The sequence below is a fragment of the Nicotiana tabacum genome, chromosome 23 (assembly GCF_000715075.1).
Source record: "Nicotiana tabacum cultivar K326 chromosome 23, ASM71507v2, whole genome shotgun sequence".
NCBI lineage: Eukaryota > Viridiplantae > Streptophyta > Magnoliopsida > Solanales > Solanaceae > Nicotiana > Nicotiana tabacum.
Window position 1 is genome coordinate 79267891 of NC_134102.1, and position 144179 is coordinate 79412069.

Sequence of the window (144179 nt, forward strand, 5' to 3'; positions counted from 1 at the left end):
GCACAGAATGAATTGGTCCTATGTCTGGAACAAAAAATATTGGAGATACAAGGGGAACTTGAGCAGGTCCGGAACTTGGCAAACCTTTCCCTCACCCTAAACGTCCCTGATATCAACCAACAAAACACAAACGCCCAAAACCCGACACCTCCCCAAAACACACAGAATCAAAACCCACCACCAAATCCTCTCGCACCACATCAATACGCCACATCTCCTCAGAACCACAACCCTTCACCGATACCTACTTCTCAACAACACCATCACCATCCAACTCAATACCCACAAACAACCACATACCACACCTCTCAGAACGCACCACATCCTACTCCTGATGCAAAAAACTCAACCAATGACCATCATTATGCCCAGATTCCCAGACTCCACCAAAGCAATCCCATATATGTGGAAACGTTACCCTACACCCCACAACAAGCCCTATATATACCGAAATCCACCGAGAAGGACCTACTCATCAAGAATATGGCGGAAGAACTCAAGAAGCTCACTGGAAGAGTTCAGAGTGTCGAAGGTGGCAAAGGCAGTGAGGGTTTGAATTATGAGGACCTATGCATACAACCGGATGTAGAACTGCTGGAGGGTTACAAACCTCCCAAGTTCAAAATGTTCGATGGAACTGGTGATCCGAAAGTGCATCTAAGAATATACTGTGACAAGTGTGTAGGAGTTGGCAAAGATGAACGGATCCGTATGAAATTGTTCATGAGGAGCCTCACTGGAAATGCTTTGTCTTGGTACATCAGTCAGAACCCAAAGAAGTGGGTTAATTGGGTGAGCATGGCGTCAGGTTTCATGGATCGATTCAGGTTCAACACAGAAAATGCACCGGACGTTTTCGACATTCAAAATCTCAAGAAGAAACCAATGAAAACCTTCCGCGATTATGCTACTCGATGGAGGTCTGAAGATGCAAAGATAAGACCGACACTTGAAGAAGAACAGATAAATAAGTTCTTCGTCAAAGCTCAAGACCCGCAATACTATGAAAGGTTGATGGTTATTGAAAACCATAAGTTCTCTGACATCATCAAGTTGGGAGAGAGAATAGAAGAAAGGATCAAAAGCGGAATGGTGACAAATTTTGAAGCACTCCAGGCCACAAATAAAGCTTTGCAGTTGGGAGGTATCTCTAAGAAGAAAGAAGTGGGTGCAGTAATGGTAGCCCAAGGTCCGAAGTCTTCTCTCACATACCAAATACCTTCACCCGCATACCAGCTTTTCCCTAGATACCAGCAACCTGCTGCCACCTACCACACTCATAACACCCAAGGCCGCTAGCATTATAAAAAACCAAGCCCAAATTTCGACCGCAGACCACCCAGACAATACACTCCGATTGCTGAGCTCATAGACCAACTCTACGAGAGATTGAAGGCTGTCGGTTATGTTACTCCCATTCCCACTGTTGCTATGGAAAACTCTTCTTAGTGGACTAACCCAAACAAGACATGTGTCTATCACTCAGGCATGAAGGGTCACACCATTGAGGAATGTCACACTCTGAAGGACAAGATCCATACATAAATTGACACTAAAGTCATACAGGCAAATGAGACTGCACCTAATGTTCGTAACAATCCTCTCCCAGATCATACAGGTAAGGGAGTAAATGTGATAGAGACCGATGAAGAATAGGATCCAGAAGGGTCAATTGGACTCATACGGGAGGGGCATAATCCTAAAACATCTCCAGTCACCCTCACACCCATTGTAGTGCAAACCCATGCACTAATTGAAGTTGAAGTAGCCGCACCAATGCCATTTGAAGTTGAGGTAACCATACCCTTCACTATGATGGTAGCACCTATTCCATCTTACCAGTCTAAAGCTATACCATGGGATTATGTTGCAGAGGCAAGAAGGAAAAGAAAAGTGAAAATGGAAGAAACAGGTGCAACACAAGGCATGACTAGAACCGGTAGGGTTTATACACCCGAGCATTTGGGAGGAACAAGCAAAGAAGCTGCGTCTAAGCCACCTGTGATCGAGACCGGCCCAGACGACCTTTGGAGGAAGGTGCAAGCAAGAGAATACTCTGTGGTTGACCATTTGAACAAAACTCCTCCTCAAATATACATTTTATCATTGCTGCAAAACTCCGAGACACAGGAATACCCTGATGAAGGTGCTGAGTGAAGCCTACGTACCCACCAACATCACCAGTGGGGAAATGGCCAATATGGTTGGGCAAGTGTTGGAAAGCCACAAAATCACTTTTTATGAAGATGAGCTGCCACCGGAAGGACTTTGTCACAACAGGGCACTACATATTACAGTGCAATTTGTGGACAAATTCATTGCGAGGGTCCTGATAGATGGGGGTTCAAGTCTCAACATATGTCCGCTGACTACTTTGAAGAGGTTGGGTAAAGGTCTGCATGAGATACGAGCAGGAAGTATGAATGTGAAATCATTTGACGGATCTCAAAGGGCCACAATTGGAGAAATCAACCTCAGCCTACAGATGGGCCCAACCTTGATTGATGATGAGTTTCAAGTGCTGGATATATCTGCTACATACAATCTACTGTTGGTATGACCCTGGATACATATCGTTGGGGCCGTAGCTTCCACTCTGCATCAGGTTGTGAAGTTTGAATGGAATCATCAGGAAGTGATCATCCATGGAGATGGGATTAATCCCATATATACCAATCAGACTGTTCCAGTCATCGAGAACAGGAGGAAGCTGGGTGGAGAAACATACCATGGAATTGAGTGCGCCAACACAATTAAAAAGGACAAATGGTTGAGCAACAAGATAGAAAGTATGTTGCTATGGACGGGGTACGAGCCTGGCAAGGGTCTCGGCAAGAATCTCCAAGGGATCACTAAACCGGTACAGTTGAAGCGTCATGGTACAACCTTTGAGTTTGGATATGAATGCACTTGGCAAGTGTATCAGGATTGGTCGTCGCCATGGCGTGGTCCTTATTATCCACTGGAAGAACCGGTACCACATTTACACCAGACATTTCATCAAGCCGACATGATGTGGGGGTCTGAAGAAGATGAAGCTCTAGCTGGCATAAGGAAGCTATTTCTGGAAGATGAAGATATGGACTGCAGTGTGATAGTTGAGGAGGAGGAGGAGGAGGACCTTACCATTCAGACCATGGAGAAAGGAGTTGTCTCAAGAACTGGGCTGCTGCACCATGCCGGGCCCGTCGAGTTCCTGTGTAGCCTGGCAATTAGCATCAATTATTTTTAAAAAAAGAAATTTTATGAACATCTAAGACATTTTCAATATTTTGTTCTGAACATATTTTGTTTGAAATAATTGCTCGAGTCATCGAGCCGAACTTGTTTGACGTTTTCAAGATTTATTTAATGCATTGTTATTTTTAGTATTTATTATTATTCTTTACATTTGTTTCTCTACAACATTATTATTACCTATCCCGATGAACCTATGACTGTGATATGTAATGAGACAACGCAACGTAAGGATAGTGATTCAGAGGATCTGGACGAGGATGTAATACTTGAGGAAATTGTCAGAGAAGTGGAAAATTTGGAAAACAAGCCTAAGTCTAATTTGGACGAGACCGAGACGGTTAACTTAGGTGATTCCGAAACAGCCGAGGAAACCCGTATAAGCATTCACCTATCACCATCAGAGAAGGAAGGGTATATCCAGTTCTTGAAGGAGTATGAAGACATCTTTGCATGGTCTTATGATAATATGACTGATCTGAGCATATCCATAGTGGCTCACAAGTTACGCACCGATCCCATGTGTCCACCGGTGAAACAAAATATCGGAAAATTCAAGCCAGATATGAGTTTGAAGATAAAAGAGGAAGCCACTAAGTAAATCAAAGCCAAAGTTCTTTGAATGGTTGAATATCCGACTTGGTTAGCCAACATTGCGCCGGTTCCGAAGAAGGACGGGAAGGTCAGAGTATGTGTCGATTATCGGTATCTAAACAGAGCAAGACCCAAAGATGATTTCTCGTTGCCCGATATACACATACTAATCGACAATTGTGCCAAGCATGAACTCCAGTCTTTTGTGGATTGCTTCACGGGGTATCATCAGATCTGGATGGATGAAGAGGATGCCGAAAAGATAGCCTTTATCATACCATGGGGGATATACTACTTAAAATGATGCCGTTTGGCCTAAAGAATGCTGGAGCCACTTACATGAGAGCTATGACAACCATTTCCCACGACATGATACACAGGGAAATAGAGGTGTACGTCGATGATGTCATCATCAAATCCAGGAGAAGCACAAATCATATAGCAGACTTGAGAAAATTCTTTACTATGCTTCGAAGGTACAATCTGAAACTGAATCCTGCAAAGTGTGCCTTCGGAGTTCCTGCCAGAAAATTGCTAGGTTTCATCGTCAGCCACCGAGGGATTGAATTGGACTGAAGAACGCCAGAAAGCCTTCGACAAAATCAAGGAGTATTTATCTAAACCACCTATTCTGGTCCCACCAGAACCAAGGAGACCTTTGCTTCTTTATTTGTCCGTACTAGATGGGTCTTTTGGTTGTGTTCTAGGACAACACGATGAGACGGGAAGAAAGAGCAGGCTGTATGTTATCTGAGTAAAATATTCACACCCTATGAAGCACGACACTCTTTGCTGGAGCGCACCTGCTGTTCTTTGACATAGATAGCTCAAACGTTGAGGCACTACTTCTGTGCTTATACCACATATCTCATATCAAGAATGGACCCGTTGAAATACATATTCCAGAAACCCATGCCTACCAAAAAGTTGGCAAAATGGCAAATATTGCTGAGTGAGTTCGACATCATCTATGTAATTCAGAAGGCAGTCAAAGGGCAAGAATTGGCAGATCATTTGGCAGAAAATCCTGTAGACGGAGAATACGAACTATTGAAAATGTATTTTCCCGATGAGGAAGTAGCATTTATGGGAGAAGCCATCACTGAAGCATACGATGGTTGGAGGATGTTCTTCGACGGAGCCGCAAACTTCAAAGGAGTAGGTATTGGAGCTGTCTTAGTATCAGAAACCGGCCGACACTGTCCAGTATCCGCAAAAATCAGGTTTCCATGTACCAATAATATATCAGAATATGAGGCTTGCATCTTAGGACTCAGGTTGGCCATTGACATGAACGTTCAGGAGTTGCTGGTGATTGGAGATTCCGATCTCTTGGTACATCAAGTTTCAGGACAGTGGGCCACAAAGAACACTAAGATATTACCATATCTGTACTGTGTGCAAGAGCTATTCAAGAGGTTCACGAAGATAGGATTCAAATATGTTCTGAGGATTTAGAATGAGTTCGCAGATGCATTGGCCACTCTATCTTCCATGATACAACACCCAGAAAAGAATTTCATCGACCCTATCCCAATAGAAATTCATAAGCAACCAAGTTATTGTGCTCATGTTGAAGAAGAAAGTGATGGAAATCCATGGTTCCATGACATCAGAGAATACTTGGCAAAAGGAGAATATCCGGAGCACGCAACTCATACTCAGAAATGCACACCTTAAAGGTTATCCAACCACTTCTTTCAAAGCGGAGGGATTCCTTATAGAAGGACTCCTGACCTGGGGTTATTATGGTGTGTCGATGCCAAGGAAGCATCCAGATTGCTCGAGGAAATACATGCCGGAACTTGCGGGCCGCACATGAATGGTTTTGTCTTAGCCAAGAAAATAGTAAGAGCAGGGTATTTCTGGATGACCATGGAGACAGACTGTATCAGGTATGTCCAGAAGTGTCATTAATGCCAGAGACATGCTGACATGATACGACTGCCACCCAATGAACTCAATGCAACAAGTGCACCATGGCCTTTCTCCGCTAGGGGTATGGATGTCATCGGTCCAATCGAATCCGCTGCTTCAAATGGGCATAGATTTATTCTAGTGGCTATAGACTATTTCACAAAATGGGTTGAAGCTGCATCTTACAAAGCTGTAACTAAGAAGGTCATCACAAACTTTGTTCGGGATCGAGCATTCAAGATCAAGCATAAGAATTCCACAACATATAGGCCACAAATGAATTGAGCTGTAGAAGCCGCCAATAATAACATCAAGAAGATACTGAGGAAAATGGTAGATAATTACAAACAATGGCACGAGAAGCTACCATTTGCTCTGCTTGGATATCGTACCACAATTCGCACATCGACTTGCGCAACTCCTTATTTATTGGTTTATGGTATTGAAGCGGTTATCCCTATCGAAGTAGAAATCCCTTCTCTAAGAATCATACAAGAAGCCGAGCTCAGCGATGTAGAATGGGTACAAAGCCGCTATGAACAACTGGCCCTCATTGATGGAAAGAGAATGAATGCAGTATGTCACGGTCAACTCTATCAGAACAGAATGACAAGAGCTTTCAACAAAAAGGTCAAACCAAGGTAATTCACACCGGGGTAGTTGGTGTTAAAACGAACTTTCCCGCATCAAGATGAAGTTAAAGGGAAGTTTTCACCCAATTAGCAAGGTCCCTACATGGTTCATTGAGTGCTAACCATAGGAGCACTTATACTTGCAGAAATGGACGGAGAAATTTGGCCAAAACCTATCAATTCAGACGCAGTCAAGAGATACTATGTTTAGGATTACTTACGTTTCTTCATTTAATGTAACTGAACTACGCTTGACCTGATTCCCCTTTATGATGGGATACATAGGCAGCCTTGTGGGTTCGGTCACATCTTAATAAAATCTTCATTTTGCCATGATCAGAAAATTGGGGCAGAATTTTGAGGAGGACCCTCAAAATTCTAAAACAAGTTCAGCCGACATCGTCATACACGGAACAACCAAAGTATTGCATTTAAACTGGGACAGAATTTTGAGGGGAACCCTCAAAATTCTAAAGCAAGGAGGTCGCAATGTCTCTAAAATATGTCACAGTCACCGATTCATCTAAATTATTTGAAATCGCATACTACTACATTTTAAACAACTATATTTATCAAATGCATGCATATTTTTTGAAAACTTTATTTCTATAGTAGCCAGATGTTACGCAGGGTAACTCAAACAGGATCTCAAGACAGGAGCACAGGCAAAACAAAAGACAAAAGCGCGAACCAACCTTCCCCCACAGAACTCATAATTTTTCTTTGAATGCAGGCACAATAAGACAACGATATTCACAGACACATCAAGACACTGCCTTCAAGACAACAAATTATCTAGTGCAAACATCCTCAGCTAAGAAATACTTTACTCTCCCATTGTCTCTTATTCTTTGCATGAGGCTAAGCATTGTCTCCTTGATTGCATGAGGCTAAGCATTGCCTCCCTAATTGCATAAGGCTAAGCACTGCCTTTCCCTGCATGAGACTAAGCATTGTCTCCTCTTCCTGCATGAGGCAAAGCACTGCCTCCCTCTTTGCATGAGGCTAAGAATTTCCTCCCTAATTGCATAAGGCTAAGCGTCGCCTTTTCCTGCATGAGACTAAGCATTGTCTCCCTAATTGCATGAGGCTAAGCATTGCCTCCCTAATTGCATAAGGCTAAGCACTGTCTTTTCCTGCATGAGACTAAGCATTGTCTCCTCTTCCTACATGAGGCTAAGCACTGCCTCCCTCTTTGCATAAGGCTAAGCACTGCCTTTCCCTGCATGGGACTAAGCATTGTCTCCTGATTGCATGAGGCTAAGTATTGCCTCCCTAATTGCATAAGGCTAAACACTGCCTTTCCCTGCATGAGACTAAGAAATGTCTCCTCTTTGCATGAGGCTAAGCATTGCCTCCCTAATTGCATAAAGCTAAGCACTGCCTCCCTTATTTGCATGAGGCTAAGCGTTGCCTCCTCTTCTTGCATAAGGCTAAGCACTACCTCCCTGATTCCATAAGGCTAAGCACTGCCTTTCCCTGCACAAGACTAAGCACGTCTTCCCATTTGGCATAAGGCTAAGCATTGCCTTTTCCCTGCATAAGATTAAATACTATCTCCACTACGCCATCTAAGACCTAGCAATATCCTCTGTTCACATAGGGTTAAGCACCGCCCTCATCTTACACAAGAATAAGCCTTGTCTTGTCTCATCTTCGCATGTGACCAAGCATCACATTTTTGCACTTTATGGGCTGAAATATCGCCATTTTGTCCGAAGGCGTCATAGTCTGAAGGCATCATCCTCATAGCCGGGAGACACTATTCCATGACCTGAGGATCTCTCGAAATTGTACATCATTATTCAAAAGCGTCATAGTCCAAAGGCACCATCCTCATGGCCCGAGGACATCATTTCATGGCCTGCGAATCCCTTGTCACACGATTCATGGCCCAAGACATCATAGTCTAAGGATATCATCCTCACCGTCCAAAGACAACTTTCATGGTCCAAAGGGAATTTGCATCATGTTTAAATCCCCGCAAATCCATATATACTTGCATGAATCGTGTTTTAAGTTTTGTAGGTAATCCAGGAAGTAACTGTTCTTCAAACGGGAGCAACCTTCACTCCGGTATCCGTTCATAACGTTCACATCCTGCAATTGTTTCAACGTAACTAACCACCATCAATTACCTGCCTTTTACTCTATGACCGTTCAGATACTCGCTCCATGATACATCCGCAATGTTCCAGACTCTTATTCATGATTTCGCATAAATTCATATGATACTGTCCTACCCAAAAGAACCCTTTCCGAAACATATGACCATTCCTATAAAAATTCCATCGCTTTCGCTCACCGTTGGATCCAGAACTACATACGACCTGATTCCCGTAATACCAGGGGTATGTAGGCAACTCAAGAATCAGGGTTCGACCCCCATTTTTTCAAACTCCATCACCCCTCATTTAATTCGGCCAAAATTGGTCATCATTTTCTTTATCAGACAACTCTTTCATCATTTCCGGGTAAAGAGGGGTAGTTGTTGATACCCAAGTTTGCCCTCATATTTTTTAAATAAGTATAAATACTTTTAAAACATCATTTTTCATCATTATCTAATTTTAAAACTTCAAAATCAATTTATTTTGCATTTAAATTTTTTAAATATTTATTAATTATCCTTTAAATTATTTTGTGATGACTCAATCATCCAATTTATTATTTTGAACCCATATATATATTTCATAATATTTTTACTTCATTTCATATAATTATGTTTGTATTTTTAAGCTATTTACATAATTCTGCAATAATAGTCTATATTTTATGCATAATTACTTTTTATTGTATTATTTGTGCTAAATAGCATTTTTTTATATTTTTATAATGTCAAGCTAGCATTCTAAATCATTTTTACTGCATAAGTGATGTTTTGATTATTTATTAATATCTTTTATGAATTATGTTTAAAATAATTTCGCATATTTAATTTATAGCCCAATACAAGAATATTTCCGGACCAAAATCAGGCCCAAACCTTTGGCCCATTCCACTTCACTCTTTAAGAGCGCAACCAAACGACCCCTTTAAAAATCCGGTCACGACCCGTTGCATTTAACCCGCCATATTTCTTAGTCAATCCTGGCCGTTGATCTTCAATGATCAACGACCCATAATAAATCACCATCTCTCCTTATATCCCCAAGCCCAAACCCTAAAGACCCATTCCCAATTTCTGCCACCCCTAAGTCCTCTCTACTCTCGCCTGTTCACTAAACCCTAGCTGCCTCCCTTTAATCCCTCTCCACTATTCTCTTGCCATATTTGAAACCTTTTGGTACTGGTTGTCCATTTGTGGTGTTACCTAGGTGCTTGCCTAAACATAGCAAGCAATACCTTCTGAAATCGAACCAAAGTGGTTCGAATCTTTAATTTTGAGCATTATTACATCTACATACGTTCAATACCATATTATGTGAGTCCGATTTTATTTAGATCTCTGTTGATTTACACTTTTCCTAAAAAAACTAGGGTTTACCCGATTTCTCTCCTAAATTGATTTTGAACTGATTTTACGTGCTTTCTTTCCTTATTTATTGTTCGATTTACTCCGTTTCCTTGTGTGGTCGTTCAATTTTACTGCTATATAAACCCCTCCCCATTCACCTTCGAGAGAGGGGAATCGACATATTCTTCACTAACAAATTGGGGCTTTTGCTATTTTCTTGTTCTATATTCTGTTTTGGCCGGCTGAAAGCCAAGGCCACTAAGACATTGTTACTCAACCTCTTTTTGGTGGGAGCATTGCCCGGAGTTCTCTCGAAGCTCTTGGAAACTTTGACGCATTGAGATTCTGGGTTCTTGTGGAATTTTGATTCTTTACTGTTATTCATTTAAGTGGTGAGTTACTGTACTTTTGCAATTTCAATTCTTATATATCTGAAATTCGCATATGTTTTCACTTTTGAGCTTTATAGCTTAATGTGTTTTCTGGGTTATTCTTGTGCGCAATTCTGTTTGCTTTACTTCAATTATGTCTCTTTAACCTCTAACTTCATAATGTTGCTAGTCGAAACGTGCCTAAGCCTGATTCAAGTAATTTAGATTCTCCTAAGTCAATATGTTCTGAACCACTACTGTGTGTGACCTTTGCCTTAGTTAGCATCTCTTCAGTATTTAGTTCTGCTCAAAATGCCAATTTTGTTATTTGAACATGCTTCATCTGCATAATTTGTACTCTCTTTAGTTTAACTAGTCGATTGTGTTCAAAACCTGAATGTTTGCCTTTACTAAATAGCACGAGTTTATCTCCCTATTCTATTCTGAATGTCTATAATGGTATCTTGCCTATGTAGAATATTTTAATCCTGTGTCAAGATACTTTTAGTCAACCATGACTAATTCTCTGTCGATATGCCCTTTAACATGTTTTTGGCTCTCTTGATTCACCAGTAATTTTCATAATCTGCTTCTCTATCATGTCTAAATTATGTTCTGCTACCAAATTAACATGACTATTTTGTAACACTAGGACCTATACTTAGCATAATTTGGACCTTTTAGGTTTTCACTTATTTGGTATTATGAATCTGTGTACGATAACTTTTGCCAATCTTGCAAACTTGTTCTTTCTTTAACTCTGCTAATGTGTGACTGCCTATATACTAAGTGTTGAACCTGTTTCTAAATCTTTACTAAGTTTATTCTTAAATCCTGTGAACTGTTCGATTATCTGCTCTATATGCTTAACTTGACTATGTCTGTATCCTTCAATTCTTGCCTCTCAACCATTGTCCACTCCCTTTCAATTGTCTCCTATGCTCTCTTAAAGTTCCCATTCTTAGCCGGCTGAAAGAAAAGGCTACCTAGGCTTTACTACTGACCTCCCTAGTGTGAGCACTGCTCGGGGTCCTTTGGAGGCCCTTGTGAAATCGGACACACTAGGATTTGGGTCCTTAATCATTACTCCTAATACTGGAACCTGAATTGTCCCAATTCCTTCTTCTTATTATCCCATGAACTTGTAAGCTGTTTCGTTTAAGCGATTCAATGCTTGGAAACATGGTTGTATGATTTGGCTTTTGAGCTATTCTATGGATTCTGGTTTGTGTTGAAAGTCTGGGTATGTTGCTGAAGGCCCAGACAATGTTGGGTATTTCTTTGGGCCTGCTATGGGCTTACTGTCATTATTTGTACCACGTTAGTAACTACTTTATTATTGGGCCTGTTATAATTTTGTAACGAATAATGGGGTGTTAGTAAAAATGGGGAAAGGGTAGATTTTAATATTTGCATACAAAATTGGTAGATAATATGCCTATAGGACTTAGTAATTTATTTGCTATATGTGCTATTCAATCACTATGTGCACTATAAAAATTATGCCATTAGGGGAAACATGCACACACGCATTGCCTGCTAGCAAACATGAATAAATAAATGTTGCAATTATGTTTACTGCTATACGCTATTAGAAAATCTGCCTATAGGAACCAGTTGTCACTAATTGTTCTTTCAATTTGCGTCATTCACTACAAATTGTTCCGTTTGGCGTTGTTCACCTAGAAAATATGCATGTACGATTAAGATATGATAATAAAATAGGCTCTAAGTACTACACGTTAGAGATCCTGCCTATCGGGAATAATTGCTCGCCATAATTGGTTAATGCTAGACCACTCGAATATTGTTTTATGTATGCTACTGTTAGAGAGCGTGAATAATTCTGGGGCTTTTCCCCAACAACTTTTGCTATCTTTTGACTGCGTAGATCACCCATGCATAGCACTTAAAGGTTTAATAATTTGAAACTTGCGATTTCAATAATCAGCTTATAACAACTGTATAATCCCTTCTACAAGCGATATCTTGCATCTGAAATGGCCTGCATGCTTTAATTTAAAGTCACCTAGCAATCATGTCTATAGGGTTTAAGGTTCTTAATTCTGAAACCTCTTAACTTGAATATTTGTTTGCGTGCATTTGCTGTTTAAGTGTGGAGGTTAATGTTAGCCTCCAAATCCGATATCAACAAAGTCAACTCCCAGTCAAACCTCTCAACCCTCAAACCTTCAATTTTCCAACTTTCGCCAAAAATTATCAAATCACCATACGAAACTATTAAAATTATCAAAATTCCATTCTGAAATCGTCTACACAAAAATTAAACTCCGGTCAACTCTTACTACTTAGGCTTCTAAAACAAGGATCATGCTTCCAAATCGATCACGAATCCCCCCGAAAACTGAAACCGACCATATATGCAATTCATAATACATAATATGAAGCTTCTCAAGAATTAAGGGCTAATACTCAAAATGACCTATCGGGTCATCACACTGTAGCTACACCATCTAGTGCAGTGGCCTTAGCCTTACTAGGGAAAGCATATCAATGGGCTGGGCCTCCCCCTCTAGGACGCCCTCTAGCTGTTTGTCCTCCACCTCTAGCTGGCTGTGCTGGTGGAGTAGCAACTTGAGTAGAGCCCATAGCCTGAGTTTTCTGATGAAGCCCACCCCTCCGGATTCTGGGACAATTTCTGATGATGTGCCTAGTATTGCCACACTCATAACAACCCCTTTATGGGTGTGGCTGCTGGTGCTGAGTCTGTGCCAAATAACTGGAATAAACGTTGTGAGAACTCTGTGCAGAAGGTGCACTAAAAGATGACTGCCCCATATGAGTACCATGAGGTACCTGACTAGCTGGAGTACCATGGGTAGTCTGAAGTGCGGACTGGAATGGCTGGCTGATGGAGCGTTGTGATGGGTCAGAGCCGAAGAGTAGAACCCACTAAATCCTCCAGGACCTCAAGGCCTCTTGGCCTCTCTATCCTCCTCTCATGAACCCGAACACTCTCTAACCTCTTGGTATTCTCCAAAACCTACTGAAATGGAGTATCAATCTCCAGCTCCCGAGCCATGTTGAATCTAAGACCATAACTGAGCCCCTCGATAAACCTGCGAACTTGCTCCCTAACAGTAGAAACCAAAATAGGTGCATGATGGGATAACCCACTAAACCTGATGGCATACTCCAACACCGTTATAGTGCCCGACGCAGCATCTCAAACTCTGTGCGTCATGCATCCCGGAGGGTCTAGGGTACAAACATCCTAAAGAACATCTCTGAACATTGAGCCCAAGTGAGTGGGTCTGCATCAGCTGGCCTACCCTCTTCATAAGCCTGCCACAACCTATACGCTACTCCTGACCATTGAAATGTTGCAAAAGCAACTCTGCTCACCTCTACAATACACATGGTGTGGAGAATACGATGGCACTTATCCAGAAAACCCTGCGCATCCTTAGTAACTATGATACTGAAAGTAGGAAGATCATACTTCTTGAACCTCTCAAGCCTCTTCTGCCCCTCTTATGATGCCTCTGGCCTAACTTCATGCTGAACTACGATAACAGGATATATTGGCACAATATCCGGTGTATGACTGACATGAACCTGCTACTCTGGAGTACGTGCGGTAGGAGTTTGAGCTCCTTCCCTAGTCTGTGAAGTAGCTGGTACAACTTGGATCAATCCCACATGAGCCAATGTACCAAACATGCTCAGGAACTGCGCTAACGTCTTCTAAAGTCCAGGGGTAGAAACATATGCCTATCCCCCAAACGGAACTATTGGCACCTCCTCTGCGGCTGCTCTGGCAGGTGCTCTAGTAGTATCACGTGCCCCTCCTCAGCCTCTACCCCGGCCTCTCATGGCTCTAGCAGGGGGCGTGGGTGTCTGCTCAACTGACCCGGTAGTGAGGTTCCTCACTATCTGTGAGAGAATATAAATACAAAGGATGAAACTCTGAAATCAATAAATCCACACGATAGGGATGAATGAAGTGGAATTTTCCTAATAGTTCTATAGCTTCTTGAAGATAAGTACAGACATCTTCAAAAAAAAAAATACAGACGTCTCCGTACCGATCCGCAAGACTATACTAAAGTTGCTCGTGACTCATAGAACATATGAACCTAGAGCTCTGATACCAACTTGTCATGACCTAAAATCTTGCCTTAGGCATCGTGATGGCACCTAGTCTCTAAGACTAGGTAAGCCGGTTACTTACAATAGTTAAACCAACTAAGCATGATATTTTTAAAGAAGAGTTTAATATAAATACCGAAGTAAAAGTGATACAAGTCTACGCGAAAATAATCGCAACAATCCTCCCAAGACTAAATAGTACAGAATCACAAACTCTAGTTGAATGTATAAAAATATCTCAAAAAAATACAATATTGTTCGGATAGGAAATTAACAGTACAATTCAAAGGAAAAAGGACTCCAAAAGACTGCGGGGATCAAGCAACTTTACCTTGGATCCTTGCGATCAAAAAAGCAAACTCTGCATGAGTCCGTTATCTCCAATACCTAGATCTACACAAAAATGTGCGAAAGTATAGTATGAGTACACCACGGTCGGTACCCAGTAAGTATCAAGATTAACCTCGGTGGAGTAGTGACGAGGTACAAGTTAAGATACGTACTAGAAATAATAACCTATGCAGTATATAAGTATAAATCTAATAATGGAAGCACGAATCAGTAAATGGCAACAAGGAATAAACATGTATTAAAAATAGTAAAGTAATCAAAACACTGTTAAAGTACCAGTGAAACCAAATAAGGTAAACAAATGACTACCAAACAATTACGCCATTCTAAAACAAGGTTTACAACAAAATCACCTCGAGGTACCACTTCTCAAAACCACAAGCCACGAGTCTCAAATCATAAATCATATACACATGGCACCTCGTGCCTAATTTATCAATCATAATCGCACAGACAACTCACGTGCTCCACGAACAACTCACATGCTAATACCTCAATCCGCCCGGCATGGACACATGCTCACTATCACAATCCACTGGCGTAGTCACAGGCTCAATATCATAATCCGCCCGGCATGATCACATGCTCAATATCACAATCCACCCGGCGTGGTCACATGCTCAATATCACAATGAAAGCAGATATATAAGAATACATGTGCATGATCAATGAATGTCAAGTTTCATACTCTTGAGCTAATATAATTGGCATGCTACGGTGTATACATGTGCGAGTATACTATTACAGTCCAAGTCAACAAGTAATATCAAGACATTGAGTAGCTGAGTGAAAATAATGCAACAAGTCACGTAAGGTGCATGACACACTCAAGGAAAATAATGCCATCACATGAATATCTTCAATATTATGCCCCCATGCCGTCACAAATCATCCTTGTCATAGCCAATTTTATCTCTCTGTATTGACAATATCATAATAGCTACTCGTATCGCTCTCCCCCAGATAATAACACAATAGCCTCCTGTATCACTCCACCCAGACAATAACACAATAGCCACCCGTATCACTCCTCCCAGACAATATATCAATAGCAACCCCTATCACTCCGCATAATCAACAACAGTGAGATGTCACCCTTATGCTCCGCATAACAATAATTATCCACACAACAAATCTACATGTCCCAATAACACGACATATCAACCAGTGCCACAAGTGCCCATAGGCCACAAACTTTCCAAAATAACAATACCAATATCACCACAATACATAGCTCACGGCTCAACCACAATGTGTACAAGAATCTCAATAGCAATTAAATAAAATGAAAAAATAACTCAACAATAAAAGATACTCCATTGAACAACAACTTGAACTAAAATAGGTTAATGTCTCTCAATAACTTCAACTTTTAATTTTAGTATATAACATAAGCTAACAATGAAAGATATGACATGAAATCGCAACTACGTCTAAATGCAGGAGAATAACTCGACAACGAAGAGATATCGTGTAATAGCAACTTTAAATAAGAATCATTCAATAATAAAAGAGGTAACACGTGCTAACAAATTCAAATAATGCATGTACAAGTAAAATTTACAGTAAACTTGACAAATAAAAGATAGAGCACGTGCTAACAAATTCAAATAGTGCATGTACGAGTAAAATTTACATGGAGGATGTAACATGATATGACAACTTCAATTAAAGCATGAAAGAAGCCTAGGAGTCTAACCTGTCAAATACCATATTTAAGCCTGATTACGCTCTTATCACCTCACGTATACGTCTTTCACATAATTCAAATAATACAATCAACCAAATTCCTAAGGGGTAGTTCCCCCACACAAATTTAGGCAAGATTATTACCTCAAAAAAGCTAAATCAATACTCTAAAATGACCTTCCCGTGTGAAACAATCTCTGGACGGCTCGAATCTAGCCAAAATAACTATATATCATAAATAAAATTATAGGAAACAATTTCGGATAATAAAGTTTTGATCTTCAATGAAAACCAAAAAATCAACCCTGTGCCCGCACCTCGAAACTTGACAAAATTAACAAAATTCTAACATCCATTCCGATACGAGTCCAACCATACCAAAATCATCCAATTTCGACCTCAAATCGGCCTTCAAATTATCATTTTATGTTTTAGAAAGTATTTACAAAAATTCTCAATTTCTCCAATTCAAATCACTAATTTAATGATTAAAACAAAGATGAAAATATGACATATAACCAAATCCGAGTCAAGAATACATAACCCAATCAAAAACGTGAAAATTTCCTCCAAAATCACCTATATCTGAGCTCTCTAACTCAAAACGATATAAATAACAAAAGCCCGAGTACTTATAAAATCTGCTCAGGTATTTATTCAGCACGATCGCGGAATTAACTTCGAGATCGCGAAGACAAAACTCTACAACTGCCAAAACGTGCTACTTGAACGCGGAAGGACAAGCGGGAACATGATGTCTAGCCAAACTGCGCGTACGCGAACGCAGCCAAGCTCCTGCGAACGCGAACGCAAAGGCTAAAAGGCCTGATGGCCAGTCGGTCTCCTATACTACGCGAATGCGTAACCAACCCCGCAACTGCGAAGGGATGATGTCCCATGTTCCACGAACGAGGCCACTTTTTTGAGAACAAGAAAAACAAATTATGCGTGCCTCCAAATTACCTTACACGAATGCGAAGAATGAGCCGCGATCATAATGAACAACATCAGACACCAGCAAAACAGTAGTCCAGGACAAGAAGAAATGGTCCGAAATCCATCCGAAATACCCTCGGCCCTCGGGGCCCTGTCCAAATACACCAAACAATCCAAAAATATAATGCGGACCTACTCGAGGCCTCAAATCACATCAGACAACATCAAAACTATGAATCACACCTCAATTCAACCCTAATGAACTAATGAACTTTCAACTTCTACAACTCGCGCCAAATTATATCATATCAACTCGGAATGACCTCAAATTTTGCATGTAAGTCCCAAATGACACAACAGAGCTATACCGAATTCGGAATCACAATCCAAATCCGATATCAACAAAGTCAACTCCCGGTCAAACCTTTCAACCCTCAAACCTTTCATTTTTCAACTTTCGCCAAAAAGTATCAAATCAACCTACGGACGCCTAAATCCAAATCCGGACATATGACTAAGTCCAAAATCACCATACAGAACTATTGAAATTATCAAAATACCATTCTGAAATCGTCTACCCAAAAATCAAACTCCAGTCAACTCTTACTACTTAGGCTTCTAAAACAAGGATCATGCTTCCAAATCGATCCCGAATCCCCCCGAAAACTGAAACCGACCATACATGCAAGTCATAATACATAATATGAAACTTCTCAAGAATTTAAAGCACGGAACGGAATACTAAAGTTTTAAATGACCGGTCGGATCATTACAGATATAAAGCCTCCAGGCTATAGCCTGGAGGCTTGATAGTAGCTGTTATAGATCTTCCTTGATTTCGGGTAGAATATCCATAATTTGAATCTTCCTAGAACAAAGATGTGAAATCCAATGGACTCGACCATTGAAAAAGATTTATATGATATCTTTTCCAAGAATAAGGTTAGAGCATCGAATGCTTGTATCTTTCTTCCTTGTAAATTGACAGTTAAAGATCTTTCTATATGACTCTTCAATCTTTGCACTAATGGATATATCCTTCTCGTTAATAGACAATCTTCATATGAATTTTCCATCTCATCATCGCTGATTTCTTGATTTCCTTTTCCGAGATTTATTTCTCTGCCTTGTGTGGTCCAAATCACAGTTGTGATTTGATCTTCTCCTGATTGATTTGTTTTTCTTTTCTAGGATTGACTTCCTTGACTTATGTGTTTCCAATCACCTTTGTGATTTTCTTTTCTACCGAAGTATGGTTGGATATTCCTTTTTGGCGTGCTATTCATCCTACAGATCAAATTGCATAGAATTGGCATGTCATACTAAAACTAATATCTAACATGTCATGGTAGGTTATCACGATCAAATTTTACCAAGTTCATGATGATGCCTAACTTAATCCGTTAGATGAATCAACTAACACACTATAAAGTATAACATGACGCATGAAATATAACAAAAAAATCAATAAAAGTGCAAAAATACAATAAACAACACCTGAAACTGATAGTACAATATTATGATCAACTACAACCGAATAACAAAGCAACTGTCTAAGGCATCATACAATTACTATTTAAATGAGAGCAACAATAATGATTAGATAAGAGAGAAAGTGACTCCAAAGCTGCAAATCTAATAAGGTAGCACACCACAAAGTCTTATAACGTCAACCCAACAACACCTCTTCCTGCTAGTACCAGGAATAGATCTACACAAAATATACAAAAGTGTAGTAACGTGTACTCAATAAGTATTAAGTTTAAGCCCAACGAGGTAGTGGCGAGATTTTGACAAAAGATACCCACTTCTCAAAATTTTGACAAAAGATACTCACTTCTCAAAACTTGTATAGTTCTGTTACACCCCATGTTTTCGTACGTGAGAGTACGTTGTGAGTCAACTGATGTAAGCTCAGAAATTAGATAATCTTTAAAAGCACATAAAGTAAGTTAATCATGTTACCATGGAGGTTACAAATATTTAACATCATGAATATCAAGTACTAAGAGGGTTGGAAGGCTTAGAAACTAAATGAATTGAAGAAAAAGAGTTTCGTTGAAAGTCGACAAGTTGGGAATGTTATAACATGTACTTTTGGGGTGAGAATATGGTGCTTACAATTATAAGGATATTATGTTATGAGTTATTTTAGTCGTATGATAGACGTGTGTTATGTTTTGAAGTCAAGTGAGTTGTGGAACAAAAGTAAGAAAAGGTCATCACAAGTTACATTCATAAATATGTTGAAACTTAGGTCAAATATAGCTGAGTTTTTCTCCCAATATACTTAGAATTAGGGGATTATATACTTAAAAAATTGAGAATCTACGAATCTAATTTCCAACGCATTAAACCACTGTCGATACGACATAGGAATAGAGAGATATTTGCAGTTTCGCGAGACGGCGCAGACTGCATAGGTGACAAGTAGGTGTGTCACTAAAGCTTTTTGAGCAATGCATTTCGTGTATTATATGAGGTCTTTTTGGAAAATATTATATACAAGATTTAAGGTCTTGGAATGTAGTTTCTAACTCTCTTAACTGTTCATTCATACGACATCCGGATAAAAAGATATAAGCGTCGGAAGAAGGGCCAATGCTAGGGTGCCAAGCTAGCACCTCTTTGACTTTTCAAAAGTTGTTATATATAGGGATTTAAATCGTCTTTCTCTTAATTTTCATAGAACATGGCCAGAGAACCCCCAAAAACCTATCCTTAAGCTCTCTACAAGGATTCCAAAGAAGATTAACATCACGGGTACGAAATCAAGAAGCGATAATATTTGAACGATCCCTACGATGTAAGTATCATTATATCGCCTCTCTTTTTATTAGTAATTTGAGTTCTGGAAGGCACTTCATAGTTAATAAAATGCCTACTTTCTGTATTGAAGATTTTAAATGTCAAGGAAAGTTGATAAATTTATTTCCTAATAGTTAGAACTCACGAGACGGTGATCGGAAGCCGTGAGTTCGATTTATTTCACTTTTGGTCGACTGTTTTGTAGTTCACTCGTGTTGGCCTCTTGTACCGATATTTTATGGAGTTTAGGAGGAGAACATGTGTGGGAAAACACTACATAATGACGGAATGGTGGGCTGGTCATTCGTCGTTACAATTTTAGGTTGTTTAGCACTACTTTGGTTGTTGTTTTATGTATGAAGTGGTTAGGGTGTGTGGGCTGTTTTGTGGTATATGGTGATGGAGATAAGGTTGGAAAATGATGCATACCTATTTTTATTGTTGTGTTCTTGTTGTTGTTGGTTTATGGTATTAGAGGAGGGCCTTGTTACAGGGGAGATGCTGCCCAAATTTACGTAAACGAGCTATTGGTTTAAGTTGCGGACTTAGCCTTTACTCAACACTGATTTTGAATCTCCTTATGATGTGGTAGATTGGGTTGAGTTGCTTGAAGAATTGCTTGAAAGTTATTAAGGACTCAACGGAGTTAAGGTATGTTAAGGCTAACCCCTTCCTTTATTTTGGCATGATCTCGTAACTACATGTGTTTGATAAAAAGGCATAAAGAGAAGTTCATACTCCCGAATTTATATACATTATCCTAGTCTCCTAAGTTACAGTATTCTCCCTTATCGGGACTTTATATTTAATTGAGTATTGTCTTCTTCCATTCAAGAGAGCAGAGGGTCTATATATATACAGTATTAAAGTTTTTCACCACCATCGAGCTATAATCGATGGGCAAGCCCCTATTGGGCAACTTCTGATCAAATGGTAAGTTATATACCGAGCCTACTGTGGCCGAGCGCCTATGAGCGAGCCTAGAATGGCCGAGACACAGAGCCTAGTATGGCCGAGCGTCTATGTGCGAGTCTACTACGGTAGAGCAGTTACACATACCGAGCCTTATAGGACCGGACAATTATTTTACTTACTATATTTTGAGAGATGAGTCAGTATCAATAGGTAAGCATATTTTCAAATTATATTTGACTTCCAGGTACTTTCAGTTATTATATTATCAGTTCAGTTTTGCTTTTAGTTATTCTATTGCTTTACATACTCAGTACATTATTTTGTACTGATGTCCTTTTTGCTGGGACGCTGTATTTCATGCCTGCAGGTCCTGATAGACAATTGGATAGACCTTCCCAGTAGACAAAGTCAAACATCAGCTTGGTCAGTAAGCTCCACTTCCTCGGAGTTACCAAGTCTATACCTTGGAGACCATTTTATATATACAGGTTTGATGGGTAGGTCGAGGCCCTGTCCCGATCATGATATAACTCAGTTATTCCTAAAGGCTTATAGACGAGTCATGTACATTTTTTATATCAGTATTGTGGATTTACCAGCACTATGTAGATGTTTAGTTTGGTATTGCTAGTTGTAGACGTTATTTTTAGATGATTCAGAATATGATCTCATCAGCCTATGTTGAGGGTTACCCCTCCAGAGTTCACAGTTACAGAGTGGTACGCTCGGTCTGAGTATGGCACCGGGTGCCAGCCACTCCTCTTTAGGTTTGGGCGTGACAAACTTAGTATTAGAGTCAGGTTCTATCCTAGGGACTCTACAATCCGTGTCTGGTAGAGTCTTATTTATGGGTGTGTTGTGCACCACACTTATAAGTAGGAGGCTATATGGCATTTAGGACTTTCACTCTTTCTTCTTACTCTAGATCGTGCGGTAGAGCTCAGTTGTAAGATTCAAACTCCTAACTTTTATTTGTTTTTTAATTCAACGATACCTACATCCAGAAAGACAATTGGTAAGAGATTGAATAGGGCTGTAGAATAGTTGAGTCAAAAGAACTCGATTTTGCATCATGCTTATGATGAGTAAATGTGAGGTCTTCAGCAGATTATGTGTGTACTAAGATATGTAAGATTCTTGATAAGGAACCCTAAGGCATGAATATCTATACACCTATATGGTAAAAAGCAATAAGAGAATCAGAAGGTAGACACAACTTTCAACAAGTGAAAGAAGCAATGTGAAAAAGGGTACGTGATACCCAGTTAGTGAAGATTATCAATATTTACAATTCAGGCAGAGAAATATAAATATTCTAAGTTACTTTCCATAGTAATAGAGATGTATACAATTGGCCACACCCATCTCAGTTATGCCCTATGGGAGCTAACATTTATTGTTTTAGAGAAAGACGGGACATCAGGATCCAACTAGGGTTAGAGTAATCCAAAATGGTGGATGGATTGTTATCATTAGCTAAAATTCTTGAAGGATAGTACAAATGTGGTAATAGATCTCCTTGTGAGGCACCCAGATGGTGCACTCTAGAATAGAACAGTCAGATATGAATACTAGAATATTCAAAAATTTCAGAAGACAAGAAGTGGAATCCTAGAAAGGATACCTTAGTACGGCTCCCGTCCATAGTCAAGAGAGAATGTTAGGCGACCCGAAGAGCCAGTAGATGGAGCAAGGGGAGCTAAAAGTGAAAGAATATTTTGTTGAAGTTTTCAGAATAAGGTAATAGACAGAGATATTTGCAAAAGAATGAGAAGAGAGTAAATGAAGTATTATGAGTAAGATGTGATAAATTGGTGATAATGGTAAATCAAAATATGATAGGATGACAGAGTCTATACTCAAGTGAAGGAAAAGAAAAGAGGTGACAGGCCTTGAGACAATAAAAGTGTATAAGCCATAAAGTCATATCCTCATTTCGAGAAATGAGTTGATGACTCCAACATGATTACCATAAGGCTAAGTTGGACCCCCAAAGTAATAAAAAAAATTAGTATGGGCTAGTAAACAAGATAAAATTACGGACCGAATGATGTGATAATACTCGACATTGTGGGCATTTCAGTGATCGCGTTCTGGCAATAATAGAATGGACAACAGAAGAATAACCTTTAAAGGACATTCATGAAGACGCTTCCCTAAAGCAAGCACTGTGAGCAGAGTTAAGCTTAAGGGACTAAGTGTGCCAGTTACACTAGGTGTCACCCTCGTGCATAAGAAATTCAGTTATCCGGGGCACAAAAGGGTTACCGCAAGGCGAGTAAGAGTCAGTGAAGACGTAAAAAGATGTTGAAGATGAAGAGGTAAAATATTTATAAGTAAATCTTCATAGCATTAAATGTTAATACTCCCCTGAAGGGGGAAAAATTGTGTGATATAGTATTAAGTCGGAGTTAAGTGGTTCAGGTAACTATGGAATGGTAAAGGAAGAATGCGGCAAAAATTTAAAAGGAATGAGATTGCATTTATTCAGATCCTACAAATATGTTGCGACTCCAGAACATTATGTAAGCACGATGCCGGGGAGAGACAATAAGGGTTCCTGGCCAACGTGTTATTGATAAAAAAAGTGTGAATGAACACTTGATATATTAGGATCCAGTGCGAAAGGTAAGTTAAAACAAAATACATAACCCAAGAGAGGTTACACGGAATATAGATATGAGCATGGACTGACGAGTAGTTAGCAGTTGATCTAGGAAGAGCCTAGTTATGACTATAGAAGAGGTCTCTGATAAATCAGCAGATCATGCAAGATAAACATAGTGAAACCCAACACAAGAAATTCAGTCTCACATATATAACATCGTAATCCTTGAGAAATATTTAGATAGGAGTTGAGGTAGTTATAGTTGCCGTAAAAGTGTTACGGAAATAAAAAGAGTGCCACGGGGGAGACAAAAAAATGAGTTCAGAAGTAACCCTATGAGAGCAAGGGCTCAGAGCTGTATAACTAAGGATATTTATAGGTGAGTAAGAACATCAAAAATTCCGTCGGGTATATGATGTGATAAGCTCACAACTTTACAAGAGTCAGAGAGTCTTCCCAAAGTGCTACAATGAAAGACTAGCTGAGGAAAAAAGGAAGAAGGCTTCAACATAAGCATAGTGACCTAAATAAGAAATGATCTTGTAACAACAGTCTCACTACGACATTGTATGCACTTCATAACAAAGTGGCACCTGTCGTGACTAAGGGACGAGAAGTAAAATCAAAAGTAATATTCGAGATCATATGAGTTGCATGAAATTCCAATAGGTGTGTGCATTAAGATAAGCCAAGTACTCATACAACAAGTGGAAGAACGTCCAGCAAAAGTAATTGCTTACTTTTTAAAGAAAGCTGAGAAGGCGCAGAAGGAATTATTAGATCAATGACCTAGAATTAGTTACATTATGAACGCACTTAAGATTTCAGAGTATTATCCATGCAAAATATATGTTGACATTCCTACAGTTATAGGAGACTCCGGTATAAGTTAAAAGAACGAATTGAGTCCACCTCACAGACAAAAGCTTCAATTGTTAGAAGATTATATTATAGATGTTCCATAGCGTCCACCAAAGGCGAAAGTAATAACTAATACCCTGAGCCGCATATTGGAAGATAGCTTAAGCCTACTTAAAGGCTGAGAGAGAACAGGAAACTAAAGAGTTACATCAGCTAAGTGAATTAGGATTCTTATTATTAGACCCAACTATATATAGAAATCATGATTCAAAACACTACAAAATCACTCTTATTATCATAGGTACAAGAGAGATAGTACAACAGTCATACTCTATAACGATTCTATGATAAAGCCAGTTAGAAAAGTACTAGCCTCAAAAAGAGTAAGTATGAAGCTCCCGCTGGATTGTTTCTGCACCAGAGGTGCAAGTATTATAGTAGAGCTTCAAGTTGTGGATGTGAATTCCACCTATGTTGAAGGGTAGTTATGAAAGAGACAGAAAATACGATGCTAGATTTAAAGGTAAGTAAGGTAAAGGTAAAGAAGGTACGAGATACTCAAGTGCAGAAGGTTATGAATAGTCCAGACTTCAGATAGAGGGCTAGACGTGCTCTGATTCAGTATCCACAAATGATAATTGTGTCGTTAGTGGCATATCCTCTAGCCTATGGTTTCTAGGTACTGAGAGGTCTAATTAAGAGAGTAAAGAAGAGTTAGAGACGATGTAATGTCTCGCGTGAGGTTCCAGAATAACATAAGGAAATTTGTGGTGCTATCAAGTTAAAGGAAGGTTGCGAGTAGTATAAATAGATATATGTCGGTCGCAAGCTAAAGTATGGTAGAGCGACAAGGTTTTAGGTAGACGAGAGTAAGGATAAGAAAAGTTAAGTGAGAAGGTGATAAGAATAGGTAAGCCCTCAGGATTAAACACATCAAAACAATAGAGCTGATGGTTTCCATAAGTTATAAATAAAAACTCCGTGCACCTTGAATGAACTTGGAGGAGTTTAAGACTAGGAGCATTTATAAAAGAGGGAATGCTGCCCTGGTAGTAGAATAATGGTGTAATTGTGATAAATGGTAAGAGGATGACATTTAGGCTTTTGATTGAGTAATTATTTAAAGAGAAGGGATTTCATGAATTGCATGAGATTAGAATACCCCCATAAGATGAATCATGTTGGGATGCGATGAAATATGGTTATTGAAGTATAGTATCGTCCCTAGGTGCATCAGGCAAATAACTTCAGATATTCCCCTATGAGACGTGAGCCCTAGTGACAATGTATTACGTAAGAGGTTTCAAGTTGTCAGAGGTAGATTATAGATCAACATTATGGTAAATCAACAATAGGCAGAAAATAATTCTAACGTATGAGATGAGATTAGGCCGTCATTCTTAAAATGAACAGTAATGAGGAAGAACTAAAGGACTTAGATTTATATATATAGGATAAGTAGCGAGAGAGTAACTTGGAGTGAGGTAACAAACCTCAGTAATAATAAACTGAAGTAAGTGTTGTGGTATAGTATAACCTACCTAGATGTAGTAAAGCCATAAGGATAGATATACAAGACTACGAAAAAAGATATAGCAACAGTCGTACAAGGTGAGGCCTAGAGATTGGCTAGAAGCTGGAGGAAAAAGGACAGAAGAGTCGCATAGGTGCACATACTAGGACAAAGTCGTACAGGCTGCATGACAGAAGGTCGCAACAGTTACAAGATTGGAAGAATTCTGACAACAAGTCATGGTGTGAGAAAGAGGCCTAAAGGGGGGAATGCCTTGGCCTTCGGATTTATGCATAGAAAAGTTGCCTAGATGGCAAAGACAGTATTAAAATATTCATAATAGCTATGGGTTATGAGACTGATAAGTGCATCAGCTAACATTCGAGGACAAATGTTTCAAGGGAGGGAATGATGTTACACCCTATGTTTTCGTACGTGAGAGTACGTTGTAAGTCAACTGATGTAAGCTCAGAAATAAGATCATCTTTGAAAGTACATAAAGTAAGATAATCATATTACCATGGAGGTTACAAATATTTAAGATCATGAATACCAAGTACCAAGAGGGTTGGAAGGATTAGAAGCTAAACGAATTGAAAAAAAGAGTTTCGTCGAAAGTCGACAAGTTGGGAATGTTATAACATGTACTTTTGGGGTGAGAATACGGTGCTTAAAATTATAAGGATATTGTGTTATGAGTTATTTTAATCGTATGATAGATGTGTATTATGTTTTGAAGTCAAGCGAGTTGTGGAACAAAAGTTGGAAAAGATCATCACAAGTTACATTCATAAATATTGTAAAACTTAGGTCTAATGTAGCTCAGCTTTTCTCCCAATATACTTAGAATTAGGGGATTATATAACTAAAAAATTGAGGATCTACGAATCTAATTTCTAACGCATTAAACCGTTTGTCTATATGATATAGGAGTAGAGAGATATTTGCAGTTTCGCGAGACGGCGCAGACTGAATAGGTGACAAGTAGGTGTGTCACTAAAGCTTTTTGAGCAATGCATTTCGTGTATTATATGAGGTCTTTTTGGAAAATATTATATACAAGATTTAAGGTCTTGGAATGTAGTTTCTAACTCTCTTAACTGTTCATTCATACGACATCCGGATAAAAAGATATAAGCGTGAGATGAAGGGCCAATGCTAGGGTGCCAAGCTAGCACCTCTTTGACTTTTCAAAGGTTCAACAAAATAGATATGTATATCCTTTATGCCTTAATTTTCTTCATTTTTCAAAAACCACGACCAAATAAGACCCATAAACATACCCTTAAGCTCTCTACAAGGGTTTCAAAGAAGATTAACATCCCGGGTACGAAATCAAGAAGCGATAATATTTGAACAATCCCTACGATGTAAGTATCACTGTATCGCCTCTCTTTTTATTTTTAGTTTGAGTTTTGGAAGGTACTTCATAGTTAATAAAATGACTACTTTCTGTATTTAAGATTTCAAATGTCAAGGAAGGTTGATAAATTTATTTCCTAATAGTTAGAAGTCACGGGACGGTGATCGGAAGTCGTGAATTTTATTTATTTCACTTTTGGTGGACTGTTTTGTAGTCCACTCGTATTGGCCTCTTGTGCTGATGTTTTATCGAGTTTTGGAGGATAAATGTGTGGGTAAACAACACATAATGACGGAATGGTGGGCTGATCGTTTGTCGTTATATTTTAGGTTGTTTGGCACTACTTTGGTTGTCGTTTCATGTATGAAGTGGTTAGGGTGTGCGGGCTGTTTTGTGGTATATGGTGATGGAGATAAGGTTGGAAAATGATGCATACATATTTTTATTGTTGTGTTCTTGTTGTTTTTGGTTTATGGTATTGGAGGAGGGCCTTGTTACAGGGGAGATGCTGCCCAAATTTACGTAAACGAGCTACTAAATTAAGTTGCGGACTTAGCCTTTACTCAACACTGATTTTGAATCTCCTTTTGATGTGGTAGATTGGGTTAAGTTGTTTGAAGAATTGCTTGGAAGTTATTAAGGACTCAACGGAGTTAAGGTATGTTAAGGCTAACCCCTTCCTTCATTTTGGCATGATCTCGTAACTATATGTGTTTGATAACGAGGCATAAAGAGAAGTTCATACTCATGAATTTATATACATTATCCTACTCTCATAAGTTATAGTATTCTTCCTTATCAGGACTTTATATTAAATTCTCCCTTATCGGGATTTCATATTCAGTTCAGTATTGTCTTATTTCAGCTAAGAGAGTAGAGAGTATATATATATATACAGTGTTACAGTATTTTTTACCACCATCGAGCTATAATCGGTAGGCAGGCCCCTATTGGGCAACCTCTGATCAGATGGTAAGTTATATACCGAGCCTACTATGGCCGAGTGCCTATGAGCGAGCCTACTACGGTAGAGCAGTTACACATACCGAGCCTTATAGGGCTGGACAACTATTTTACTAACTATATTAAGAGAGATGAGTCAGTATCAACAGGTAAACGTATTTTCAAATTATATTTGACTCCTACGTACTTTCAGTTATTATATTATCAGTTCAGTTTCAGCTTTCAGTTATTCTGTTGCCTTACATAATCGGTACATTATTTCATACTGATATCCCTTTTGTTAGGGACGCTGCATTTCATGCCTGTAGGTCCTGATAGACAGCTGGATAGACCTTCCCAGTAGACCAATTCAAATATCATCTTAGTCGGTAAGCTCCACTTCCTCGGAGTTACCAAGTCTATACCTTGGAATCCATTTTATATATACAGGTTTGATGGGTAGGTCGATGCCCTTTCCCGACCATGATACAGCTCAGTTATCCCTAGAGGCTTATAGACGAGTCATGAACATTTTTTATATCAGTATTGTGGATTTACCAGCCCTATGTAGATATTTAGTTTGGTATTACTAGTTGTAGACATTATTTTTCAGATGATTCAGAATATGGCCTCATCGGCGCAAGTTGAAGGTTACCCCTCCAGAGTTCACAGTTACAGAGTAGTACGCTCGGGCCGAGTATGGCACCGGGTGCCGGCCACACCTCTTCAGGTTTGGGGCGTGACAAGTTCATAAACATATTCAATAATATAGAAACAACCAAGAAGCAGCTAATTTAAATAATGAGATGTACATTCACAATAGAAGATAATAAGTACAGATAATATGATCAAAAGCATATACCAATGCACCAAATCCATATATAAAGGAGATATGCAGTAATCATAATTTATTCAAATGCTTCTACAAGATTCTAGAATGTCTATGCATGATAAAGAATTAAACTTTACACCAATTTGACATCCTCAAAGTGTCTAACAAACCTATTAACAAGTCCCATGCACACGTGAAATACATCAAATAATATAAGTAAATGATATGCACAAATATAACATGTAAAAATACATGAATATTCATGGAGGATTCCTTAACTGGTATCAGAATCAAATCCTAAAATCTATCAGTCCCAAAATCTACATGTACATCACCAAGAGAGAAACATAGGAGGACGACTTTAGATAGATGGATCATTATCCACATGCAAAATAGGGAACATTTCCAGCACGCCTAACATGAACATGAAATAATCATATCCGAACTGATACCTCAACAGGAACATTTAAAGATATGCCTAAATCGATACCTCAACAAAAACATATAAAGACATGCTCAAACTGGTATCTCAAAACAGGAGCATGAATGCACATGCCCAAATAACTCAACTACTCACAACTGTGTCAAATAAGTAATGACAACAAGTGTATATGCTAACAAGGTGCATATAAGAAATAATATATGTCTCAATAGTTTTATCATGTATAAATAAATAAAATCTAAAATGTTAAACTGGTATGTGAAGAATGTTTATAGCATTACCCTAGCATGAATAAGATGCTCAAATAGTCATACAACAATCAGTCATGACATAAAATATCCTATCATGTTAAACTAGTATATGAGAGATGCCTATGACATGATATTAGCATATGAAGATGCACATATAGTCATGACATAAGTAAATAAAATATAACATATAAAACATATACCAAATAACACATAAAAAGCTTAACAACTACCCTGAGTATATATGGATAAATCTTAGTACCCATATATACACTTGTTACCTCACATATATATTACCTCCAAATACATAGTATGCAACACATAAGTCCCGTTTAGAAAAATATTTCTCAAGTCAAAGTTAGCTAGGACACTTACTTTTATTTCGGACCAGATCTATTCTTCAAAATCTACTTTTACTTACTCCAAGTCCATGAAACAAGTCCCATCAAGCCCAAAGAATGCTTCACGATATCAAGTAAATTCATATGACTTATTTACATAAGCAAAATATAAGCATAGGATAAAATCAACAGAAGTTAACCCTAAATCCACATGGTCAAAACCCAAAACCATAGCCAAATCTCGTGATTCATAACCTCATGAGTCTAAATTTATGCTTAAAGTTTTATTTGGAGTCCATTTGGATACTTAAAACTCATTTTAGGTGATTTAAAATTTAGGTCTCAAGATGTCCAATTTTATATTGAATCCGTATTCAAATGATAGATCTTATATTAGATTCATAATATAAATTCAAATTCATACTAAAATCACTTATGCCAAGCTAATAGAAGAAGATCCAAGTCAAAACATTTCAAAACTGAGCTTCTAAGCCTCCAAAATAATGAAGCATGAAATAAAACTACAAAATTCGATATTTTTACAAAAATTATGAACTTACATAGTGCATGCCAGCACTTTCCTAGTGCGGGCTGCACTCATGGTTATACTATCACCCTTCGGTAAAATAGCTATAACACTTTGTATAAATATCCAAATGACAAACCGTTAGAATTTTTTGAAAATTAAACTCAAAGAGCTAATAATTTTTATTTTTGGATCATCCCTAAATGAATTATACGTTACGAGAAATATGCTCCCGAAGTCAGATAAAAACCTGCAACTCTCTTGTGTTGCTGCACTGTGGTCCACACTGGACCTGCTAGCTATAAATACTTGTTCCATCTGCACCGAAACACCCCCAGCCCCTCAGTCCTAACCCAATCATCCCGCCAAGTCCCAAAATACCATACAAACCTATCCAAAATCTCGAAACACGAATCAAAGTACAAATATCACGATCGAAAGATAAAGCCAACATATGAAATTCTTAAGTTCTCAAATTATACGCAATGATTCCGAACTCCTTTGGAGCCTCTCGGAGCTAATTTAAACATATGTACAAGTCTAAAATCATCGTAACAACTTTTTAGAACTCAAATTGTTGACTTTGGTCATCTCTATGAACTTTAAGGCTTCTAGTTAGCAACCAAGTGTTCTAAACTACTCTCGAACCCTTCGAGACCCGAACCATCCATACCCACAAGTCACAGATCATCAAATGAGCCTACAAAAAGTTTCAATTCATAGAACGGTATGCTAAAATTCAAAATGACAGATTCGATCGTTACAAAGATCCTTATAATAAGTTCTAGTCCTTTCTTAAGTTAGTAAATCCAAAACATGAAAACTATATTATTGTTACGACTTGCAATTCAATGCTGGAGCATAACATAATGGGGACAAAATTGCATTTGCTTTAGCAAATTTGGATAGTTTGAAAAAGGGAAAAGGGTCAAATATATTCTTCTAGTTTCGGATATTGTCTGCATTTAACCTCCGCTACACTATCCGGTCAAATTTATCCCTACACTATACTATCCGGCCAAATTTACCCCTACCATCAGCAAACCTTTAAAAATTACTCCTTGATCTATTAAGTAATCCAAAATCTCCTACTTTCCTTTTATTTAATCAGTTGTTTTTCTTCTTGCTCACTATTTTTAGAAATTACTATTAATGTGAATGCTAAACGTACTAGACTATACAAATTATTCATGAATATTTTTAATTACCAATGCACCCACTTCTATTATGATAATAAGTTTGGAATTCGTTTAAAATTTTATTTATTTTTTAACCTTATACACACCGTAGAATTTAGTGGGTCTATTTATTGTATATTATATGCAACTGATCATCATGTATGTACATATATATTTGAATATATTTTGATATTATTTGTTTAGTATAGAGTTCGATCGACTAACTTAAGAGTGCACAATGCGTAGGTATTTGATTAAACCAAAATTGAAATCGACAATGTAAAGTCTTCAAGGAACTTCAACTTCTATCACTAATACTTATAAAGTCTCCGTACCTTTGGTGCAACAAATTCATTAATGTTGGGATGCTACAAATACTTTTAGAATTTAGATAAGCTACCTAATTTGGATTCTTTAATTTACTATACTTTATTTATTAACCGTTGTATTAGTTTAATATTTATTTCTCTTATTTTTTTCCAATTAAAAAAATAGGTAAATGCCAATTATTTCGAAAATAGTGGATAAAAAAGAAGAATAAGTGACTTAATTAAAATAATTTAAGAGATTTTGGGTAACATGACGGACTAAGGGTAATTTTTAAAAGTTTGCTGATAGCATAACGGTAGGGGTAAATTTGATCGAATAATATAACGGAGGTTGAATGTAAACAGTATCCAAAAGTAGATGGGGTATACTTGGCCCTTTTCCCTTTGAAAAAAGGTTGTTGTTGACTAGATAAATAGTCCCACTAAGTAATAATACTCGATTATTGTAACAACCCGGCCAGTCGCTTTGAGAGTTATAGTCCCGTTTCTCCATTTCCGCTTCTTTATGTGTTGTTCAGCTGTGTTGAGTTGTATCGAGTTGGTAGGTTTGGTTTCGGAGTAGTTTTGGCGTGAAATGAACACTTAGTCTCTTAGTTAGAATACTTAATCTCTTAGTCTCCATTTCTACTTCTTTTTTGATTGAAGCATTAGATCCGTATCGCAATTACGGATCCGTAGCAAAACGAATCATCGAATTTGGACATCGTATGAGGATTTTATGGTCATTTTACTAAGAATTAGGTTGCTAGATTTTTTAGATTAATTACGAAATTACCACTGATGACGTATTTAAAAATCTACACTATTTACAAATATTGAAACCAACATATCTCCTTCATTATAAGGTCATATTGAGTGATTCAAAAGCCTAACTTGACTAGAATTTTACAAGGAATCCATTGGATGAATAAAAAGTGAGTTTCAGGATCATTTAGCATGAGAAACAAGGCAGAATAATTGACAGAAAAATATATAAAACGAGGGTTATATTTCATGAATCCATCTTCATTTTTGGGATTTGATTGATGATTTCAAAGTGAAATTGAGGGAGTTAGGGCTTGAGTTTTGGAGAGTTTTAGGTAGGGATTTGAGGGACCAAACGGAGTCCGATTTTGATAAATTTTATATGGTTAGACTTGGGAGAGGACGAGGGTTTTGATTTTGCCATTGTTGACTGGTTCCGAAACGTGGACCCAGGGGCCGGGTTTTGGCCGGTTTTAGATTTTTGGCATATTTTATAGTTTTTATTGTGAAATTCGATTCGTTAGCCTATGTTGATGGTATTAATCTGATTATGGTTAGATTTGGAGCTTTTGGAGACCGAGTCCATAGATGAGGGCATCCTGAAGTAGGATTTTACACTGTTAAGGTAAGTAACAGTTTTAACTCTGGCTTAGAGGTTATAAACCCGGAGAATTTGATATCGTTTGACTGTTTGGAGGTGATACCCATGCTAGGTGATGGGCGTGTGGGTGTATACCTCGAGGGATTGAGACTTGGTCCGTCCCATGAGGCCTCATGACCATCATCTGTGTTTACGTAGTTACTTGTTGTTGAACTCGTCTGCCTTCATGTTAGAGATTATGCTTAGGCTTTATTCATGCTCATATTATTTGTACTCAGTCATAGAAATTATTGTACACATTTACCTCAGTCTCTATTATTTGCTAATATGCTGTGATACTTGATGTGGACTGTGTTCCCTTATTTGTTGATGATGGTGAGGCTAGTGAGGTACATGATTGAGTGAGGCCGAGGGCCTGGTTGTGAGGATATTAATACCATAGCGCGTGGGTTGTCCGCGTAGCACGTGAGTTGACCGTGCGGGTCCAGGTATTGATACCATAGCGCGTGAGTTATCCGCGTAGCACATGAGTTGACCGTGCGGATTCAAGTATTGATATGATGGTACGTGAGTTGTCCGTGCTTAGCGCTTGGGCTTTGGGAGCCCCTCCGGAGTCTGTACACACTCCAAGTGAGCGCAAAGCGTCTGTACACATTCCAAGTGAGCGCAAAGTGTTGAGCTTTGAGTGCTGAGTGATGGAGTGACATTGCTGTGAGGTTGCATTTACTTTTGTTGTTGCTGTATTTACCTGTTAATTTTCCTTGTAGTTTTACTGATTTATGAAATTACCTACCTACTCCTGTTTGTATTTAATTATGGAAATAATAATTGGATTATTCTGCTTAGCCCGTCACTACTGCTCAGTTCCTTAGTTATTTCTATTACTACTGAGTCAGTTATACTCATACTACACCCTGCACTTTATGTGCAGATCAAGGTGAGTTAGAAGGCGGCGATCGTTAAGTTCAGGTCGGCTATCTTTGGAGATTGCAAGGTAGCTGTTAGTGTCCGCAGGACCTTGTTACTCCTTTTATCATTTCTTCTTTTAGGTTGTATTGTTAGTTAGACAGTTTTATTTCTTAGTTCATAGATTTAGATGCTCATGACTTAGTGACATCCCGATATTTGGGGCTCATTTCTGTATTTTCTATAATTATATTTAAAGTTGATTTAGTTTATGAAAAATTCAAATATTTTATTAAATTCTTATAATCGATTTAGTAGTAATATTTTGGGAAATAGGCTTGCCTTGTAACACGATAGGCGTCATCACGACCATGGTTAGATTTAGGGTCGTGACAAGTTGGTATCAGAGCCTAGGTTACATAGGTCTTACGAGTCATGAGCTTATCTTCGAGAGGCTGCAGAACCTTTAGGAAAATTTCACATTCTTGAATTCTTTTCGTGCGGTATTGATTCAGCTTGAAGTGTAACTCTTTGAATTCCTTCCACGCATTCGTATGCGCACATGGGCGCTCGGTATCAGTTGTGCATCGACGGCTTGTGATTCCCTGGATGAGGTGCGAGATGTGATTTCGGTTTGTTGATGTCGGGACAGTCTGGAGGACATGAGGCCGGGTTTTGACTGTAGCTTGAGCATTGAGGTGTTGATTGTGTGAGCACGTGCTTGTGGTACTTTTGGGGATATTTAAGAGAGTATTCAACGGCCTATGAGCCTTAGGGCAGTGTGGTTTTATGCTTGGGTCTCATGTGGTGAGTCTGGGTTGAGGATTGTGGTGTTATGTCGGGGCAAAGTATCAATTTGAAGGTAATTCAGAAGGAACTCGGATAGATAGGACATCTTGGTAGTAGTTTGGTTCGGCATGGTAATAGGTAAGATTAGTTCTTTGGGTGTGTATGAGGTAATGAGTTCTACAGGTGTTTTGTGGCAATGCCCTTGGGTTTTTGGTGGTCTGCGTAGCTTGGTTGAGTTAGAAGGATTCAGTCCTGACGGATTTGTTTTGTGCCATTGGGGTTCCGAGAGAGTTCTTGATGGTTTTGAGAACAACTCTTGGCACGTTCGAGGACGAACGTTTCTTTAAGAGGTGGAGGATATAACGACCCGGCCAGTCGTTCTGAGAGTTATAGGCCTATTTTCCCATTTCTGCTTCTTTATGTATTGTTCAGCTGTGTTGAGTTGTATCGAGTTGGTAGGTTTAGGTTCGGAGTAGGTTTGGAGTGAAATGAACACTTAGTCTCTTAGTTAGAAAGCTAAGTTAGAAAAGTCAACCGGAAGTTGACTTATGAGTAAACAAATTCGAATTTGGATTTTTATGATTCAATTAGCTTCGTTGGGTAATTTTAGACTTAGGAGTGTGCCCAAAATATAATTTGGAGGTCCGTGGTAGAATTATGTTTGAATTGGCGAAAGTTGGAAGTTTAGAAGTTCTTAGGCTTGAATCCGAGGTTGATTTGGTATTTTGGTGTTGTTTTGGGTATTTCGAAGGTTCGACTAAGTTCGGATAGTAATATATGACTTGTTGGAATTATTGGTTGAGATCCCGAGGGCCTCGGGTGAGTTTCAGATAGGTTTGGGTTGTGTTGTGCTCGTTTTTCTTATGTTTCGACACCGTTTCTTCAAGCATAAATGATATCATATTGAACAAATGAGCTCCGATTTCTTTTTAAAGTGAAGCATTAGATCCGTATCGTAATTACGAACCCGTAACAAAAAGAATCGTTGAATTTGGACATCGTATGATAATTTTGTGGTCATTTGACAAAGAATTAGGTTGCCAGATTTTTCAAATTAATTACGAAATTGTCACTGACGGCGTATTTAAAAATCTGCAGTATTTGCAAATATTGAAACCAACATATCTCCTTCATTACAAGATCGAATTGAGCAATTCAAAAGCCTACCTTGACTAGAATTTCACAAGGAATCCATTGGAGGCATAAAAAGTGAGTTTCGGGATCGTTTGACATGAGAAACGAGGCATAATACTGGCAGAAAAATATATAAAACGAGGGTTTGTTCATTCAGTCATATTTTGAGTTGGGGAGCTCGGATTTGGGCGATTTTGGGGGCGATTTTCACCATAAGATTGGAGTAAGTGTTCTCTACTCAGTTTTGGTTATATTTCATGAATCCATCTTTATTTTTGGGATTTGATTGATGATTTCAAAGTAAAATTGAGGGAGTTAGGGCTTGAGTTTTGGAGAGTTTTAGGTAGGGATTTGAGGGACCAAACGGAGTTCGATTTTGATAAATTTTATATGGTTAGACTCGGGAGAGGACGAGGGTTTTAATTCTTTCATTGTTGACTAGTTTTGAGACGTGGGCCCGGGGGCCGGGTTTTGACCGGTTTCGGATTTTTGGCATAGTTTGTAGTTTTTATTGTGGAATTCGATTCGTTAGCCTATGTTGATGGTATTAATCTGATTATGGTTAGATTTGGAGCTTTTGAAGACCGAGTCTAGAGACGAGGGCATCTCGGAATAGGATTTTACGCTGTTAAGGTAAGTAAAAGTTTTAACTCTGGCTTTGAGGGTATAAACCCAGAGAATTTGATATTGTGTGACTGTTTGGAGGTGATACCCATGCTAGGTGACGGGCGTGTGGGTGTATACCTCGAGGGATTGAGACTTGGTCCGTCTCGTGAGACCTCATGGCCATTATATGTGTTTATGTAGTTACTTGTTGTTGAACTCGTCTGCCTTCATGTTAGAGATTATGCTTAGGCTTTATTCATGCTCACATTATTTGTACTTAGTCCTAGAAATTATTGTACATGTTTACCTCAGTCTCTATTATTTGCTAATATGTTGTGATACTTGATGTGGGTTGTGTTCCCTTATTTGTCGATGATGGTGAGGCTAGTGAGGTACATGATTGAGTGAGGTCGAGGGCCTAATTGTGAGGATAATAATTCCATAGCACGTGAGTTGACCGTGCGGGTCCAGGTATTGATACCATAGCGCGTGAGTTATCCGCGTAGCATGTGAGTTGACCGTGCGGATCCAGGTATTGATATGATGGTACGTGAGTTGTCTGTGCTTAGCGCTTGGGCTTTGGGAGCCCCTCCGGAGTCTGTAGACACCCCAAATGAGCGCAGAGTGTTGAGCGTTGAGTGCTGAGTGCTGGAGTGACATTGCTGTGAGGTTGCATTTACTTTTGCTGTTGCTGCATTTACCTGTTAATTTTCCTTGTAGTCTTACTGATTTATGAAATTGCCTGTCTACTCCTGTTTTGTATTTAATTGTGGAAATAATAATTGGATTATTCTGCTTAGCTTGTCACTACTGCTCAGTTCCTTAGTTATTTCTGTTACTACTGAGTCGGTTGTACTCATACTACACCCTACACTTTATGTGCAGATCCAGGTGAGTTAGAAGGCGGCGATCGTTGAGTTCAGGCCGACTATCTTTGGAGACTGCAAGGTAGCTATTAGCGTCCGCAGGATCTTGTTACTCCTTTTATCATTTCTTCTTTTAGACTGTATTGACAGTTAGACAGTTTTATTTCTTAGTTCATAGATTTAGACGCTCATGACTTAGTGACACCCCGATGTTTGGGGCTCGTTTCTGTATTTTCTATAATTAAATTTAAAGTTGATTTAGTTTATGAAAAATTTAAATATTTTATTAAATTCTTATAATCGATTTAGTAGTAATATTTTGAGAAATAGGCTTGCCTTGTAATACGATAGGCGTCATCACGACCATGGTTAGATTTTGGGTCGGGACAATTATTCTTATTAACAATATTATTTTTACGTTGTTATTATTTGGATCTTCTCCGGTGAAGATCTTCTCCAGTATAGGCTTAAAATTGCAATATCTATCAACTTTAAATTTCATAAATGTAGATATATTCTCGTTAAAACTTCTGCAAACCATAGTTAAAGTCCCAAAGCCTTTACAATTGTCAACTCCAATCCCAACTAAAACAGGCACAACAAAAAAGAAAATAACCGTTTCAATGGAGTATTTCAATCCGATCGTTTTCTATTTCTCGTCCAGATTTCTTCAAGCTAGTAAGGCAGTAAACCTTACAACAGTAGCAGCCATTGAGCACTTCCATGTTTATTGATAAATTTTAATAGAACTTTTTTTTTCTTTTTCAAACTATAAAGGCAATTGTCATTTTCACTTGGAAATACCCTTCTTTTATAGTGATCACCCAACTAAAGTTGGAGTTATTTAACCCATAGTCATTTAACTACTGTTTATTGCACAAAGATTATAAAGTTAATTTTTGAACGAAAACATTAACCCAATTATACCTATATATCACAGAAAATAAAAAATGCCAAAAATTATAAACATAGTCCGAAAAATCCATGTATATTACATGTTCGGAATTATCAAGTATTATGTTAGCTAATAACTTTACCTAATATCCTCGTGGGCCCATTTAGACATTCAAAAAAGAGAAATTTTCAAAAACCACTATGTTTTAGTGATTATTAGCTTGCTATAGCTACCATTTACTAAATTACTTTCTGTAGCTATATTTCAGTTGTTATAGACTGTATTCGATGTATTTTTGCTACTGTAACAAAACTCGGCGGAAAACAGGGGAGTCCAGCTAAGCAGAGAATGTATTCGACTGTATTCGCGAGCTGTATTCGTGAATACAATAACGTAATTTGAGAAAAAAAGTCTTCAGATGTTTAAAAACGGTAAGTGAATCAATTAACGCGATAGACTCCTAATATAACTTAACAAACTCAATTATAACACACAAAATTTGTATTTCCAGTTATAGAAAAAATTCTCATCAACCGAAAAATACCCCAAAAATAGAGCAATCTTCAGAGATTCAATCCATCCTTTCTTTTTTTTTAGTGGTATCTTTACTAAAATATTTTTTAGTGGTATCTTTACAAATAGATTTATATATTGAAATTATATAATTACATTGAATACAGTTAAATACATAAAAATATATTGAATACATGAAGTATAGGATGTCATCTATAGTGCAAAAATATATAAATACACACTGCAGATACATTTGAATACATAAATTATATTAATTAAAAAAATATATAAATAAATTCATAGAATACAACGAGACAGTGAATACAATAAAATACATGGAATACAACGAGATACATTGAAATACAGTAAAAAAAGACAGTGAATACAATAAAATACATAGAATACAACGAGATACATTGAAATACAACGAAAAAAAGGTAACATGCTTTTCAAGTTCCTCAGCCCCAAACTCCGTCCCCAATCCACCGATATCCAGGCCGCCGCCATGTGGGGCGTCGCCGTCAGTTAGGAGATAATTTTTTAAAAGGGTAATTATTTATAATAAATAAGGTATCAACCTTTGCTATAGGAGATAAAATTTTCAAAAAGAGAAATTTTTAGAAACCACTATATTTTAGTGATTATTAGCTTGATATAGCTACCATTTACTAAATTACTTCATGTAGCTATATTTTCAGTTGTTATATACTGTATTCGATGTATTTTTGCTAATGTATTCATGAATACAATAGCAAAACTCGGCAAAAAATAGGGAAGTCCAGCTAAGCAAAGAATGTATTTGACTGTATTCGCAAGCTGTATTCGTGAATACAGTAACGGAATTTGAGAAAAAAAGGTCTTCAGTTGTTTAAAAACGGTAAGTAAATCAATTAACGCGATAGACTCCTAATATAACTCAACAAACTCAATTATAACACACAAAATTTGTATTTTCAATTATAGAAAAGATTCTCATCAACCGAAAAACACCCCAAAAACAGAACAATCTTCAGAGATTCAATCCATCCTTTTTTTTTGTGGTATCTTTACTAAAATATTTTTTAGTGGTATCTTTACAAATAGATTTATATATTGAAATTATATAATTATATTGAATACAGTTAAATACATAAAAATACATTGAATACATGAAGTATAGTAGGTCATCTATAGTGCAAAAATATATTAATACATACTGCAGATACATTTGAATACATATATACATATGGATACATAAATTATATTAATTAAAAAAATATATGAATACATTCATGCAATACAGCGAGACAGTGAATACAATGAAATACATAGAATACAACGAGATACATTGAAATACAATGAAAAAAAGATAGTGAATACAATAAAATACATGGAATACAACGAGATACATTGTAATACAATGAAAAACAAAGGGTAGCAGACTCTTCAAGTTCCTCAGACCCAAACTCTGCTCCCAAATCACCGATATCCAGGCCGCCGCCATGTGGGGCGTCGCCGCCGGTTAAATGAAGACAGTTGTTGAAGTAGCACCAATTTAAAGGATCAAACAGAAACTAGAGATAGAACTTCTTCAGATCTCACAAGGCAAACATAAACAATCAATGCAAAATCTACGAAATATTTAGAATGTGTAACACAACTGTGTGAAAGAAATTGTCAGCCGGAGGGGGTTAGGGGTGACACAACAAGGAAGGGGGGAAGTGGTCGCTGGCCGGATCTGTCGTTGGCGGAACACAGCCCCTGCTAGGATTTCTAAAAGGAGGGAAGGAAAAAATTGGGGGAAAAAGAGAAGAAAGAGGAAAGAGAAAGGAGGAGAGTGGGAAGAGAGAGGGAAGAGACAGGGAGAAAAAATAATAATACAAAGCGCATTTAATGACTTAAAAGTAAGAAGTGGCCATAAATGGATATTTTGCTATAAAACTTAAAAGGTAGCTGTAGGAGATAATTTTTTAAAAGGGCATTTATTTATAATAAATAAGGTATCAACCTTTGCTATAGGAGGTAAAATTTTCTTGAAAAAAAACTCATTTTCTGACTCATAGTCTGTTTGGCCAAGTTTCTTCAAAGCCAAAAGTTTTTATTTTAAAAAGAAAAATACTTTTTTATTTCAATGCTGAAGTGTTTAGCCAACCTTTCAAAAGAAAAAATATATTATAGAAAAAGTAGTTTCTCTCCAAAAATACTTTTTTGAAAAATATTTTAAAGAAAAATACAGTTAGAGTCTGTTTGGCCAAGCTTCTAGGAGGCCGAAAGTATTTTTTTTTCTTTTAAAAAAGTACTTTTTAAAAAATTTAAGGCGTTTGATCAAGATAAAAAAGGTACTTTTGAGCAGCAACATAAATAATTTTTCTACTTTTGGGGAGAAGCTACAAATTCTAGCTTCTTCAAGAAGCAGAAGTAGTAACAGAAAATTAATTTGTTCAAGACAAAATTAACCTTACAATAAATTTATATTTTTCAAATTATCCTTCATTAATTTAATATTTTTCTTTTCATTTTCCTTTTTATTTCTACTATACCTTTCTTCTCTTTTTTTATTTAATCATATTTTTATTCTCTTTCCCTATTCTAAAGAGTGGATTTTAAACTTTTATTGAATGATGTATATCGACATATTTAAATTATTATGTAAACAATAAGTAATAGCAAATACTCAATGTTATTGCTTTAAAATAACTATATTTTATATTGATTGAAATTTTATATTTATATTTTTTACTTTAGAATTCTTTTATAATAAATGTTTAAATTTATTTTTCTTTTTTAAATAATACTAAATTGAACCTTTACTGACATTTTTCGTAATTTGATACTTAAAAGTACTTTTTGAAAAGATTAGCCAAATACAATGAGCTTGCAAAAAGCACTATTCAAATGAATTGGTCAAACAAAAACAGTTATTTTGCAGAAGTATTTTTCCAAAAAGTACTTCTCAAAATAAGCAGCTTTTGGCAGTTTGGCCAAATAGGCTTCTAGAAATAATTTTTAAAACCTTGGCTAAACACTAATTACTGCCCAAAAGTATTTTTTAAATTAATTAGCCAAACACAAACTGATTCTCACCAAAAATATTTTTGAGAAAAACACTTTTGAGAAAAAATATTTCTCAAAATAAGCTTATTTTTATAGCTTGGCCAAACATGTTATCAACTTAATACCGGATATCTTTCAGCATATGACATATCATGTGCTTTTATTTTTTGATGGTCAGAAAATAAATTTGTTGTTTTATAAGTAGTGCTATGTAAAATTTATGTAAGATGAGTTGTTAAAATGAAAATCTACTCTTATCTACACAATCGAATATAACATTTCCTAGCTTTTCTAACCTTTTCTCATTTTCTGTAATGTGTAAGTATCATTGTGAGTTACTAAAAAGTTAGGGAGAAAATTCTATAAAGAACATACAAAATTGTTGAGTCCGGAATCAAAGTGCGGTTCTTTTGGACTCAAGCAACACAAATAGGTTAAAAACAACTGGGCACCATTTTATATATGGCTATATATAAAATGTGGCCCCACTAATAATTCATCTGCACTTAACTGACCCACCAATAATTCATATGGGTATAGCGCCTATTATACATGCACTATACATCAAATAATTGTACCCCCGGACTGATATTTTTCTTATTTAAGGAGTTTCAGAATTTGGTAAAAATCCATTCAGGATCCTTCAAGTCTTCCGAAATATTTGTTCGTTAAGTTATTTTGCATTTTTTCATAATATCGGAAGAGCGGAAAATTAGTATTTTATTATATTGGGAGGGGGGGGGGAGGAGGGGTGAGGTTGTGGCGGAGAATAACTTAGTACGCTATAGTTGTTCTCTACAGTGTCATGTTAAGTTGGCACTTACAATAGGGTACGATAGATTGGTATCATTATTATGTAAATAAATGAGTGTGAGCAAACGTTCTGTGAATATTAAAGTAACCAGAAGATATGTGTATTCTATTACTCCGCAATGGGTTGCTTGTTATGCCGAGTTTAACATCAAAGACGATGAAACTCTGACAGATTTTTTGAGGACTCCGGATAAACACCGAAAACTTCTTTTGATAAAAATATTGGAAATGTACGTCAAGGCTGAAGACGTTCGCAATAATGAGGTTTCGCAACATAGGGATATCCCTGAATCATCGGGTGGTTTTTTTGGAGCAGTTTTATCCGAACAGGTTCCGAGTGAAAGAGTTTGGCCAGATCTAAACTTATCTCTACGGGTAAATGAGGAGCGATGACATAATTTATCCCCAAGTATACATAATCCACAAGTCGAGTGGTAAACTTTAATTTTTCTTTGTGTTACGAAGTTTATTTTTATGTATTGAATTTGTATTAAAACTTATATATTCCACAAGGGGTACCGACCAGATATAAATTTTAAAAGCTATGAACCAACAGACAGTTGGAACATGCTTAGTTTTGGTGTGTTGGATCATGGTGGTCCATCCGGGAGTCATCAACAACATGATAATGTGCATCATGGGATATCAACACATTATGATTTGTAAGTGAAGTGATAAAGTTTATATGTAAAGTTTGGATGAATTTGAGAAACTCATTATTTTATTGGTTTTGTAATGAAAACGAGCAACTTGAAGGTCATGTCTTTACTCAATTTTTCGAAGACGATATATTTAATCGGGATTTGGCAGATGTGCAGAGTCAGGAAGATGATAATGATTATGACAACAATGCTGATGAGTCTAGTGATGACACACCATTCTCTGATGAGGGTGATTATGATGAGGACCAGAATGATGAACCTGATTTGATGAGAGAGCATGCTCCACCTCCCGTTAGACCAAAAGTGTACGAGTCCCATATGCCATTTCATTCAAGGGTGATTCCCTACCTTAATCAGTTGCCAAGTATGTCGGATGTGGATGACCTAACAAGAGCAACAGTGATGTGGGATGCATCTAGAGCAATAGTGTTGTCAAAGGGCATTCTTTTTGTTAATAAAGAGCGCCTAAGCAGGGCGGTGCGAATGTACATCATAAAAGAGTGTCATGATATCGTGGTTCATGAGTCATCTCTGGAAGTATACAAGGTTATTTGTCGTAGATGGTTTCAAGGTTGTAATTGGATGCTGCGTGCAAGAAAGTTGAAAACAAATATGTGGATTATGAAAAAATACATTGGCACCCACAATTGTGAAATGGACACATTCAGTGGGAATCATTTTAACTTGAATGTTGACTTGATTTCTCTTGTCTTGATTTCACACATTGAAACGTCCATAAGATACAGGATCTAAGATTGTATAATATCTGTCCACCAGGTATATGGTTGTACCATTACCAAAAGAAAGACATTTCTCGTGCTTAAACGTGCATTTGAAATTGTTTATGGTAACTGGGATAAGTCATTTGCCGCTCTACCCAGGTACATGGTTGCATTACAATACTTTAACCCGGGAATGTTGTTGAATGGATGCTTGAGAGGAGTCCGGGAATACCAGAATACATATTCATATATGTGTTCTGGGCATTGAAACCAGCCATTGATGGTTTTGTGCATTGTCGGCCGGTAATATCCATAGACGGCACTGAAGTTGTTGATCACCGTTGCTGTAGATGGTAATGGAAGTATATTTCCCCTAGCATTCTCTATTTGAGCCAATGAAATCCAATAGACGTGGACATTATTTTTGAACCACTTGAAGGAGCACATTGTAAAACATCGTTTAGGTATTTGTCTTATATCTGATCTGCATGGCGGTATTTTAAGTTTTGAACAGAATTTTCGTGCATGACAGGAACCGTATGCCTACCACTATTACTGTGTTAGGAACTTGAAGGCCAACTTTTAGAGGTCTTATCCGAACAAGGACTTGCATGATTTAATGTGGATGGCTGCAACAGATCACCACGATTGCAAATTCAGGAGGCAAATGGAACTGATTAGGCAGGAAGACCCAGAAGCCTATCGTTGGTTGATGCGACATGAGCTTGACAAGTGGACTTTTCATGCGGATGGTGGAAGAAGATAGGGAATTCTGACTACAAATGTGTTAGAGTCTTTCAATGGGTTATTGAAGTCTGCACGTGAATTGCCTGTCACTGAAAAAGCTGAACGCACTTGTACCCTAAAGAATCATTATTACGCAAAACATAGCGCCTCACCAATATGCGTTATGTAACCTAAAATCACTCTTAGATGCGTATAATAACCTCACGCATTTTAGTTATTATTTGCATCGTAACGAAAGGAATAGAAAAAGTTCCATTAATTTTCCATTTTCGAGCATTACGACATGCTTGGACACAATTACATACCAAGGTGTTACTGTTGAAAACATGCGATTTTGAATCCATGTTGGTCAAATTGCAATTTGGGGCGTAGACGATGAATGTGTAAACAAGTTGTAAGTTATTATTGTAACGACCCAACCGGTCATTTTTCCATCTAGAACCTCGTTCCCCTAAATAAGACTCCCCGTATGTGCTTTTACTGTTTTATGACTTACGGAGATGGTTAGTTCAGGAATTGGAAGGGTTCAGGTTGAAATCGGAATACTTGGTTCCCTAATTGGCTTTAAAAGGGGTAAGTTTGACTTCGGTCAACATTTTGAGTAAACGACATCAGAATCGGGATTTGACAGTTCCAATAGGTTTGTACGATTATTTTGGATTTGGGCGTATGCTCGGATCGGGTTTTGGATGACCCCGAAGTGTTTCGGCGCCTAATAGTGATAGTTGGCTCTTTGAAGGTTTTAAAGTTCTTTAAATTTGGTTTGGAGTAGGTTTTGGAGTAATTGAGTTCCGTTTGTAATTCATATCCTGTGAATAGTTCCGTATGCTGATTTAAGACTTGCATGCAAAATTTGGTGTCATTCCGAGTAGTCTAAGTATTATTCGACGCGTTCGGAGCAAATTGGAATCTTGAAGTTCATATTTTGATTCAATTCGGTTTTGGGGTGTGATTCTTGGTTTTGTTGTTCATTTACGAGTTTCGAGAGTTCGAGAATGTCCGTATTATTTTTACAGACTTGTTGGTGCATTTGGACGGGGTCCCGAGTGGTTCGGGTGAGTTTTGGACTGCCTAGAGCAATGTTGGAAAAACCAGAATTTCCAGTTCTGGTTTCCTTCTTTTCGAACACCGAAAGACTCTTGCATTCGCGATGAAGGATTTAGGGAGCAAGGAAGTTACCCTTCGCGTTTGTGGGAAGGGGGTCACATTTATGAAGCTTGGGGATCCCAGGCCTATGCGTTTAGGAAGGCCTTCTCGCGTTCGCATACAAGGACGGGTCCTGGGAGGGATCAATATATTTTATCCTTCGCGTTAGCGAATGAGCCTACGTGTTCGCGAATGGTAGGCGAAGTAAGCCTTTGCGTTTGTGAGACCCCTGTCGGGTTCGCGAAGGGCATTTACAAGCCTGATGTATTTCGCCTTCGCGAACGCGAGGCACTTACCGCGTTAGCAAAGAAGGATTTTACAGTGCCGGACAGAATGTCTTAAAAACGGGGCTCAGTCATTTTTGAGCCCATTTTCTACATTCTTGGGCGATTTTGGAGCTTCTTGAGAGGGGTGTTCACCTAACAACTTGGAGGTAAGTTAATTCTACCTATTGTGAATTAAATACATAGATTATGGGTAGATTATAATATGTAAATTGTGGAAATCAAGGGTTTAGATGAAAATCCTAGGTTTTGATAAAAATGAGATTTTAACCACGAAAATGGTTATGGAATGGGATAAAAATTTTATATTTGAGTTCTTGAGATTATGGGTGATGATTTCCTCCAAAAATTTTCGGAATCCGGGCACGTGGTACTGGGGTGAATTTTAGAAATTTTACCAATTTGGGTTGGGTAATTATCTAATAGATAAATTATGAAATTTTGAGTATTTATTGATTAAATTATATAAAATTTGTCTAGTTTCAGAGTTTTCGGCACCAATTGAGGCTTTAACGCCGAACTTTGATCGAGAAGTGAACTTTGAGATGAGGTAAGTCTCTTGTCTAACCTTGTAAGAGAAAATTTACCCCATAGGTGTTTTAAATAAATATTTGTTTCTAATTGTGGGGGCTACGTACGTACGAGGTGACAAGAGTCCGTGCGTAGCTACTATTATGCTATTGTTCGGGTAGTATTAGGACCCAATTCATGAACTATTTGGAATTTTACATTATACTTGTTAATTTAAGATGCCTAAATTATATTAGAACATGTTAGAGAAATTTTAAAAAGTAGTTAATGAAATTTGTATTACCTTAGATATAAATCATTAATAATGTTTAAGTCAAATGCTTACGAAGTATCCTTCTCTTCTTGTGGAGCGGGCCGAACGCCTCAACAGTAGATAGATGCATCTATGGATCGTGCCGCACGTCCCTCGGAAGTGTACACGTCACTCTAGATCGGGTCGTACGACCTCGACATAAATCGTGCTTAATAATAACAATTACCCGATGCTTGGACGTTTATTGCAGTTTGTGAAGATAAGCTATTTATTGGAAATTATTAATTTCTGCTTGTTAAGATAATTATTGCTATTCAAATAAACCATGTTTATTTAAATATCTTTGTCTTTATATTATTGACCCATAATGAGTGTCGAAGTCGACCTCTCGTCACTACTTCTTTGACATTAGACTTGATACTTACTGGGTACACGTTGTTTACGTACTCATGCTACACTTGCTGCACTTTTGTTGTAGGATCTGAGACAGGTGCTTCAGGTGGTATTTCTGGCACGTACCCTCGATATTCCGAGGCCTAGTAGTGAGCTGCTTCCTGAGTTGTTCTGCAGCCCTAGAGTCTCTCTCTCTTTTGTATTTTTGTATTATGTAAATTTCATATCCAGACAGTGGTTAGAAGTTTGTAGAATCTACTAGATGCTCATATACTTGTGACACCAAGTCTTGGCACACACACTAGTAGAATTGTGGTTTTGAATCATTACTTGGTTTTATCTATTTAAACCTTTTAGTTTCTTAAATATTGCAAATGAGAAAAGTTTAATTACTCGAAAACTTATTAAAAGAAGAAATGCATGTTTAATTCACTAGTTGGATTGCCTAGCGGTGATGTTGGGCGCCATTACGACCTATAGGTGAAATTGGGTCATGACAATACGGTATCAGAGCCCTAGGTTCACGTAGGTCTCACTAGTTATGAGCCGTCTGTACTTAACTTCGAGGGGCTATAAGATGTTAGGAAACTATCTTTCTTCATCTCCTATCATGCAGTTGATGTAATACTAAGTATCTTTCTCTTATTCTCTCACAGATGGTGAGAACACGCTCTACGGAGTTTCAGACCAGGGAAGAGCTGCTCCCCCTGTTGTTAGAGGCCGAGGGAGGGCTCCAGTCCATGGTAGGGGACGAGGACGTCCCAAGATTACTCCAGCTATGCCACTAGTGGGTCCAACAAAGGATCCTATTAATGAGGAGCAAGGCAAGGTGCTTGCAGCAGAGCCAGCCCCGGTGGATTTCACATCCGCACCGGGATTTCAGGAGGTCATGGGTCGTATGTTGTGGTTCATGGATCCTATGACTCATGCCGATTTATTTTCGGCATACCCAGCCACATCTCAGGCAGTAAGGGGAGCACAGACCCCTACCGCGCAGGCTCATGGGCATGCAGCTGCAGTATATCAGACCCAGGGTGCACTACCCATAGGCGGAGCCCAACCAGTGGCAGCAGCTACCCCTGATCCCAGACCTACTGCGGCCGGCGAGCCGCAGAAGCTATTGGACAGATGGACCAGGCTACATCCTCCTGTCTTTGGGGGTGAGTGACATGAGGATCCCCAGAACATCGTTGATCGGTGCAGTGACAGACTGCACAACATGAGGATATTGGAGTCCCATGGTGTTGTGACCAAAACTCTCCCTCCGTGAAACATCGTGACGGCACCTAGTCTCTACGACTAGGTAAGCCTAACACTTGCAGAAAAGAAATGAAAAACATGAAAATTAACAACTAACAGTAACAAATATTTATAATAAGAAATTAAGATGCCACTCGACATATACAATAATCAACTCTCGAAATATACAAAACACTCCCAAGACCCGGAACACCGTAAGTCACAAGCTTCTATGAAGTTCTAACTATTATATACATCAGTATGTATAGAAATAAGGAAAGAATCAACATAGGGGGATAGAGGGGGACTCCGAGGATCTACGGGTGCAGGAAAATATATCTTGAAGTTCTTCGAAAACAGCAGCGACTGCAACTAAGGATGAGGCTGGTAAAATAAACCTGGATCTGCACACGAAAAACATGTGCAGGAAAGGGCGTGAGTACACCACAACGGTAACCAGTAAGTGCCAAGCCTAACCCCGGCTGAGTAGTGACGAGGTCAGGTCAAGGCCCTACCGGTATATAATAAATAAGCAGGTGAGTATAACAATATAATAAGAAACTGGAATTTAAACGAAGAGAACATAGCAAAGTAGCACGCAGAACACAAGGATAAACAGTAGGGGATCTTCCAAAATACCATATCGTAGTCCCAAAATTTAAGGTGCAAAGAGATCTTCCGAGGTACCGCCTCGTAGTATCAAAAGTAAATATGCAAGGAGAACTCCCGAGGAACCGCCTCGTAGTCTCCAAAGTAAATGTGCAAGAAGAACTCCCGAGGAACCGCCTCGTAGTCTCAAAAGTAAATATGAAGGGGGATCTCCCGGTATGCCGTCCCTTAGTCCCAAAGTAAATACGCAGCTCAAACGAATGAATATAATAGTTACAACACAAAACCTATAATTTAGACTAAGTACAAGTCAAGAAAGAAGCATGATTCTTCTAAACATGCCGAAAAAGAGTTCAAATAGGCAGTTAGGACACGTAGACATGCTATTCTAGGATAACAGGATAACTACACATGCTAGTATACTTAGATAAGATGATAACATGCTATTAGTCAGTAAAATCAGGTTTTTCCACAAATAGCTCGTGTACGCACTCGTCACCTCGCGTACACAGCGCTCACATATCATAACAGCACCAAATCCTAAGGGGATTTATCCCACACAAGGTTAGGCAAGCCACTTACCTCAAACTAAGCTCAATCAATCCGTAACAATGCTCTTTCCATAAACATCCGACTCCGAATGGCCCAAATCTAGCCAAAATCTATTACTTACCATAAATACAACTATAAGAAATTAATCTAATTAATGAAATCAAAGCTAAGGCAAGCAATTAGAAAATTTCCCCAAAAAGTCTTCCCGGGCCCACGTCTCGGAATAGGGTAAAATACACAAACTATGAACACCCATTCACTCATGAGTCCACTCGTACCAAAATTTCTCAAATCCGATACCGAAATTTCGATCAAAATACCAAAATTCGGCCTAAGAACTTTTCTCAATATTTTCCCAATTTTCCAACCCATATCACTAATTTAATGATGAAATTAAAGACATAATTATGGGAATTAACCAAAACTAGGTAACAATCACTTACCCCAAACACCCACGTGAAAATCCCTCCAAATATCGCCTAATTCCGAGCTCTCAAATCCAAATGGTGAAAAATGACATAAACCCTCGGTTTGAACCTTTAAATCTGCCAAGTGATTTCTTGATCGAGATCACGAAAATAGCCTCGCGATCACGAAGAAGAACTCCGCTGTCCCATGATTTAACCCTACGCGAACGCGTAAATCTCCACATGAACGCGGTTCACTAGCCCTCATGCTTATGCGATCACGATCAACCCCATGCGTTCGCGAAGAACAACACTTAAATTCCACTGCTGCTTTACTTCCTCTTCGCGAACGCGGCCTAGACCGTGCTTTAGCAATGGAAACCCTGACCAACCTATGCAATCACATCCTCAAATTCATGAAAGAGATTAACAACTTTAGCTGGCTTCTCAGATTGCCTTACGCGATCGCGAGACCTCCCTCGCGAAACACCAGAAAATCTGCTATCTTCCTTAAGTCCAAAATGGCCCGTTGAGCATTCGAAACACACCCGAGGCCCCCAAGACCTCAAGCAAACATACCAACCAATCCTAAAATACCATACAAACTTAGTCGAGCCTTCAAACCACCTTAAACAACAATTAAATCAGGAATCATTCTCCGATTCAAATTTAAAGAACTTGAAACTTCCAAATTCGACAACCGATGCCGAAACCTAACAAACCACGGCCGATTGACCACAAATTTTGGACACAGGTCATATTCAACCCTACGAACGTCTTCCAACTTCCGGAATTGAAATCCAACCCCGGTATCAAAATTCCACTACCGGTCCAAATCTCCAAAACTTTGACTTTTGCCATTTCAAGCCTAAATGAGGTATGGACCTCAAAAAAACTATCTGGACATGCCCCTAAGTCCAAAATCACCTATCAGAGCTAAAAGAACCGACATAACTCCATTACGGAGTCGTCTTCACACAGTTCTGACTGCGGTTCAAATCCTAAGGCTTAAACCTCCATTTAGGGACTAATTATCCCAAAACACTCCAAAAACAAAAATGAAACCTCCCGGCAAGTCACAATAGCAGAAATAGATATGGGAGAAGCAGTTAATAGGGGATCGGGGCTATAACTCTCAAAATGACCGATCGAGTCATTACACATGGGGTAGGCTTTGCTATCTTTCAGCTGGAGGGCAGGGCCTGTAGATGGTGGCAGTCCTATCTTCTTGACAGACCAGCAGATTCTCCTCCCATGACTTAGGACAAGTTTATCCGTATCTTCCTGGATAGGTATATTCCACCCTCCCAGAGGGAAGAGTTTCGGTTTTCGTTCTAGTAGCTTCAGTAGGGTCAGATGTTAGTGATCGATTATAAAGCGAGTTTCTCTGAGTTGTCTCGCCATGTACTTATGATATTACCTACTAATGCAAAGAGAGTACAAAGGTTTGTTGCAGGTTTGCACACTGGAATTCAGGCCACTATGGCCCGAGAGGTTGAGATGGGGACTTTTTATGAGCTGGTTATAGAGATAGCCTAGAGGATTGAGGGTGTGCATCAGTGTAGCCGAGAGTAGGCTATGATAGACAAACGGTTTTGATATTCGGGAGAGTTCAGAGGTTCTCCAGCTGGGGGTAGAGGTCATTTCGTAAGAGGTCAGTCTAGCAGGCCCCCATACCCAGCACCACCACCTCCTCGGGATGCTCCAGTGTGACCTTATTTCAGTGCTATGCCAGAGATTTCTTACCGCTTACCCGCTATTTAAGGTTTCTCCAGTGGGTATTCAGGTCATCAGGGTCAGACTTTAGGTCAGAAGTCCACCATACCGAGGGACATGATTTGTTTGACCGACCGGGTCGTTACACATGATTTGTTTGACCAATTGCAGGGTGCCAGGGTGTTCTCTAAGATCGACTTGAGATCAGACTACCATCAGTTAAAGATTCAAGATTCGGATGTTCAGAAGATTGCTTTCCGGACTAGGTATGGCCATTATGAGTTTCTGGTAATGTCCTTTGGTTTGACTAATGCCCCGACATCGTTTATGGATTTGATGAACCAAGTGTTCAGGCCATATATTGATTCGTTTGTCATTATCTTCACTGATGACATCTTGATCTACTCGCGTAGTATGGAGGAGCACGAGCAACATTTGAGAGTGGTGCTTCTGACCTTGCGGGAACAAAAACTATATGCTTAGTTCTCCAAGTGTGAATTTTGGCTAGGCTCTGTAGCATTCTTGGGACATATTGTATCGGGCGAGGGTATCAAAGTTGATCCCAAAAATATCGAGGAAGTTCAAAATTGGCATCGCCCTACCTCAGCGACTGAGATCAGTAGTTTTCTGGGGTTAGCGGGTTTTTATCATCGATTTGTTGAGGGTTGTTCATCTATTGAAGCACCTTTGACCAAATTGACCCAGAAGGGTGCTTCATTCTGATGGTCTGATGATTGTGAGGCGAGCGTTCAGAAGCTCCAGGCAGCATTGACTTCAGCACCGGTATTAGTGTTGCCTTCCGATTCGGGGATTTATACCATGTATTGCGACGCTTTACGCATTGTTCTAGGTTGTGTATTGATGCAGGAGGGGCGGGTTATTGTATATGCTTCACGCATTTGGAGTTGGCCGTGATTGTTCACGCTCTAAAAATTTGGAGACATTATATTTATGGTGTGTCCTACGAGGTTTACACCGATCATCGCAGCTTACAACATTTGTTCAAGCATAGGGATCTAAATTTGAGGCAGCGTAGGTGACTTTAGTTAGTAAATGATTATGATATTACTATCCTTTATCATCCGGGCAAAGCAAACATAGTTGTAGAATCCTTGAGCAGAAAGGCGTAGAGTGTGGGTAGTTTGGCCTTCATTTTAGTAGAGGAGAGGTCATTAGCTTTGGACGTTCAGTCCTTGGCTAACATACTTATAAGGATAGATATTTTAGAGCTAAGTTGAGGTCTTGCATGTGTTGTTGCCCAGTCTTAACTATTTGAACGAATCAAGGCTCGACAGTTTGATGATCCACACTTGTTGGTTCTTTGAGAGATGGTACTACGGGGTGGTTCCAAGGAGGTTACTATCAGTTGCCATCAGTTGAAGAATCGGGATTCGGATGTTCCGTAAACTGCTTTTCGGACTAGGTATGGCCATTATGAGTTTCTGGTAATGTCCTTCGGTTTGACTAACGCCCAGACGACGTTTATGGATTTGATGAACCAAGTGTTCAGGCCATATATTGATTCATTTGTCATTGTCTTCATTGATGACATCTTGATCCACTCGCGTAGTATGGAGGAGGACGAGCAACATTTGAGTGTGGTGCTTCAGACCTTGCGGGAACAAAAACTATATGATAAGTTCTCCAAGTGTGAATTTTGGCTAGGCTTTGTAGCATTCTTGGGACATATTGTATCGGGCGAGGGTATTAAAGTTGATTCAAAAATATCGAGACAGTTCAAAAATGGCATCGTCCTACCTCGCCGAAAGAGATCAGGTGTTTTCTGGGGTTAGCGAGTTATTATCGTCGATTTGTGGAGGGATTTTCATCTATTATTGCACCTTTGACCAAATTGACCCAGAATGGTGCTCCATTCCGATGGTCTGATGATTGTGAGGTGAGCTTTCAGAGGCTCAAGACATCATTGACTTCAGCACCGGTGTTAGTGTTGCCTTCTGGTTTAGGGATTTATACCAAGTATTGCGATGCTTCACGCGTTGGCCTGGGTTGTGTATTGATGCAGAAAGGGCGAGTTATTGCATATGCTTTGTCAGTTTAACCCCCACGAGAAGAATTATCCAGTGCATGATTTGGAGTTGGATGTGATTGTTCACGCTCTAAACATTTGGAGACATTATCTTTATGTAGTGTCCTGTGAGGTTACACCGACATTATCTTTATAGATTTTGTTCAAGCAAAGGGATCGAAATTTGAGGTAGCGTAGGTGGCTTGAGTTACTATATGATTATGATATTACTATCCTTTATCATCCTGACAAAGCAAATGTAGTTGCAAACGCCATGAGCAGAAAGGCGGAGAGTATGGGTAGTTTGGCCTTCATTTCCGTAGAGGAGAGGCCATTAGTATTGGACGTTTAGTCCTTGGCTAGCAGACTTGTAAGGCTTGATATTTCAGAGTCCAGTTGAGTTCTTACATGTGTTGTTGCCCAGTCTTCACTATTTGAGCGGATCACGGCTCGACAGTTTGATGCTTCATACTTGTTGGTTCTCCAAATGACGGTACTACGTGGTGGTGCCAAGGAGGTTGCTATCAGTTGCCATCAGTCGAAGATTCTGGATTCGGATGTTCCGAAGACTACATTCCACACTAGGTATGGCCATTATGAGTTTCTGGTAATGTCCTTCGGTTTGACTAACACCCCGGCGACGTTTATGGATTTGATGAATTGGGTGTTCAGGCCATATATTGATTCGTTTGCCATTGTCTTCATTGATGACATCATCATCACTCGCGTAGTACGGAGGAGTACGACCAGCATTTGAGAGTGGTGCTTCAGACCTTGCGGGAACAAAAGCTATATGCTAAATTCTCCAAGTATGAATTTTGGCTAGACTTTGTAGCATTTTTGGGACATATTGTATCGGGCGAAGATATTAAAGTTGATCCCAAAAGGATTGAGGCAGTTCAGAATTGGCATCGTCCTACCTCGGTGAATGAGATCGGGAGTTTTCTCGAGTTTGCGGGTTATTATCGTCGATTTGTGGAGGGCTTTTCATCTATTGCAGCACCTTTGACGAAATTGACGCAGAAGGGTTCTCCATTCCGATGGTTTGATGATTGTGAGGTGAGATTTCAAAAGCTCAAGACAATATTTACTTTAGCACCAGTGTTAGTGTTGCCTTCCAGTTTGGGGATTTAAACCGTGTATTGTGACGCTTCATGCGTTGGCCCGGGTTGAGTATTGATAAAGGAGGGGCGAGTTATTGCATATGCTTCGTGTCAGCTGAAGCCCCACGAGAAGAATTATCCGGTGCATGATTTGGAGCTATCTGTGATTGTTAACGCTCGAACAATTTGGAGACATTATCATTATGGAGTGTCCGTTGAGGTTTACACCGATCATAGTAGCTTACAGCTTTTGTTCAAGCAAAGAGATCTAAATTTGAGGCAGCACAAGTTGCTGGAGTTACTAAAAGATTATTGTATTGCTATCCTTTGTCATCCGGGCAAAGCAAATGTAGTTGCAGACTCCTTGAGCAGAAAGGCGGAGAGTATGGGTAGTTTGGCCTTCTTTTCAGTAGAGGAGAGGCCATTAAATTTGGACGTTCATTCCTTGGCTAACAAACTTACAAGGCTTAATATTTCAGAGCCCAGTTGAGATCTTGCATGTGTTGTTGCCTAGTCTTCACTATTTGAGCGGATCAAGGCTCGATAGTTTGATGATCCACACTTGTTGGTTCTCCGAGAGACGGTACTACGGGGTGGTTCCAAGGAGATTACTATCAGTTGCCATCAGTTGAAGATTCGGGATTTGGATGTTCCGAAAACTGCTTTCCGGACTAGGTATGGCCATTATGAGTTTCTGGTAATGTCCTTCGGTTTGACTAACACCCCGACGACGTTTATGGATTTGATGAATCGGGTGTTCATGCCATATATTGATTCGTTTGTCATTGTCTTCATTGATGACATCTTGATCTACCCGCTTATTATGGAGGAGCACGAGCAACATTTGAGAGTGGTGCTTGAGACCTTGCGTGAACAAGAACTATATGCTAAGTTCTCCAAGTGTGAATTTTGGCTAGGCTCTGTAGCATTCTTGGGACATATTTTATCGGGCGAGGGTATTAAAGTTCATTCAAAAATATCGAGGCAGTTCAGAATTGGCATCGTCCTACCTCGCCGAAAGAGATAAGGTGTTTTCTGGGGTTAGCGGGTTATTATTGTCGATTTGTGGAGGGCTTTTCATCTATTAGTGCACCTTTGACCAAATTAACCCAGAAGGGTGCTCCATTCCAATGGTCCGATGATTGTGAGGTGAGCTTTCAGAAGCTCAAGACATCATTGACTACAACACCGGTGTTAGTGTTGCCTTCTGGTTCGGGGATGTATACAGTGTATTGCGACGCTTTGCGCATTGGCTTGGGTTGTGTATTGATGCAGGAAGGGCAAGTTATTGCATATGCTTCACGTCAGCTGAAGCCCTATGAAAAAAATTATCCGGTACATGATTTGGAGTTAGCTGTGATTTTTCACGCTCTTAAGATTTGGAGGCATTATCTTTAGAGTGGTGCTTCAGACCTTGCGGGAACAAAACCTATATGCTAAGTTCTCCAAGTATGAGTTTTGGCTAGACTCTGAAGCATTTTTGGGACATATTGTATCGGGCGAGGGTATTAAAGTTGATCCCAAAAGGATTGAGGCAGTTCAGAATTGGCATCGTCCTACCTCGGCGACTGAGATCAGGAGTTTTCTGGATTTTACGGGCTATTATCGTCGATTTGTGGAGGGCTTTTCATCTATTGCAGCACCTTTGACCAAATTGATGCAGAAGGGTGCTCCATTCTGATGGTTCAATGATTGTGAGGTGAGCTTTCAAAAGCTGAAGACAATATTTACTTCAGCACCGATGTTAGTGTTGCCTTCCGGTTTGGGGATTTATACCGTTTATTACGACGCTTCATGCGTTGGCCCGGGTTGAAAATTGATACAGGAGGTGCGAGTTATTGCATATGCTTCGCGTCAGCTGAAGCCCCACGAGAAGAATTATCCAGTGCATGATTTTGAGTTATCTGCGATTGTTCACGCTCTAACAATTTGGAGACATTATCATTATGGAGTGTCCTTTGAGGTTTACACCGATCATAGTAGCTTACAGCTTTTGTTCAAGCAAAGAGATCTAAATTTAAGCAGCGTAGGTGGCTGGAGTTACTAAAAGATTATTGTATTACTATCCTTTGTCATCCGGGCAAAGAAAATATAGTTGCAGACTCCTTGAGCAGAAAGGCGGAGAGTATGGGTAGTTTGGGCTTCTTTTCAATAGAGGAGAGGCCATTAAATTTGGACATTCATTCTTTGGCTAACAAACTTATAAGGCTTAATATTTCAGAGCCCAGTTGAGATCTTGCATGTGTTGTTGCCCAGTCTTCGCTATTTGAGCAGATCAAGGCTTGACAGTTTGATGCTCCACACTTGTTGGTTCTCCAAGTGATGGTACTACGGGGTGGTGGTAAGGAGGTTACTATTAGTTGCCATCAGTTGATGATTCTGGATTTGGATGTTCCGAAGACTGCTTTCCGGACTAGGTTTGGCCATTATGAGTTTCTGGTAATGTCCTTGGTTTGACTAATGCCTCGACGATGTTTATGGATTTTATGAATCATGTGTTCATGCCATATATTGATTCGTTTGTCATTGTCTTCATTGATGACATTTTCATCCACTCGCGTAGTACGGAGGAGTACGACCAGCATTTGAGAGTGGTGTTTCAGACCTTGCGGGAACAAAAGCTATATACTAAGTTCTCCAAGTGTGAACTTTGGCTAGACTCTGTAGTATTTTTGGGACATATTGTATCGATCGGGGGTATTAAAGTTGATCCCAAAAGGATTGAGGCAGTTCAGAATTGGCATCGTCCTACCTCGGTGTCTGAGATCAGGGGTTTTCTGGGGTTTGCGGGTTATTATCGCCGATTTGTGAAGGGCTTTTCATCTATTGCAGCACCTTTGACCAAATTGACCCAGAAGGGTGCTCCATTTTGATGGTTCGATGATTGTGAGGTGAGATTTCAAAAGCTGAAGACAATATTAACTTCAGCACCGGTGTTAGTGTTGCCTTCCGGTTTGGAGATTTATACCATTTATTGCGACGCTTCATGCGTTGTCCCAGGTAGTGTAATGATACAGGTGGGGCGAGTTATTGCATATGCTTTGCGTCAGCTGAAACCCCACGAGAAGAATTATCTGATGCATGATTTGGAGTTGTCTGTGATTGTTCACGCTCTAAAAATTTGGAGACATTATCATTATAGAGTGTCCTTTGAGGTTTACACCTATCATAGTAGTTTACAGAATCTGTTCAAGAAAAGGGATCTAAATTTCAGGCAGCGCAGGTGGCTTGAGTTACTAAAAGATTATTATATTACTATCCCTTTTCATCCGGGACAAACAAATATAGTTGAAGACTTCTTGAGCAGAAAGGCGGAGAGTATGGGTAGTTTGGCCTTCTTTTCAGCAGAGGAGAGGCCATTAAATTTGGACGTTCATTCCCTGGCCACCAAACTTACAAGGCTTGATTTTTCAGAGCCCAATTGAGATCTTGCATGTGTTGTTGCCCAGTCTTCAATATTTGAGCGGATCAAGGCTTGACAGTTTGATGATCCACACTTGTTGGTTCTCCGAGAGACGGTACTATGGGGTGGTGCCAAGGAGGTTACTATCAGTTGCCATCTGTTGAAGATTTGGGATTCAGATGTTCTGAAGACTGCTTTACGGACTAGGTATGGACATTATGAGTTTCTTGTAATGTTCTTCGGTTTGACTAACGCCCCGACGGTGTTTATGAATTTGTTGAACTGGATGTTCAGGCCATATATTGATTCATGTGTCATTGTCTTCATTGATGACATGTTGATCTACTTGCGTAGTATGGAAGAGCACGAGCAACATTTAAGAGTGGTGCTTCAGACCTTGCGGGAATAAAAGCTATATGTTAAGTTCTCCAAGTGTGATTTTCGGCTAGACTCTGTAACATTCTTGGGACATATTGTATCGGGCGAGGGTATTAAAGTTGATCCCAAAAGGATTGAGGCAGTTCAAAATTGGCATCGTCGCACCTCGACGAGTGTGATCAGGAGTTGTTTTGGATAAGCGGGTTATTATCGTCGATTTGTGGAGGGCTTTTCATCTACTGCAGCACCTTTGACCAAATTAACCCAAAAGGGAGCTCCATTCCGATGGTCCAATGATTGTGAGGTGAGCATCAAGACAACATTGACTTCAGCACTAGTGTTAGTGTTGCCTTACGATTCGGGGATGTATACCTTGTATTGTGATGCTTCACGCGTTGTCCTGGGTTGTGTATTGTTGCATGAGGGACGAGTTATTGCATCTGCTTCGCGTCAGCTGAAGCCCCACAAGAAGAATTATCCAGTGCATGATTTGGAGTTGGCAGTGATTGTTCACGCTCTAAATATTTAGAGACATTATCTTTATGTAGTGTCCTGTGAGGTTACACCGATCATCACAACTTACAACATTTGTTCAATCAAAGGGATCTAAATTTGAGGCAGCGCAGGTGGCTTGAAATACTAAATGATTATTATATTACTATCCTTTATCATCCGGACAAAGCAAACGTAGTTGCAAACGCCTTGAGCAGAAAGGCGGAGAGTATGGGTAGTTTGGCCTTCATTTTAGTAGAGGAGAGGCCATTAGCATTGGACTTTCAGTCCTTGGCTAACAGACTTGTAAGGTTGGATATTTCAGAGCCCAGTTGAGCTCTTTCATGTGTTGTTTCCCAGTCTTCACTATTTGAGCGGATCAAGGCTCGACAGTTTGATGCTCCACACTTGTTGGTTCTCCGAGTGACGGTACTACGGGGTGGTGCTAAGGAGGTTGCTATCAGTTGAAGATTCTGGATTTGGATGTTCCGAAGATTGCTTTCCAGACTAGGTATGGCCATTATGAGCTTCTCGTAATGTCCTTGGTTTGACTAACGCCCCGACGACGTTTATGGATTTGATAAATTTGGTGTTCAGGACATATATTAATTTGTATGTCATTGTCTTCATTGATGACATCTTCATTTACTCGCGTAGTACGGAGGAGTACGACCAACATTTGAGAGTGGTGCTTCAGACCTTGCGGGAACAAACGCTATATACTAAGTTCTCCAAATGTGAATTTTGGCTAGACTCTGTAGCATTTTTTGGGTCATATTGTATCGGGCGAGGGTATTAAAGTTGATCCCAAAAGGATTGAGGCAGTTCAGAATTGGCATTGTCCTACCTCGGCGACTAAGATCAGGGGTTTTCTGGGGTTTACGGGTTATTATCGTCGATTTGTGGAGGGATTTTCATCTATTGCAGCACCTTTGACCGAATTGACCTAGAAGGGTGCTCCATTCCGATGGTTTGATGATTGCCTTCCGATTTGTGATTTATACCATTTATTGCGACGCTTCATGCGTTGTCCTAGGTTGTGTATTGATACAGGAGGGGCAAGTTATTGCATATTCTTCGCGTCAGCTGAAGCCCCACGAGAAGAATTATCTGGTGCATGATTTGGAGTTGTCTGTGATTGTTCATGCTCTAACAATTTGGAGACATTATCATTATGGAGTGTCCTTTGAGGTTTACACCGATCATAGTACCTTAGAGCTTTTGTTCAAGCAAAGGGATCTAAATTTGAGGCAGCACAGGTGGCTTGAGTTACTAAAAGATTATTATATTACAATCCTTTTTCATCCGAGCAAAGCCGATGTAGTTGCAGACTGCTTGAGCAGAAAGGCGGAGAGTATGGGTAGTTTGGCCTTCTTTAAAGCAGAGGAGAGGCCATTAAATTTGGACATTCATTCCTTGGCTACAAAACTTACAAGGCTTGTTATTTCAGAACCTAGTTGAGATCTTGCATGTGTTGTTGCCCAGTCTTCAATATTTGAGCGGATCAAGACTCGACAGTTTGATGATCCACACTTGTTGGTTCTCCAAGAGAAGGTACTACAGGGTGGTGCCATGGAGGGTACTATTAGTTGCCATCAGTTGAAGATTCGGGATTTAGATGTTCCAAAGACTGCTTTCCGGACTAGGTATGGCCATTATAAGTTTCTGGTAATGTCCTTCAGTTTGACTAATGCCCCGGCGATATTTATGGATTTGATGAACCGGGTGTTCAGGCTATATATTGATTCATTTGTCATTGTCTTTATTAATGACATGTTGATCTACTCGCGTAGTATTGAGGAGCACGAGCAACATTTAAGAGTGGTGCTTCAGACCTTGCGGGAACAAAAGCTATATGCTAAGTTCTCCTAGTGAGATTTTTGGCTAGACTCTGTAGCATTCTTGGGACATATTGTATCGGGCAAAGGTATTAAAGTTGATCCCAAAATGATTGAGGCAGTTCAAAATTGGCATCGTCGTACCTCGACGACTGTGATCAAGAGTTGTTTCGGGTAAGCGGGTTATTATCGTCGACTTGTGGAGGGATTTTGATCTATTGCAACACCTTTGACCAAATTGACCCAGAAGGGAGCTCCATTCCGATGGTCCGATGATTATGAGGTGAGCATCAAGACATCATTGACTTCAGCACTAGTGTTAGTGTTGCCTTCCGATTCGGGGATGTATACCATGTATTGCGATGCTTCAGGCGTTGGCCTGGGTTGTGTATTGATGGAGGTGGGGTGAGTTATTTTATATGCTTCGCGTCAGCTGAATCCCCACGAGAAGAATTATCCAGTGCATGATTTGGAGTTGGATGTGGTTGTTCACGCTCTAAAAATTTGGAGACATTATCTTTATGTATTGTCCTGTGAGGTTTATACCGATCATCGCAGCTTATATCATTTTTTCAAGCAAAGGGATCTGAATTTGAGGCAGTGCATGTGGCCTGAGTTACTAAAAGATTATGATATTACTATCCTTTATCTTCCGGGCAAAGCAATCATAGTTGCAGACGCCTTAAGCAGAAAGGCAAAAAGTATGGGTAGTTTGGCCTATATTTCAGCAGAGGAGAGGCCATTAATTTTGGACGTTCAATCCTTGGCTAACAAACTTACAAGGCTTGATATTTCATAGCCCAGTTAAGTTCTTGCATGTGTTGTTGCCCAATCTTCACTATCTGAGCGGATCAAGGCTCGACAGTTTGATGATCCACACTTGGTTCTCCAAAAGACGGTATTACAAGGTGGTTCCAAGGAGGTTACTATCAGTTTCCATCGGTTAAAGATTCGAGATTCAGATATTCTGAAAACTGCTTTCCAGACTAGGTATGGCCATTATGAGTTTCTGGTAATGTCCTTCGGTTTGACTAATGCCCCCGCGACGTTTATGGATTTAATGAATCGGGTGTTCAGGCCATATATTGATTCGTTTGTCATTGTCTTCATTTATGGCATCTTGATCTACTCGCGTAGTATGGAGGAGCCCGAGCAGCATTTGAGAGTGGTGCTTCAGACCTTGCGGGAACAAAAGCTATATGCTATGTTCTCCATGTGTGAATTTTGGCTAGACACTGTAGCATTCTTGGGACATATTTTATCTGGTGAGGGTATTAAAGTTGATCCCAAAAAGATCTAGGTAGTTCAAAATTGGCATCGTCCCACCTCGACGACTGAGATCAGGGGTTTTTTGGGGTTAGCGGGTTATTATCGTCGATTTGTGGAGGGCTTTTCATCTATTTCAGCACCTTTGACCAAATTCACCCAGAAGGGTGCTCCATTCCGATCGTCCGATCATTGTGAGGTGAGGTTTCAGAAGCTCAAGACATCATTGATTTCAGCACTGGTATTAGTGTTGCCTTTCGGTTAGGGGATGTATACCGTGTATTGCGTCGCTTCACGTATTGGCCTGGGTTTTGTATTGATGTAGGAGGGGCGAGTTATTGCATAAGCTTCGCGTCAACTGAAGCCCCACAAGAAGAATTTTTCAGTGCATGATTTGGAGTTGCCTGCGATTGTTCATGCTCTAAAAGTTTGGAAACATTATCTTTATGGAGTGTCCTGTGAGGTTTACACCGATAATCGCAGCTTGCAACATTTTTTCAAGCAAAGGTATCTAAATTTGAGGCATCGTAGTTGGCTTGAGTTACTAAAATATTATTATATTACTATCCTTTATCATCCGGGAAAAGCAAACGTAGTTGCAGACGCTTTGAGCAGAAAGGCAGAGAGTATGGGTAATTTGGACTTCATTTCAGCAGAGGAGAGGCCATTAGCTTTGGACGTTCAGTCCTTGTCTAACAGACTTGTAAGGATGGATATTTCAGAGCCCAATTGAGTTCTTGCATGTGTTGTTGCCTAGTCTTCACTATTTGAGCGGATCAAGGCTTGACAGTTTCATGATTCACACTTGTTGGTATTCCGAGAGACGATACTACAGGGTGGTGCCAAGGAGGTTACTATCAGTTGCCATCAGTTGAAGATTTGGGATTCGGATGTTCCGAAGACTGCTTTCCGAAATATGTATGGCCATTATGAGTTTCTAGTAATGTCCTTCGGTTTGACTAATGCCACAGCGATGTTTATGGATTTGATGAACCAGGTGTTCACACCATATATTGATTCATTTGTCATTGTCTTCATTGATGGCATATTGATCTACTGGCGTAGTATGGAGGAGCACGAGCAACATTTGAGAGTGGTGCTTCAGACCTTGCGGGAACAAAAGCTAAATGCTAAGTTCTCCAAGTGTGAATTTTAGCTAGACTCTGTAGCATTCTTCGGGCATATTGTATCAAGCGAGGGTATTAAAGTCAATCCCAAAAAGATCGAGGTAGTTCAGAATTGGCATCGTCCCACCTCGGCGACTGAGATCAGGAGTGTTTTGGGGTTAGTAGGTTATTATCATCGATTTGTGGAGGGCTTTTCATCTATTGCAGCGCCATTGTCCAAATTAACCTAGAAGGGTGTTCTATTCCGATGGTCCGGTGATTGTGAGGTGAGCTTTCAGAAGCTCAAGACAACATTGACTTCAGCACCAGTTTTAGTGTTTCCTTCCGGTTCGGGGATGTATACCGTGTATTGCGACGCTTCACGAGTTGGCCTGGGTTGTGTATTGATGCAGGAGGGGCAAGTTATTGCATATGCTTCGCGTCAGCTGAAGCCCTACGAGAAGAATTATCCGGTGCATGATTTGGAGTTGGCTGCGATTGATCACACTCTAAATATTTGGAGACATTATCTTTATGGAGTGTCCTGTGAGGTTAACACTTATCATCACATCTTACAACATTTGTTCAAGCATAGGGATCTAAATTTGGGGCAGCGCAGGTGGCTTGAGTTACTAAAAGATTATGATATTACTATCCTTTATCATCCGGGCAAAGCAAACGTAGTTGTAAATGCCTTGAGCAGAAAGGCGGAAAGTATGGGTATTTTGGCCTTCATTTCAGCAGAGGAGAGGCCATTAGCTTTGGACGTTCAGTCCTTGGCTAACAGACTTGTCAGGCTGGATATTTCAGAGCCTAGTCGAGTTTTTGCATATGTTGTTGCCTAGTCTTTACTCTTTGAGCGGATCAAGGCTCGACAGTTTGATGATCCACACTTGTTGGTTCTCCAAGAGACGGTACAACGGGGTGGTGCCAAGGAGGTTACTATCGGCGAAGATGGTGCTCTGCGACTCCAGGGTCGCCTAAGTGTTTCTAATGTGGGTGGGATGAGGGAAAAGATCCTAGAAGAAGCACACATTTCTCGGTATTCTATTCATCCAGGTATTACGAAGATGTATCACAACCTGAGGCATCATTATTGGTGGCGGCGGATAAAGAAACACATATTTGAGTATGTTGTTAGGTGCCTAAACTACCAGCAAGTTAAGTATGAGCATTAGAGCCCAGGTGGCCTACTTCAGCAGATGACTATACCGGAGTAGAAATGGGAGCGCATTACTATGGACTTTGTAGTTGGGCTGCCGCGGACCTTACAAAATTTTGATGTAGTTTGGGTCATTGTCGATAGGTTGACTAAGTCAGTACACTTTATTCCGGCTGTGACTACGTATACTTCAGAGAGGTTGGCCCAGATTTATATTCAGGAGATAGTTCGGTTGCATGGTGTGCCAATTTCTGTTATATCATATAGAGGCCCTCAGTTGACTTCATATTTTTGGAGAGCAGTACAGAGTGAGTTGGGGACCCGTGTAGAGCTCAGCATAGCTTTCCACCTACAAACCGACGGGCAGTCGGAGCGGACAGTTTAGATCTTGGAGGACATGCTCAGAGCATGTGTGATTGACTTCAGATGTGGGAACGTTTCTTGCCTTTGGCCGAGTTTTCTTATAATAACAGTTACCAATCCAGCATCGAGATGGCTCCATTGAGGCTTTATATGGTCTGCGATGCCGTTCGCCCATCGGATGGTTTGAGCCCAACGAGGCTAAGTTTTATGGTACTGGTTTTGTCAAGGATGCCTTTAATATGGTAAAGTTGATTCACGAGTGACTTCGTACAACACAGTCCAGATAGAAGAGTTACGCGGATAAGAATGCGTGCGATTTATCATTTATGGTGGATGAGTAATTTCTCTTGAAGGTTTCGCCAATGAAGACAATCATAAGATTCGGAAAGAAAGGCAAGTTGAGCCCAAGGTTTATACGCCCATTTGAGGTGATGAGGCGAGTTTTGGAGGTTTCTTATGAGCTTGTCTTGCCTCCTAGTCTATCGGGAGTTCATCCGGTTTTCCATGTATCCATGCTCCGGAGGTATCATATCGACCTATCACATGTGTTAGACTTCATCACAATTCAACTAGATGAGAGCTTGGGTTATGAAGAGGAACTAGTTGCCATTGTTGATACGCAGGTTCGCTAGTTGGCTTGAGTTACTAAAATATTATTATATTACTATCCTTTATCATCCGGGAAAAGCAAACGTAGTTGCAGACGCCTTGAGCAGAAAGGCAGAGAGTATGGGTAATTTGGACTTCATTTCAGCATAGGAGAGGCCATTAGCTTTGGACGTTCAATCCTTGTCTAACAGACTTGTAAGGCTGGATATTTCAGAGCCCAATTGAGTTCTTGCATGTGTTGTTGCCTAGTCTTCGCTATTTGAGCGGATCAAGGCTTGAAAGTTTCATGATCTACACTTGTTGGTATTCCGAGAGACGATACTACAGGGTGGTGCCAAGGAGGTCACTATCAGTTGCCATCAGTTGAAGATTTGGGATTCGGATGTTCCGAAGACTGCTTTCCGGAATAGGTATGGCCATTATGAGTTTCTAGTAATGTCCTTCAATTTGCCTAATGCCCCGGCGGTGTTTATGGATTTGATGAACTAGGTGTTCAGACCATATATTGATTCACTTGTCATTGTCTTCATTGATGGCATGTTGATCTACTGGCGTAGTATGGAGGAGCACGAGCAGCATTTGAGAGTGGTGCTTCAGACCTTGCAGGAACAAAAGCTAAATGCTAAGTTCTCCAAGTGTGAATTTTTTCTAGACTATGTAGTATTCTTCCGGCATATTGTATCAAGCGAGGGTATTAAAGTCAATCCCAAAAAGATCGAGGTAGTTCAGAATTGGCATCGTCCTACCTCGGCGACTGAGATCAGGAGTGTTTTGGGGTTAGCAGGTTATTATCGTCAATTTGTGGAGGGCTTTTCATCTATTGCAGCGCCATTGTCCAAATTGACCTAGAAGGGTGTTCTATTCCGATGGTCCGGTGATTATGAAGTGAGCTTTCAGAAGCTCAAGACAGCATTGACTTCAGCACCAGTTTTAGTGTTTCCTTCCGGTTCGGGGATGTATACCGTGTATTGCGACGCTTCACGCGTTGGCCTTGGTTGTGTATTGATGCAGGAGGGGCAATTTATTGCATATGCTTCGCGTCAGCTGAAGCCCCACGAGAAGAATTATCTGGTGCATGATTTGGAGTTGGCTGCGATTGATCACACTCTAAATATTTGGAGACATTATCTTTATGGAGTTTCCTGTGAGGTTTACACTTATCATCACATCTTACAACATTTGTTCAAGCATAGGGATCTAAATTTGGGGCAGTGCAGGTGGCTTGAGTTACTAAAAGATTATGATATTACTATCCTTTATCATCCGGGCAAAGCAAACATAGTTGCAGATGCCTTGAGCAGAAAGGCAGAAAGTATGGGTATTTTGGCCTTCATTTCAGCAGAGGAGAGGCCATTAGCTTTGGACGTTCAGTCCTTGGCTAACAAACTTGTAAGGCTGGATATTTCAGAGCCTAGTCGAGTTTTTGCATATGTTGTTGCCTAGTCTTCACTATTTGAGCGGATCAAGGCTCGACCGTTTGATGATCCACACTTGTTGGTTCTCCAAGAGACGGTACAATGGGGTAGTGCCAAGGAGGTTACTATCTTCGAAGATGGTGCTCTGCGACTCCAGGGTCGCCTAAGTGTTTCTAATGTGGGTGGGATGAGGGAAAAGATCCTAGAAGAAGCACACATTTCTCGGTATTCTATTCATCCAGGTATTACGAAGATGTATCACAACCTGAGGCATCATTATTGGTGGCGGCGGATAAAGAAACACATATTTGAGTATGTTGTTAGGTGCCTAAACTACCAGCAAGTTAAGTATGAGCAATAGAGCCCAGGTGGCCTACTTCAGCAGATGACTATACCGGAGTGGAAATGGGAGCGCATTACTATGGACTTTGTAGTTGGGCTGCCGCGGACCTTACAAAATTTTGATGTAGTTTGGGTCATTGTCGATAGGTTGACTAAGTCAGTACACTTTATTCCGGCTGTGACTACGTATACTTCAGAGAGGTTGGCCCAGATTTATATTCAGGAGATAGTTCGGTTGCATGGTGTGCCAATTTCTGTTATATCATATAGAGGCCCTCAGTTGACTTCATATTTTTGGAGAGCAGTACAGAGTGAGTTGGGGACCCGTGTAGAGCTCAGCATAGCTTTCCACCTACAAACCGACGGGCAGTCGGAGCGGACAGTTTAGATCTTGGAGGACATGCTCAGAGCATGTGTGATTGACTTCAGATGTGGGAACGTTTCTTGCCTTTGGCCGAGTTTTCTTATAATAACAGTTACCAATCCAGCATCGAGATGGCTCCATTGAGGCTTTATATGGTCTGCGATGCCGTTCGCCCATCAGATGGTTTGAGCCCAACGAGGCTAAGTTTTATGGTACTGGTTTTGTCAAGGATGCCTTTAATATGGTAAAGTTGATTCAGGAGTGACTTCGTACAACACAGTCCAGATAGAAGAGTTACGCGGATAAGAATGCACGCGATTTATCATTTATGGTGGATGAGTAATTTCTCTTGAAGGTTTCGCCAATGAAGACAATCATAAGATTCGGAAAGAAAGGCAAGTTGAGCCCAAGGTTTATACGCCCATTTGAGGTGATGAGGCGAGTTTTGGAGGTTTCTTATGAGCTTGCCTTGCCTCCTAGTGTATCGGGAGTTCATCCGATTTTCCATGTATCCATGCTCCGGAGGTATCATGCCGACCTATCACATATGTTAGACTTCAGCACAATTCAATTAGATGAGAGCTTGGGTTATGAAGAGGAATTAGTTGCCATTGTTGATAGGCAGGTTCGCCAGTTGAGGTCCAAGAAGATTTTTGCGGTAAAAGTTCAGTGAATGGGCCAACCATTCGAAGGAGCAACTTGGGAGACCGAGGAGGATATGCAGAGTAGATATCCACACTTATTCAGCAATCTAAGTATAATTTTACGATTCCAATAGGTTCTTATGATGATTTTGGACTTGGGCGTATGTTCGGATCTAGTTTTGGATGACCCGCGAGCATTTTGGCGCCTAATAGTGAAAGTTGGCTCTTTAAAGGTTTTAAAGTTATTTAAATTTGGTTTGGAGTAGGTTTTGGCGTAATTAAGGTCTGTTTGGAATTTGGTGACTGGGAATAGTTCTGTATGGTGATTTAAGACTTGTACGCAAAATTTGGTGCCATTCCGAGTAGTCTATGTATTATTCGGCGCGTTCAGAGGAAATTGGAAACTTAAAGTTCATATTTTGATTCAATTTGGTTTTGGGGTGAAATTCTTGGTTTCATTGTTGATTTACGAGTTTTGAGAGTTCGATCAGGTCCGTATTATATTTACAGACTTGTTGATGCATTTGGACGGGGTCCCGAGTGGCTCGGGTGAGTTTCGGACCGCCCGGAGCAATGTTGCAAAAACAAGATTTTCAAGTTCTGGTTTCCTTCTTTGTGAACCCAGAAGGACTCTCGCATTCGCGATGATGAATTTGGGGAGCTGCGCAGTTACCCTTTGCGTTCGTGGGAAGGGGGACATGTTCGCGAAGCTTGGGGATCCCAGGCCTATGCGTTCGCGAAGTCCTTCTTGTGTTCGCATAGAAGGACGGGGCCTGGGAGGGGTCAGTATATTTTACCCTTCGTGTTCGCGAAGGGTAGGCCAAGTAAGCCTTTGCGTTCGCGAGACCCCTGTCACATTCACGAAGGGCATTTACAGGGCCTGGGGAATTTTGCCTTCGTAAATGCTAGGTACTTACCGCATTCGCGAAGAAGGATTTTACTGTGCCGGAGAGAATGTCTTAAAAACGGGGCTCAACAATTTTTGAGCTCATTTTCTCCATTCTTGGGCGATTTTGGAGCTTCTTGAGAGGGGTGTTCACTTAACAACTTAGAGGTAAGTTAATTCTACCTATTGTGAGTTAAATACATAGATTATGGGTAGATTATAATATGTAAATTGTGGAAATCAAGGGTTTAGATGAAAAATATAGGTTTTGATAAAAATGCAATTTTAACCATGAAAATGGTTATGGAATGGGATGAAAATTTTATATTTGAGTTCTTGAGGTTATGGGTGACGATTTTCTCCAAATATTTCCAGAATCCGGGCACGTGGGCCCGGGGTGAATTTTAGGAATTTTACCAATTTAGGTTGGGTAATTACTCTAATAGATAAATTATGAAATTTTGAGTATTTATTTATTAAATTATATAACATTTAGCTAGTTCCAAATTTTTCGGCACCAATTGAGGCTTTAACGCGGAATTTTGATCGGGAAGTTAACTTTGAGACGGGGTAAGTCTCTTGTCTAACCTTGTAAGAGGGAATTTACCCCATAGGTGCTTGAAATAAATATTTGTTTCTAATTGTGGGGGTTACGTACGTACGAGGTGACGAGAGTCCGTGCGTAACTACTATTATGCTATTGTCCGGGTAGTATTAGGACCCAATTCATGAACTTTTGGAATTTTGCACTATACTTGTTAAATTAAGATGCCTAAATTATATTAGAACTTGTTAGAGAAATTTTAAAAAGTATTTAATGAAATTTGTATTGCCTTGGATGTAAATTATTAATAATATTTAAGTCAAATGCTTATAAAATATCCTTCTCTTCTTGTAGAGCGGGCTGAACGCCTCAGCAGTAGATAGATGCATCTATGGATCATGCCGCACATCGATCGGCAGTGTACACGTCACTATGGATCGGGCCATACGACATCGACATAAATTGTGCTTAATAATAACAATTACACGATGCTTGGATATTTTATTGTAGCTTGTGAAGATAAGCGATTTATTGGAAATTATTAAATTATGAAAGAATTATTTATTTCTGTTTGTTATGGAAATTATTGCCATTCACATAAACCATGTTTATTTAAATATCTTTGTCTTTATATTATTGGCCCATTGTGAGTGTCGAAGTCGACCTTTCGTCACTACTTCTTCGAGATTAGACTTGATACTTACTGTGTACACGTTATTTACGTACTCATGCTACACTTGCTGCACTATTTGTGCAGGATCTGAGATAGGTGCTTCAGGTGGTCCTTCCGATGCGTACCCCCGATATTCCGGGGCCTAGTGGTGAGCTGCTTCCTCAGTTATTCTGCAACCCTAGAGTCTCTCTCTCTTTTGTATTTTTGTATTCTGTCAATTTCATATTCAGACAGTGGTTAGAAGTTTGTATAATCTACTAGATGCTCATATACTTGTGACACCAGGTCTTGGCACACACACTAGTAGAATTGTGGTTTTGAACCATTACTTGGTTTTATCTATTTAAACCTTTTATTTTCTTAAATCTTGCAAATGAAAAAAGTTTAATTACTCGAAAACTTATTAAAAGAAGAAATGCATGTTTAATTCACTAGTTGGCTTGCCTAGCGGTGATGTTGGGCGCCATCACGACCTATAGGTGAAATTAGGTCGTGACAATTATTCTTGGAAGAAATGTTTGTTAATACTTTTTATATAACACGTTAATTAATAGTCTTGTGTTTTTCTCTCATTGGTAGGACGAATAGAAATATGGTTGGATGAATGGTATGATGAACCCATTAATCAGGAATACTACAAATCATGTTTGTTAAACATTTGGAATCTGACTGGTGAATACGAAATCTAGATCGTGAAACTACAAGAATAACTTGCAGCATTGTAGGAGAAACTAAAAGAGGCATAAGAAAAAAAAATATTTTGGAAGAGAAATTTAAGTGGTTGAAGTACAGAATAATAGGCGATAGTGACTAAACAAACACATTGATGCATTGAGTGTAGTATTTTATTTTTATGTTGTATGTAATGACACGGTCGGTCATTTTGAGAGTTATAGCCCTGATCCCCTATTAACTGCTTCTCCCATATCTATTTATGCTATTGTGACTTGCAGGGAGGTTTCATTTCGGTTTTTGGAGTGTTTTGGGACACTTAGTCCCTAAATGGAGGTTTAAGCCTTAAGATTTGGACCGTAGTCAGAACTGTGTGAAAACGACTCCGGAATGGAGTTTCGTCCGTTACGTTAGCTCCGTTAGTGATTTTGGACTTAGGGGCATGTCCGGATAGTGTTTTGGAGGTCTATAACTCATTTAGGCTAGAAATGGCAAAAGTCAAAGTTTTGGAGATTTGGATCGGTAGTTGGAATAGGTCCTTAGGGTTGAATATGACCTGTGTGCAAAATTTGAGTTCAATCGGACGTGGTTTGATAAGTTTCAGGATCAGTTGTCGAATTTGGAAGTTTCAAGTTCTTTAAGTTTGAATCGGAGGATGATTCATGATTTTAGCATTGTTTGAGGTGGTTTGAAGGCTCGACTAAGTTCGTATGATATTTTGGGATTGTTTGGTATGTTTGGTTGAGGTCCCGGGGGCCTCGTGTGTGTTTCAGATGCTCAACGGGCCATTTTGGACTTAAGAAAGATAGTAGATTTTCTGGTGTTTTGTTGCAGACATTTTCTTCATCGCGTTCGCGAGGGAGGTCTCGCAATCGCGTAAGGCAATCTGAGAGACCATCTAAAGTTCTTCTTCACGTACGCAAATTTGAGGACGTGATTGCGTAGGTTAGTCAGGCTGTGCATTGCGAACGCGTGGTCTAGGCCGCGTTCGCAAAGAGGTAGTAAAGCAGCAGTGGAATTTAAGTGTTATTCTTCGCGAACGCGTGGGGTTATTCGCGATTACGTAAGCATGAGGGCTAGTGAACCGCGTTCATGTGGAGATTTCCACGTTCGTGTAGGTTTAAATCTTGGGGCAGCGAAGTTGTTTTTCGTGTTCGCGAGGCTATTTCCGCGATCACGATTAAGAAATCACTGGGCAGATTTAATGGTTCAAATCAAGTGTTTATGTCATTTTTCACCATTTGGACTTGAGAGATCGCAATTAGGCGATTTTTGGAGGGATGGGTGAATGGGGTAAGTGATTCTTACCTAGTTTTGGTTAATTTCCATGATTATGACTTTAATTTCATCATTAAATTAGTGATTTGGGTTGGAAAATTGGGGAAAATTTGAGAAAAGTTCTTAGGCCGAATTATGGGATTTTGATCGTGATTTTGGTATCAGATTAGAGTAATTTTGATATGACTGAACTCATGAGTAAATGGATGTTCATATTTTGTGACTTTTACCCGATTCCAAGACGTGGGCCCGAGGAGACTTTTTAGGGTGATTTTCCAATTTCTTGCTTTAGCTTTGATTTCATTAATTAGATTAATTTTTTATAGTTGTATTTATGATATGTAATTGATTTTGGTTATATTTGGTCCATTCAGACCCGGATATTCGTGGAAAGAGCATTGTTACGGATTGATTGAGCTTGGTTTGAGGTAAGTGGTTTGCCTAACCTAGTGTGGGGGAAATCCCCTTAGGATTTGGTGTTTTTATTATATGTGAGCGCCGTGTACGCAAGGTGATGAGTGCGTCATAGGCCTATTTGTGGAAAAACCTGATTTTTACCGAGTAATAGCCTGTTTTCATCTTATCTGAGTATACTAGCATGTGTAGTTATCCTGTTAGCCTAGAATAGCATGTCTACTTGTCCTAATTGCCTATTTGAACTCTTTGCAGCATGTTTAGAAGAATCATGCTTCATTCTTGACTTGTACTTAGTCTAAATTATAGGTTTCGTGCTGTAACTGTTATATTCATTCATTTAAGCTGCGTATTTACTTTGGGACTACGAGACGATATCTCGGGAGATCCCCCTGCATATTTACTTTTGAGACTACGAGGCGGTTTCTCGGGAGTTCTCCCTGCACATTTACTTTTAAGACTATGAGGTGGTTCCTCAGGAGTTCTCCCTGGATATTTACTTTTGAGACTACGAGGCGGTACCTCGGGAGATCTCCTTGCACTTTTATTTTGGGACTACGAGACGGTATCTCGGGAGATCCCCTATTGTTTATCCCTGTGTTCTGCGTTGCTACTTTGCTATGTTCTCTTTGTTTAAATTCCAGTCTCTTATTATATTGTTATACTCTCCTGCTTATTTATTATATACCAGTAGGGCCTTGACCTGACCTCGTCACTACTCGGCCAAGGTTAGGCTTGACACTTACTGGGTACCGTTGTGGTGTACTCACGCCCTTTTCTGCACATATTTTTCGTATGCAGATCCGGGTTCCTTTTACCAACCTCGTCCTTAGTTGCAATCACTGTTGTTTCGGAGAACTTCAAGGTACATCTGCCCGCGTCCGCAGATCCTCGGAGTCCCCCTCTATACCCCTATGTTAATTCTTCTCTTATTTCTATAGACACTGATGTATAGAATAATTAGAACTTCGTAGACGCTTGTGACTTATGGTGTTCCGGGTCTTGGGTGTGTTTTGTATATTTCAAGAGTTGATAATTGTATATGCCGAGCGTAATCTCAATATATTATTAAAAATATCTGTTACTGTTAGTTGTTAATTTTTATATTTTTAATTTCTTTTTCTCAAGTGTTAGGCTTACCTAGTCATAGAGACTAGGTGCCGTAACGACGATTCACGGAGGGAGAGTTTGGGTCGTGACATTGTACGTGTCATGTATTATCTTTAATTGGTAACGAATTTAAATTTTATGTTAAGTTGTCATTTTTTTGTGTTGAAGTGTTAAACTAATAAATATCTCGAAAAATAAAAACACATGCGCAAATTATGTAAAAATTAAATAATGTGGCTATTATATATTTAATGTCATATATACAAATAATAATAAATGTCAATGTGTCCCAGAACCTATATGCTTTAAAGTATTGGTTGTCCTGAGGCACATCCCGTCCTGCATGGCTATGCAATCAGGATCATCCTCATCACGTTGCCTCTTTATCGGAGGATGCGCTGCAGCATGATCGTCTGTAAGGATGGCAGACTCGGTAGAAGCGGCCGACGGGCCGACAGTAACTTACAGAATAATAAGATATTTTACTATATGAAATAATAATTACTAACGTACGTGTTAGGAAAATGTCTTTTAATGGTCATACCATGGCCTCAACGAGCTTCTGAATAAGATCATCCGTCTCCGGCATCTCAGTATCGCACAATGCAGCCTCCGCGACGGGCGATGCCGATGTCTTTAAAAAAAAATAAAAACGCTTTAGATATTACTGACTAATCAATGAGATATGAACAAATAGAAATAATAGTAATACAAACAAACCTGTGCATGAGTAGCGCTGTAGGGCTCTGTCGGAACATCGAGGTGCACTAGAGAATGCTAAAGGGCACTACATTAATTTCAATAACTACAAAGATAGTATGCTAAAGGGCACTACATTTTACTACGCTAAAGGGCACTAGATTACAATTACGGGCACTACATTACAATTACAGACACAACATAATACTAAAGGGCACTAAACAACAATCAAGTCACATATTAATATATGTGCAACAATAAAATCTAAATAACATTAATTATTCATAAAATAATAATTTATTAATTTTACTAATCTTTTAGCACATAAATAATCTAATCCGGAAAAAAATAACAAATTAATTTAATCACAAAACAATCATGAAAATACATATACCACAGTAAAAAATAAGAAATAAACATTTTTTATAACAACTAATATCATTAATTATTCATAAGATAATAATTTATCTATTTTGCTAATTTTTTATTACAACAATAATCTAATCCGGATAAAAAATAACAAATTAATTAAATCACAAAACAATCACGAAAAAACATAGATCACAATAAAAAAAACAACTAATACTCATTTTTTATACATGAGTTTTAACAAAAAGTAAATCGGAATATCTCGATTTATAATTTTTTGAAAGGTGAGGATTTGATGATTTGGGGGCTGAAACGAGCAATCCACTAAGCGATAACGCCTTAGATCTGGTATAAGCTTGCTACAATACTGAGAAGTTACACTTTTTGTGGGACGGGTGGGATCCATTGAGTCTATTTCTTTAAAATGGGGGGGGGGGGGTGGAGGGGCAGATTTTTTGGTTTGGGAAGGGTCTGCTGGTTCGCGTCTTGTGGGGTAAGGAGATGTCACGATTGTTTATATAGGTATAGTGCGCATATATAAGGCGCTATAGTATACCGGTTTATATATGCGCGCTATACCTCCCACACATTTTAAGTTCAAATATAGCGCGGTTATTCACCGCGCTATACCTTAACGGACAAAACTGCCATTAAGGTATAATGCGGTGAATAACCGCGCTATATATAAAATGGTGCCCAGTTTATTTTTAACCTATTTGTATTACTTGAGTCCAAAAGAACCACACTTTGGTTCCGCACTCCAAAATTGTTCGGGTGATGAGCTTCAATCACTGAAAAGTTAGTGGACCCCAGTATAAAGAGGACATATGATCAATGTCTAGAGGACATGTGTATTCAATCGTATGAGCTGCCAAAAGTTGGTTTTATTGTTTTGTAAGGATTACTCTACAGTTTAAAGTTATATAGGGGTATATATGGATCAGGTTGGTAATTTATTTTTTATCAAAATCAAACCAAACCTGCTATATCTGTTTGGTTTGGTTCGATTTTGTTGGGTTTTCCGGATTTTTTTGTTACATGAGTATTATTTCATTTTACTTTTTTAAAGTTAATAGATAAAATTTTGATAAGTGAATATATGTTTAGTAAAAATTTAAAAAATTGACAAACATATGATCTAAAAAATATTCTTATGGAAGAATATTTTTAGTAACACATGATAATTATTTTCTTAATTGTCTAGCAATAAAGTTTCGTTGATTTACACTTTCAAGATTAATCGAATTTATTAATTAAACATAAAAATTAATATGATACCTAAATAATGATATTTTTTATTTAATTTTAAATTATCGAAATACCATTTCAAATTCGAAAAAGATATAAGAAATCTTGACATATGAATATGGAAGAATAAAGAGATGATTGACGCATTTCAATAACACTCGATAAGAAATTGACATTGTTTATCCGTAAAACGATGCAGTTGAATTTATAGCGTGGTTTAAAGACAAACAAATTAATTTGATCCATAAATAATAAAGAAATGAGAATAGAAATAAGATTAATGATTGAAATTGAAGAAAATAAAGAGCCTGATTATGAGCTCAACCCTTCCTAGAGCGAAAGTAGAAACAGTGATAAAGCAATGAAGAAATACTTTAAATTGAGCGAAAGACAATATGCTATAGCTTCATTGTGCAAAAAATTTCATGTCCCACAATTGCTGTTAATCCTGCTATTTATAGCTCTATCTAGGGATACAAGATCCTAGACTCAAGTTCCTCTTGAATGAGAATAGAAATGCCATTGATGAGCATAAAAGGGCTGGATTTGAATGCAAATATTCTTTGTAATAGTTGCTCATTAAATGCTTAATCGATGTCAAGCCTTTGAATCTCTATTTTTGGTCATTCTTCCTTCGATATCCACCTGGTACAAGTTATGAACTTTGCACCTGATGCTAGTTATTTGTTGATTCATCATTTATCTGTCCTCGGTTCCATGTGTCATTTTATCATTCGACCACATGTTATCAACCAATTTCACCCCATACCGATATTCCCCCTACTTTTCGGTGATGCAATCCAGTGTTACCAGAAAGTAAATAAAGATTCTTTTCTTGGCGGGAAAGTTCCTGGACAGTGTCTGACACTTGAAAAGACGTACGTCTTTTCACATTTAATACCCTAAACGCGTGTTGTACCGTGATTCAATAAATATTTTCTCCGGTTTTTGAGGTAATAATGACCATGATTTTTTCCATCTATAACTTTTCTGCTACTCATCATTTTTACCTCTTCACCTTCACTACTTCTACAACTCTTTCGCTTTCCTTAATTTTCTTAAAGCTTCTACTACTACATTCAACTTTCTCAGTAAGAAAATCTTCACCAATCTTATACCATCATGTCTTCCTACACTACTACCCTCAGAAAAACTGGCCTCCTCTTCGTTGGAGGCCAAAAGAAAAACAAATCCAAGGAGGTTGACGTCGAGTCTGAGCCTCCAACTGTAAGTTCCATCATACCTCTTCAACTTAACACCGCATCCGATCTCCAAGAATAAATCGCATATGAAAACTCCCAAAGTAGCAGGTTTTGGCCAGTTCGCAGGTACCCCTCTTCCATTTGTACTTCTAATATCCCTACTGTAAAGGAGGACAACAAATACACTAATGTCGAAATCCTCGCCCTAGATGGGGTAGAGTGAGTTACCTACTCCAGAGAAGGGCTTTTGTACATTTATACACATTCCTTTACTTTGTGTCCCTTCACTTTTGGGTCGAGTGAGGACTTGAACCAATAATTCTAGAATTCTGCCACGGATACCAGGTCTGCTCGGCAAAAGTAGACCCATCGATATGGCACACGATGGCCTGCCTTCGTCTGTTGTGCAGCGAGACCGGGAAAACCCTGACTCTCGCACATATGATGAACCTCTACTCCCATAAAATTTTCCGTTAGGAAGTGTTAAACTTCAGTAAGTGTGGCCACCATGCCATTCTCACCAGCGTAGATGATGACAACGACCATAGATGGATGGAGCGGTTCGTTGTTATTGCCACCAGGGACATCATAACTCTTTTCAATAAGTCTTTGAGTATTCATTCCTTTCCCTCGTAGAAAGATTATTTTGTTCTATGTTGATTTCTCTTTTTTGACTTCCTTCGTTTCAGCTACTTGCCGGAAACTGCCACGGGTCAATGGTTTGGACCGATAGGTCCAAACAATTATGGATATTATAAATCTGGAATACCGTCGGTCGAAAGATATGGCTCCCAAATACGGGTGGAGAGGTAAGAGCCACGGTGAGAAAAATTCCTTTTTCCTTCAATCTTCATAGTTAAAGAACATTTTATTAACTATTTTTTGCTTATATAGAGCTTCCAATGGGTTCCGTCGTGTTCCCTGATGTCGACATCCTCGATGATTCGATGGAGGCCCAACAGGTACTGCAAGGTTCCCTTAACCAGAGGAGGGCTCGTGAAACCACTCATGCCTCCGGTGAAGGGGCTTCCTCCCAAAGTCCACAGTATAAGAAACCGAAAAGGAGAAATTTTTCCTCAATTGGGACTCAGGGGAAAAAGTCTACCGAGCTGACCACAGTTATAGTGGTCCTTGATGAAGAAGGGGAAGCCAGTGATAAGGGGGCTTCCCTCCAAAGAATAATAAGATCTTCATCAGCTAAACATGATGCTTAGCCGGGAGAGCTTCAAAACCCATCGTCAGACGATGTTTAGGCGCTTAGGGACAAAATGGGCTTGGTTGAGAATGATGATTCTCGCTTACCGATCCCAATTGCTGTCTCCGGTCCAAGGAATTCAGATCCTAAGCTCCTTCTTCCCTCAATCATTGAGAAAGCAATAATCATTACCCCTTCTTCCACAACTTCTACTTCTCATTCTATACCGACAACTCTATACCCACTGACGCTAGCTACTCCTTCGCCATCGGCACCTACTGTATGTCCTCCACCGCCATCAGCTGAACAAGAAGTGGATACTTCTCCTCCTTGGTCTCTTGAACACGGGAACTTGAGGAACACTTATACCATTCTAAAGATCCCCAAGGAAGGTGAAGCTCCACTCTTTCGGTTTTGAAGGAGTGCCATATCCTCTCCAAGCCGGTGGAGCATGGCAATTATATGAAGCCGCTGTCTTCGGCGAGGGATTAAAAAAAGATGAGCTCCCTTTCTGGGGAGTGCTTGATAAATAATAGCATGCATTGTTCGGTGCAGGTTTTATACTAGCTTCCTTCTATCTTCTTTTCCGTTTACATGTTGCAATGATAACCATAACTCTAACCTTTTCTTTTTAGGCCAACCTCCATACTTCCAAGGCCTGCAAAGGTTGATACTAGATAAATAAGGACTTACTTCCGAGCGGGATCAACTTTTGGCTGAAATGGATCAGCTTGCCTCATGCCTCCCGGTGTTGTAGGCAAAACTTGCACTGATGGACAAGCTTGAGGCTCGGTTTTAACAAACCGAGCAAGATAAAATGGCCCACAGCCAAGAGGCTGCCCAGTTGCACAAAGAGCTTAGAGAGGCTAAGGAAAAATGGGTTGAGCTTCAGGATGCTGTAAACAATGTTGGCGAGCACGAGTTTTCCTTCAAGGAACAAATTAATAATTTCAAGGCCAAATTACACTCCAAAACCGAGGAGGCCAATGACGCATAATAGAAGAGGGTCAAAATGAAAGAGAGGATAAAAAAAACCATGAAGCAAAACTTCATACACTCAACCACCAATGTTTAGCTTGATTACCGACTCAACACAATGAATGCTGAAAGAGAAGAGCTCCAGGCAACCATAGACCAACTCCGAGCAAAACTCCAGGATCAAGAAGATTCCCTTGTCTTTGAAAAGACTTATTCTATGTATCATATAAAGAGGAAGACATTGGAAGAAGCCAAAGTGGGCATTGCAACCATTAATGAGTGCATTGCCAAGGCCCAGGAACTGGAGTTAACTGCTCCGAGTATTTAGAAACCGAAGGGGCGACTAAAGAGGATGAGGGCCCCGAACCGGTATTGGATCTGCCTCCTTCTACTGGGGGAAATATAGACCCTTCTCTCCCTTCGGGTTTTGGAAGCAAAGAATAATGTATAATATTTCCTTTTACAATAATTATGTTGATTACTTTTACTATGTTTGGCACTATTGATAAATAAAAGATTTTTTTTCTTAAGTGTTGTGCAAAAACATCATTTATGCGTTTAGTTTATAAAGCTTCAGGTATATTGTTTCATCCGATAGCTTTTGATTTTGGGCATAAATACTTCCAAAATCTACACTTTACTGTGAGAGTTTCATAAGAGATGGTCGTTATGTTTATGGTGCTCTTAAAGAGGACATCTCCTGTTCATTCCGGCACAAGCATTTGAAGTTTTTATTAAATTTCGAATGATAAAATTAACTCATCATTTGGACAAGAAACAAGATAAAAATAAAAGGACTCTGCTTTATTCCCTTTATCTTTAAAAGTACATAGGAATTCATTTGCTTAGGTAAATAAAGTTGTCAATACATATGGCTAACTTGTACAACTTATTTCTAGCGGGTTAGTCATGCAGTCCCTGGTCCTAATGAGACATTGATCCCGGTTCTGACATTCCCTGGTTTTTGTGGCACTCTTGGTGTTGTATCATGTATTACTTCCCCTCAGTGTTCTAATGCTAAGTATGGGAATTTAAATATTGGAAGTTTTGCATTTAGTGAAGGTCTCCTTCTTCGTTTTATACTACTTCTTCATCGACGGAGATAACTTATGGACAATTAAATAATCTGTTTCGGAAGGCGAGACTTGCTATCAAACCAAAGATTATTTAACCATACACAAGCTGTTTGCCATGCAAGTTTTAGTGCCTTGATATTGCAGGTCTTGGCTTTGCCAATGATCCTCCCTTCATTGTATGTTTTACGTTGATGCCTCATTAAAAATCTTGTCAGATCGACTGGGACAAAAGATGGTTGAAGGAAAAAAGAGTGCAACATTTATTTTCAGTGCTAGTAAGGACCTTCAGCAGTAGTATCTTTTGAGGTGAGTCACATTTCAGTTGCTTGGTAGTTTGACTCCATCTTGAGTTTTTAATTCATATGATCCTTTATCGGTGATAGCTGAAATTCGGTACATACTGAAACTGTATGTTGCGCTCTTCATGGAGCTGAGAAGAAAAGTTTCAGTCAATATCAAAGAGACATATTCTAATTTTGGAAGGCAAAGAGAAGGGAATTCGAGACTGAGATGAAATAATAATACATACTTTGGCATCCTAATTCTAGGAATGTAAGAGCTCATGCTCCATTTCTTCGACAGAGAAGTAGTTGGGCTCTCTATCCAATGTCTTTGGTGTTGAATGGATTCGACTCCACAGTCTACTTGCACGGTAATATTTTAATAGCTGAAGAATAGAACATAATATGCTAAAATTGGATAGAACACATTGCGTATTTTCAATCATTCAGGAAATGAAACGATAGGACGATATGTTCTATTTTGTTATTAAAGTTTATTGTGTTCTCATTATATTAGGGTGTTGAATGGTTGATTGCACCTTTGTTGTGTTCTTTATGGGCTATGGTATAAAGTGTTATTCGCTTCTCCGTGATTATGGTCATGCACTTGTGTACTTTCACCTAACCAAGAGATTTTCCAGTTGATCCATTCTCCTTTCAGATTGGTCAGTGTTTCCCTCTATTCTTCTTCCCCATGGGAGGAGATCCAGTGTGTCATTCTTTCATTGTGGTTACAGGTCATATTGCTAACACCCACAAAGTAGTCGATGGTGGCCTCTCGCTGGAAGAAGTGTTCAGTAGACCAGATCTGAAGCAGCAAGTTACAACCCTTAAAGAAATCGTACCCTCATACACACGCGGACAAAGCTCTCAACATATTTGCTAACACCATCAGCACCGAAGTAGCTTGAAGATTGTCGCAGAAGGTTGCCAGGCCCACTAGTAGCAGGTTAATATTGATATAGCCCCGTCGCTGTGGGAAGACCAATAATCCCAATAGTGCTATTATAAAAGTGATAGATCTGAGACTCTCCCACATCGCCTAGTCATATTAAAACTCTCCTGAATACCATTCGTAGCTTTCACGATGCCCAACTTGTCGAACATCTGGTCGAGGCTCACCCATCTATCCTCGATACTTCTAAGGATCATGCTATTGGTAAGACCTAGAGCATCCAAGACTGGTAGCACGTTGAATTGGGCGTGCTTGCGTGTGGATATGGATCCATCCCCCTAGGGTCACACTCTCATGCTTCTCTCTTAATGGTGCACTCGTGGATATTGAGGAAAACAGTTCAGTGGTTTGGAATGGAATTTGAAAAAATTTGGAAATCTGGCTACTGTTTGTTTGGATTTTGCATTTCATCTTTACTTGCAATTTCTGTGATTAATTACCTGATTTAACGACATATCATTACTTTGACTGAGCAGAGTATTTGAGAAATTGTACATATACACACACAGATGCTTCTTCGTGTGCTTTATGACTTGATTTCTTTTTTGTTCTGTACTCGTTAAAAGGATAAAATTATACAGGTTATAACTCGCATCATTTATAATTCGTGATACTTTTACCTCATCAAGGTTAGTTATGATACTTATTATTGAGTACATTGAGTCGGTTGTACTCATACCACACTCTACACTTCATGTGCAAATCCCAGTACATCTGGTCGCGGTGATTGCTAGATTGGTGCTAGTACCTACTCGGAGACTTTGGGGTAGCTGCTTTGACGCCCGCAAACCTTGATTTTCTTTCCTTTTTTTTTCTTTAGTATTGTTCTACTATTCAGACAGTTTTATTAGAGTTTGTTTTATGTTGAGATGTTGTAGTGTTGTCACGACCCCAAATCCCTTTCGTAGGAAGTCGTGACGGAACCTAGTCTCTGAGATTAGGTAAGCCTAATAATATACGGAAACATCAAATAAAAACTTAAAATTTCAAAACTTTAACAATTTTATTAATAGAATATAAGCTCAATATGTATAATTTCCCAAAACCTGGTGAGATATAAGCCACAAGCTCTAGATACAATGCTGAACAATCATATACATCACTGTCTATCAAAACGTAAAGAAATAAGGAAACCAGGGTAGAAGGGGACTCTGAGGCCTGCGGACGCGGGCATATGTACTTTTAAGTCTCCAAAGCAGCAACACAATGCACTAATATCGAGGCTAATAGGATGTATGATTTTCCAGAACACAAATAACCACAGTGTTGCACAGATAATCGAAATAAAAGATAACATGCTCACATAACGGAGCTGGGGCTCCCAACTAGCATATAAGGATGTCAAGTAACAATTAACAGTTAAACAAATATCTCTAAATGAGTCATTAGTAATGTTGCACTCTATTTTGCACTGGTCAACACAAGATTCAACTTGTGGTTTCTCTGTTGTTGATGAAAGAGAGTCGCCACCTGATATTTAAAGGTATACTAGGGTACCTATTTTATTACAAAAGTCATATTCTTTATTGGTATGCTAACTGGTAAGATTATGGGTAAGGGTTCTTATTCTTCTAAGGGGAAGGTGTTAGGCACCCCTTAAAATCTACCTGAGGTAGCTCCATAGGAAATAGACTAGATTCAAAAGATTAGTTGTTTGTATTGTGCTTAATTAGTGTTTAAAGAGGTACGGTAACAACAACAACAACCCAGTATAATCTCACTAGTGGGGTCTGGGGAGGGTAGTGTGTACGCAGACCTTACCCCTACCCTGGGGTAGAGAGGCTGTTTCCGATAGACCCTCGGCTCCCTCCCTCCAAGAACTCCCCACCTTGCTCTTGGGATGACTCGAACTCACAACCTCTTGGTTGGAAGTGGAGGGTGCTTACCAATAGAGCAACCCACTCTTGTTTGAAAAGGTACGACATACATAATATTTGGACAAAATATTTACAAAGAGGGTGTGTAGTTTTAGTATGAATTTATAGAGGAGTCTTAGAAAATAACGTTGGTATATATATGCTTGAAAGACCTTTAAACATGTGTATGGTGTTTGTATTTATGAAAACATGTGACAAGAGAAGCTAAGTTATAAAACACTTTTGTTTTTAAAGAATGGATGTTCATGTTACTTTAGTAAGATGAAGATGTTACAAAAATGATCCTAAGATATACCTTGGCATCTTAAATCTTAGACTTGAGGAAATTGTTTGAAAATCTTTGTTTGAGTGGCATCACCTTGGTTTTTCGAAAAGAATTGATTTTCTTTTAGAACGCCAATTTTGCGATTCATTTATGATTTTTTCTTTTGAAAGAGGGATTGCCGTCTCTTGCTAAGATATTTTTGGGCTTCAAAATCTTCAAGAAAGGGTTAGCAAAACATAGCAGATTAATGATGTGAACAGGTTATGATTAGCGAAGGAGGATTAGCTATTAGCTATTTTTTTAATCCTATATTCTTTAAAGCTTGCCTAGGTTGTCTACATGATTTAAGATATAAAGTAAAAGCATTCAATCTAATATGATAATTGTTGCATATAGGTCAGCGTTAAAACATCATGAATGCAGTAAAAAGCCACGAGGCAGTAAAGCTAAGGTATTGAGGCAGTAAATAGTAAAGGAGGAAAAGGGAGAGGATGGACTCTGGTTTTTGGGCCTCAAAGAGGTAGGCCCAGCAACAACAAAGATGGACAACGACTGACTTCGAACTTCCCAGAATGCAGCGACGCTGGACTTGGGCATGAGTTTAAGAACTCAACAGGCCCAACAATTGTATATGTAAAGAAAATGAGAAGGTCATTAGAAAGCAGTACTCTATACATGTCCATACATGAAACTTACGAACATAAATAAAAGAAGGCAATTAACAATATTTAAACACTATTCCGCCGCATGCGTGTCAATATCATATCACAATAACAATTCGCACCACAAGTACCCATATACCATAACTTGCCAAAAATTACAATATTAATGTTTCCACAACAATAGCCCACGGCTCCACCACAACGTATACAAGAATATCAACAACAACAACATTCAAAGTAAAATGCTCAAAAGGAAGATGTTTCAACAATAACATTTTTGCCTCAACGTGATAACAACTTTCACAACTTCAACACCAAATAATTCAACAATGAGAGAAACAATGTATAACCATAATATTGGATAAGACTAACTCACAATAAAAGGGATAATATTTAACAATGAGTCTCAAATAATTAAAATCAACAAGTAAGGGATAACATGAACAATTACTTTAAGAAATGAAAATCAAATAATGAAAGAGACAACACGGACAATAATTATCGATGAAGAAATAACACGTAACACTTAAAAGAGATAACAAATTCAATTAAAGCATGGGAGCAATTTAGCAAGTAGGTTGTAGAACAAGTACTAAGCAAGTCAATTAAGGCATGTAAGGATAGCCTATTACAATTAAGGATAAATTGACTATGAGAATTTAGAACATGATATGAAATTCAATGAAAGCATGAAAATAGTCTAAGTAGCCTAAAAAAGTCAATTACCACGTACAACCCGTGTACCCACTCGCCACCTTGCGTACACGGATTTCATTTAGCACAATTGAATCAAACAATACCAATCCTAAGGGGTAGTTCCCCCACACGAAGTTAGGCAAGACACTTACCTCGACTAGGCCAACTCAACCCTCGAAAATTACTTTTCCCTTAAAACTCGACGCCACGTGGCTCAAATCTACCCAAAATAAGCTCAATATCATCAACAAATGCAAGAGAAAAGAATTACAAAAAATAAAGCTTTAATCTTTACACCTTTCTCAAAAGTCAACCTGGGCTCGCCCGATCAAAACATAGGTCCAATGGTAGATTCAGTCTACCCATGACACCATGAGTTCATATATATGGTTAGTTTCAAAATCTGAGTCCATATCGACTCTTAAACTTCAATTTCTTATTTTTCAAAAACTTGACAAAGTTTCACAATTTTCTACTTTGATTCACATGATTTTTATATTAAAATCTAAGATGTGTTGATGGAATATGATTAGAAATAGATTATAATCACTTACCCAAGGATTGTAGGTGAAAATCACCTCTCTAACTGGTCTCCGAACGAGTCTAGGGTTCAAAGATGAGAGGACGAGTGATAAATCCCGACTTCCAACCCTTTTGATCAGTTGCAGATGTCACAATTGCGACATGATTTCGCAATTGCGAACCCTCGTAATTGCGAATAAAGCATCACAAAAGATTTATTGGAATCTGCGACCCCTGCTACCTTCGCAATTGCATCAAGATCATCGGAAATGCGAACCTAGCCCATCACAGAAGACCTCGCAAATGTGACCAAGGCATCGCATTTGCGATACTTTGATTCCTGCTATAGTCACAAACGCGACCCGGGTGTTCGCAATTGCGACACCAGACACCAGCTTCCATTTTTCAGTCCAAAACACTCTCGGAACGTGTCCAAAGCTCGTCTGAGCCCTCGGAGCTCCAAACCAAACTTTCACACAAGTCTAAAAATATCATACAAACTTTCTCGCGCGATCAAAACACAAAAATAATATCTAAAACCACGATTTGAACTCAGAAATGCATGAAATTCAAAGAAATTTAAAGAACTTCTAGAATTACAGCTAAGCTTCTGAATCCTATCAAATCAACTTCGAACGACGCCAAATTTTGCAAATAAGTTCTAAATACCATAACGAACCTATTCCAAGTACCAAAAGCAAATTTCAAGCTCGATATCTAAAGGTCAACCTACGGTCAAATGTTTTAACTCTAAATTGCCAAATTTGGGCAAATCAATCCACGGATTTCCAAAATCACGATATGAGGCTATCAGAGCCATAAAAACATAGATCCGGGGTCATTTTCATAAAAGTCAATGTTTAGTCAATATTTTGAAATTTAAACTTCTAAGTCAACCCGAAAGCTTTCCGGAACGAAAATAATCAACCTCGCAAGTCATAAGACTATAAATACACATGTTTGAAGATGAAAAGGGCGAACATGTTATAATTACACAAAACAACTGATCGGGTCGTTATAATTGGGATGTAATTGATTTAAGTGGTAGCCAACCCATGTTTACATAGAAATTTCAATTATAGACTTTTAGTCTTTTAACCCTTTTGAAATTAATCTTGGAGTATAGAGATATTTGTATTTTTGAGAGACTACGCAAGCAGCTCCCAATGGGACCCACTCAGGCGGCGGTCGACGTACTTTACTTTAAAAATGATTTGGACGACCTTTATTTCTTATTTTTCGACCCCAACCTCATCCCTACAATCCTTTTAACCCTCTTAAACAGATACCATAAGGGTTTTAGGTGATTACACCATATTTCAACATCAAAAGTTAGTTCTAGTGAAGAACAACACCTCTTTGTGGTTGTGTGTCATTAAGGATAGTTGTGGGCTGTGTTTGGATGAAATTTCAAGTTTTTACTAATGGCTAAGGTGCGAATAACATCTTACTAATTTTGCTTAAGCTTTATTGTATGTTAGTTAAGTTGTTAGGATGATAAACAACAAGATAATACTTGGATTATCTTAAGTCACTTCTATGGTGTTGTATTACCATTCAGGGTTGTTGTAAGCTAAATATAAGTTAGATATCGACTTGAAGCTACTTTAAGAGGTATGTGTATTGTGTTATTGCATGTGCGTAAGGTTATCTTGATGTTTATTAAGTTAAATGGATGGACTAGACATTAACTAGTGAATAAAGTTGCTAATTGAGGATAAATGGAGTTGTGGATTATTTTCTTTGTTATAAATATATAGTATAAGGATGGAATCATTGATGAATGAATTCATTATCATGTTAATGATACTTTTAAGTTAATTTAAGCAGTCTATAAGGGGTGATATGGGTTATACGAATTCCAATCGGAGCGTGTCGCTCGTCGTGAAGTAGTTGTGACTTGTTGTTGTTATATGGTGTCTTGTTATTGATATTTACATGTTGCTGGATTTCTCTGTTTGTTGTTGTTGTTGTTGTGGTAGGTATATGGAATTGGAAGAGGCCCAAATTTACATAAACGAGCTACTAGTTTAAGTTGCTGACTTAGCCTTTACTCAGCACTAATTTTGAATCTTCTTATGTTATGGTAGATTGAGTTGAGTTGTTTGAAGAATTTCTTGGAAGGTATTAAGGACTCAACAGAGTTAAGGCATGTTAAGTCTATCCTTTCTTTACATTTGGCATGATCCATATGATTTAATGAAACGAGTAAACAAGCAACTTTCACAAATTACTATATTCTTAGAATTACTAGGGTTGCCTATGTTCTTGATTATCCATATGTCCTATTATTATATCATATATTCATGGGTCTCAAAAAATACGTAAGTTGATAAAGTTTATTTCGTTATAGTAACCGAAGGCATATTGATATTATGACATCCCAAAAGATCTTATTGACTTACTTCATTATGCATTACATTCATTTATATATGTACGTTGACCAATGACCAGATGTCGTTATATACACATATATTATATGTATATGGGATATGGGGAAAAGGTATGGCATTATATACTATAATGAGCCAGCCGGTCGTTTCGAGAGTTATAGCCCCGTTCTATCATTTACTACTAGTTTTATAACTTATAGCTATTATGTGACTTTTCAGGGTAGTCAGTTTGGGTCCAGAGTGATTTCAGAATGAAATAAGGCATTTAGCCTCAAGGTTGAAAGTTTAAGTTGAGATGATTTACCAGATGTTGATATATGAGTAAACGACTCCGGAATGGAGTTCTGATGGTTCTGTTAGCTTCGTTGGGTGATTTTGGACTTAGGACGGTGTCCGGGTTATCATTTGGAGGTCCCTATTGGAATTAGGCTTGTAATGGCGAAGGTTGAATTTTTTGGAAAGTTTGACTGGGAGTGGACTTTATGATATCAGGGTCGAATTCCTATTTCGGAAGTTGGAGTAGGCCCGTAATGTCATTTGTGACTTGTGTAAAAAATTTGGAGTCAATCAGAAGTGATTTGATAGGTTTCGACGTCATTTGTTGAAGTTGAATTTCTTGGTTTCAATAGGCTTGAATTGGGGTGCGATTCGTGTTTTTGATGTTGTTTGAGGTGAGTTGAGGGCTCGACTAAGTGCATATGAGGTTTTAGGACTTGTTGGTATATTTGGTTGAGATCTTGGGGGCCTCGGGTTGATTCTGGAAGGTTAACAAATCAAAAGTTGAAGTTGAGTGATTGATAAAGTTTGACCTCTGCTGGTGTAACCGCACATGCGGAGCTTTGATCGCAGGTGTGGGCTGTGATGCACAGATGCAGTTTGGAGGGGAGTGTACAGATGGTCACAGGTGCAAAGAGTTTTCCTTACCTGCATGACCGCAGATGTGGCGAGAGGTGCGTAGAAGCGAAAGGCGCGCATGTGTGATAGGGAGTTTTGCATCTGCTTGACCACAGATGCGACAGGCTGACCGCAAAAGCGGAAGTTGGAAGATGAGTTGGGACCACAGAAACGGCTTGGATGCTCACAAAAGCGAGTCCGCAAAAGCAGAGTGAGGGACCGTAGGAGCCGTATGGACTCAGATGTGTGGTTGATGTCACTTATGCAACTCCGAAGAAGGGGTTAAGTGTATGCAGAAGCGGGAAGCCTTGGCAGATTATTAAAATAAGGGTTCACAATTTTGGCTTCATTTCAAGCACGGTTTGGGCGATTCTTGAGAGGGTTTTCTAGGAGACTCTTGAGGGAAGTCCCTTGTGCTCATTTTTGATCAATAATCTTGTTTTCCCATTGATTTTCACACCTAGTTGGTGTGTATTTACCATGTAAATTGGGAATTTGAGGCTAGGGATTTGGAGAGATTGATTTGGGGATTTGGGTGACGGTTTGGTATCGGATTTTGATAAATTTGGTATGGTTAGACTCGTGGTTGAATGGGCTTTCGGGTTTTGTGACTTTTATCAAATTTCGAGATGTGGGCCTGGTTGGCGGTTTTTGAGTCGATTTTAGACTTTTGATTAATAACTTAGCATTTTTCTTATGGAGTTGATTCCTTTAGCCCGTATTGATTATGACGCATTATTTATGGCTAGATTCGAGGCATTTGGAGGCCGTTTTGCGAGGCAAGGGTGTGTTGGAGTAGATATTTGCTCATTTTGACGTATATAACAGTTCTAAATTTGGTTGTGTGCATACGAAACCCCGTATTACGTGTAATGTATTTTGTTTTGAGGTGACGCACAAACTTGGTGACGGGCGTGTGGGCGTGCACCGTAGGAATTGTGACTTGGTCAAATTTCGTGGAATCATGTAGTTGAATAATATGTTGTTATCTATAGATTCTCCATGTAGTAGAGAAATTGAACCACAAATCATATTAGAAATCATGTTTAGACTATTTGCTGGCACTGTAAGGACCCACATAGGTCGTGTACATGTTGTATTATCTGCTAAATTGTTATTTTGTACTCAGTCACAATTTTAATTATTTATTATATCTCAGTATCTATTGTTCCTTATTGATACATTATATCATTTATGCAGGGCTGACTTTCATGATTACTAAGAGCCCGAGAGACTGGAGAGATTGTTGACTGAGTGAGGCCGAGGGCGCGATTGTGAGATATTAATACTATAGCACATGAGTTGTTCGTGCACTAGGTGAGTTGTCCATGCGGAACTAGATATTATACTATAGCACGTGTGTTGTCTGTGCGGATTATAGCTCTTGGGCTGAAGGAGCCCCTCCGGAGTCTGTACACACCCTCATTGAGCACAAATACCTACTCAATGCGATTGCCGAGTGAATGGGAGGGCTGAGTGACTGTGCCATTGATAGGATGCATTTGATTTCATTAATGTTGCACTTAGCTACCATGTATAACTGTCTTGAAATTTCTAAAAGATATTACACTCTGTTTCTGTTTAACTTGACATGAAGTTATTGTTTTTGCCTTAATCGCCGAACTTGGAAGCATGCCTACCTTTATATGTTAAAATCACTGTAATTGGACTAAAACTATGAAGCTCATCACTACTTCTAGTTTTTATTTAGTTTTGTTACTTACTGAGTTGGTTGTACTCATGCCACACCCTACACTTCGTGTGCAGATTAAGGTATTTTCGGACACGGTGGGTGTTGATTTCCGTGCACAGTTGATCTTTTGGAGATTTTGAGGTAGTTGACGACATTTAGCAGACCTTGCCTCTCCTTCCCTATCTTTCCGATTATTGTATTTAGTTTTAGACTATATTACACAGGTTTTTCCAGACTTGTGATGTATAGATGCTCATGTACTCACTGACATCCCGATGTTGGGAGTTTCCGTTATGTGTTTTGGATTATTCATCCTGTTTATAAGGAGTTTTATTATATCCATTTTCTATTAAAGTGTTGGAGTTATTTGGTAAGTGTCATCTTGCCTAGTACCACGATAGGCGCCATATGGGATATGGAAAAAGGTTACGGCGTTATATACGCACCACCACCTGATCAGCTCGTATACGTTGATGATTTTGCCCACATAGCCCGAAATGATATGATGGGGTGCCCTCAGAGGCTTGATGATGTTATGTACGCATATACCTATACATGGTGTGATATTTATATGCATATGTATGACATTATAAGTGTTTCATGATTCACAGAGCTATTCAGACTTACAGGTTTAGTTCTTTATTCCATGTTTCTTTCATGTCTTTTATATACTGCTTCATGCCTTACATATTCTGTAATTTATTTGTACCGACGTTCCTTTTCCCTGGAGACATTTCATTTCATGTCTGTAGGTTCCGATAGATAGGTTGAGAGTCCTTCTAGTAGGCTATCAGCTCAGCGGAAGGTGTTGGTGCACTCTACTTGCTCCAAAGTTGCCTATTTGGTCAGTATGATTTGGACATATATTGTTTGGTATGACGGGGCCCTGTCCCAACCTTTATGCTGTTTATGTACTCTTAGAGGCATATAGACGGATGTCATGTATATGGATACGTGTATGGCCTTGCCAGCCTATGTTTCGAGTGTACAAATGATCATGTCGGCCTTATAGTTTCGTATGTTTCATGTATCGGTTTCTATATCATGTTGGGTTGTCCTATGTCTCGTATTCCATTATGTTTTATTCTAGTTATCTCATGATGGCCTATTTACCCATGATGGTGTGATAAGAAAGATACGTTACGTTGATACTCGGTTGAGTAAGGCACCGGGTGCCCATCGCGGACCTCCGATTTGGGTCGTGACAAAAGTGATATCAGAGAAGTTTCGTCCTAGGGAGTCTACAAGCCGTGTTTAGTAGAGTCCTATTTATGGGTGTGTTATGCACTACACTTATAAGCAGGAGGCTACAGGGCATTTAGGACTGTCACTCTTTCTTCTTACTCTAGGTCATGTGATAGAGCTCAGTTTTAAGAATTCAAACTCCTAAATTCTATTATATTTGTAATACAATGATACCTACATCTAGAAAGATAGTTGGTAAGAGATTGAATGTGACTGTAGAAGAGTTGAGTCAAGGAACTCGATTTTGCATCATGCTTATGATGAGTAAATTTGAGATCTTCAGCAGATCATGTGTGTACTAAGACGTGTAAGCTTCTTAATAAGAAGCCCTAAGGCATGAATATCTATCCACCCATATGGTTTAAAGCAACAAGAGAATCAGAAGGTAGATACAAGTTTTAACAAGTAAAAGAAGCAAGGTAAATAAGGGTACGAGGTACCTAGTTAGTGACGATTATCAGTATTTACAATTCAGGCAGAGAAATATAAACATTTTGAGTTACTTTCAACAGTAACAGAGATATATACAATTGACCACACCCATCACAATTATGCCGTATGGGAGCTAACAAATATAGTTTAAGAGAAGGATATGAGATCAGGATACAGCTGGGGTTAGAGTAACCCAAAATGGTTGATGGATTGTTAATATTAGTTGACATTTTTGAAAGATATTGAAAATATGATAGTAGTTCTCCTTGTGAGACACCCAGGTAGTGCACTATAGAATAAGTACAGTTAGATATGAATACTAGAATGTTCAGAAATTTTAGAAAATAGGCAGTGAAATCCTAGAAGGGATAAATACTTACCTTAGTATGGCTCTCGTCCCTAGTCAAGAGAGAATGTTAGGCGACCCAAAGAGCCAGTAGATGGAACAAGGGGCGGTAAAAGTGAAAGAATGTTTTATTGAGGTTTTCAGAATAAAGTGATAGAAAGTAATATTAGCAGGAGAATAAAAAGAGAGTAAATAAAGCATTATGAGTAAGATGTGATAAATGAATGATAACGGTAAATCAAAATATGACAGGATTACATAGTCTATAGCCAAGTGAAGGAAAAGACAAGAGGTTACAAGCATTGAGACAATAAAAGAGTATAAGCCATAAAGTCATACCCTCATTTCGATAAATGTGTTGGTGACTCGAACATGATTACCAGAAGGCTAAGTTAAACCCCCAGAGTAATAAAAATCAGTATGGGCTAATGAACAAGATAAACTGAACATGAACTAGGGATCGGAAGATTTGATAATAATCGACATCGTGTAAATTTCAGAGATATCATTCTGACAACAATATAATGGACAACAAAAGATTAACCTTAAAGTTTATTTAGGAAGACGCTTCCCTAAAGCAAGCCATGTGAGAATAGTTAAGCTTAAGGGACAAATTGTTCCAGTTACAATAGGAGTCACCCTCGTGCGTAAGAAATTCAGTTATCCTTGGTACAAAAGGGTTACCCTAAGGCGAGTAAGAGTTTGTGAATATGTGAAAAGACACCAAAGATGAAGATGTAAAACATTTTTAGGTAAATCTTCATAGCCTTAAATGTTAGTACTCCTCTAAAGGGAGGAAGATGGTTTGATTTGGTATTAAGTCAGAGTTAAGTGGTTCAGGTAAATATAGAATGGTAAATGAAGAATGTGGTATAAAGTCAAAAGGAATGAGATTGAATTTACTCATGTTCTAAAGATATTTTATGGCTCCAAAACATTATGCAACAGGACGCCGGGGAGAGGCAGTAAGGGTTCCCGCACCAGATGTTATTGAAAAATAAGAACAAATGAACACTTGATACATAATGAGCCAGTGCGAGAGGTAAGTTAAGACAAAGGACATATCCCAAGAGAGATTACGCGGAATATAGATGTGAGAATGGAATAACGAGTAGTTAGTAGTTAATTTAGGAAGATCCTAGTTATGGCTAGACAAGAGGATATAGATAAATCAACAGATCATACAAGATAAATGTAGTGAACCCCAACATAGGGAATTCAGTCTCGCAGATATGACATTGTAATCCTTGAGAAATATTCAGATAGGAGTCGGGGTATTTAAAGGTACCGTATAAGTGTTACATAAATAAAATAGAGTCCCACTAGGGAGACAGTCAAAATTTTATTTTAGAAGCAACACTACAAGCACAAGGGCGTTAAGGTAAGTAACTAGGGATAATTATAGGCGAGTAAGTACATCAAAAATTCTGTCAGGTGTCACGTAATAAGCTCACAGCTTTACAAGAGTCAGAGGGTCTCCCCTAAGTATTACAACGAAAGACTAGCTGAAAAAATAAGGAAGAAGGCTTCAACCTAAGCATAATAACTTGAAGAATAAATGGCTTGTAACAACAGTCTCACTACAATATTGTATGCACTCCATAAGAAAGTGGCACCTATCCGGGATAATGAATGGGAAGTAAAAAAGAAAAATCAAAGGTGATAATTGAGATAATATGAGTTACAGGAAATTCCAGTATTCCTGGGCAATAAGATAAGCCAAGTATTCATACAATAAGTGACAGAACGACCAGGAAAAGTAGTTGCTTACATTTAAAGACAACTGAGAAGGCACGAAAGGAAATTTATGGTGCTAGCAAGTTAAAGGAATGTTGCGAGTAGTATAAATAGATATATGTAGGTCACAAGATAAAGTATCATATAGCGACAAGGTTTTAGGTAGATACGAGTAAGGATAAGAAAAGAAGAGTTAAAAGGTGAAAATAATAGGTAAGGCTTCAGATATAAGCCCATCAAAACAAGAGAGCTCATGGTTTCCATAAGTTATAGAAAGCTCGGTAGAGCCTGAATGAACTTAGAGGAGTCTAAGACTAAGAGAATTTAGAAGAGATGGAATGATGCCCTGGTATTAGAATAAGGGTGTAATTGTGATAGATAAAAGGATGACGTTTGGGCCTTTGATTGAGTAATGATTTAAAGAAAAAGGGATTTCATGGGTGGCACGGGATTAGAATGCCCCCATAAGATGAATCACGTTGGTATGTTATAAAATACAACTATTAAAGTATAGTATCGTCCCTAGGTGGATAAGCCAAATCACTTTAAATGTTCCCCGATGCAATGCGAGCCCAAGTGAAATTGTATTACATAAGAGGTTTCAAGTTATTAGTGGTAGATTATAGATCAACAATAAGGTGAATCAACAATGGATGGATAAAAGATACAAAGTGTGAGATGAGATTAGGCCGTCATTATTAAGATGAACTATAATGAGAAAGTATTAAAGGACTTAGATTTATACATATAGATAAGCAGCGAGAGAGCAACCTAGAGTTGGGTAGCAGACCTCGATAATAATAAACCGTAGTTAGAGTTATGGTGTAGTATGACCTACCATGTTGTAGTAAAGCCATAAGAATATATAGTCGAGGCTATGAAACAAGATATATCTATTGTTTTAAGTTCGACAAAGTACCAAGTGAGGAACTGCAGTATACCTATAGATGCCCAGGGGGACAGCTTGTCATAGTTTTATATATGTTCACAAGGTGAGGCTTAGATATTGGCTAAAATATTGAGGAAAAAGAAGAGAAGAGTCTCATAGGAATACACACAAGTACAGAGTCATATAGTATGCACGACAGATGGTAGCAACATTTACGATATTGGAAGAATTCCGACCACAGGTCGCGGTGTGAGAAAGAGGCCTAAAGGGGGGAATGCCCTAGCCTTTAAATTTATTCACATAATAGTTGCCTAGATGGAAAAGACAATATTAATATATTCGTAAGAGCATTAAGCTATGAGATTGATAAGCGCATCAATCCGCATTCGAGGACGGATGTTCGAAAGGAGGAATGATGTTACACTCCATGTTTTCGTACGTGAGAGTACGTCGTAAGTCAATTGATGTAAGCTCAGAGATGAAATCATCTTTGGAAGTACATAAAGTAAGTTAATCATGTTACCGTGGAGGTTACAAATATATAAGATCATGAACTGCAAGTATCAAGAGGGTTGGAAGGCTTAGAAGCTAAACGACTTGAAGAAAATAAGTTTATCGAAAGTCGACAAGTTGAGAATTTTATAACAAGTACTTTTGGGGTGAGACGAGGGTGCCTAACATGATAATGAGGTTATGTTATGAGTTATTTTAGTCATGTATTGTGTTTTTATGTCAAGCGAGTTATGTAACAAAAGTTGGCAAAGGTCATCACAAGTATACTTGGAATTATGGGGTTATCTACCTACAAAATGGAAGATCTATGAATCTAGTTTCTAACATATTAAACCATTTGACGATACAACATTGGAGTAGAGAGAAATTTGCATTTTTGCGAGACTGCGCAAGCAACTCCCAATGGGACCCACTTAGGCGGTGGTCGACCTACTTCACTTTATAAACAATTTAGACGCCTATTTTTATTTTTCGACCCAACCACATCCCTACACTCCTCCTAACACTCTTAAACAGATACCATAAGGGTTGTAGGTGATTCCAAAGTGATTACACCATATTTCAACATCTAAAGTTAGTTCTAGTGAAGAACAACACCTCTTTGAGGTTGTGTTGTCATTAAGGATAGTTGTGGGCTGTGTTTGGATGAAATTTCAAGTTTTTACTAATGGCTAAGGTGATTATAACATCCTACTAATTGTGATTAAGCTTGCTTGTATTTTGGTTAAGTTGTTAACATGATAAACTACAAGATAATACTTGGACTAGCTAAAGTCACTTCTATGGTGTTGTATTGCCATTGGGGGCTGTTGTAAGCTAAATATAAGTTGGATTTAGAATTGAATCTACTTTAGGAGGTATTTGTATTGTGTTCTTTCTTTTGCTTAAGGTTATCTTGATGTTGATTAAGTTTAATGGATGGACTAGACATTAACTAGTGAATAAAGTTGATAATTGAGGATAGTTGGAGTTGTGAATTATTTAATTGTTATAAATATATGGTATGAGGATGGAATAATTGATGAATGAATTCATTATCATGTTAATGATACTTTTAAGTTAATGTAAGAAGTCTATAAGGGGTGATATGGGTTATACGGATTCCAATCGGAGCTTGCCTCTCGTCGTGAAGTAGTTGTGACTTGTTGTTGTTATATGGTGTCTTGTTATTGATATTTATATGTTGCTGGATTTATCTGGTTGTTGTTGTTGGTTTATGGTATTGGAGGAGCCCCTTGTTACAGGGTAGATGCTGCCCAAGTTTACATAAACGAGCTACTAATTTAAGTTGCGGACTTAGCCTTTACTCATCACTGATTTTTAATCTCCTTAGGCTATGGTAGATTGAGTTGAGTTATTTGAAGAATTGCTTGTAAGGTGTTAAGGACTCAATGGAGTTAAGGTATGTTAAGCCTATCCCTTCTTTCCTTTTGGCATGATCCATATGATACAACGAAACGAGCAAACACGCAACTTTCACAAATGACTATATTCTTAGAAGTACTAGGGTTGCCTATGTTCTTGATTCCCCTTATGTCCTATTATTATATAATTTGTTCATGGGTCTCAGAAAATACGTAAGTTGATAAAGTTTATTTTGTGAAAGTAAGTGAAGGCATATTGATATTATGACATCCCAAGAGATCTTATTGACTTACTTCATTATGCATTGCATTCATTTATACATGTACATTGACCCATGACCAGATGGCATTATATACGAATATATTATATGGATATAGGGTACGGGGAAAGGTTAAGGTGTTATATACGCACCACCACTTGATCAGCTGGTATACGTTGATGATTTCACCCACAATTGCCAAAATGATACGATGAGATGCCCTCAGAGGCTTGATAATGTTATATACACATATACCTATGCATGATGTGACATTTTTTATGCATATGCATGACATTATAAATTCTCCATGATTCACATAGCTATTCAGACTTATAGGTTGTGTTCGTTACTCCATGTTTCTTTCATGTCTTTTATATACTGCTTCATGCTTTACATACTAGGTACTTTATTTATACTGATGTCCCTTTTTCCTGGGGATGTTATGTTTCATGACCGTAGGCCCCGATAGATTGGTTGAGAGTCCTCCTAGTAGGCTATCAGCTCAGCGGAAGGTGTTGGTACAGTCTACTTGCTCCGGAGTTGCCAATTTGGTCATTATGATTTGGACATGTATTGATTGGTATGGCGGGGCCCTGTCCCGGCCTTTATGATGTTTATGTACTTTTAGAGGCATGTAGACAGATGTCATGTATATAGATACTTGTATGGCCTTGTCGGCCTACGGTTTGAGTGTACAAATGATCATGTCAGCCTTATAGGCACATGTATAAGTTTCTATATCATGTTGGGTCGTCCTATGTCTAGTATTCCCTTATGTTTTATTCATGTTATCTCATGAAGGCCATTCTGGCCCATTTACCCATGATGGTGTAATAAGAAAGATACATTACGTTGGTAGTCAGTTGAGTAAGGCATCAGGTGCCCATTGTGACCCTCCGATTTGGGTCGTGACACTGGCACAAAAGCCTTTTTCCCCGAGCCACCGGTACGAGTTTTCCCCATCGGAGGCTGATATTCTATGCGGGCCATTCCTTTCTGCCCATTTGTCTCAATTGGTTCTTCAATGAGCGGGATTGCGTGCTCCAAATAAGTTGATTTCCCTATTCACCATTGACCACGATCTCTTGACAACCCTACTCAAATTTCATGCACATGCGTAGGGTGGATGGGATGGCCCCTGCAATGTGTATCCAGGGTCTTCCTTGCAATATATTATGTGTGGAGGAAATATCCATCACTTGGAACAGTATAGTAAATTCAACTGGTCCTATCTGCAAAGCAAAATAAATTTCTCTAATGACATCCTTATGCGAACAATCAAAAGACCTAACCCTCACATGGCTTGCCTTGACTTCCCTCAGGTGGATTCCCAACTCTCGCATAGTAGAGAGAGAGGAATATGTTAACTCCTGACCCTCCATCAACTAGTGCTCGGGACACCACCTTGTCCCCACATTTGATAGTGATATTTAGAGCTTTGTCGTGACTCATGCCTTTGACAGGAAGCTCCTCTCTTCGGAAAGTGATCATATTTGCTTTGATCATTTTCCCAATGGTTGCATCAAGTGCCTAACTGGTGGTGTTTCTTGGCACACTTACCCCGCTTAGTACTCTCATCAGGGCATCCTTATGACTGTCGGAGCTCATCAGTAAGTCCATGATTGATATTTGCACCGAAGTTTTCTTCAGTTGTTCCTCCACGGAGTATTCTTTGGTCGACAATCTCTTCTAGAATTCTGCGGCCTCGGGGTTTGTTATATTTCTTCTTTGAATTTGCTCTCTTCCAAAATTCCCTAGATTTGCATTTTCAAGAGTGTAGCATCTCCCTCACCTGGTCATACCGTGGGTTGCCACGGAGTCTGTCATCTTGGCTTTCCTTTTTTGCTCATATGTCCATGGGACAGTTTTGTATTCTCGACCCTCTTCGTCCCCGATATCAATGACAAGTTGTCGCTGATAAGTCTGAATCGTCACCGTAGGCCTTAATTGTACGGTGATCATCTGCATTTCCTATCATAGCAATAGTTCCTTTCAAATCATATTCTTCATCCAAGTTTATCATGTTGACCCCCTGATTCTGTTGATTCAGCGACGGATTGAGATTCACATTGGCTAGAGTCGGAGTATACTGAATGGCTCCACTTTTGATCAATGTTTCAATTTCATTTTTAGCTTAAAACAATCTTCAGTATCATGCCTAGACCATTTGAATATTACACGTACCTTTTAGTTGCATCAAAATACTTTGAGGGACACTCTGGAACCCTTCCTTCCACTGGATGTATCAACCCTGCTCTCCTCATTCTTTCAAACAATTGGGCCAGAGGCTCAGCAATCGAGGTATAGGTTTTGGACCTCTCTCTTCAAAATTTTGGCGAGGACGGGTTGCATAAGTGGTTCGATTGTGATGAGTGGTGGTTTGGACATGAGCATATGATCGTTGTGGATTCGGGTTGTTATGGAATCGAGGCGGGTTATAATGATGTTGTGGGTGATAATATGGGTGTGTGTTGTAAACTAGATCATAGGCGGGTGGTGGTGAATGGTTGTTCGGGGAATAAGAAGTGTTTCCATGATGTGGGTTGGGTTGATAGTAAGGGACAACTGCTAAGACATCTTCCTTTTTCTTATTTTCGCTACCAATTGACCCTGATTGGATTGCCTTGCTAGCTGCTTGTAGGGCAGGAATGGATTGTACTTTGCTAGATTTTATGCCTTCTTCTAAGAAACCTCCCATTTTAACCAGTTGGGGAATTTCTATCCCATCATACCCATCATTGTTTCGAAGTATATCCCTTCCTGGGCGCTGATGAAAAACTTGGTCAATTCACTGTCGTCCAAATAGAGGTTGTGCCCTAGTGGCTTCTAAACTCCATCAACGTGCATATTCTTGAAATGACTCAAACGGCTTCTTCTGCACCAGTGCAAACCTGCTGGGAGTGATATCCGTGTTGAATTGGAAGCGATTTATAAATTCATCCGCCATATCCAACCATGTCCTCCAGTTTCGCGGATCTTGTTGAGTATACCAGGTAAGTGCTTCTCCTGTCAGGATTCTTATGAACAACTTCATCCTCAACTTCTCGTTTCTTCCCACTCCAACTAACTTATCAAAATATGCCCTCAAATGTGCGTGGGGATCACCCGTCCCGTCAAAGATATCGAACTTTGGAGGCTTATACTCTACTGGCATATCCACATCCGGATGGATACACAGATCCTCATAGTACAAACTTTCACTTCCTCGAGCGACTTGGAGGTTTTTTTATTTGTTTTCTCAAGATTTGTAAGTGCTCAGACACTAACTACTCTTCCTTATGCCTAGATTCCCTTTCCATCTCGGTTTATTGGTCAATCTCATAAGGCACCCTGACCGTGACACGCATTGTAAAGATAGGTTCAGAAATATCATATTCAGGATGAACATATTGCCCATGCGCAACAGTATGTTCCATGGGTATGTGCTAATTTTGGTGAGTGGTAAATGTGATTCTATCACGAGGAGGGGCATGAATTGAGTTTGTGGTAACGAGCAGGTTTTGTGGTGTTTTAACATAATACGGTGCGTACGGAGCGTAGATAGGAGGATTTAGTGGGTTTGCAAGGGTTTCTGGAGGTATGATTTGAGTGGTGGGTACTGAAGTTGGGTGTTGTTGGCCTGGCGTGATGTAGAAGGAAAGTAGTCGGGAATTAAATCTAGAGAGGGGAAATGAGGTGGATGCGGAAGCGTTGTCACGGCCATATGTACTAGTTCTTTGATATGTTGTACTTCCTCCCTTAAATACTCCATCTCCTATGCCATCCTGGCAATATGTTCATCATTTCTTGTATCGTCCTTCACTCCCGATCGCCTAGGGCGATCTGTAGCAGACATCTTCCCCTTTGATCTTAATTTGTACGGTGGTAATAATAAAGTAATAAATGAAAAAACCAAAAACAAAAGTTAGTTTCTTAATTTATACAAACAAAGGATCACATAGAGCAGTTAATTCATGTATTCAGGCAAGCGTGTTTTCCTAGAATTCGTGGGACCTCTCATTGCCAGAGGTAGGCCTAAATCGTGAATGTTCGACAAACAATTAAATTTGACACATTTAGATCCAAAGCATGTTTTGTTTTCATTGATAATGTTTGGATTGAGATATGCGGGAACAAAGGTTACATCATTGTTTCTAACATTCACACAACCACATGGGCTTGAACAAATCGCCCTAAGGAAACATAAGGAAATTGGGAATAAAGATACAAAGTGGGAAAGAAGGGGAAATCAACCAACTCCTGGTAACCATCCCCAGAATCATTCCTTATATCTTCTTCCTTTTCCGGCTCTTCCTCTGAATCTTCTTCAAATTCCTCTCTGTCATCATTGTACTCAGATTCTTCTTCTGGATCTTCCTATGGGTCTATCTCAGATTCTATCTAGACACATTCCACTACTTGGTCGTCATCTTCAGCGGGTGGCAGCGGGTGATCAATGGATCCTGGGACCACTTGATGGTGCATCGAGGTCGTCACAAGGTAATGTGGTAGAATCTCATGGTAGATTTGCAAAGTAGCCATTGTGTCCCCCCCGCCAGATATAATACTCTGGAGTGCACCATCAATTTCGACTCATTGGCATTGTCACCAGATCATTCCACTCCTCTTCGAGCCTTCTTATCCTTGGTATTGCAATATGTCCGTTGTACTCATTCTCATATAGTGTTGTCCACGTCCGAACTGTCTAAGAACCCGTGGTGAGAGTATGGCTAGATGCCCTCAAGTTCTATCAGCTCAATGACGTATTTCTGAGGAGTCCTTAGGGTTGCCCTCTCACCTAACCATGACAGCTTCCAATTGACCATTCTCCACTTAGATTAGTTAGCATTTCTCTCCACTCTTCTTGTCCATGTGGGGAGACCCAATGTCTCATCCTCTCTTTGTGGCAGCAGATCATGTTGCTGACTCCCACAAAGTAGTCGATTGTGGCCTCTCGCTGGAAAAAATGTTATGTGGCCCAGATCTGAAGCAGCAAGTTACAGCCCTTAAAAAAACCATACCCTCATGCGTATGCAGACAAAGCCCTTAGAATCTCATCTAACACTATCAGTACCAAAGTAGCTTGGAGGTCACCACGGAATGTCGCCAGAACCACGGGTAACAAGTTGTTATTGATCTGACCACTTTTTTGTGGGAAAACCAATAGTCCCAATAACGCCAATGAGAAAGTGAAGGGCCCAAGACTCTCCCACGTTGCTTGATCACACTGAAATTCTCCCAAGTTCCATTCATAGCTTTCACGATGTTCGAACTTATTGAACTGTTGATCTAGGCTCGCCCTCCCGTCCATGATATTTCTCAAACACTGACTGTTTGCTAGTCCCAGAGAATATATAAACACGTAACTGGGCATGATGACTGGTAGTATTGGTTTCTTTCTTGCAATAGGGAGCTCCGTGAAACTGCTAACTTCTTCCAATGTTGGTACTAACTCACAATCAGCAAACTTGAACACCACTTTAGCCAGTTCCCAGAACTCTACCAGCAGGCGAGTAAGCACCATGTCTACTCGGATGCTTAGCAAAGAAATCGGTGGACCCAGGTGTGTCCGGATTTCATCTCTGTGCTCACGGCATATATTCTTCCACCACTGCTTCAGCTTGTGGAGTGCTACCATCACCATATTAATCCCAGGGATGTTTTGGTTGATTTTCATTTATGAATTGGGTAAAGAAAGGTTTTGGTATGTGTTTGCTTCGCATCTTTAGGTATCTCGTCAGGTTGGTTCGTCTTTCCAACGAAGTCATGTCGTTGGGTGCATGACCCATTGACATTAGGTTGACTTTCCTAATTTGTGCATCGATGCCAAGGACCGACTCACCTAAGGTTTATGCAGTGCGACCTAATCTTTCTAAAGTAGAGTGTTTCCTTCTTTTGAATTGGACTTAAGACTGCAAGAAGTTATGTCAGTTGACCTGGCAAAGCGATTCTCTGAAACTAAGGAATTTTGAAAAGAAGGTTCGGAGTGGTGTAAAAGACAACCCCCGCGTACCATTGTGTGTGATAGTGTACGACCAAGACTCGATAGGAAGAAGTGTGATGACAGTATATATAAAGCGGTAACAGATAAGGGTGTAATAATAACAGGAATAAAAATAAGAAAGCATAAGGAGTAAGTAAGACAGGTAAGCACGTAATTGCACATTAAATAGAATTAAATCAATATACAAACAAATCTAAGTGCCAAACTCTGTCTAAGTCTGCTAAGGTCAGAACCTAAGTGTGAATTCCCCAGCAGAGTCGCCATGTTGTTGCACCCTATTTTGCAATGGTCAAAATAAGATTCAACTTGTGGTTTCTTTCTTGTTGGTGAAATATAGCCGCCACCTAATATTTAAAGGTATTCTTTGAATTGGACCTATTTAATTACTAAAGTCATATTATTTATTGGTCTGCTAACTGGTAAGATTATTGGTAAGGGTTCTTGTTCTTCTATGGGGAAGATCTTAGGCACCCCTTAAAATCTACTTGAGGTAGCTCCATAGGACTTAGGCGAGATTCGAAGGATTAGTTGTTTTTATTGTGCTTAACTAGTGTTTAAAGAGGTACGGCTTACATAATATTTACAAAAAGGATGTGTAGTTTTAAAAAGGGTATGAATTTATAGAGGAGTATATATATATATATATATATATATATATATATATATATATATATATATATATATATATATATATATATATATATATATATATATATATATATATATATATATATATATATATATATATATATATATATATATATATATATATATATATATATATATATATATATATATATATATATATATATATATATATATATATATATATATATATATATATAATTGAAAGAGCTTTAACTTCACGCGAAGATGGACTGCCGTCTCTTGCTAAGCTATTTTTGTGCTTCAAGACCTTCAAGAAAGGGTTAGCGAAGCATAGCAGATTAATGATGTGAACAACTTATGATTAGCAAATGGAGGATTAGCTATTAACTAAATTTATTTTAATTATATGTTCTTTAAGGCTTGCCTAAATTGTCTACATGATTTAAGATATAAAGTAAAACCATTCAATCCAATACGATAGTTGTTGTATACATGTGAGAGATAAAACATCAATAAAAAGTGACAAGGTAATAAAGCTAAGCTAGTGAGGGAGTAAACAATAAAGGAGTAAAAGGGAGAAGATAGAGTCTGGTTTTTGGGTCTCAAAGAGGCAGGCCTAGCAATACAAAAACGGACAACAACTGACTTCGAACTTCCCAGAATGCAGCGACGCTGGACTTGGGCCTGAGTTCCATAAGAACTCAGCAGGCCCAACAATTGTACATGTAAAAAAAAATGAGAAGGTCATTAGAAAGCAATACACTATACATGTCCATACATGAAACTTGCGAACAAAAATAAAAGAAGGCAATTAACAGTATTTAAATATTAGAAAGGCCATACTAATATGATGTCTATGTATAGCAAGTGATCCACATTGAACACCTTTCATTGTCATTAAACACTAAATACAAAGAGAATAATGAATCTCAATAAATTAAAGGCTAAGGGTAGAGCTTCATTTAAGGTCAAAGCCCCGTTTTGGATCCCTCGATACTTTAAAGTTCCCAAGGGTTTCAAGGCCCGAGGTAATGCTTGTGCCGGGAAGAGTAGCCCAATGAAGAGTTAAGCTCTACTCCCAAATTTTTCTAACTACTAACGACTTATTCTTCCCTATAGGTTTATGTGCCAATGAGGCACTCTCAATATGAATTAGTCACCATATCAACACCACACCATAGAAGTAAAACCCTTCCCATGATGGCTAAAACAGAGTGTACTACAAAAGTACAAGATAACCTATTCATATTGTTATGACCATTTTTCGTAGCTGAATGGATAATTCACTATCAGTAGTATGATAAGCAGGTGTAAAAGAAATCCGTTTTAAATACATAGAGGCATGATCACTATCCTATTACTATTAAGAATCAAACACTTGAGATCATACATTCTAAGGAAAGAAGGCCATATAGTCCAAGCCTATAACAATTATGAACATAGCACAAATGCTTTACCAGCCTTTGGTTAGACTAATCAAAGATTGGTTTTAACTTAGACCTTGTTCTCTAGTACACACATAGGTTAACAGCTCCAATTGACACTTCTTAAAAATGTATTAACAAAGATATAGAACAACAGTTTCAATTAGCTTCCAGGGGGGATTAGGAAAGAGAGAACAAATTAACAATTGCAGATAAGACTCTTGAAGAGTGTTAACAACACTATAGGTTAATTACTACAACTGGTGCTTTCTAAAGAATGCCAATAAAGATATAGGTCAACATCATCAAATACAAATTAATAATCTTTTTTTTTGGCATACAAATTAATAATCTTAATTAAGAGGCACATGTTATTTTTTTTAAAAAAAATAAAATAAAAATTAGAATCCAAAATATAAATACATGGAGAAGGGGGACATGAAGCATAACCTCCTAAAATCATGTCTTAGAATTGGACACCCCCAATTCTGTACAATGATTGTTTTCCAACAATAGGGGTGTAATGCTATTAACTAATTCTTATTTTCTCCTAGTAACTAGTAGTCCAAAATATGAAAAAAGCACCATGACGATAGACCCGCCATATCATTTGTATTATGAAGCATAATGAATTAGTCATTGCTTTTTTTTTTTCTAATCTTGAATATGGGGAGCTGCATTATATCCATTCTGAATGGACCCCTCACTTCTCTTGGCAAGTCTTTCACGGTTCCGTATAGCATAGCATTTTCATGTTGAGATTCTGCTCAAATTTTAGATAATGCATCCACGACTGCATTTCCCTCTCTGTAGCAATGAACTACACGTGCTTGAAGTTGTTGTAACATGTCTTTCAACGTCTCCATCTTATCCATAAGTTTGTACTTTCCTTTAAGCATATTGACTACAATCAAAGAGTCCATTTCAAGGATAATTTTGCCAAAGTTTAGATCTTTACAGTGTTTTATTCCACACAAAGCGGCATGCACCTCAGCACTATTGTTAGTGCACAATTGGACATTTTGAGCATAGGCTACAATAAGTTGTCTGTTTCTATTTCTAACAATACCTCCAACACCAGCTCTTCTCTTGAGAATGTTACTATTTCCATCAGAGTTAATTTTAAGCCAGTTGTCAGGGGGTTTGTCCCAAATGACAGGCCCGCAACTTAGAACTGGCGTAATGGTCTCCATTTACTTCCAGAGGTTTTCCCAAGTCCAACTAATATCCACCCTCTCATCCAATCTTTTAAGATCATTCTTTAATAGGTACAAAACTTGTTGACATATTCTGCTTCTATTGGTTCTTCTATTACCATATACGTAGCTGCATCTAGCTTTCCAGAGCTCCCAACAAATAAGGTTAGGAAGGATAATAGTGATTCTTCTTTGTAATCTCTCTTTTCCTTTATAGCTCCACCAGTTGTTAAGCATTAATCTGATAGAAAAAACAGAAGTGTTAATACCAAAAGGAATAGCAAAAAATTTCCATACTTGAGTTGCAATTTCTCCACTGATGAAAACATGTTCTATGGATTCATCTTTTGGTTGGGCACAACAATGATATCTGGACACCACATTCTGTCCAAATCTTTGTACAACTTCATTTAGAGGTAATTTCCTCTTAATGATTCTCCATAGCAAAAAAAGAGGCACATGTTGAAGACTTTAATTAGGACATTAAGAGAGTATTAACAGGGGTTCAAAGTAGTATCCATGATTAGAGCTTGCACTGGTACTGTCAGAGGCACCAAAACTATAGTCTAAACCTCTAAAATGATACTAACAGGGTCAAAGGTTGCATTTAGGACCTCCAAAATATATTAGCAAAGTCACAGATTCACAACTTAATTTAAGACTTTCTGATAGTATTAACTTCACAATAATCTCATTGAGAATAAAGCATGTTGTTATGTTCAAGCAGTAGTAACAAGAGACTCTATTTAGAGCTCCAAACTAAGTTTAATCCATTTAAGAGATCTTAGTAAAGTATCAAAACAGTGTGGGCATGTGTGGGATCATGAAGGATAGACAGAGATACTGAAGAACAAAAATGAGTGCAGAATCAAAAGGACATACACAAAGGACAACTAGCAGAGATCATATTATGCAAATTTTACTGACAATATCACTATATGAGCTTCAGAAAAAATATGAGAGTATCATTACATTTGAAAACAATGTTAAACATGTCTGGGATAGGGTTTCAGGTAGAATGGAACTCAACAGCAGTATTTTACCTAAACCAATATGTCATCATAACTTTAATACATTTTGTTCTTACTTAATGGCTTAAACTAGGTGTAAAGTAATCTCAAAACATACACAAAAGTGATACCACGATCCACATAACTTAGGGCAGGTTTACATAGACAGTCATGAGTTTAATCAACCAATTACAGAAGCATATTATGGAGATAAAACAAGCTAGAAGATCATGAGTTAGTATTTCTGAACTAAGGTAGCAAGTTGATTTTCAACACTAAGTGATTCATACTTTGCTTAAATATGGACTATTAAGGGAAAAACAAAAGTAACATTCACAACAAGTTAACATAACAGTCAGAGTAGTGCTAATAGAATCATTAAAGAGGTCAGAAACTAGGTATTAGGAATGTTAAGAAGTGCTTAGTCACTTTCAAAGTGAATATAAAACATGAGTCATCATATGCATATCAATATTAATATGTAATTCTGATTTCAATAAATTAAGAAAAGTTCATGATCGCAGGAAACTATTTAACAGTCATTAATACACACTTGAAACAGTTAAAGAAACATAAATACACAGTTAATAACATCATTTAGCAAAAAGAGTAAAGCAGTTCAAATTAAGGAATTTAGACTAGTAGAAGAAGAATAAGGTCAAGGTTTTACTGACCTCCTATGGTGCAACAAACCAAACGAGTGTTCAAGTTAGCCGTTTAGGAAATCAAAAGCTCAGATTTTAACCAGTGACAAACTCAGAGCCAAAAAAAAGAGAGAAGCATAGGTTGAGAGCAAACTCGAAACTTCAAACGAAAAGGCTTAAGTAGATACTCTATTGTATCTTAAATTCTTCAGAAATGTTAGGTGTAGTTGGTGTATTTTTATGTGTGTATTCTTAGTGAGAGCATTTAAGACCACTATTTATAGTAAACATTGGGCCTTAGGGTTCACATATTCAAACTGTTGTAGAGGAGGATGACAGAAGATGAATGATGATAGCAAAGGAGGTAAAATCAAAAAGAGCAGAGGGAGAATCATAGGCAATGGCATGAGAAATTATCCTTCGCCTTACTAGTTTATCATACCACCTTGAAGATATCCACTAGGGAAACGCCATACATGTTAGTATATGACTCTGAAGTTGTGATACCCACAGAGATCGAGATACCATCTTTAAGGGTCATTCAAGAGGCCAAGTTAGACAACACAGAATGGTTACGGGTCAAGCAGGAAAAACTCATGCTCATTGACGAAAATAGAATGGAAGTAGTATGCCATGGTCCGCTGTATCAAAATAGGATGGCCAATGAATTCAACGAAAGGGTGAAACCTTGCCAGTTTATACCGAGGCAGTTGGTTTTAAAAAGAATATTCCCCAACAAGAAGAAGCGAACGGAAAGTTTGCACCGAATTAGCAAGGTCCTTACGTGGTCCACCGAGTGTTGTCGGAGAGCTCTAATCTTGGCATAGATGGACGGAAGAGTTATCATGAATCCTATCAACTCAGACGCAATCAAGAGATACTACATTTGAAAACAATATACTTAGGTTTTGGTTGTAGCAGAATTACTCTCGACCTGACTTCCCATGGAGGGATACGTAGGCAACCCACGTAGGGTCCGGATTCTCTCTCTCCCTTTCTATTATAATAGAAAATCCAAATACCATTTTGTATGTACTTGGAACTATGCCACGACTTGATTTCCTTTGGAAGGAATACGTAGGTAATCCTCATTGGATTCTATCATCTTTTTTAATTGAACTATGTTTTTGCCTGATTCCATTTGGATACAAAGGCAGTCTGAGTCAGACTCGGCTACTTCATTTTCAATCTCATCATTTTGCATATGTTGTAATCGAACTACATCTGTTGTAATATTACCCACGAACTAGATTCAAACCTGATTCCGTTTCAGATACGTAGGCAACCTGAAAAGGTTCGGTCATAACCCTAGAAAAACCTTTGTAACACATTAGTTTAGGTTAGGATGTAATCACAACGGCGAGAAGCCAAATCGTCAGAAGCATCTTGGAGGATCGACATCAACGAGACAAAGTCTTATAGAAACAACTTTCATATTTGAGGAACTTCATATACATGCCGTAACTCGGAATGACAGCATTTTCCATAAGATAAATGATTTTCACAATATTTTCTAAAAATGTCATAATTCGTTCCACCTATTGAACTTCATGGTGTGACCTCATCAGGACCAGGGAAAAGCCAGGACTATAGTCAACACAAACCAATACCCCTTCCCCACTGAGAAAATGCTGGAGCACACTGGATGAAATGACGGATCCTCCACACTCTCACAACTATCATCCCTCTTTCCTTATTCAAATTTTCCCTTACACATAACTAAAATTTACTCTTAGATCCTTTGCAGGTATTTAGGAACTAGACCGCTGATGCAAGCAGAGCATATTATATATATAAACTATCTGTTCAACTGAACGGAGCATGTTGTATATAACGAGCCATGTATATAGCAACAAATCAGCTCAATCAATCGGTGAGACCTGTACTAATCGAGTTGCCGGCTTCGCCAATCGAATCCCTAAATATAACAAAATTGTTCGCTTCGCCAATGGGAGTGTTCCGCACCGCCACCCCTCCACATCGAAGATTAGAGTATATAACTGCAAACCTCGTCACCAACATTCTGCCAATCGACGATCGTAATTTAGTTTCGCATTCAACAATACCTCTTAGGCATGTTCCTTATTTCTTTATCATTATCTCAAATGTTTTGACGTTTTGCTCATGCAACTTACATGCATGATTACATTTTGCAAGTCGGAAACTCCCATCATGCAAAGACACTTTAAATTTCAATGCAACCACTCCCATCACGCGGAGATACTTTAAATTTCAATGCAACTTCTCCCATCAATCAGAGATGCAACTTCTTAAATACGATCAGTGGAACTCTAATTCTTCAAACCATTCAAATCAAGCCTCAAAAAGAATCTTCACTACAGAACTACATGAGGCTTGATCCTCGTTAAGCGCGAGGTATGTAAGTAATTCAAAGCGAGAATTCGGCCCCAACTCCCCACAAATTCTCCCAAAATCTTCCTGAACTCCTAATTCTACAACTCATAATCTTCCTTAATCCATATGTCATTCCTATAATGTGTGCCTAAGATCGGAACAAAAATGGCTTTGGTTTAATTTCTTTGCCCAAAAATTCTTTTATCATCTCCAGTCAAAGAGGGGTAGTTGTTGATGGCCAATTTTAATCAATAATACCTATTTTACAAAATAATTAAGTATTAATAGTAATGAAATTAATGATTTAGTATTATGTAATTACAAATATATCATATTTACAATTTTGAGGATTATTAAAATAATCGTTATATACATTACATAGGCTTCATAATTAAATTAATGAATTATTCCTTAATTTCTAGTTAATTAGATAACTATGTTAATAATTCAAAATTAGTGTCACAATTTAGAAGATAAGGTATTTTACAAATAATCTGCCCCAAACTCAAACCCCAAACACTCAATCTGTCGCCTTATCCGCAAATCCCGCTGCCCTTTTATTACTGGAATAGAAAGACCAGTTTTGAAACACTAAGCTCAAAATGCAATTGATCCGATTTTTCTTTGTTCTTTCAAATCAAGCACGCACAGCCACTCATCTTGTACCTAGGCTATGAAGCCTGCTATTTTCTTACCATTTCACCAATGAAATTTTCGAAAGGCCCAATTATGAAATCATACACCAAAACATCAAACTCGAATTCATCTGATTTTCTCTTATGACGTTTCATATTAGAGCATGCATGGAGCTTTGTAGAAGCTTCATCATGAGAATTCATTACCCAAAGGTCAAACGCACTGACCTCTAGGTTATAGAGTTTGCCCGATGAGTCTTCATTTTCACCAGCCAACCTCTCTTCACTCAGGTAAAATCCATCTTTGTTTTCACCTTTTTTTTTTTTTATTTTCAATTAATTTGCTCGCATCATCAACCTATCATCATCTTCCACTACCTAATTTTGAATCCGCCAGAACCCTAGACCTTGAGGCACTATAAATATGAACCTTAATGGCTCTCACCTAAAAACTCCTAACAATCTGAAGAAATTTAATACACAATACAGTAGTGTTTAGAATTCTTTCAATTAAGGCTAAGTTCTCACTCAATTTCTGATCTCTCTCTCTCTCTCAATTCTAGTTCTGAGTTACTCACTAATTGATGTCTGAGTCTTGGGCTCCTAAACGGCTAAAACGAAGCTTTTGTTTGGTTTGATACTCGAAGAAAGGTCAGTGCACATCGAACTTTCCTCTTCTTAACTGTTTCAAGATTAAAGTCCTGTTCTTCTTGTTGATTATTCTGTTTATAATGTATTACGTTTGATCATTATGTTTTGACATTATATATGCTATTCACTGACCTCTAAAGAATTCGAAATTAATTCAATCGATCATTTTGTAAACTTAATGAATGCTCTTTTACGTTAAGAAGATATATGTGATGTTAGACTTTTGTAATTGTCTAAGAACCTCATATGATCTTCTGCACCATTCCTGATATTAGATTTCAAGATACCTTTGATAAAGATTCATGTCTGCTCTACTAATCTTGCCTTGATACTCCCTGTTGATCTATATCATGTAGTTGAATCACTTGTTTTGGTAAAATAAGACTATGGTAATTATAGACACTTAAGGACAATTACAAGGCCATCATTGAGATTAGTGTATCAGTTCAATTTTCTTCGTTCTTCAAATATTTCTTTATGATCCTGAGACTTCCTGAAATACTGTTGAGAAGGTATTCTGTTGACCTCCATGACTATGTGATTATCTATAAGTATCACTATATGAAAGTGCTTTTAAAGATTATTGAACTAAGTGCTAATGACTTTCTACAATTGGTCTTATGTGTTCTGTCAGCCCAGCTTAAGCCATGCCCTTAATTGTTCTTAGGAGTTTAGTATCTACTGATTTGAGAATTATATTTTTTTATGTCATGTTGTTGAAACTAGAACTTCACTATGTTAGGGCTAATATACTTAACCTATTTAACTAGATTAGTTGTCCTGTTATTATAACCATGCCTGCCTAACATGAATGTTCATTGCTTTGAACCACCGCAATTAAACTGTTGAGTTGGTCTTCTGGTACTTGAAACTCTGCCATGTCTTAGAGTCTTGCAATATTGCAAGAATACCTCATGTAATTTGTTTGGATGTCCTTTTTAGAATTTCTGCACTCATTTTTGCTCAAACGGATCTCCTACTTACTTGTACTCTCGCGTCTATTAGAACTGTGTCTCTTCATAACGGCGAAAGCTACATCTTGTTATTCAAAAAGGATTAACCACATAGCAATAGGGATATTAATCAAACTACAAGCACTAAAGAGTTTAAGGAAACTTCTGATGTTCATATCCCTTGTTTGAAATGCTACACTGTGTTTTGGTAAGTATCTTAGTTTCCAATAAGTCTAGCATAAACTTTCACTATCCAGAATAAATTATGATGCCCCTGTCTGTCTAACTCCATCCTTAGTACTTAGTCTTGTTGTAATGTCATAGTATTAGTTAAAATATAACTTGCACACATATGAATGCTATCCATTAGGAGTTCTGGACTCATCCTTTCCTTAAAGGAAACTGCTACTTGCATATCATATATGTGACTGAATTCCCAGGCCATTAAAACTTACTAAATTCACTGAAGTCTACCTACAGACTTGGAAAGAACCCTCTTTAGATGTTCATCTATCCTATTTGAATGTTGAATCTCATGTTCAACTCTTAATCAACCTAGATCTGAATGGTGATCTCTTTTTAGATTTTCTGCCAATTTATTTGCCTACCCCTGCTTTCTTAAGAATATTGAAGTGGTTTGTTAGATTCCTACTTAGTAAGGAATGGAATGTTGGTCTGTATACCCCATTAAGTATGTATGATTAAGCACAAGATTATAAGTAATGATCTTCCATAAGCATGGGCTTTCTAATTGGATTATTAAAAGGCAATGCATCTGACACCTCCCACACTCTTTTGAACGACTTGACTTATCAATTTTGAGACCTCAGATTCATGTGATGTTGTTCTCTCACTGTTTATTTTCACATATAAGTAATCATGTTTGAGTGTTATTAAGCTGGTAAGAGTATATGATAATACTAAATGGTTGTGTGCAAACCATGGGATGTCTACTGATGCTTTGATGAGCCGGATGTTATTAGAACCTATCTCTCATTGCATACAATCACCACTGTAGTATTGGTTTACAGTGAACATCTCATTAGTATTTAAACCTATAGGTAAGAGTAAGTGTGAGTAGTTAAGTGTATTTGGGAGTACAATTTAGTTCTTGGTTGAGATACTCCCTCTGACACAAGCACTGCTTGGGGCCCTTAGGACCCTTGGGAACATTGAAGTGCCAGGGATCCGAAGAGTACCTTGGCCATGAATAAAATTCTACACTTAGCCTCTAGTCTATTGATATTTATTATCTCTTTAGGTTTAGTGTTCAATGGAGAACAAAGGTTTTAATTGTAAATTGTTTTACTATATGTGACCTTATACTAATTTTGCATCCTTAGTTACTGTTGATTTTATAATTTATCTTGGACCTATATTAAATGTTACTTACATGTAATTATGTGCATTAGGCCATATATCTAATGACTTTCTCATTCTTTTGCATATGTATTTAAAATTGGTCTCCCAAGTTCCGAAAGAACTCAGGCCCAAGTTCTGTACCTGCACATAATGGAGTCCAAAGTTGTTGATGTCCGTCCTCGCCACCTGCTAGGCCTACTTTCCTTCAGGCCCAAACCAAAGTCCATTCCTCTTCTCTACTGCTTTATTAAGTTTATTGTTATTTTTACATGTATATAACACTTATAATATTTGATTGAATGCTTTACTTTATATCTTTGATTATTTTAAAAATCTAGGCAAGCCTTAAAATACATAGGATAAAAGAAGCATCGTAACTTAGTAATAATAATTCTAATTCATTAACCATTTATTTTATTCACCTCTTAACCTTTACTAACGATTTTTCATGAAGTCTTTTGAAATTAAAATATCCTTTGCGAAGGTCGACAATCCTCCTTTTTTCAAAGTCAGAAAAACTGGAACCTGAAATTGGTCTTTTAATTGAGCTTTTCTACAAATGAAAATCGAACAAGCGTTGTTGCAAAGCCAAGGTTTTTCATACGGTTTCTTCAAAATAAATATAAGGTTTGAGAACTAATATTTAAGATATACCTAAAGACTATCTCTTTAAATAAGCCTTACTTTACTAGAATTATATAAATGGCCACATCATTTTAAAAGACAAGTGTTTTAAAACTTAGCCATATCTCACAATTTGTTTTCCTGCAAATAAAAACGTTATATACATATGTCTAAACTCTTTCAATTATATAGATATAAAAAATTTCTTAAAGGCTTTTATAAATCTATGCCCTCTTTTCAAAATTACTTCCAAATAATAGGCTATAACTAGATATACCGTAAGCTATATCTTTAAGTACTAATTAAGCAGAGTATAGACAACTAATCCTTTAAATCTAGTCTAAGTCCTACGGAGCTACTTCAGGTAGATTTTAAGGGCGGCCTAACACCTTCCCCTTACCGGTTAGCAGACTAATAGAGAAATAATCTTAGTAATTAAATGGGTACCCTAGTATACCTTTAAATATTAGGTGGCGGATGTTTTTTATCATCAACAGGGAAACCACTAGTTGAATCTTGTTTTGATTCATGCAAAATAGGTGCAACAAACAGAGACTGAGATATGATATGCAAATGAAGAATCATGACTAAGTATATAATTACAGTTAGAGCAGAAAACTTAAAATAGCAGAAATAGACTCATTAGCTCTCAACGAAATAAGCACATAACATAAACATGATTTCTAACATGAATCACATCTTAGTAACTCTAACAAGTAGGAATTATACAGATAGAACAACATATAAAACCAAAACAAGTACAGTCATAGTCTAATAGTCAACCTGAATCATGATTACCCCGATGCACGCCCACACGCTAGTCATCTAACATGTGTGTCACCCCAATGCATCTCTTATAACATAGGTCCTAGTATTAAGTACTCTCAAATCCAAGTTTAGATATGATACTTACCTCGAACAAGTCAAATCCAATACCGAGCAAGCCAAACAATACTCTAGAAACACCATCCCGCGTGTATCTACCTCTGAACAGCTCGAAACTAGCCAAAATCAACTCAAAAATATCAAATAATTCCTAAGAAAATAATTTCAAATGATAATGGTTGAGTCTTTACATATTTACTAAAAGTCAAACCCGGGCCCGCACGCCATAACCCAAAAAACTTACAAAATCCGACAACCGATTCAATTACGAGTCCAACATACTAATTCAACTCAAATCATACTCTGAATCGATGTTCAACACTCAAAAATTCACTTTAGAAAAGTTTGGACAAAACCCCCCCAATTTTTCTTTAAAATTCATAATTCAAATGTCAAAATTGAAGATAGATTCATAAAGGTTAAGCAAAACCACGTACACAAACACGTACCCCAATCCATGTGACGAATATCACCCAAATTTGAGCTCCATATCTCACAATATGATAAAATTAACTCAAAATCCTGAAATTTAATGTTTTAATGCACTGCCAGTGGTCCTTATTCGCGATCGTGGTCACAAACCTTGCGATCGTGATGCCAAAATTGTCCAACACATTTTTTACCCTTCGCGATTGCGTCTATTTCCCAGCAATTGCGATGAACAAATTTCACTACCTTCCTAAACTCTTTCCTGACAGCCTTTAGTAGAACGGCCATAACCTTTTTTACAAAAATACAAATGACAAAATTTAAATCTTTTTAAAACTAGAAAAAAAGAGCTACAACTTCCATCTTTGGATCATCTCCAAATTTCATATACATTGCAAGATATAAGCTTCCAAAATCAGCTCAGTGGCAGCAGAATTTCTTCTTCGCGAACACGAAGATTCCTCCGCGAATGCGATTCACAAGTCTAAGTTTTCCATTTTATTCTTCGCGATAGCGATGTACACCCATGTAGCCAAAAACCAGCAGTTGAAAATGGCCTTAAATTGATATGAAACTAGCCGAAACTCACCCGAGCCCCTCGGAACCCCGTCTGAATATACTAACAAGTCTCAAAACATAACACAGACCTATTCAAGGCCTCAAATATACATAACAACATCAAAACAATGAATCATCGATCAAGTTCAATCTCTTAAGTGCATAAACTTCAAACTTCGAACCAAGTGTTCGATTCAAGCCTAACGAATCCGGAATGAGCCCAAATTTTGCATACAAGTTCCAAATGAAATAACAAACCTAATCCAACTCCCAGAACAATAATTCTAACCCGATATCATCAAAATGAATTCTCGATCAAACTTATGAATATTCCAAACCTTCAAATTTCTAACTTTCGCCAATTAGTGCCGAATCCTTCTAGAAACATCCAAATGCAAATCCAAGCATACCCCCAATTCCAAAATCACAATACGGACCTAATGAAATCATCAAAATTCTGATCTAAGATCATATACACAAAAGTAAAAGTTGGTCAACTCTTCCAACTAAAGGCTTCAAACATGAAAATCATTCATCCAAACTAATTCTGAATCATCCAAAAACTGAAACAGATGATACACACAAGTCATAATACATCATATGAAGTTACTCAAGACTTCAAACAGCTGAACAGAATAAAAATACTCAAAACGATCGGTTGGGTCATTACAAGTAGCTACAATCAAACACTAATGTCCAATACGAGCAGACGTACCTGGATCTGCACAAAAAGATATGCAGAACTGTAGTATGAGTATACCATAATGGTACCCAGTAAGTATCAAGCCTAACCTCGGTAGAGTAGTAACGAGGCCAGGTCAAAACACCTACTAGGACATAATAAACAAAATGAAAACATAATAATGAGAAGGGAAAGCGGAGAAATAAATGATACAAAACAAGTTAATAACATAGAATAATAAAAAATTTGCAAGCATAGAGATAACATAAAGGTAGCAAATAAAGAGAACCACAATAGTATACGGACAAAACTGATAAGACAAGGAAGAATAAAAGCAACCAGAAGTATTCCATCAATAACTCTTTTCAACATGAGATTCACAACAAGAATCACAATCGAGGTACCGCCTCGTATACAACAAGAATCACAACCGAGGTAGCGCCTCACATTCACATTTCTCAATTTCAATCACAATCTTTTCTTATACTACCGCGTGAGCCTTACATTTAGATAGTTTTGGAAACATTTTTCCCGAAATAGCTACACGCACTTTAGCCCACATTATGATGTCGTGTGGCTTCAAGTAATTCCCTTACTAGCAACACGCACATAAATTCCACCTTATGCTGTCGCATGCACATTAACCCCTATCCTTATATCGCCGCATGCACATCAATATCACAACACAATAACAACTCACACAACAAGTGCCCATATGTCACAAATTGCCAAAATCAACAATATCAATGTTTCCACAACAATTAGCCCATGGCTCAACCACAATGTGTACAAGAATATCAACAATAACAATGAATGTGAATTGCTCAACAAGGAAGGTATCTCATTTACAAATTCGCATCAATGTGATAACGACTTTCACAACTTCAATACCAATAACTCAACAAGAAAATAATTCATGAAATAACAACTTCGTGTAAAAGAAAATCAATAATTAAGTATGTAAGAAGGCAATAAGGAAAGCAGTAACTTCAACTGATACATAATGTAAAGTATCAAGTAAGATGTAGAACAAGTGTTAACAAAGTGAAATAAGGCGTGTAAGGATAGACTAACACAAGTAGATTGACGAGAATTAAAATACAATATGACAATTCAATTAAGGGCATGGAAAGAGTCTAAATAGCCTAAACCGATCAAATACCACATATAAACTATGTACCCACTCATCATCTTGCATACACGGCTTCCACATAATACAATAACACCATCAATCCCAAATCCTAAAGGGTAGTTCCCCCACACAAAGTTAGGCAAGATACATACCTCAACTGGCCAACTCAACCCTCGGAACTACCTTTTCCCCTAAAATACGCCTCCCACGGCTCAAATCTAACCAAAATTGACCTAATATCATCAAACAATTCAAGGGAAAAAAATTACGACATATAAAGTTACGATCTTTACACTTTTACCAAAAAGTCAACATAAGTCAACCTGGGACCGCCCAGTCAAAACCCGGGTCCAATGGTAGATTTCGACTATCCATAACCCCACTAGTTCATATATGTAATTAGTTTCAAAATCCGAGTCCAAATCCACTCTTAAAACACAAATTCTTATTTTTCAAAAACTTGAAAATTTTTCACAAATTTGCACTTTGATTCACATAATTTTGATGTTAAATCTAAGATATATTAATGAAATATAGTTGGAAATCAATTAAAATCAGTTCCTAATGTTTGTAGATGAAAATCCCCCCTCTAAATCGCCTCTTATTGAGTCTAGGGTTCTAAAATGAGAGAATGTGTTGAAAATTCCCGACTTCCAGCCCTTTTGTCCAGCTGCAGATGTCGCATTTATGACACATGGTTCGCAAATACCCTCACAATTACGGACCAGGGTTCGTATTGCGATCACTGACAGCCTCAACAAACATTGCAATTGCGACAAGGTCCTAGCAATTGCGAAGTTGGACATCTTCGCAAAAGCAAACAAATAGTCGCAGATGTGACCCAAGCACCATGCCTACTGACTTCGCAATTGCGAAGGGGTAAGTCACAATTGCGACTTCATAGCACCCCATGTCACCTTCGAAATTGCAAGGCTGGTGCTCACGATCAAAACATTATATGAACTTTCTCACGATCAAAACACAAAAATAATATCTAGAACTAGTAATCGACCACCAAAATACATGAATTGCAAAGTAAATTTAAAGAACTTCTAGAATTATAACTAAGCGTCCTAATCCTATCAATTCAACTCCAAATGATACCAAATTTCGTAGACAAGTTCTAAATAGCATAACGGGCCTATTCTATCACGACCCAAAATCCTAACCTGTTGTTATGGTGCGTATCGTGGTACTAGGCAAGTCGACCTTTCAAAATATTTCCAACACTCTTAACAAAAAAATGAATTAAAGCAGTTTAAACAATAAAAGTTCTCATAAACGGGATAAAAACCCAAAATACAACGCAAAATTTCCCAACTATCGGGGTGTCACAAAGTACATGAGCATCTATATATCACAAGTCTGAAAAATACCGTCTATAATATTCTGAAGCTAAATACAATAAGCAGAAATATAGGGAAGGAGAGTCAAGGTCTGCGAAATGCCAAGCAGCTACCTCGATAGTCTCCGAGAATCCGAACTCCACAACTCAGCAACCGCCATGACCGAAAGCACCTGGATCTGCACACAAGGTGCAGGGTGTAGCATGAGTACAACCAACTCAATAAGTAACAAATCTAACCTTTGGATTGAAAGGTAGTGACGAACTCAACAGGTACAATTCAACATAGAAATAACAGTACAGGAATGTAGGCAATAAGCCAATGTTAATAATGACATTTGTTAAACAATGGGAACTCAATAAGCAAATGTTAACAATGACATTTGTGTATGCAAGATGCTCATCTCTGGAGAGATTGCAACTCTAGGATAATCTATATTATTTGGCAAGTGATATGGAGTTACCTTGGCTAGTATGAGGGGATTTCAATGTGGTCTTACATGAGGATGAGAAAATAGGGGACTTACCAGTACACCCGCCAGAATATGATGATTTTGCCTTTTGTACAAACTCATGTGGATTATTTGAATAAGGATACAAGGGCAGTCCATTGACTTGCTGGAATGGCAGGCCTAATGCAACTTGTATATTCAAAAGATTGGATAAGATATTTGTGAATTTACCATTTCAAAATATGCTTCCTATAATAGAAGTTGAGCACTTAATTCGAACTGGATCGGATCATGCGCCAATACTGATGATTGGAGGAAAAAAAGCCGCAAACTTTGCTAGACCATTCAGATTCTTGATTTTATAGACAAAGCATGAAACCTTCATGGAAGTAGTAAAACGTAACTGGCATGCATATTTCATTGGAGACCCCTTTTTGATGTTCAAGCACAAGCTGAAGAAAGTAAAGACGACACTATCACAATGGAGTAGGCAGATCTTTGGGGACATATCCAAATAATTGGCAATGCTAGAAGATATTGTGAAGGTTAAAGAAATGTTGTTTGAGGAGGAGCCAACAATAGAGAATAGAATCATCCTTCGAAGAACTCAATCAGAATTGAAGAAATACCTAAATTTGGAGGAGCAGTACTGGAAGCAGAAAGATGGAATGACTTGGTTTGCTGAAGGTGATAGAAATACGAGCTTATTCCACAATTATGTCAATGGAAAGAGAAAGAAGTTACAAATAAAAAGGATCCAGAATGGAACAGCTTATTGGCTAGAAAACCAAGATCAAATTGCTATTGGTGCAGTTGAATTCTATCAAAATCAGTTCTCAAAACACGGAGACCCTACAAAATTTTCAATGCTTAACAATGTTCCTACTATGGTATCTATGGATCAGAATTTGGAATTATGTAGGTATCCAATGTTAGAAGAGGTTAAACAAGTTGTTTATGGGTTAAATGGAAACAGTTCCAGTGGCCCCGATGGATTCACTGGCATGTTTTATCAAGAATGCTGGGAGATCATCTACAATGACATTCACAACATGGTATTACATTTCTTTGGATGGGCAACATTACCAAAATCCGTCACTCACACTAACTTGGTTATGCTACCAAAGAACACAAAGACCAAAATCATTTTCAGACCTAAGACCCATCAGTTTGAGCAATTTCATCAATAAAGTACTATCCATATGTCTACATAACATATTAGAAAAGTTCTTACCTGAGTATATCTCTCCAAATCAATCTGATTTGTGAAAGGAAGAAGCATATTTGAAAACATACTTCTTACACAGAAAATAGTCACTGACATAAGGAAGAGGGGTAAACCTGCTAATATGGTGATTAAACTTAACATGTCGAAGGCGTATGACAGAGTATCATGGAAGTATTTGATACAGGTATTAAAAAAATGGGTTTTGCAGAACATTTCATCACCCTGGTCTAGAACCTATTATCCAACAATTGGTACTCAGTACTAGTTAATGGACAATCGTTAGGATTCTTCAAATCAACAAGGGGAGTGAAGCAAGGAGATCCACTCTCCCCAGCACTATTCATACTGTCTGCAGAGTACCCTCCTTGACGAAGATCATGACAGTATTAAGCAGCTATGAATAGATCTCTAGTCAGAAAATCAACTTAGCTAAGATCCCCTACCATATGCATGCAAATGCTGCGAATGGTCTAATACAGAAAGTGGAAGGCATCACAGGATTCACAAGAGGTCAGTTTCCATTCATGTATCTAGGGTGCCCCATCTTCTACACTAGAAGAAGGAAAGACTACTATCAAGATCTTATTAAAAGGTGAAGGCTCAGCTACATGCTTGGAAAGGGAAGCTATTATCATCTGGAGGAAAAGAAACATTAATCACTAGTGTTCTGCAAAGTATGCCAGTGTACCTACTCTCAGTACTGGATCCACCTCAAAATATTCTGAAATGCCTACCCAACTATTTGCCAGATTCTTTTGGAGCACCAATGAAGAAAGGAGGAGCGGGCACTGGGCAAGTTGGTAGAAGCTATGTACTCCTAAATAAGAAGAAGGCCTTGGCTTTAGATCATTTAATGATGAATTAAAGTCATTATTTTGGAAGTTGTGGTGGAGATTTAGGACTGCAAAATCTTTGTCGTCGAACTACATGTGGAATATGTACTACGAAAAAGAGACACCTACTGAAGTACAATTCAAACAAGGATCCTATGAAAAGTGAAAAGTGGCACAACAAGTAAAGCATGGGATACTATGGGAGATGAAAAGTGGCACAACAAACATATGGCATGAAAATTGGACTGGGCTGGGAGCTCTGTATCATGTCCTACCTCCAGACTTTAGTGTTGAGGAGAACTTACAAGAGGTGGCAGAACTGAGGTAAGGAAGAGAATGGAATGGCACACTAATTGACCAGAATTTCCCAAAAGACATTGCTGAACATATAAAAAAGATCCATTATGACAGTAGAGAGGAGCAGTGGGATAAACCATATTAGTTGCCAACTTCATTAGGCAAATTTATTGTCAATAGTGCTTGGCAAATCCTGAGGCATCAGGTAAATCCAAATCAGGAATCAGAAAAATGTGGACAAAATGACTACTATTCAAGATCTCATTATTTTTATGGAGACTGTGGAGACACAAGCTATCAACTGATGACTTATGGAGGACACATGGATACATATGTGTTTCCAGATATTGGTGCTGTCAACATCCCCGGGAAGAGACATATGAACATATTTTTCTGACAAGCAACACGACATCAAAGGTATGGAAATAGTTTATGGCAGCTGCAGGCATTACTGGACCAGTAATACAAGTGAAGCAAGTGGTAAGAGCATGGTGAAATGCAAAATGCTGTCCAAAATTGCAACCTTTGTTTCAAGCAACACCAGCTATCATTACGCGGGAACTGTGGAAAAGGAGAAACACGGGAAAGTATGAAGGAAAAGTCTCAACAAATAGAGACATACATGATGTCAACAAGACACTTCATTACTTGGCAAAGACAAGGTATCCATGGTTAAAAAACATACATACTTTGTGTCCAGATATGATCCAATTCTTTAAAGCATACAAGCCAATATTGATCACCAAGAAAGTTAACTAGCAACCTCCATATGCAGGCTGGTATAAGTGTAACATTAATGGACCCTCGAAAGGAAACCCAGGGCCTAGCTCAATTCGATTCTGTGTTAGAGATGAGGCTGGAGATCTAGTGTAGGCAAAGTCAGTCGATATAGCTGTGACCACAAATGTTGTAGCTGAAGCACAAGGAATACTCCAGGGACTGGAATACTGTGTTACACACGAGAAGCACCCACTGATATTGGAGACTGACTCATTGACTTTGAAGAAAGTCATAGAAGGGGAATGGGACTCATCCTGGTGTATAAGCGCAGATGTTCAGAAAATTAAGGAGATGAAAAATCATTTCAATTTGATCCTTCAACATATATTCAGAGAAGGCAATACTCTCACAGATGTTATAGCTAACATAGTGTTTTCTGGTGCAAGTACAAATCCATTCCTCTCTTTCTCTGAACTGCTCAGTATAGGGAGGAGAATATTAAATCTTGACAAGCTACAAACTCCTAACCTAAGGGTTAGGATTGCAAAAATGAGAGCTCCAGATTAATGAATCGGTACATTTGTGTATTAATGTTAAATACAATGGCTTCTCCAAAATATCAAATACAAGATAGTCCTTGTAGTTACTCATCAGTTACTCGTCCTCGAGATTGCATTACTAGTTTAACAGAAATGGTCTTGGCAGCTTTATTACACTGATTAAGATGGAGGGATAACTCTAAAAATGGATCAACAACATGACATATGGAAATGGTATTAGCATTGTATAATGCTCATTCTGGGAAATGTATAGCACCACACGGGAAGAAACTTTAGGATTTGTTCTGGTTTATGGATCAACTCTTTAATGCAACTGATTGTCTTCTGCATGAATTCTTATTTTCAATCAAAGATGGCCAAGTTATTGCGGGATAAGGGTTGTGGGTAATCTACCAGTCGACTGGTCACAACAATTGGAAAGACAAAGGTCTCAAAGTGTTTGCACGCCCCATCATCGGTTTGGACAACAACAACAATTGGAGGTGTACGTTAGCGATTCAAGTTGGCCTAATCCTTTTGGTACGCAAAACATGGCGCCTGGTGAGAGCGTTTGAGGTGCTACACTGAGGTTTTGTACTTGGCTAGAGGATACAAACAGCACCTTCGGCTGGAACATGTTCAAGTCAAACTTTTGTAATAGCTAGATTACATTGTTTTCTCCTACTCACATTTGTATTTTTACATACATTGTATTAACTGGATTCCTATTTTGGATTATTATTAATATATTAACCACAAGGCATCAAGCCGAGTTACATATTTTCTTAAAAATAAAAATGGGAGAACGGGGATACGACTATCGAAATGACCGGCCGGGTCGTTACATATTCCAAGTCCCAAAATCACATTCTGAACCCGATAGCCAACAATCAACCTACGATCAAACTTCTAAACTTCAAATTGCCAAATTTTGACAAAACAACACAAATCTACCTACGGACTTCTGAATTTTTTTCCGGGCATATGCCCAAGTCCAAAATCGCGATACGAAGCTATATGAGCCATCAAAACACCGTTTCGGAGTTGTTTTAACAAAATTAAACCATTGGTTAACATAAAACATTTAGGCTTCTAAGCCAAGAATCAAAGAGCCCAAATCAACTCGAAATCATCCCGGAACGAAACAGACCAACCCCGAAAGTCATAAAACCATAAACACACATGTGTGAAGCATCAAAAGAGGAAACAGGGCACAATTACACAAAACCGAAGGTTGGATCGTTACATTCTTGGAAGGCCGTGGATACATGAGATGAAGGATGTACCCTCGACCTATCACCATTTGCTGAAATTTTTGACGCCGGAAGGGATCAAGCAGATAAGAGGAGACCAACTGATGGCAAGGGATATGAACGTGATGGCCATTTCCAGCACCAACAGAAAAGAATTCAACAAATAGGGATTACATGAACGGATACCTTCTCCTCTCCAAATCGAAGACGATAAAGATAGGAAGTCATCAGAATTATATCAAGTGTCGAGTTCCTTCCAGGTACCGGAAGAAACGGTCGCAACAAAGTCAACCGCGGAGGAGCTTGAGCAAGTGTCCTTGTCCGAGGAATTTCTGGGAAGAAAGTTTCATCTAGGAACGGGGTTCAAACCCGAGCTAAGGTTAAAATTTATAAATTTTGTTAAAGCTAACCCTGATTTCTTTGTGTGGTCTCACTCGGATATGACAGGTATCCCATTGGAGGTAGAGGTACACAAACTTAGCTTGGATCCTAACTTTTCACCTGTAAGGCAAAAGAAACGCCCGATATCAGAAATAAGGAACATGTTTGTTAAAAAAGAGGTAACTCGACTACTCATTATCGGTTCAATCCAGGAGGTAAAGTATCTGAAATGGTTAGCTAGCATAGTTGTAGTACCTAAAAAGAATAACAAATTTAGGATGTGTGTAGATTATAAGAATTTGAATAAGGTGTGCCCCAAAGACTCTTTCTCATTGCCAAACATTGATCAAATTAACGATGTGATAGCGGGGCAAGAGTTGATGAGTTTTCTTGACGCTTATTCCGGGTATAATCTTATTAGGATGAACCTGGAAGATCAAGAAAAAACTTCTTTCATCACAAACTTTGGCACATATTATTATAATGTGATGCCTTTTGGGCTTATGAATGTCGGAGCCAGTTCTTAGAGGAAGGTGAACAATAACTAATTTATTTGGCAGTCTCAAAAGTAGCGGTAAGTGTCGTTCTGGTTCAAGAAGATGAAGGTACGTAATTTCCTATTTATTACGCTAGTAAAATATTATCATGAGTGGGGACACGATATCCGAACCTAGAAAAGTTTGCCTTAGCTCTCTTAGTTGCTTCTCGAAAACTTAGGTCATACTTTCAACGCCACCCAATAGCCGTTGTGACAACCTTTCCCATAAGGATATCCTTCATAAGCCTGATTTATTATGGTGATTGGCTAAATGGGCAGTCGAAGTTAGAAAATTAAACATTAAGAACAAACCCACGAATGCAATCAAGTCATAAGGTTTGGCCGACTTTGTGGATGACTTCGCTCCGGGGTTAATACCTTTGGTTGCTAAGGATGCGGTGCTGGTGTCAAGAATGAAATTGAGAGTTTGGACCTTGTTTATGGATGGAGCCTCCAACGTGAAAGGGTCCGGTCTCGGAGTAGTTCTAATCACGCCCTCGGGGGAGACCCCAAGGCATGCCATTAGAACTGTACCGCTAAATAACAATGAAGCCAAGTACAAGGCTTTAGTTGCAGGACTTGAACTCGCTCAGAGACTAGATTCCAAGGTCATCAAGATAAAGTGCGACTCCCAACTGGTGGTAAACCAAGTGTATGGGATTTTTGACACAAAGGAGGAACGCATGCAACAGTACTTCAAAAAGGTTCAAATGTTACTTGCACAATTCAGAGAATGATCGATCGTTCACATTCCGAGGGAGGAAAATGTGGAAGCATACGCAATGGCTAATTTGGGATCATCCACGGAGATGAAAGGGTCTAATTCACGTACGGTCATGCAATTGTTGTATTCAATGTTAGATATGGATGGATACTGCGAGGTTAGTTCAACAAACTTAATTTGGGACATGAGGAATGAATTCATCGAATATCTCAAATATGGTAAATTACCCGAAGACCCAAAAGTGTCCGAGCGTTGCGGACAACAGTCCGGTATTGCCTTGTTGATGGAAAATTATACAGAATCGTTCCAAGGAGCACTGGCTTGGTGTATAGGGGCCTCGGAGGCAGATTATGTGATGAGAGAAGTTCATAAAGGAGTTTGCGAAAACCACTACGGTGCAGACTCGCTAGTTCTCAAGTAAGTAAAGGCTGGCTATTACCGGGCCCAGATGGAACAGGGTGCAAGAGCATTCATATAGAAGTGTGACAAATTTCAACTTCATGCGCAGTTAGTTCATCAACTCGCGGAACCTTTACATTCAGTGGTATCACCGTGGCCATTCATGAAATAGGGGATAGACATAGTTTGTCCTTTATCACCGGGAAGATAAGATTCCTTTTGGTTTTAACTGATTACTTCACTAAATGGGTTTAATCATGTCCTTACCAAAGTATTAGAGAACGCGAAGTCGTTGAATTCATATGGGATCATATAATCTATCGATTGGGAATACCAAAGTAGATTTCTTGTGATAATAGCCCACAAATCGTGGTTTTGAAATTTGCAAATTTCTTGGTATGATTAAAAATAAAACGAATCACTTCTTCACAGTACCACCCGAGTGTTAACGGGCAGGAGGAGTCAACCAGTAAGGTAATCATTCAAAATCTTTAAAAAAGGTTAGAAGATACTAAGGGCTAGTGGCCAGATGGCTACAGGGGTGTTGTGGTCATATCAGACCACTGCAAAATCGAGAACGGGTGAAACACGTTTTTCTCTTGTATATGGCTCGGAGACCCTAGTACCGGTAGAAGTGGGAGAGCCGACTTTGAGATTTTCTCGAGAACGAAGAGACAATCAATGAAGTATTGCTCGTGAAGCTAGACGTTCTTGAAGAACGCCGGACCTGGCAAACTGGAGGATGATGGCCCAAAAGCAAAGGATGGAAATGTATTATAATCGCAGGGCGAATATCCGTTAATTCACTCTTATGTAATTCTATTTTTCAGTACAACTTCAGATTCAAAATTTGAAATTTTAAGTAGTTCAATTTTTCAATACAACTTCAGACAACTTCAGTTCTCAAACATGCTTATATTTCGAATTTCAACAATCCAATACTCGATTCAATATCCAAATCTACTCTAAATGAGCTCAATTTGAAATATAACTTTTAAATATCATAAAGAACAAATCCCAAATATCAAATTATTAAAATAACAACAAATTTAATAAACCTATTTTGCAACTAAGAAGAAGAATAAACCTTAAACACAAAGAAGAAGAAAACAGGAGTGAAGAAGAGAAAAATGTATGTATCTAAAGTTGCTAAATAATTGAATATCAGTTAAGCATGTAAAAAAAATGGGTACAGATACAATCGGTGACCTTTCAATCAGTGGAATTTCTATAAAATATGGTCTTTTTCAACATCAATGAAAAAATTTCCAATTTCGTATTGTGAAGATGTCTTAATTCTTATTTAAAGAAGAATGCTCTTTCAGCTATAGTATGGCTGACGCTTCTTCTAGCTAGTTGGTTCTCATTAGGGGTAGGCATATATCGGTCAGAACTACAGAGGATTAAGAGACAAAGACCATGAAAGAAAAGCTGTTCGAGTTGATTGATTTGTATAAAGACGCTATAGACGCCCCGAAAAGTGGGAATATGGTTGGTTGCTTTGACTTGATCTCTGTTTGATATCTTTATTAACCATTCTTTACTTAATCACTATGCTCTTTACGTGACTGTTTTCTGTTCCTAAATCTTAATTTCTATCCACATTCTACATCCCGAAAAGTTTGAAAGTTGATAAGTTTCCACATTTCTTAGAAAAGAAATAAGGGTATATCTCTACTTCAGTTCTAGGAGATATTTATGACAGGGTTAAGTCACTTATACAACTTCTAAAGTCTTATATTTACTCCTTTTAACATGTAAACCATGCCTTAGTGATAATTAAGTATAGTATAAATAATCGAGCCTTTAAGTTAGTCTAATAGGCTGTTTGGCAAAGCTGATTTTTGGGCTAAATTATTTTTTTGGCCAAAAGTGCTTTTGGCAAACACTTGAGGTGTTTGGCCAAGTTTTAAGAAGGAAAAAAGTGCTTTTGAGGAGAAGTAGAAGCAGATTTTAAGAAGTAGAAAAATATAGCTTCTCTTCAAAAGCACTTTTCTCAGAAACACTTTTGAGAAAAATACACTTAGAAGTAGTTTTCAAAAGCTTCGCTAAACACTAATTACTGCTCAAAAGTGATTTTCAAATTAATTAGCCAAACACAAACTGATTCTCACCAAAAGTAATTTTTGAAAAGCTCGTTTGAAAAAAGCACTTCTCAAAATAAGCAGATTTTAAAAGTTTGACCAAACAGGCTATAAGTCCTATGGAGCTACCTTAGGTAGATTTTAAGGGGGTGCCTAACACCTTCCCCTTAGAAGGACAAAAACTCTTACCCATAATCTTACCGGTTTGCAGACATGTAATGAACATAACTTAGTAATTAAATAGGTACCCTGGTATACCTTTAAATACTAGGTGGTGACTCTCTTTCATCTACAACAAGGAAACTACAAGTTGAATCCTTTCTTGGCTAGTACAAAATAGGGTGCAACAACATATCGACTCTACTGGGAAAACCCCACTTAGGTTTTGACCTTAACAGACTTAGACTAATTTGGCTTCTAGATTTATTTATACCTTTTGTTGATTATAGTCGAGATTATAATTACATGCTTACATGCTTTATTTGAGCTTTATATCTATTTGCTCTTTATGATCACCATGTTTATTATTGTTACACCCTTGTTTGTTACTGCTTTATATACATTGTCATCACATTTCTTCCAATCGAGTCTTGGTCGTATACTATCACACACACTGGCATGCGAGGGTTATCTTTTACACCCCTCTGAACCTTCTTTTCAAAACTCTATAGTTTCAGAGAATGTCTTTGTCAGGTCAACAAACATAACTTCTCTTTCTTTTACCCACCTCAGAGAAATGGAAATCAACCAAAACATCCGTGAAATCAGCATGGTAATGGGAGCACCACATAAGCTAAAACAGTGGTGGAAGAATATTCGCCGGGAACATGGAGATGAGGTTCGGACGCACCTAGGGGCATTAACTACATTAATGAACATTCGAGCTGACAGGGTACTCTAACACATGTTGATAGATTTTTGGGATATGGCTAAGGTGGTGTTCAAATTTGCCGACTGTGAGCTAGTACCGACGTTGGAAGAAGACACAAGTTTTAAGTAGTTGTCGTTCAATGGTATAAATCTGGTATTGCCAAAACCAAACTCTAGTACAACTGTCTGAATACTAGAACATTACTGAAGAAACAAAAGGAATGAGAATCCAGGTTTGTAGGCGTCATAGCAGCTACCTCAAAGTCTTCAAGTAGGTACTATCACCAATCTAACAATCACCACGTGTCGCGCCCTGTTTTCTCGTGAAAGTAGGCTTTGACATCTGACAACTCTTTTAAGGTGATTTAGGAAACCTATTTGTAAATAACTCTGTTTTAACTAGTCCACGTCACCAAAGATTGAGTAAGGGCTCAAATTAACTCAAATAGTAGGTGTTAGGCACTCCTCGAGATCCACAACTCTTGGTCCTAGCCGAATTTTAAACTATGTGGATTATGTTATTAGGCTAGGTGATCAAATAAACAAAGAGAAGTATAGAAGTCGAGGAATCTTATCATAACACTTGACAATTAGCACAAATCCTTAATGATTTTAAGGATACAACTACATTGGTCTATGTTAGATGACTAAGTGTAAATAAAAAAATATATAAAGAAAAGTGGGGGTCCTAAGTTTTTTAGCTTAAAGGATCACCTCGTGCAACATAAATAATACTTCGCAACTCCCTTAAGGTAGGGAGTTGCTCATATTATTCAGCGGACCGAACTATCATCTCATGCTACCTAATTACTATGTTAAAGTCGTTACCTAAAGGCGCTCTAATTCAATTCTTAATTGTACCCTATGCGCGTACTACCCGACCTATACCTATGGTCCAGGAAACTTTGGACCTCTATTTGGGTGGTTCTAGACTTTACCTTGGTTGCTTAAAATGATAAAAATAATCGCGCATTCAAAACAAGTAGGATTGTACATAATAGCAAAGAGTGGCTCATGTTAGCCTCCACACATAACACTAAATCACACAAACAAGTCTCAGGCTACACAGTAGACAATTTCAGGATTAAGACGTATTTGAGTCGTTAAGTCCTATGGGCATGATTTCTATATAATTCTGATTTCAAGTCATACAAATAGTGTTGATGTTCCAAATCAACTAAATTGCAGGTTCCGGGTGTTATAAAACCTATAGACATGATTTCTGAGTTGTTTGCACAACGTGTAGTGAGAGCTATTAGAAAATTTGGCAATACCAATGTTTGATTCAAAGTCATTCTCTCTAGGCAAGTAACAATATCCTATAGGCAAGATTTCTAATGGTTGGTATCTGAACTCGATTTTGTCACACTTATCCTATAGGCATTCTATCTAGGTGGCAGTATAATACAACAACAGAAGCAACCGATTAGTTAATTAGTTAAGATCCTATAGTCATGGTATCTAGATGAGCACTAATAAAGGTATGTATTATTACAACTCTATAAGCATGTTATCTAACAGTCATATAGAAGTAGGCATGAGAGCAGGTAAATATTTAGTCAAACAATCATGCTTTTGAATAATGTACATGCATTAGGCAAGTTAAGTGAAGTGTGTGATTTCCTATAGGCATGCTTTCTACTAGCGTGCAAAAGCAGAGCAATTAAATAAGATAGTAAGTAAAGCACATGGACCATATAGACATGTTCTCTACCCTTTATGCAAGAATAAAACACGCCCATTCCCAATTTCACTAATGCCCCAATTATTCGTTATTACAAGTTACATGACCAAAATGGAATAATACAAACTCAAAGATGACAAAATACATACTGAAACACCTACATGGCTCATCGAACACTACATGCCCACTATAAAATAACCTAGTGAATTTCTGGGCCTTCAGCAGCCTCACTAACCAACAGACCCAAATCTTAGGCTTACAAGGATAGTAGAATCTTCCTGAATCCAATGCCCATGACCAACAGCACATATGTCCCAACTCCAGGCCCAACGAATAACTTACTTAGCCAAATGGATGCCAAACTTAACCATACAGGTGATAAACTGCTCAAGGAATTTATTAAACAACATTTCACACTTAACTCCTAAAGCTGTAACTAACAACAGTTCTAGCCAAAGCACATAGACAAGATCATATGAAATACTGACAAGTTCACAAGGCAGGTTCATGCTTGTGTTCTCAGAAACAAAGCTAAAGTGATAGGATTGGCCATCATAGGATAGTGAACTATTCCAAAAGAGTTTCAAAAGTAAAATGATTCAGAATTAGCCTAAAAGAACTTTAGACATAAGATTTAAACACGAAAATCTAATAGAGTCACAGACAAGAACGGATAGAGCATAGCCTCTACATGAAAGTTTTAACATGAAGGCCTAGTGAAAACAACATAACAAAATAGGTTCATGATCGAGCAATCACTTAGTTGAGAATGAGAAAAACTTAAACATGCCGAACATATGTCATAATACCAAAGTTCAGAAACAATATCAGAACTCATGATAGGTGAAAATATATCATCTCCAGATTAACAGGACGTGCAGACCCAAGGTCTTGATAACGTGTGGGAGAAGGGGCTAGATATTGCATCTCATTCTATAGGCCTTTAGGAAATATTAAAGAGCAATGGATTGAACAAATTAGGGACCACACGTTAAATAGAAAGAAAGCTAGTTTGGCTAATCAACGTGATCAAGAAATAACTCTAGGAAAGCATTAAGTTATACATAGATAATTTAACATGAATTAGAACATATTCTAGGCATAAATTGATTTATCACAAGAATTCAGAATAGGGTAGAAGATAAACTCAGGACAAACAGTAGATATAAGCATTCGGACACACACAAACACACCAGGCTAGACATGATTAAGAGAGCTAGAATCAGAGTTAGAATTTAGGCTAGTTCAGATGCTAGAAAAATATAGAACCATGAGAATAACTTTAGAGCAAATAGGCTACAAACAGAGATGACATAGTAGCATATTGATTCACAAAAGTCTCAATGACATAGATATACAGAGCAATAACACACACGAACAGAGAATGAAACTGCAAAGGTAAAAGGCATTTACCAGTTACCAATTAACGAACAAGCAAATGAGAAGAGCAATTTCCAGAAGTAATTCAATTAACAGTAGCAAAGAGCACCAAAATTCCCAAAATCCCAGTGTGTCAGAGTTCCCAAGGGTCTCGAATGAACCCCAGACAATGCTCGCACTGGGAAAGAACAAAATCGAATTTGAATGGCCTTGCTTTTCAGCCGGCCAAGGTCTCAAATTTCAGAGTATAATGAGTGAGAATGAGAGAATAATGCAGTGATTCCGGTCTATCCAAAGGGGAAATTGGGGAGGGGTTATATAGTGGTAGAAATCAAACAAGAAAACATGGAAAATAAGTAATCAAAAACAAATAAGGAAATAAAATATCATGCAATCAGTAATAGAACCAGGGAAGGAAAAAATTGACATTTCAAACCCTAGTTCGACGGGAATCAAAGATTGGCCGAGGATCTTGATAAATCGGACCTACTTAACCTAGTACTGAGTGTACATAGACGAAATATCGTCTGAGTCTCAAAGATGAAGCCGATTTCCCTTGATTAGGAGACTGGTACTTGCCAAAGTGAGGCAAATACTGAGTAACACCATAATCTTGTAAGTAGCAATGAGGTAACGTGTAAAAGGTAAGGGAAACCATGATTTGATCGGATTCGGAGAAGATTTGGGGAGCCATCTAGGGTTTGTGAACTGAGGGGAGGGTTTGAGATCGTATAGAGGCGGCTATTGAGGGGAAACGGGTTAGGGTTTTAGGGTCTGGTTAATTAAAAGATCTTGGGTTAACGAGGGTCGTTCATCTTGAGAGATCAACGACCAGAATTTAGAGGATGAACGGGGTGGGTCGTTTAAACGGGTATCAACGGGGTCAAATTAGAGGGTCATTTCGCTTGGTCTCTGTGAGGCTTAATGGAGATGGGCCTGCTGTTTTGGTCCGTGATTTGTTCCGAGATTAGCTTAAAATTGGGCTACAATTTAAATATATGAAATTCATTAAAATATAAATTATAGAATTGACTAATAAATAATAAAAATATTATTCGTGTAGTAAAATAACAACTTAACATTATAAAAATATATGAAAATCTATTTTGATATAAATAATATAATAAATACAATTATGTATAGAATATAGGCTATTATTGTAAAATTATATAAAATATAGCTTTAAAATATAAATATAATTAAATAAAAACAAAGTAAAATATTATAAGACATATATGTGGATGAAAATAATAAATTTGGATGATTAAGTCACCACAAAATAATTTAGAGGGTAATCAATACATATTCAAGTAATTTAAATGCAAGAAAATCAATTTTAAAGCTTATAGAAATTATGAAATATTATAGAAAATACTTGTATGGCTCTTGCAAATTGGTGATGATGTAGGAATGATATTTTTAAATATATATGATGTTTATAAAAATATGAGGGCAAAATTGGTTATCAACAGTTGCCCCTCTTTATCTGGGAATGATGAAGGAGTTGTCGGGTAAAGAAACTGGTGACCAATTTTGTCCAAAGCGAGTGAGGAATGATGTGTTTTGAAAATAAAATGGGGAACGATCCCTGGTTTCTGAGTTGCCTACATATCCCTGGTATTACGTGAATCAGGCCATGTGTAGTTATGGATCCAAAAGTGAAAGAAACCGATAGAATTGTAATAAGAGTGGTCGTATGTTTTGAAAAGGGTCTTTTGGATGCGATATTATCGTGATCAATGGATGATTTTAGGTGGATCTATGAATGTGAATTTTAACGTTACAGATATACAAGGCATATATTTGAACGGTTATAGAACAGAGGGTAATCAATTGATGATTATCAGTTATGAAGGATGTGGACGTTATGAATGGAAACCGTAGTGGAAATTGCTCATGTTTGTAGAACAATTACCTCATGGGTTACCTTCAAAACTTAAAACACAATGCATGCAAATATATCTGGGTTATTGCAAAAATTGAAACATGATACAAATTCTCTTCGGACCATGAGAATTGACTTTAGACGAGGAGGATGGTGTCCTAAGACTATGACGTCCTTGGTCGTTAGGCGTATGATAAGGGATTCGCAGGCCATGAAATGTTGTCCTTGGGCCATGCGGATGGTGCCTCTGGACTATGACGCCTTTGAATAATGATATGTAGTTTTGAGAGATCCTCTGGCCATGGCATGATGTCTTTGGGCTATGAGGATGATGCCCTCAGACTATGGTTCCTTCGAACAACGTGGCGATATTTCAGCCCATGAAATGCAATGATGCGGTGATATCGATCATTTGATAAAGGAAACAGGTAATGCTTAGTCATATGCGATAACGAGACGAGACAAGGCTTAGTCTTGTATGCGATGAGGGCAATGCTTAGCCCGATGCAAAGAAAGACAGCGTTTAGCCTTATGCAATGATGGAGGCAATGCTTAGCTTCATACAATAATGGAGACAATGTTTAGTCTCATGCAATAAAACGAGGGCAGTGCTTATCCCTATGCAAAGAAAGGCAGCATTTAGCCTTATGCAATAATAGAGGCAGTGCTTAACCTCATGCAATAATATAGATAGTGCTTGGTCTCATGCAATAAATTGAGGGCAGTACTTAGCCCTATGAAAATTATGAGGGTAGTGTTTAGCCCTATTCATAGGTAGGCAATGCTTATACTTATGCAAAAATGGAGGCAACGCTTAGCCTCATGCAAGGAATGGAGATGGTGCTTAGTCTCATGCAAGAAAAGGCAGTGCTTAGGCTTATGTAGTATGGAGGATAGTGTTTAGTCTCATGCAATAATGGAGACGGTTCTTAGTCTCATGTAAGGAAAAGAAATGCTTAGCCTCATGCGATAATGGAGGCAGTGCTTAGTCTTATGCGAAGAAAGGCAACGTTTAGCCTTATGCGAAGATGAGGGCAGTGTTTATCTCTATGCAAGAAAAGCAATGACTAAATGTGAGAGGGCAAAGTATTTATTAGCTTGACGCATTTGTGTTCGACGACTTTTGTCGGTGTGAAGTTAGTGATCTTGTTATGTGTTTATATTTGCGGACGTTCCTATTATATCCATTGTGTCTGTATCCAAAGGAAAATTGTGAGTTTGGAGGGGGTAAGGTTGGTTCGTGCTCCCGATTCCTTGATATTCCTTTCCTCTTGTCTCGAGGTCCTGCTTGAGTCACCCTGGGTAACGTCTGGCTACTATAAAAAAATGAATTTTTTGAAAAACATGCATTTGTGATAAATTGTTTATATAAAAATGTAGTTGTTTAAAAGATGGGATGATGAATGAGAGCAAATAATTTTGTTGAATTGATGATTGTGACACGCTTTTGAGACATTGCAACCTCCTTAATCCAGAATTTTTCGGATCCTCCTCAAAATTCTGCCCTAGTTTAAATGCATTCCTTGACTATTCTTAATACGATGATATCGGGCAAACTCGAGATCTTGACCCAGTTTCTAACCATAGGGTGAATGAAAAATTTATTATGATGTGACCGAACCCACATGGTTTCCTACGTATCCCCTCTTAAACGGAAATCAGGTCAAGCGTAGTTCAGGTTACATCAAATAGAAAGTGCAATCATAGTCTTAAACATAGTATCTCTTGACTGCGTCTGAATTCTTAGGGTTTGGCCAAATCTCTCCATCCATCTCTGTGAGTATAAGTGCTCCTCCTGTTAGTACTCGGTGAACCATGTAGGGGCCTTTCCAATTGGGTGAGAATTTCCCTTTTGCTTCTTCCTGATGTGGGAAGATTTTTTTCAGCACCAATTGCCCTGGTGTGAATTGCCTTGTCCTAACCTTTTTATTGAAAGTTTTTGCCATTCTGTTCTGGTAGAGTTGAGCGTGACACAGTGCGTTCATTGTTTTACTATCAATGAGAGCTAGTTGTTCATACCGGTTTCGTATCCATTCCGCGTCGCTCAGCTCGGCTTCTTTTATGATTCTTAAGGAAGGAATCTCTACTTCGGCAGGGAAAACAGCTCTGGTACCATAGACTAGTAAGTAGGGAGTTTCCCTAGTTTACGTGCGAACGGTGGTGCGGTATCCGAGCACAGCAAATGGTAGCTTTTTCGTTCCATTGCTTGTAGGCTTCCACCATTTTCCTCAATATCTTCTTGATGTTCTTGTTGGCGGCTTCTATGGCTCCATTTATTTATGGCTTGTATATTGTAGAGTTTTGATGCTTGATCTTGAATGTTTCACAAATAGCTTTCATCAAGTCACCGTTGAGATTGGCGGCATTGTCAGTAATGATTGACTCAGGTACTCCAAATCAACAAACAATGCAATCCCAAACAAAATCCGCTACGACCTTCTTAGTCACAACCTTATAGGATGCGACTTCAACCTATTTTGTGAAGTAGTATATGGCCACCAAAATGAACTTATGTCCATTTGAAGCAGCGGGTTTGATTGGTCCGATGACATCCATGCCTCAAGCAGAGAAATGCCAGGGTGAGCTCGTTGCATTGAGTTCGTTGGGTGGTACTCATATCATATTAGCATGTACCTAGCATTGGTGATATTTTTGAACATATTTGATGCAGTCTATCTCTATAGTCATCCAAAAATATCCTACTCTTACTATCGTTTTGGCCAAAATGAAGCCGTTCATGTGGGGTCCGCAAGTTTCGGCATGTATTTCTTCGAGCAATCTAGATGCCTCCTTGGCATCGACATATCACAGTAATCCCAAGTCGGGAGTTCTTCTATGCATAATTCCTATTCTTTAGAAGAAATAATTGGCCAATCTTCGGAGCATGCGCTTCTGAGTGTGTGTAGCATTCTCTGGATATTCTCCCTTTTCCAAGTATTCCTTGATATCACGGAACCACGGATTTCCATCAAACTCTTCTTCAACATGAGCACAATAAGATGACTGCTTATGAATTCCTATTGGGATAGATTGAATAAAATTCTTGTCTGGATGTTGTATCATGGAAGACAAGGTGGCTAATGCATCTGCAAATTCATTTTGAATCCTTGGAACATGTTTGAACTCTATCCTTGTGAACCTCTTGATCAAATCTTGTACACAGTGCAAGTATGGTAATAATTTGGTATTCGTAGTAGCCCATTTTCCTAGAACCTAGTGCACCGATAGATATGAATCTCTGATTACCAGCAACTCTTAAATGTTCATGTCGATGGCCAATCTGAGTCCCAGGATGCATGCCTCATATTTTTCCATATTGTTGGTGTACGTGAACTTGTGTTTTGCTGATACCCGGTAATGTTTACCGGTTTCTGATACTATGATAACTCTGATGACCACTCCCTTTAAGTTTGATGCTCCATCGAAGAACATTCTCTAACCGTCGTATGCTTCGGTAATATCTTCTCCTACAAATGATACCTCTTCGTCAGGAAAATACGTCTTCAGTGGTTCGTATTCTCCGTCTATGGGATTTTCTGCCAAGTGATCAGCCAATGCTTGCCCTTTGACTGCCTTCTGAGTTACATAGATGATGTCGAACTCACTCAGTAATAACTGCCACTTTGCTAACTTACCCATAGGCATGGGTTTCTGAAAGATGTATTTTAGCGGATCCATCCTTGATATGAGATATGTAGTGTATGCACAGAAATAATGTCTCAACTTCTAGGCTATCCATGTCAAAGCGTAGCCGGTGCGTTCTAACAAAGAATATCAAGTTTTGTAAGGCGTGAACTTCTTGCTCAAATAATATATTGATTGCTCCTTCCCTCCAGTTTCATCTTGTTGTCCTAGAACGCAGCAAAAAGGCCCTATCCAACATATATAGATAAAGCAACATAGGTCTTCCTGATCCTGATGGGACCAACACCGGTGGTTTAGATAAATACTCCTTGATTTTGTCAAATGCTTTCTGGCATTCTTCAGTCTAGCTTGTTGCAGCATCTTTCCTCGACATTTTGAAGATTGGCTCACATATCACTGTTGAGTGTGCTATAAAAAGGCTAATATAATTGAGGCGCCCTAGAAAACTCATCACATCTTTCTTATTCTTTGGAGGTGGTAAGTCCTGGTTAGCTTTGATTTTTGACGGGTCCCGCTCAATACCTCGACGGTTAACGATGAAACCCAATAGTTTTCCAGCAGGGAATCCGAAGGCACATTTCGCAGGATTCAACTTCAAGTTGTATTTTCGAAGCCGATCGAAAAACTTCGTTAGGTCTGCTGTGTGATCTAAACTCCTTCTAGATTTAATGATAACATCATCCACATATACCTCTATTTCCTTGTGTTCATGTCGTGGAAGATAGTCGTCATGTCCCTCATGTAGGTGGCCCTATCATTCTTCAAACCAAACAGCATCATTTTGTAACAATATATTCTCCATGGTGTGATAAAGGCTGTTTTTTGTCATCCTCTTCATCCATCCAAATCAGATGGTATCATGCGAAGCAATCCACAAAGGATTGTAGTTCATTCTTGGCACAATTGTCAATAAGTATATGCATGTTAGGCAGCAGGAAATCATCCTTAGGACTTGCTCTGTTTAGATCTCGGTAATAGATGTGTACTTTAACTTTCCCATATTTCTTTGGAACCGGCACAATGTTGGCTAACAAGGTCGGGTATTCGACCGCTCGGAGAACTTTGGCTTTGATTTTCATGGTGACCTCCTCTTTTATCTTAAAACTCATATCTGGCTTGAACTTTCTGAGCTTCTGCTTTACCAGCGGACACATGGGATTGGTGGGTAGCTTGTGAGCTACTATGGATGTGCGTAACCCATGCATATCATCGTAGGACCATGCGAAAATATCCTCATATTCTTTTAGAAACCTGATATATTCTTCCTTCTCTATCAGTGATAGATGGATGCTTATGCGAGTTTCCTTGACTATTTCGGAATCCCCTAAGTTAACGGCCTCAGTTTCCTCCAAATTAGACTTCGATTTGTTTTCAAAATTCTCTACTTTTTTGACAATTTCCTCAGGTATTACATCATCTTCCGAATCACTGTCCTTATGTCGCGTTGTCTCATTATATGTCACAGTCGTAGTTTCATCATGATATGTAATAATTATGCCGAAAAGAATGTAGAAAGATAGTAATAAATATGAAAAGCAATAATGCATTAATAAAACTTTAAAATGTCAACAAGTACGACTCAATGGCTCGAGTAATTATTTCAATAACAATTCTAAAAATGTATTAAATGCTCAAAACAATATGAAAATAAGTCATGCTAATTTGCCAGGCTACCTAGGAACTCGTAAAGCCCGGGATGGTGCAGCTCCCTCTTCCATTATTTGAATGGAAAGGTCTTCCTCCTCCTCCTCCTCTTCGCCTCCTCCTCTGCAACAATTGCAGTGCAGTCCATGTCTTCTTCATCCAGAAACAGCTTCCTCATGCCAGCCAAAATCTCATCTTCCTCAGATCCCCACATTGTGTTAGCCTGACGGAATGTCTGGTACAGAGGTGGTACGGGCTGTTCTAATGGAAAATAATGGGCGCTCCATGGCGGTGTCCAATTCTGATACTCTTGCACGGTATATTCATATCCGAGTCCAAAGGTTGTTCCATGATATTATGGTTGTGCGGTTTTAGTGATCCCCTGAAGCATTTTGCCGAGACCCTTGCCTGGTTCATATCATGTCCAAAACAATATGCTTTCTATCTTCTCACTCCACCATGCGGTGATATATTTTTCCATCCAACTTCCTCCTGTTTTCAATGACTGGAATGGTCTGGTTTGTGTAGATAGGGTTGCTTCCGTCTCCATGAATGAACACCTCCTAATGATTCCATTCGAACTTCACATCTTGGTGTAGAATAGAAGGCACTGCCCTAGATGCATGTGTCCATGGTCGTCCCAAAAAATAGGTTGTATGTAGCAGATATATCTAGCCCTTGGAACTCAACATCAAACCAAGTCGGACCCATCTGTAGATTAAGGTTGATTTCCCCGATAGTGGCTTTCTAAGATCTGTCAAATGCCTTTACATTCATGCTTCGCATTCATATCTCGTGCAGGCCCATGCCTAATCTTTTTAGGGTGGTCAGTGGACATATGTTCAGACTCGAACCACCATCTATCATGACCCTGGAAATGAACTTGTCCTCAAATTGCACTATGATGTGCAATGCCTTGTTGTGACTCAACGCTTCTGGTGGTAACTCATTTTCGAGGAAAGTAATTTTATGACTCTCCTGTACCTTTCTGACCATGTTAGCCATCTCTCCACTAGTAATGTCGGCGGGTACATAATCTTTACTCAACACTTTCATCAAATCATTCTTGTGTGCGTCTAAGTTTTGCAACAATGATAAAATGGATATCTGAGCAGGAGTCTTGTTCAGGTGGTCAACAACAGAGTATTCCCTTGGTTGTATCATCCTCCAAAGGTCGTCAGTGACAGTCTCAACAGCAGGTGTCTTAGGTGCAGCTTCTTTTCTTGTTCCTCCTAGATTCTCAAGTGTGTAAACTCTGCCAGTTCTAGTCTTACCTTGTGCGATACTTGTTTCTTCCATTTTGGCTTTTCCCTTTCTTCTTGCTTCCGCAACATAATCCCACGGGATAGCATGAAACTTGTAAGATGGTGTGGGAGCTACCATTATAGTGAAGGGTGTAGCTACCTCAACTTCAAATGGCACCTGGGGTTGCACCGCAACTGGTGTAAGGGTGACCGGAGATGTTTTAGGAGTGTCTCCCTCCCGAATGAGTCCGATGGATCCTTTCTGATCCCACTCCTCATCAGTTTCTATTATGTTCACTCCCTCACCTCTGTGATCCGGGAGAGGGTTGTTACGGACATTTGGTGTAGCTTCATTTGCTTGTATAACCTTAGTGTCGATCAACGTCTGAATCTTCTCTTTTAACGTACTGTATTTCTCAATGGTATGACCCTTCATGCCTGAATGATAAGCACATATTTTGTTAGGGTTGATCCATTGGGAAGGATTTTCCACAACAACAGTAGAAATAGGGGCGTCTCTTATACAGTTGGGCTATGGGTTCAGCAATTGGGGTGTATTGTCTAGGAGGTATGTGATCGAAATTTGGATATGGCTTTGGGTAGTTTTCGCTAGCGAGTGGAGGTGAATGATAATATATTGGTTGAGTGTTGTAGGTATGGTAGGCGGTCGCAGGGTATTGGTATTTTGGGTGCGAGGGTTGATATGTGGGTAGATGTGTTTGGTATGTGAGGGGAGACTTAAGGCCCTGGGTTAGCATCACGGCACCTTCTTGAGATTTGGAATATAGAAAATGTCTGGCACGTTTTTTGTGTTAAACCTAAATTTGTCCATGAAGTCTGATGCCATACTTACCCAATTTGCCCACTTCTTTGGGTTTTGACTGATATACCAAGACAGGGCATCTCCTGTAAATCTTCGCATGAATAGTTTTATGCGGATTTGTTCATTCTTACCCACTCCTACAAGTTTGTTGCAGTATGTTCTTACATTCACCTTTGGATCGCCAGTACCATCGAACATTTCAAACTTTGGAGGTTTGTAACCCTCTGGAAGTTCCACGTCTGGTTGAATACACAGATCTTCGTAATTCAGGCCTTCAAGACCTTTCCCACCTTCAACGCTCTGGACTCTCCCTGTGCGTTTCTTGAGTTCCTCCGCCATGTTTCTAATGAGCAGGTCCTTCTTAGTCGGTTCAGTTATGTCTAGGGTTTGCTGCGTGGTATAGGGTAAGGTTTCCACATATATCAGATTGCTTTGATGAGTTCCTAGAACTTGGGAATATGGGTGATCGTTGGTCGCATTTTGGGTATCGGGAGTTAGTTGTGGTGCATTTTGGGGAGTGTGATAAGTAGTGGTTTGCGGGTATTGAGTTGGATGATGGTGTTGTTGTTGAGGGGTTTGCACCGTTGGTGGGTTAAGCTTTTGAGGAGGTGCAGGATTATGATACTAGTGTTGTGCGGGAGGATTCGGAGCTATGGGTGGTGGATTCTGATTTTGTGTGTTATGTGGTGCTGTTTGGTTCTGGGTGGTCGGGTTTTGCTGGTTGATGTCGGGAACATTGAGAGTAAGGGAAAGGTTTGCTAGATTTTGGACCTGCTCAAGCTCACCCCGTAGTTCAAGGATTTTTTGCTCCAAACGTAAGACCAGCTCATTCTGCC

General features: G+C 38.7%; 1 long non-coding RNA gene across 1 annotated transcript; it reads left to right on the forward strand.

The window, feature by feature from the left end:
- The first annotated feature begins 111969 nt into the window (after nt 1–111969).
- Nucleotides 111970–115377, forward strand: LOC107785959 (uncharacterized). The gene is made up of 2 exons (XR_001648022.2): nt 111970–112390; nt 112663–115377. It is a non-coding gene; the product is annotated as an uncharacterized LOC107785959 (long non-coding RNA).
- Nucleotides 115378–144179: the final 28802 nt, after the last annotated feature.